General features: G+C 55.3%; 9 protein-coding genes across 11 annotated transcripts; 4 read left to right on the top strand and 5 right to left on the bottom strand.

Moving 5' to 3' along the window:
* Window positions 1-21,101: 21,101 nt before the first annotated feature.
* On the top strand, window positions 21,102-36,201 carry MEX3A (mex-3 RNA binding family member A). Its single transcript, XM_059490248.1, has 2 exons — window positions 21,102-21,570; window positions 33,520-36,201. The coding sequence occupies exons 1-2, from the start codon at window positions 21,102-21,104 to the stop codon at window positions 34,623-34,625; spliced, it is 1,575 nt and encodes a 524-aa protein (XP_059346231.1). The 3' UTR covers window positions 34,626-36,201.
* Window positions 36,202-46,571: 10,370 nt separating this feature from the next.
* Window positions 46,572-56,621, bottom strand: LOC132084878 (ras-related protein Rab-11A-like). The gene is made up of 6 exons (XM_059490154.1): window positions 56,559-56,621; window positions 51,254-51,375; window positions 50,109-50,182; window positions 49,057-49,250; window positions 48,371-48,451; window positions 46,572-47,762 (listed from the first exon to the last, which is right to left on the bottom strand). Exons 1-6 carry the CDS (start codon window positions 56,596-56,598, stop codon window positions 47,623-47,625), a joined length of 651 nt encoding a protein of 216 aa, XP_059346137.1. The 5' UTR covers window positions 56,599-56,621; the 3' UTR covers window positions 46,572-47,622.
* Window positions 56,622-57,422: 801 nt separating this feature from the next.
* On the bottom strand, window positions 57,423-61,704 carry RAB25 (RAB25, member RAS oncogene family). Its single transcript, XM_059490163.1, has 5 exons — window positions 61,440-61,704; window positions 60,030-60,225; window positions 59,728-59,921; window positions 59,066-59,146; window positions 57,423-58,092 (listed from the first exon to the last, which is right to left on the bottom strand). The coding sequence occupies exons 1-5, from the start codon at window positions 61,477-61,479 to the stop codon at window positions 57,962-57,964; spliced, it is 642 nt and encodes a 213-aa protein (XP_059346146.1). The 5' UTR covers window positions 61,480-61,704; the 3' UTR covers window positions 57,423-57,961.
* Window positions 61,705-63,523: 1,819 nt separating this feature from the next.
* On the bottom strand, window positions 63,524-65,699 carry LAMTOR2 (late endosomal/lysosomal adaptor, MAPK and MTOR activator 2). The gene is made up of 4 exons (XM_059490251.1): window positions 65,449-65,699; window positions 64,203-64,365; window positions 63,993-64,082; window positions 63,524-63,732 (listed from the first exon to the last, which is right to left on the bottom strand). Exons 1-4 carry the CDS (start codon window positions 65,514-65,516, stop codon window positions 63,676-63,678), a joined length of 378 nt encoding a protein of 125 aa, XP_059346234.1. The 5' UTR covers window positions 65,517-65,699; the 3' UTR covers window positions 63,524-63,675.
* Window positions 65,700-65,914: 215 nt separating this feature from the next.
* Window positions 65,915-78,148, top strand: UBQLN4 (ubiquilin 4). Of its 2 annotated transcripts, XM_059490161.1 has the most exons (11): window positions 65,915-66,099; window positions 68,021-68,172; window positions 70,287-70,492; window positions 70,785-71,047; window positions 72,146-72,304; window positions 72,948-73,173; window positions 73,520-73,659; window positions 74,106-74,189; window positions 74,783-74,898; window positions 75,449-75,626; window positions 76,931-78,148. In XM_059490161.1, exons 1-11 carry the CDS (start codon window positions 65,944-65,946, stop codon window positions 77,081-77,083), a joined length of 1,833 nt encoding a protein of 610 aa, XP_059346144.1. In that variant the 5' UTR covers window positions 65,915-65,943; the 3' UTR covers window positions 77,084-78,148. The 2 variants fall into 2 exon arrangements, with proteins under 2 accessions (XP_059346144.1, XP_059346145.1); XM_059490162.1 differs by lacking the exon at window positions 74,106-74,189 and having other exon boundaries at window positions 65,923-66,099.
* Window positions 78,149-81,897: 3,749 nt separating this feature from the next.
* Window positions 81,898-84,558, top strand: LOC132085117 (G patch domain-containing protein 4). The gene is made up of 7 exons (XM_059490490.1): window positions 81,898-82,093; window positions 82,564-82,637; window positions 82,717-82,809; window positions 82,986-83,093; window positions 83,188-83,288; window positions 83,382-83,432; window positions 83,529-84,558. Exons 1-7 carry the CDS (start codon window positions 82,018-82,020, stop codon window positions 84,211-84,213), a joined length of 1,188 nt encoding a protein of 395 aa, XP_059346473.1. The 5' UTR covers window positions 81,898-82,017; the 3' UTR covers window positions 84,214-84,558.
* Window positions 84,510-86,595, bottom strand: NAXE (NAD(P)HX epimerase). The gene is made up of 6 exons (XM_059490491.1): window positions 86,348-86,595; window positions 86,020-86,128; window positions 85,564-85,674; window positions 85,317-85,430; window positions 85,084-85,231; window positions 84,510-85,004 (listed from the first exon to the last, which is right to left on the bottom strand). The coding sequence occupies exons 1-6, from the start codon at window positions 86,533-86,535 to the stop codon at window positions 84,802-84,804; spliced, it is 873 nt and encodes a 290-aa protein (XP_059346474.1). The 5' UTR covers window positions 86,536-86,595; the 3' UTR covers window positions 84,510-84,801.
* Window positions 86,596-87,119: 524 nt separating this feature from the next.
* TTC24 (tetratricopeptide repeat domain 24) lies at window positions 87,120-91,993 on the bottom strand. The gene is made up of 8 exons (XM_059490073.1): window positions 91,938-91,993; window positions 90,136-90,824; window positions 89,851-90,063; window positions 89,211-89,339; window positions 88,981-89,102; window positions 88,798-88,899; window positions 87,945-88,003; window positions 87,120-87,210 (listed from the first exon to the last, which is right to left on the bottom strand). Exons 1-8 carry the CDS (start codon window positions 91,991-91,993, stop codon window positions 87,120-87,122), a joined length of 1,461 nt encoding a protein of 486 aa, XP_059346056.1.
* Window positions 91,994-93,853: 1,860 nt separating this feature from the next.
* On the top strand, window positions 93,854-114,182 carry IQGAP3 (IQ motif containing GTPase activating protein 3). 2 transcript variants are annotated; one of them, XM_059490153.1, is made up of 37 exons: window positions 93,854-93,935; window positions 94,270-94,426; window positions 95,084-95,161; window positions 95,341-95,417; window positions 95,545-95,612; window positions 95,858-95,971; window positions 96,885-97,063; window positions 97,693-97,780; window positions 98,041-98,204; window positions 98,815-98,902; window positions 99,024-99,187; window positions 99,983-100,143; window positions 100,362-100,486; window positions 100,873-101,033; window positions 101,769-101,859; window positions 101,939-102,106; window positions 102,204-102,346; window positions 103,361-103,531; window positions 104,012-104,095; window positions 104,542-104,613; window positions 105,239-105,308; window positions 105,632-105,840; window positions 106,915-107,067; window positions 107,589-107,752; window positions 108,370-108,594; window positions 108,678-108,818; window positions 109,315-109,399; window positions 110,101-110,333; window positions 110,413-110,545; window positions 110,828-110,930; window positions 111,076-111,217; window positions 111,354-111,441; window positions 112,035-112,247; window positions 112,348-112,514; window positions 112,670-112,771; window positions 113,106-113,214; window positions 114,046-114,182. In XM_059490153.1, the coding sequence occupies exons 1-37, from the start codon at window positions 93,871-93,873 to the stop codon at window positions 114,157-114,159; spliced, it is 4,869 nt and encodes a 1,622-aa protein (XP_059346136.1). In that variant the 5' UTR covers window positions 93,854-93,870; the 3' UTR covers window positions 114,160-114,182. The 2 variants fall into 2 exon arrangements, with proteins under 2 accessions (XP_059346136.1, XP_059346135.1); XM_059490152.1 differs by having other exon boundaries at window positions 101,724-101,859.
* Window positions 114,183-114,459: the final 277 nt, after the last annotated feature.

Raw genomic sequence — 114,459 nt, 5'->3', positions numbered from 1 at the left:
GATTTGTGGAGGTTTGGGATGCCAGGACAGGGATGTGATTTGTGGAGGTTTCCTCCTGCAGGTGATGTGGATTTGTGATTTGAGGAAGTTTCCTCCTGCAGGTGATGTGGATTTGTGATTTGTAGAAATTTCCTCCTGCAGGTGATGTGGATTTGTGATTTGTGGAGGTTTCCTCCTGCAGTCAGTGTGGATTTGTGATTTTTGGATGTTTCCTCCTGCAGGTGATGTGGATTTGTGATTTGTGGAGGTTTCCTCCTGCAGTCAGTGTGGATTTGTGATTTTTGGAGGTTTCCTCCTGCAGGTGATGTGGATTTGTGATTTTTGGAGGTTTCCTCCTGCAGGTGATGTGGATTTGTGATTTCTGCATGTTTCCTCCTGCAGTCCATGTGCATTTGTGATTTTTGGAGGTTTCCTGCTGCAGGCTGTGCCAGCTCCCCCTGGCACACAGCGCACCGGAGCTGCTGAGCCCCAGCAGGGCTGGCATTGCCACGGGCAGGATTTGGCTCTGCCCACCCTCATGCCAGGCCAGAGGAACCCCCAGGCTGCACTCATCCCTTTCCTTGCAGGGCACTGGAGGTGCCCAGGGGATGTTTGTGCAGAACAGAGCAGTGCAGGACCCAGGCCAGGGGCAGGGCTGGCTCTCCCCAGTGCCACACTGAAGGTGGGTAACACCATCACAGCCCTGCTGAGCTTGCCAGCACCCTCCAGGATGCCAGCCCAGCCCCAAACCTGGCCTGAGGGCTTGGCAGGGCTCCTGGAACCTTCACTGTGTCCTGGGGAAGCCCAGGATGGGTCCTGATGTAAGAAACTGCAGCCCAGAGCTCCTGCAGTGGAACATCCTTGTGCTCAAGGGTCTCCACTGCTTGGGGCTTTAAGGATCCCACAAGAAAAAATCATCTCCAGGAACAGCTTCAGGATGAGCTATTCCCACCTCTAGAGTGGCCTTTTCCTCTTCCACACTTTGTCCCTGTGCACAATGTCCAGCTCTGCCCCTCTGCTGCAGGGATTAAAGCTCAGCTTCAGCCCCAGGCCTGGCTCCCTCCTCCCTGCTGCCCTGGGGAAGGGATGGGGACAGGGACAGGGCACGTGGGACACCTGGAGCCCCACATTGCTGTGCAGATATTCCCATCCCTTTTCACCGCCTTTAAAGGGGGAGAGGCCTTGGCATGTCCCTGCTGGGATCCTTGGTGCAGAGGGACAGAGCAGACACACTCCATGCTCCAAGCAGCACCCCATGTCCCCAGCAGCCTTCATGCTGTCCCAGCTCCTCAGGTGGTGCCTCAGACACCTCCTGTGTCCCTGCAGCTCCTCAGGAAAGGGCCATGTCTGCAGATGTCCATGCACAGCTGGGAGCAGAGCACCGGGAGCATTCCACACTGACAGAAGGGAATCAAGCCCCAGCAAATCCAGCTATCAGCAAACCCAGCTCTCAGCATCCTGAGGTCTTCTTGTGCCAGAGATGTTTTATAAACTCACTGCTCCTCCAAATCCAGCATCTTATCCCTGTTTGTCCTTTGACCACCCTGGAGCTGACAGCAGTGAGCACCTCAGTGCCAGCACAGCCTGCCAGGAACATCCCTGTCGCAGACATTTCTCCACAGAAATCCTTCCTTTTGGATTTCTGCATCTTCGGGAGGCCAGGGGCTCCCGAAGAGAAGGTAAACAATTATTATCAGCTGCTGTGGAATGCAATAGGATTCACCTTGATTGGCTCATTTTCTATGTTTATAATTAAGAGCCAATCACCAGTTCAAGCCAGGGGACTGAGTCCTTGGCCACAACTTTGTTGTGGGTTCTTTTCTATCTCTTCTTAACTTAGCTAGCTGCTCTGCAAACCTCTCTCTATATTCTATTAGTATAGTAATAATGTATTATATATAATATATTAATAAATTCAGCCTTCTGATCAAGATACAAGATTCACCGTCTCTCTCTCACCAGCAGCGACCCACTCAGGCCGCTGTAATACATCCCAAACGTTTTCTCATCTAAAAGGTGGTGTTGGCTCATTTCAGCTCAGAATGACAGGGACATGGAAGTCAGTCTTCCTTCCCTTCCCTTCCCTTCCCTTCCCTTCCCTTCCCTTCCCTTCCCTTCCCTTCCCTTCCCTTCCCTTCCCTTCCCTTCCCTTCCCTTCCCTTCCCTTCCCTTCCCTTCCCTTCCCTTCCCTTCCCTTCCCTTCCCTTCCCTTCCCTTCCCTTCCCTTCCCTTCCCTTCCCTTCCCCCTTTGCTGCTGTGGAGGCAGCTCTGAGCAATATTGACAAGCTCAGAGAACAGGATTCCATGAAAAAACTGCAGAATTATGGAATATCCTGAGCTGGAAGGGAGCCACAAGGACCATGAGTCCCACAAGGACTCCTGGCCCTGCACAGACACCCCAGCAATCCCACCCTGTGCCTGGGAGCAGTGTCCAAACCCTCGTGGAGCTCTGGCAGCTTTGGATCTGTGACCATTCCCTGGGCAGTGCCAGCATCCTCTGGGGGAAGAACCTTTCCTGAAATCCAACCTAAACCTCCCTGCCACAGCTCCAGCTCTTCCCTGGGGGAATTCTCCCCCTGTCCCAAATGCTCCTTGTGCTCTCAGCATGCTGAGCATCCCCTGGCTCCTTCTCAGCAGAGCTGCTCAGGGCAGCCAGGTCTGAGTACTGGGGCTGCAGCCTCTGGGGAGGGTCCTGCACGGCCAGGCCCAGATGGACACCAGCCCAGGGCAATGATGGATGGATGGATGGATGGATGGATGGATGGATGGATGGATGGATGGATGGATGGATGGATGGATGGACATCATCCTAGGGCACTGATAGACACCAACCCAGGCCCTGATGGATGGACACCAGCCCTGGGCCTTGATGGACACCAACTCAGGGCAATGATGGACACCAGCACCAGCCCAGGACCCTGATGGACACCAGCCCAAGCCCTGACGGATGGACACCAGCTCATGGCAATGATGGATGGACACCATGCTAGGGCACTGATGGATGCCAGCCCAGGGTCCTGATGGATGGACACCAGCCCAGGGCACTGACAGACACCAGCTCAGGGCAATGACGGAAGGATGGATGGATGGATGGATGAATGATGGATGGATGATGGATGGATGGATGGATGGATGGATGGATGGATGGATGGATGGATGGACGGACACCAGCCCAAGGCCTTGATGGACACCAACTCAGGGCCCTGATGGACACCAAACTAGGGCAATGATGGACACCAAACTAGGGCAATGATGGACACCAATCCAGGGAAATGATGGACACCAGCCCAGGCCCTGATGGAAGGACACCAGCCCAGGGGATGGATGGATGGATGGATGGATGGATGGATGGATGGATGGTCGGTCACCAGCCCAGGGCCCTGATGGACACCAGCCCATGGCAATGATGGACACCAGCCCAAGCCCTGATGGATGGACACCAGCTCATGGCAATGATGGATGGACACCAGCCCTGATGGACACCAGACCAGGGCACTGATGGATGGGCACCAGCCCAGGGTAATGATGGATGGATGGATGGATGGATGGATGGACGGACACCAGCCCAGGGCACTGATGGACACCAGCCCAGGGCCATGATGGACACAAGGCCATGGCCATGGGGCTGCTGAGCACCTTTCCCATTCTCCACTTTTTGTATTTCCTGGAGATTTGCTGCCCATATTCCATCAGCAGGAAAAGCTGCATGGGGCAAACCCTGCCAGGTGTGACCACAGCTGCTTCCATTCCTTTCCATCCCCAGTGCCTTCTGTTCTCTGCTGTTCACTTCACTTCTCCCTCCTGGCCTGCTCAGTGCTGCCACTGGGGTGGAGGACAGCATGGTGTGACTGGTTGGCTTTACCACATTCAGTGATCCAGAAAGCCAACTTTAAAAAGAAAAAAAAAGAAATTGTACTCAAAATAGTACTGAACCTAAGTGGTGGGAGAGTCCCTCACATTAAAGGAGAAAACGAAACTGAAACTGGGCTCAGTTGTAGAGGTTAGAGCAGGAGGTTGCACAAAGCTGGAGTCAGAGCATGGTGCAGAGGGGGTGTGGGACTCTCTATCAGCCCTGCACAGGTAGAAATCTTTTCCCTGAGGAGGTAGAAATCTTTTCCCAAAGCAGGGTGCAGAAAGCTCTGTGTGCTGGCTCTGGAGCCCCAAAATGCCCCCAGGGTGACCCTGATTTGTGTTTTGCATGGGGAATCCAGGGCTGGCAGCACGGGGCTGGCAGCACGGGACAGAGCCAGAGCAGCTCAGCTGTGCTGCCCCTTGGAGCTGCTCCTGCAGCACCCCCAGGCCAGCAGCAGGATTCTCCCAATGGGGTTTGCACGTAAAAGGCAGCAGAAGCTGGAAGTGAGCAGATTAACATCAAAGGAAAAGCATGATAAAAAGGTTCTCCATGCCAGGAGAGGCCCAGTGGCCAAGCCCCACCATGAATCACCAGGCTGTGACGAAGGCACTGAGGAGCTGTTTGTTTGCCTGTTGCCAAGGGCCCCGTGGCTGTGGGCTGGGATCTCTGAGCCCTGTGGTTCAGCCACTCTTTCAGGAGGGTTTGGGATGGGGACCCGGGGATCCCTGCTGTGGTTTGAGGGCAGAGCTGAGAGCACAGGGTGGGGATGGAATGGGCAGGATGGAGCCTGTGGTGGCAGCAAAGGGGGCTGTGCTGGCTGGAGAGCCAGGGAGCAATAGGATGGAAGCTTTGGGAGCAGGAACAGAGTGTGCTGTGACACACACCAGCCCCAAGAACCACTGTGCAAGCAGGGCTGGAGGACAGATCCCACTGGGAATGGCTCATGGACAATCAGAAAACTCCCTTGGCTCCAATGACAAAGACAGAGAGCACCAAACTGCCTTCCTGTTCCGTGCTGGAGGTGAGTTTCTCTTTCTACTGCATCCATTTCTACCTTCTGCCCTTCTCTGTGCGCAGCCTGGCCCCACTCACTGCATGCTCAGATCTGCCTGCTCTGCAGTGCCCAGCCCAAGTGCTAAAGCATCCCCTGCTCCCTCCAGCGAGCTGTGGGGTCTTCAGAGCTCATCTGTCAACCATGCAGAGCTCCATTCCTCCATTTGCCACTCTGGGTTCAGCACATTCTGCCATTTTTCCATTCTTCCATGACTGTTAACTCCTGGGGCTTTGTCTGCATAGAGGTGGTCTCTTCCAGCGTGCAGAATCTCAGAATCACAGACTGATTGGGGTAGGAGGAGCTTTAAATCCCATCTCCTTCCACCTTTGTGCCATGGGCAGCATCACCTTCCCCTGGAGCAGGCTGCTCCAAGCCCTGTCCAACCTTGAGCATTTCCAGGGATCCAGGGGCAGCCACAGCTTCTCTGGGCACCCTGGGCTGCTGCCACCACTCTCACAGGGAAGAATTTCTTCTGAATATCTAAACTAAACCTACTCTTTTAAACTTTAAATCTGTTGCTATTTGTGGTCTTTCCATGGTCCCTGCTCCCACTGCCTGTCCATTTCATTCTTGCCCTTCCTGTTGACCAGCAGGTCTCCCCCCAGCCATGCCAGCCTCTTCTCTTCCTTTCCTGATTAATTTCTCATGTGGATTCAGAGTTCTTGCCCTTTATTAAAAGAGTCCTTGAAGAGCAGCTAACTCTGTTCTGCCCCCTTGTCCCTCAGGGCAGTTCCTTAGGGGTCCCATTGACCAGCTTGCAGTTTGCTTCCCTAAAATTCAAAATCCTGTCCTAATCTTTGCCCGTCCCACATCCCCCAGGGCTGTGAGCTCCACTGCTGTGTGGTCCCTGCAGCCTCCAATCCTGATGCTGCTGCTGAGCTCACCTGTGTTGGTGACCAGCAGGTCCCATGGTTTATTTGTCCTCTTTATAGGTTTTCCATAAGTGGCTCCTTGCAAAGCTCTGCTCTCCTATGAGGACCCTGGAAATTACCACAATGCAAAAAAAGCAATGTATTATTAACTATATTTATTAATATATTCATGATAATTCAGCATCATAATAATTATCTGATTACTTAAAATGTAGTTTAGAAGTTGCTTACCAACAGGTGCATTTTTGATGAGTTCCATGTGAATTGTTTTTGCTTAATGACCAATCCCAGTCCAGCTGTGTCAGACTCTCGGGTCAGTCTCGGGCTTTTATTATTATTATTCTTGTCTGGCCTTGTAATGTCTCTTTTCTCTTTCTTTAGTATAGTTTTAGTATATAATTGCTTATAATATGATATGATATATGATATTATACGATATATTATATAGTATAATAAAATATGATATAATGTAATGTAATACAGTAATTATAATATAATAAATATAGTAAATATAATAAATATAATATGAATATAATATGAGAATTATATATTATATTATATTATATTATATTATATTATATTATATTATATTATATTATATATTATATTATATTATATTATATTATATTATATTATATTATATATTATATATTATGTATTATTTGATATAACATAATAATATAATGTAATGTAATGTAATGTAATGTAATATAATATAATATAATATAATATAATATAATACAACAATACAATATAATATTATTAATATAATGTATGCCCCTTCCCGCACCCCCGAGGGGAGCCTCCATCCCCGGAGGTGATGCCAAGGTCACCCCGTGGCCCGGCAGGGACCAAGGCTGGGCCGAGCACACGCCGGGCCCGGTAGGGCACAGGAGGGATCGGCAGCTCCATCTCGTGTCTGATCCCCGCAGTACCGAGCGGGGAGCCCGGCCCCGGACAGCGCTGCCCGCGGCGGCTCCGTGTCCCGGCGGGTGGGACCCACGGGCAGCCTCACGCCGTGCCCCGAAGGGACTGGGGACAGCGGTGTCACTCGGCTCTGCCAAGTGCCAGCCTGGAGCCTCGGAGCGGCGAGGCGATCGTCCGGCCGCCGTGCAGAGCCTGGAGGCTCCCGGCAGTGCGGGGGTGCCACTCCTCGCTATCCCGTGCCACCCTCTCGCTGTCCCGTGCCACCCCCCACTGTCCCGTGCCATCCCCTCGCTGTCCCGTGCCACTCCCTCGCTGTCTTGTGCCATTCCCTCGCTGTCCCGTGCCACTCCCTCGCTGTCTTGTGCCACCCCTCGCTGTCCTGTGCCACTCCCTCGCTGTCCTGTGCCACCTCCTCTCTGTTCCTTGCCACTCCCTAGCTGTCCCGTGCCATCCCTCGCTATACCATGCCATCCTCTCGCTGTCCGTGCCACTCCCTCGCTGTCCCGTGCCATCCCTCTCTCTCCCGTGCCCCCCCCGCTGTCTTGTGCCACCCCCTCTCCATCCCATGCCACCTCCTTGCTATACCATGCCATCCTCTCGCTGTCCCGTGCCACCCTCTCGCTGTTCAGTGCCATCCCTCACTGTCCCTTGCCATCCCCTTGCTATCCCGTGCTACCCCTCACTGTCCCGTTCCATCATCTCGCTGTCCAATGCCACCCCCTCACTGTCCCGTGCCACCCCCTCGCTGTCCCGTGCCATCCTCTCGCTGTCCCGTGCCTCCTCTCGTTGTCCCATGCCATCCTCTCGCTGACCCGTGCCATCTCTTGTAGTCCCATGCCATCCCCTCGTTGACCCGTGCCACCCCTCGCTGTCCTGTGCCATCCTCTCGCTGACCCGTGCCACCTCTCGTTGTCCCATGCCATCCCCTCGTTGACCCGTGCCACCCCCTCGCTGTCCCGTGCCATCCTCTCGCTGACCCGTGCCACCTCTTGTAGTCCCATGCCATCCCCTCGTTGACCCGTGCCACCCCTCGCTGTCCTGTGCCATCCCCTCGCTGTCCATGCCATCTCCTCCCTGTTCCGTGCCACTCCCTCTCTCTCCCGTGCCACCTCCTCGCTGTCCCGTGCCACCCTGAGCTCAGACCCCCAGCTCTGGCCATGGCACCGAAGGCACAAGCACATTTTCATTTTTACAGGCACGGGGCCAGGCCCGAGGGATGCTTCTCATTCGGGAAAAGCAGGGCTGGCAGTGAAAGCTCCCGAGCTCCCATTGTAGGCTGGAGGATTCCCGAGGGGATGAGGGGAGAAGCCAGCCCTCATCGGGGTCTCATTGCCAGCTGCACTTGTCCCTTGTCCCTGAGGCACTGAACACCCCGAGTGGGGGAACATCAGGGGAACACGGGGGGAACATTGGGGGAAAATGGGGGGAACATTGGGGGAACATTGGGGGAACGTCAGGGGAACATGGAGGGAACATTGGGGGAACATGAGAGGAACATGGGGGGAACATTGGGGGAACACTGGGGGAACGTCAGGGGAACATAGGGGGGAATATTGGGGGGGAGCATGGGGGGAACACGGGGGGAACATGGCGGGGAACATCGGGGGAACATCGGGGGAACATCGGGGGAACATCGGGGGAACATGGAAGGAACATTGAGGGAACATGGGGAGAAACATGGGGGGAACATCAGGGGAGCATCAGGGGAACATGGAGGGAACATTGGGGGAACATGAGAGGAACATGGGGGGAACATGGGGGGGAACATGGAGGGAACATTGGGGAACATTGGAGGAATATTGGGGGCAACATTGGGGGAACTTAGAGGGAACATCGGGGGAGCATCCCCTTGATGAACAACCATGTCTCCTGTGGGCACAGTCCTGGCATTTCCCCAAGTAGAAATCAGCCCTGCACAGCCCTGGCATCCCCTGAGCAGAAATCAGCCCTGCTGTGGGCACAGCCCTGAGCAGAATTCAGCCCTCCTGTGGGCACCCCTGGCATCCCCCAGAGCAGAAATCAGCCCTGCACAGCCCTGGCATCCCCCTGAGCAGCAATCAGCCCTGCTGTGGGCACAGCCCTGGCATCCCCTGAGCAGAATTCAGCCCTCCTGCTCCTGCCAAGCAGAAATCAGCCCTGCTGCGGGCACAGCCGTGGCATCACCCTGAGCAGAATTCAGCCCTCCTGTGGGCTCCCCTGGCATCCCCCCGAGCAGAAATCAGCCCTGCACAGCCCTGGCATCCCCTGAGCAGCAATCAGCCCTCCTGCTCCTGCCAGGCAGAAATAAATCAGCCCTGCTGCAGGCACAGCCCTGGCATCCCCCTGAGCAGAATTCAGCCCTCCTGTGGGCAGCCCTGGCATCCCCTGAGCAGCAATCAGCTCTCCTGCCCCTGCCCACGGCCGGGATCCCGTTGCTCCCCCGGCACGGCGCCAGGCGCTGGGCATGGAGCGGGGCAGGCTGGGCTGCCGCAGGTGTCGGGCTGGCGGCACCTCCCGCCGCTCGGGGCTGCTCCGGTTTCCAGAAACCAGATCTCCAGGGAGCTGCTGGCCCCAGCACCAACTGGCAGACGTGGCAAGCGTGGTGCTGCTCCACTCACCACAGCCCTGCCAGTGACAGGGCTGTCGCCTTTGGAGCATCCCAGAGGACCGAGGGGGAGGGACAGGAATGAATGAATGAATGAACAGCGAGATTTTGGTGTTGCTCCAGCCAGATGGTGGCCAGCACCCACCTGCTGGTGCTGGCTCGGTGCTGCTCCAAGGCATAGCCCAAGGTGCTCACCGCATCTCCTGCCAACAGGGTCAGGAACAGGGCCACGTGTGTCTTAAAAGGGCAGGAGGGGCCTCAGCAGCTTGGGAGGGTCTTTGCCCAAATGCTGAATTCTTGGAAACTCCTCCCTGTGCTCACCCACCCTCTCCAGGGCAAACCCAAGGTGGAATTTGAGGCAGGAGCAGGGGAGCACCTGGGATCAGCATTGCTGCCCTGGGTGTCCCCCCTCTCCTCCTTTGGCACGGCTCAGGGGCACGGTGACACTGTCCTGAGCCACCTCCCTGCCCCCGAGACGCTGAAATGAAGGAGTGGGAGGCTTCAGCCCATGTGGGGGTCTCCTGGATTTGCCAAAACAGAACCAACAGCTGCCCTGTGCTCCATAGAGGGGTCTGAGCCCAGGGCAGCAGGGTGACACTGTCCTGAGACACCTCCCTGCCTCCAGGATGCTGAAACTAAAGAGTGGGAGGCTTCAGCCACTTGGGGGTCTCCTGGATTTGCCAAAGCAGGACCTGTGCTCCATAGAGGGGTCTGAGCCCAGGGCAGCACTGGGTGGTGAGACCCCCCCCAGGCTGGGGCTGTGGAAACCTCGGGAATTGCCTCCCAATCCCCTTCCCCTCTCCCTGCTGGCTGTGTGCATGTGCCAAACCCGGAGCCCCCGTGCCCCACACATGGCCAGGACTGGGGGAGCTCCGGGCTGTCCCCACAGCCGAGGCAATCCCGGCATTTTGGGAAGCAGCCCCCGCTCGGGTTTACACCGCCGGGCCGGCTCTGTGCTGCTTGCCCAGGCTCCGAAACCATCCCAAGCCCCCCTGCTTTGTTATTAAATCAAATCCATCTGGCCTCGACCACGGCCGCTTGTTATTCGAGATCCCTCTCCTAGAGGAGCTGGGATTAGCTCCGGGCACGGGGGATTCTCCCTCCCTCCCTCTCTCCCACCGCTCCCAGCCCTCCTGCCTTCTCTCTTTTGTGTTTCTTCACTTCTCCAGGAGCAGGGGGAGGCGCGGGCTCGCTCGGCAGCTTTTGTGCAGCCCGAGCTGGCTGCAGGATGTCCCCGCAGTGCCACCAGTCCCATCTGCACATCCCTGCACCCCCCGACCCGCATCAGGGCAGCCAGAGCCCCCCGAACCCTGCGGGCTGGCATGGGGGGTGACAGTGACACCAGGCTTTGTGCCAGCCACCTGCCACCCACATTTCTGACCCCAAAAAAGCTGCTCTGCAGGGTTGAGCTGGGTAATGCCCTCTCCCAGCCCCACAGAAGCCAGGAGAGCAGGGTGAACTGGAATGGGGTAGGATGCAAGTGCCTTTAGCTGTACAGCAAGTGCCCTGAGTGCTGCTGCTTGTCCTGGCGTCACTGCTGTCACCTCCTTAAGGCTGCAGCTTCCAAACAGCACTGAGGAGCTGCTGGGTGGAGGATTTGGCTTTTGGAGCCTCCATGAGCGCGATGGATTTGGCAGCGCAGAAAGCAGTGGGTGAGTTAGATGGAGATGAGCTGCCAGCAGGAGGCAGAGGCAGGGCACCCAGCCGGGGTGGGGATGTTTGTCTGCTCCCGGAGCAGCCCTCGGGGCCACCTGGACCAGGATAAGGTGACAGCATGTCTGGCTCCAGCCCTCCAGGGACTCTTTAGGTTGGGCAGATGGAGCCGTGGTCCCCCCGTGGGCTCTGCAGTGCTGGGCCTTGTGTTCTGGCTGGCAGCAATTAAGTGTTCCAGCTTGTTTTGGAGGGATTGCTGGGTTTGGGCTCTCCCTGAGCAGTGCTGGGGCTCAGAACACGCCCTGACAGACCTCTCCTGGCTGAGCTTGACCTTGGGCACTTGCAGCTCCTCTGCTGTAAACTTCTTTCACAAGGACACAGTCCCCATCAAATGACACCCCAGAAGCTGTGCATGAGGCACATCCCTCCTGGGAGGAGTGGATGTGGCGGTGTGGGGTGAAGGCACAGGGTCAGAGGCCAAATTTAAACATGAGTTCAGTGTTTAAACCCCTTTAGTGTGTAAATTTTCAAAGCAGAGAGCACTTCCCAGCCTTGGCAAAGCTTTCACCACACCCCAGGAGAACCAGCACCAACCTCTGTGTTTCCCTCTGACCACAGGGATACCTGGACTGAGAAGTGGCACCTGGGCATCCTGGATGGTTCTTGCATCACCCCTGGAACCACAGCAGCACCTGCTGAGGCTCAGAGCTTCCCTGCACAGCAGCAGCAGCCCCCAGGTCACTGCAGCCCTCCTGCAGCCAGGTCTGCTGCACTCCAGCCTGGCTTCCAAGCCCTGCTCCTTCTGCAGCTGACTGGAAAACATAAAAGGAGACAAAGCACTTTCTGAGGGAGCCCAGGGAATCAGCAATGTGGGAATTGACACCTTCACTCCTGGGTCCCACCGAGGCACAAACATCACCACACCTGCTCTGCTCTCTTGGGGCACCTGCAGCGTTTAGGCACAAAGTCTGCGTCCCACAGGAGCTCTGTGATGGCACCAGGGACTCTCCAGCGACAGAGATGGTGCTCTCATCTTCCCTGGATGGCCCAAAGCACAGCCCCCTCCATCACCCAGCCCTGCAGCAGGCTGCCAGCCCGTTGGGGAAGAGATGGGAAAGTGTCCACTTGATGTGCCTGAAAAGCAGCACACATCTCCCTGTTGCTATGGAAACGCTGCTTTTAAAGCAAATTAATAATAATAATTAACACCATCTATTAAATAATGGTAATAAAAGCATTAGTAATGACTTGTAATTGGGAAAGCACTGGGAATAATGCACATTCACCCTGTGCCCTGCTCCCAGCTCAGAGCTGGGCTGGGGGCGGCATCTCCCACCCACAGGGGAGTCCTGGCTGAGGGCGAGTGCCCTCTGCCTTCAGTGCTGCACAGGCAGGGGCTTAGTGGGATTCAGGGAGGAATCAGACTTTTATCTGGATAATGAGGATGTCTAGACTGATAAGAAGAAGGGGTAAATTGGCTCAGGGCCTGATTCTGCCTCGCTGTGTGCTCGGTGCAGCAGCATGTGGTGGTGGTGGTGGTGGTGGTGATGCCCGGGCAAAACTGAGGTGGGTTGAGAGCAGGAGTCTGTGCCAGGCTAGACAAAGACCTGGTTCCTCCCAGTTTTTAACCTAGAAATCAGAGTAATTCCAGGACTGTTAACCCCTGGGAGGCAGAGGTGAAGAGAACTCTGAGAAACTTTTAATGTGCTCCAATTCAGCCTGGAGAAGGGAAGGCTCCAGGGAGACCTTAGAGCTGCTTTCAGTGCCTGAAGGGGCTCCAACAGAGCTGGAGAGGGACTTTGGACAAGGGCCTGAAGGGACAGGACAGGGGGGAATGCCTTCCCATTTCCAGAGGGCAGAGTTAGATGGGATATTGGGAGGAAATTGTTCCCTGTGAGGGAGGGGAGGCCCTGGCACAGAGAAGCTGTGGCTGCCCCGTCCCTGGAGGTGTCCAAGGCCAGGTCGGACAGGACTTGGAGCAACCTGGGATAGTGGAAGGTGTCCCTGCCCATGGGAGGGGCTGGGACAAAATGAGATTTAAGTCCCCTTAGAACTTGGTTGCAGCCAAGGGGATGGGGCAGCCACAGCTTCCCTGGGTCCCTCTGCTCTGTTCTCTCTCATTGTGTCCCACTCATCAACCTACACCTCCAAAAGCAGGGTCCAGAGCAGAGCAGTGCAAGGCTGAGCCCAGAGCCACGATAAAACACCCTCTTCTCAAGCTGTGAGATGCTCCCAGAAGGATCTGGAACTGCAGAGGGAAAATCAATGCAAAGACCTGACAGCGTCACCCGCTTGCTTGTGCCCAAAGCCCCTGTGCTGACAAGGTCTCCTCTGCACGGCAGAGCAGGGACCTGCTCTCTCAGAATCGCTCAGCATTCCCACAGGAGCCTGCCCAGACAGGCAGAACCAGGATGTGAACACCTGGGAAAACCTGGCTCTGAGTTTAGGTGCCTGCATGAGACTGAGCTGTTTGGAAAACCAGGTCCCCACTGTTTCTGCTGTGCTTCTGGAGAGGCATCAACCATCCTTAGACCGGCATAAGCAAGTGAAAAACAGCTAAAAAAGTGCTGAAATGTGTTCCTTAGACTTTTCCCAGCCAGGTCTGACAGCCAGACTGCCAGGCTGTGCAGGATGCCAGAGCAGAATTAGGATTGCAACACACCTGCGTGGCTCAGGCTCCATCCCAGCCCGAGCACCCGGCAGCAACTTCCACCAGGAGACTAAAATTAGCAGCGACAGGAAGAGCTCTGGAGCACGACAGGATGATTAGAGCCTCCCTGGAAAGGAGGCATCACCTGCAACGTAATGACTTTCCTCATCTCTGTCAAAATGTGCAACAACCGGTGCGGAATATGATGGGGAAAAGTGAGGCAGTGAGACAGGGGAAGTGCTTCTGCACAAAATTGGAGTGATAGCACTTGTCCAGAGGAGGAAAAACAGGATGCTGGGTCTCTGGACTACACCACACCCTGTGTGACAATCATACCTGAAAGGTTGTGCCCTGCACCTGCTGCATGACTTCAATCAAATTGCTTAGAAAGACACAAAAGACTTGAGGATCGTGCATGCCAACTCCACCTGAGATTTATAAACAGCACAAAACCACCCAGATAAAAGGTAAAAAAAAAAAAAATCCATGCTTCAAAACTCTTTGTTGGCCTTCTTTGGCTAAAAATAGCCAACACCACCCACATCCATGTTCCTGAAAGAATGGGATGTCATTGGGCATCACCCCTCCTATAAACTTGCCCTGTTTTCATTTAAAATAACTCATAACTAGAAAGAGCATTAAAAGTGGGTGCACTGAGCCTCCAAGTGGGAAGATGTGACTGTGCTGAGGGAGCTCTTGTGCAGCTCACGGAAATGCCAGTGCCAGTCTTGCTGCACCTAGTGCAAGCTGGTTTGACTCCATGACTCACATTCCTGTCTTAAAACTGGAATTCATGGAATCACAGAATCTTGGGATGAGTAGTGTTGGACACAACCTTAAAGCTCATCAAGTTCCACCCCCCTGCCATGGGTGGGGACACCTCCCACTATCCCAAGCCCTATCCAACCTTGAACACTTCCAGGGATGGGGCTTCACCTCCCTCACAGGGAAGAATTTCCTCCTAATACCAACATAAATCTCCCCTCTTTTTGGTTTGAAACCACTTCCCTTTGTCCTCAGAACACGGCCCATCCCTCTCTCTCATGTGGCTCCTTACAGAGAGGGTTCATTTTTCAGGATAACAGGAGACAGGCAAGTCCCTGGGATGGAGAAGTGTTCCCCTCCAAGATCTCCTGGACAGAAATACGTGCACATGCGCTGCACAGCTTGACAATGAACACATCCTGGACGTGTTGGATCTGCTGGGCACACATGGACCATCTGGCCAACACATGGGCCTCGGGCTTGACATGTCCAGGAAGCATCTGAGTGATGGATGCAGCAGGCAGGCAGAGGCAGAGGGAGCACATGCAGGAACCCAGCCCCACTGGCACCACGGTGGGTGTGATGCTCACAGAGCTGATCTGTGGCATTCCTGGACTGATTTCTGGAGGTTCAGACACAGGTGAGTGCCAAAACCCCAACGTGCCCCTGGACAAAATTCAAAAAGGGATATACTCAAGGAAACTCATGGTGATTCTGGTGGTCTAGAAATTGAAATTGGGAATTATCTGCTTGCAGGAGATGGGATTCCAACAGGAGGAAAGCATGTTCCTTGGAAAATGAACTACATGTATACGCAGCAGGAATAAGGGGAGAGTGTGACCTTGAAATTGAGCACCCCCTTTTGACCCCAGACCAAAAATTACCCAGATTTCAGCAGAAGTTTCTTCAGCAACCTTAGAGCAGGTTTTACAAACAAACCCCTGGTGACTAGAGATGCAAACCCTCCACGTTATGAACACACCAAGCCTGCCAAGGGTGCGGCACCGCCATCCCAGCGCCAGATTGTCCCTGTAGCTTAGCACCCATCTGCAGCCAATATGCTGAGCTCTTAACAAAATTGAGGGGTTTTAAAAGCTGCTCTCCTGGGCCTGATCCCATGGACCTGGGCTCACCAAAACCAATGGACTTCAAGGAGCTTTGGATCAGGCTTTGCGCTAATTTACTTATCTCATAGAACAGCTTAATTAACAAATGTTTGCAAAGCACTTCAGGATCCTTGCACGGATAGTGAGACTCCTCTTGCTGCCAGTCCCATCGACAAAGCAAAGAGGTTTACTGCCAACAGGCAGCAGATGAGTTGTATGGACACAGACAGGGATGGAGGGACATCCCAGGTGGATTGGCCACCATGGAGTCCCCCCTGATCTGTGTCCTACAGGGAATGGCCAGCACGTGGGCTCAGAGTGGGAGGGAGCCCTTAGAGCCTCCCAGCATTTGGGGTACTTCAGTTTCACGTGCACCTGAGCAGTTCTTGAAATGACCTGTCCAGGGACAAGGAGATGAGGTCTCAAAGCACTCGTGGTGATGGTTTCCCAGCTTGAGCTTTCTACCTCAGGATATTCTATGATTCTATGCAAGATGAAAATGAAGAAAAGCCTAAAAAAAGTGTCCTGGTTCCAAGCAGGTGTTTGGTCCCCCTGTCCTCCCCATCACCTCAGACCATGGGATGTGGGATGCCTCCACAGCATCAAACCTTTCCTAGGAGCTGCCACCTTTTCCCCAGGCTTGTGTCCTGTCGGCGGGCAGGCGGATGCAGCCCTGGGAAGCGCCAAATTCGCCTTCACATCGAGGACACAAATTCATCCAGAAAGTTTCTCCCTGCGTTAGCTCTTGGTGGTGACTCTCAGTTCTGCCTGAGGACAGGCTGCTGGCACCTCCCCAGTCAGTGTCAGCTTTATTCCTGCCTCCCACAGAACTTTCTGTCACCAGCCCTGGTGCCCGGCCACCCCTCCCCGATGGCTCTGGCACCGGCAGCAGCTGCAGTTTGCAGTTTCTCCCTTTTCTTTGATCGTTCTGCAGCCTCCTGCCTCGGCAAGGGGCACGTGATGCCTCTGCCTGATCCCAACCTCTCCGCTCCGAGCCGCCGTCCCTGGCTTTAATTAATACTTTTTTTTCCCCCCTCTGACAGTAATTTGAGGATGTGGATTTTAAAACATTTGGAAATACCCGCTTTTTAACTAGAAACACTGAGTTTCTGCCAAACCCTCGGCGGGGTGTTCGCTGAGTGGATAGAGCTGTGCAGAGACTACACCCATGGTGAAATCCTCACTCGCAACCCAGCACTGCCTGCCCCCCAAAAAGAACCTTCTACCTCTCCATCCATGGAGCTGGGAATGATCCAGCCCCCCGTGAGCCCCTATGACCTACTCCAGCTCCAAGCCACCTGGCAGAGCTAACTTTAACCTGAATTACTCCTGAAATCCAGCTTCCCCAGAGGCAGTGATGCTAGACGGGAGCTCAGATCATTCCCAAGCAGCTGCTATCACTGGGAAGAGGATCAAAGTCTTGGTTGTAGCCCAGCTACGCCCCCAAAATATTGTATGAACTGAGAGATGCTGCTATCAGGGACCCATCAGGATTAGTCACTGCCCATGTTGCCAATTCCTGTGATTTTTTTTTTTCCTAAGAGCGTTTCTGGTTGCCTTAAATTCCCAGCTCTGTGAGTCATGTGAATCTGCCTGAGTATGAATTTTTGGTTTTTAAAGTAAGTTTCTAGACCTTGTGGCTGTGCAGAAAAGCAAGGTGATGTAACCAGAGTGAAATCCGACAGCCCCACGAGAAGGCAAATGAGAAGAAACTAAATTTTCAATTTTTTTTTTTTTTGAGTCACACAAACTTTTTAGTCAGTTTGGTCATTTCTGGGCCTGGCTCATGCTGCTGGAATGCTCAGAGCTGGAGGTCCACAGTTTTTCCCTTTTTTCCTTTCACTTTCTGATTTCTAGGAGCACTTTCTTTTCCCAGGACCTCCATGCCAGAACTTAAAATGGAGGTGGAAGTAAAACCATGTCCCTAAAATGAGGTGCTGCCTCCAGAGCAGGCATTGCTACCAGCCTCACGCATAAAATCCAACCTGGACAAGTGAAAAGTCCAGAATTTACAGGGCAGAACACCTTTAAATTCCCATCACCAGCACATGGGCAGGCACACAATCCTCACCCACACTGGGACCTCCCTGCATGGAGACTTGTGTGCACACAAATACCTCATACATGAACACGTGTGGTTTATGGGATATTTCAGTGTACATAATTCTGTGTGTTACACCTGTAACACGTGCTTACACAGACACACACACCAGGGTTTCACCTGGTTGTAAGTGTGAGCCACAGCCAGCAGGTGTGTGAAGGGAACCAGCAGTGTGTGTGTGTGTGAACGTCCATGTGCATTAAATGCACATTTTTGGCCATTTAATGGGGCACACCCAGCCAAGTGCCTGTGTTAAAACTTGCCATGGGATGTGTGTGTGCCCTGTAGAACCATCATCCAACACATCCCAATACAGACAGACAAACTCTTAGAGGAAGGAATATCCCAAATTGCCACAAAGGAAAACATCCCAAACTGCCGCTCTCTGGACTCCCATCACCACACAACAGTGAAAAAAGAAATAAATCCCAATTCAGGACACTGACGAAAATGAGCTGCATGAAACACATCAGTAGAGGGATTCTCCTGCCCTTAACTTTACTTTTTCCCCTCTTTTTTATGCACAAGCTCCAACCCACAGCGCGGCTCCTGCGCAGAGGGGCCCTGCCCCTCCCAGCATCTCCCTGAGTTTATACCGCACATCAGGCAAACCTGGATGCCTAAAACAAACTGAAAGAAAAAAATTCCCCCTTCCCAAAGTGCCTGGGCAAACTCACAGGGAGAGCTCCGGCAGCACCTTACCGGCTGAGTCAGTGGATGAGCCATCTCCTTGTGCTGGCTGCCCCATCTGCCGAGTTTAGCCGCAGCTGAGATCTTCTGCTGGTAGACCCAGAAAGGAGAGGTGGGGGGGGGAAGAAAAAACCTTCCCGTAAGGATCCCAGAGACAGAGAGAGCAAATCTGCACAGGATGCGGTGTGGAGGGGGTGGAAGGTCCAGCCCTGGTGACAAGGCAGCGGTGCCACCACCCCGCGTTCATTGCCAGCGCTGCGCAGCGCGGTGTGGCTCGGCGGGAGCCTCGCATCCCTTTCTGCATTGTCCCTCTCCAGTGTGAGCTCCGGCAATCTCATTTCATGGGAGACATCTGGTTTGATTCAAAGAGAAGAAAGGGGCGAGGGGGGAACGGCGCGCTCACACGCTCAGCGCCCAGCGCGGCTGCCTGGGAGCTGGGGAGCGATTGTCAATGCTTCCCTCCTTCCCCCGGCGCTGAATCCTCCTCATTTCAATGAGAAAGGCCAGCCCGGGAGCAGGGCTGTCCCACGGCTCCCCCCCAGCATTCCCAGTCTGCAGGAGGGGGCTTGGCTGGGGCACAGAGCCAAGGGTGGGGAGCTGAGCCCCAGCAGCCTCACCGAGCCTGGAGCCTCTGCAAGGCCTGGGGGGCTGGGGGGGCTCCCCCTTCTTGTTTCCATCATTCCCAGGCCTGGTGGACATGCAGTATTTTCTCTCAATGCTTGTGGCTGTGTCAGGGGTCTTCCCATTGCAAGATTGAAGTCCTCGTGTTTGTGGGGAGCCCTTTTGGAAGGCCATGTCCTTTTTCACAAGGACAAAGCAGTGAGCTCGTTGTCCATGGGAGAGGGGTCCTGCCCCATTGTGCCATCCTGCTGACCCTGGTGCCCTGTTATCCTGTCCCCAAGGTGTCCCTGCCGAGCCACCACTCCTCCCAGGGATCCCTGTGGGTCTCTGGATGGATCTCAGTGGTAAAACCCAACCCAATTCCTGTGGGTCTCTGGATGGATCCCAGGGGTGTAACCCAACCCAATCCCTGTGGGTCTCTGGATGGATCCCAGGGGTGTAACCCAACCCAATTCCTGTGGGTCTCTGGATGGATCCCAGGGGTGTAACCCAACCCAATCCCTGTGGGTCTCTGGATGGATCCCAGTGGTAAAACCCAACCCAGTCCCTGTGGGTCTCTGCATGGATCCCAGCCCTGGACACCCCTGTAACACCCCTCAGGAGTGGGCAGCAACAGGCCCCCACACAAACTCTGCTTCACCCATGACCCCTCCACAGTGTGAGGCACATGGTGGGTGTCCACAGAGACCCCTTCCACTCATGGCCCTCCATGCTGGGTGCACCCAGTGGGTCCCCTCACAGACCCCTCATTCCTGGGACCCTTCTCTGGCAGGGTGTGCACAGAGAGCCACTCATGGAACCCACAGTGGGTCCCCATGCAGCCCCTACAGCTGTGTCCCCGTGGGTCTCCATGTAGCCCCTACACCCACCCAGGGCATGGTGGGTCCCCAAGGAGTCCCCTCCACATGTGACACAGGGAAATCCCACTGCAGCCCACCCACCCATGGCACAGCGCTCCCATCTCAAACCCTTCCACCCACGACATGGCATATCTGCGTTTTGGGGTGCACATCTGTGTTTTGGGGCGCACATCTGTGTTTTGGGGAACACATCTGTGTTTTGGGGTTGTGCTCCTCTGTGTGTGCACATCTGGCCACGGCTTGGGACACCTGGGCACGCCTGGATGTGCATCATCCTCCAGCCAGGTCACGGTGGCTTCCCCGCCGTCCCCTCCATGGTTGGTCCCCTTGCACCTCCCTAGTCCATGTCACAAAGGGACCCCCCAGTCCCCATCCCCATGTCATGGCATGTCCCCCTGCAGCCCCTCCACGTGTGACACAGCGTGTGTACCCTCTGCACGATGTGTGTCCCCACACCATCCCCCTCTCCGTGTCCCAGCAGTCCCCACACCTCACTCCACCCCTGTCACCGTGGGTGCCTCTCCACTCGTGTCACCGCGGGTCCCCTGGAGCCCCCTCACCGTGTCCCAGCCGGTCCCTCACATCCCACAGCCCACATCCACTCGTGTCCCCGTGGGTCCCCGCATCCCCCTCGCAGTGTCACAGCGGGTCCCCCCCATCCCATATCCCACATCCACTCGTGTCACAGCGGGTCCCCGCATCCCCCTCGCAGTGTCACAGCGGGTCCCCCCCATCCCATATCCCACATCCACTCGTGTCACAGCGGGTCCCCGCATCCCCCTCGCAGTGTCATAGCGGGTCCCCTCCATCCCATATCCCATATCCCATATCCCACATCCACTCGTGTCCCCGTGGGTCCCCGCATCCCCCTCGCAGTGCCACAGCCTGTCCCCCCCATCCCATATCCCACATCCACCCGTGTCCCCGCGGGTCCCCCTCCGCACGCCGCCGGTCCCCGCCGCCCCGGTGGCCGCCGCCGCGGGCGGGGGTGTGCCGCCACCGGACTACATCCCCCATGAGCCCGCGGGCCGGGCCGCTCCCGCAGCGCCCAGCCGCCTTCAAACAAAAGAGTTTCCCCCCGCGGGGCCGCGCTCCGCTCCGCGCCCCCCGCACCCCCCGCACCCCCCGGCGGCGGCGGCCGGGGGCGGGGGCGGCGGCGGGGGGACCGCGGTGGAGGCGGCGGGCGCGGGGCTCGGGTTACACGGGAAAGGGGCTTGGCCAGGCGGGGGGCGGGGGGCGGAGGGTCCTTTTCTCTCTCTCGTTCTCTCTCTCTGCCTTTTTTTTTCCCTTCTCCCTCCCGAGCTCTTTGTGTCCCCCCCCCTCCCCTCCTCTCGCCCCCCCCCCCCCCCCCCCAGCCCCCAGCCCCCTCCCAAGCCTTTGTTAGCCATGCCTAGCCTGGTAGTCCCAGGGATAATGGAAAGGAACGGGGGTTTCGGCGATTTAGGCTGTTTCGGTGGGAGCGGCAAAGACAGAGCGCTGCTTGAGGATGACCGGGCGCTGCAGCTCGCCCTGGACCAGCTCTGCCTGCTGGGGCTAGGCGAGCCTTCCTCCTCCTCCTCCTCCTCGGCCGTGGTGCTGGTGGAGGACAGCAACAACAACAACAATAACCCGCCGCCGCCGCCGCCGCAGCAGCCCCCGCCGCCGCCGCCGCCGCCGCAGCAGCCGCCGCCGCCGCCGCCGCCGCCGCCCCCGGCGGCCCCGAAGGGCTCGGCGGCGCCCAGCGCCGGGGCGGCGGAGCCCAAGTTGTGCGCGCTCTACAAGGAGGCCGAGCTGCGGCTCAAGAGCAGCTCCAACACCACCGAGTGCGTCCCGGTGCCCAGCTCCGAGCACGTGGCCGAGATCGTGGGACGGCAAGGTGAGCTCCGGGCCCCCGGTACCCCCCGATGTGCCCCGGTGTGTCGCCGCTCGCCGGCCCCGGGACACTCCCCCCGCGGCCGCGGGGCCCCGCCGCTCCCTCCCGCCCATTGTTCGGGGCCGGGGCCGCTCGGCCCCGCCGGGGACAAAGCCCGGGGCTCCCGGGATGTGGGCGGGCGGCCGCGCTCCCGGCACGGCGGTGCTGGGGAACGGTGGCACGGGGGGCTCTGCGGGAACGCTGCGGGGGCTTGTCCGGCACCGGAGCCCCGCGCGCCGCTCCCCGCTTCTGCCCGAGTGCCGAGCTCGACCGCGCTCTGCTTAAGAAAGGAAAAAAACCCTGGGAATAAGGCGGGGGAAGGGCGGGGGGTGCAGGCTGAGCCCGGCCCCGCGCCTCGGAGTCCCCCTTTGTTGGCCGGGCGGAGGGGGTGTGGTGGTGCCGCCGGGCTCGGTCCGAGCGGCCGCTGGAGCGGCTGGGAGCCGAGCTGCCGAGCTGCTCCCGCCGCCCCCCGGCCACGGGGGGGACCCCGGAGCGAGGGGACCCCGGAGCGGGAGCCGCCGTCCCGCGTGGGCCCCCCGCAGCCGCTGCCCGCGCGCCGCCACAGTGATGCTTTTGTTCTCCCGGCTCCGTTCGGAGCGAGGTGGAATGGAGGAGGGCTTTAAAAAAATTACATATATATATATATTTATCTATATGTGTATATATATATCCCCATACCACACCCACTCTTAAGTCACCCCTCGCCCACCCCCACCACTCCCGGGTGTGCGGTGCGGGGCCCCGCGCCTCCCGTGGGCACTGCGGGAGTTGGGGCACGGCGCTGCCGAGAGAAGTTTTGTGTCGCTACAGAGAAAAAAAAAAATAATAATAGTGCGGCTAAGTGTTGGGCTTTTTTTTTTCCTTTCTTTCTTTCTTTCTCTGAACAAGTAACTTGACGCTCTGGAAGTGCGATGGGCAGAGCCTGCGGCTCCATGGGCAGATGCTCCCCTGTGGGTTGGGATGGAAGGGCCCTGAGCAGGGGGTTTGTGGGGGCACACGGGGGGTGATGACCCCCAGTGCCCCGAGGAGGGCTGAGGTGGGCGAGGGGAAGCCACGGGAGAGGGACACAAATGGCTCCGTGCTGGACATCTCTGACGCTAGGGCGTGCGGCTGGAACAATGGGGCCTGCGGAGGCTCTGCTTGCTCCCAGCCCTGGAGCGCGGTCCGGTTCCACGGGCCGGTCCCGGTTCTCCGGGATGGAGAGCGGGCAGCAGTGCGGGGGTGCTGACCTCCCCAAAACTCGGGGTCTCTGCAGCAGAGGGAGCAGCTCCTGCTGTGGTGTTCACACTGGGATGGGGGCCCTCATGGGGGAGATGGGCAGGAAGGCGTGAAGGTCTAGCCCAGGAGATCCCACTGGCCCCGATCCTGATCCTGATCCTGGTCCCGATCCCGATCCTGATCCTCCCTTGGCTCTGCAGGCGCGGCGGGGCTCAGCACCAACTCTGCGCTGGTGTGTGTGTGTGAGGCCATGGAGAATCAGGCCCCCTTTGTTTCATAAAGTTGGGAAAGAGGATTCGGCAGGCGGAACCGAGGGGGAATGTGCCAGGGCTGTTTTGTTGCAGGATCTCAGCGCTGCCCCAGACTCCAGAGAAGGGGGTGTGTGCTCAGAACGCAGCACGTGCCTCTTGTGTCCAGAGCCATGGAGAGGAACGTGGAGACCTGGATTTTTTCCACCATTTTTTGTGTGTGTGTGTGTGTGAGTGAGGGTTTTCCCACATCTGGGAAGCTGAAACGTCAGCGTGCTGGAGCTGGGGGGATGCAGCTGTGGCTGTGCTCCTTTGGCTGGTGGGGCAGATGGTGCAGCCTGTGCCCCACCGTGGAGGTGGCTGGGATGGATCCTGTGCTGCGGGCTCCTTCAGCACGGTCCCTGGAGCTGTGGCTCTTCACCCCAGTGCACATCGTGGCCCACACTTGTTTCTGAAGGCCTGCAGGAATGTCTCTGCTGTCTCCTGTGCCTTGTTTTTGTGTAGAAGGCCGGAGTAAGAGGGGCTGGAGCTGGGTGTGGGGCTCCCTGGGGGATTAATTCCTGGACTCTCATGGATGCCTGACCAGGAATCCCAGAATGCCAGATTGTCATCCCTTGGTAGTACTGCTCCTGCTGCAGATGGTTTTCTAGGAAAACAATTGTTTTTATGGGTACCTTTGAGCAGGGTGACGAACATCTTGAAAAAGGGAGGGGGGAAAAAGTAATAATGAAATAAAAAATTATTTCACAGCTTTACTTGGTAACAGGGTTTAGCTTTTTCTTCAACTTATTATTTTCTGAAGAAACACACTATCCCTTCAGATTATTTCATAATAATATCAACCATCTTTAAAGTGTTCCTCACAGGCAGGTGTGGATATGAGAGGCCTGGATCTGGGCACAGGGACCTGGCCACAGGAATTCCACCTGCTATCAGGCCACCCCTCACTTTGCCAAAGCACTGAAAAGGCACTTAAGTGTAAATAATGCTCAAGCCCAATGTATTTTTATTGGAATGCCTGTAAGAGTGGTTTGTGAAGAGGTGTAATCGTGGCAGAGGGGGTGGCTTCACTCCAAGCAAGGATGCTGCAGGAACTCGACCTGAGCCTGGCAGCTCCTGCTTTCCCCAGGAGCTGTGAACGTGCCCTGGAGGAGCCAATGGCCTGCTGGAATCCTTGCTCCAGTTTGTGCTGGGGCTGCTTTGTGCTCTGAATTTGAGCCACGAGCTGGTTGGGGTGGGAGACTGGCCTGGGGTGAGGTGGTGGTGGTGGGCTGTGGTAAGGGGGATTGGTGGGAACTGGCCAGGCTGGTGCCCCTGGGTCCATGGCAAAGAGCTGGGTGATGTGCCAAGGGCTGCTTTGCAACCTGGAGGGCAGGGAACTGGGAAAGGAAGAAGGAGGGGATGAAGTCACAAGAATCCCTTTGACTGGGCATGGTTGGTGGAGCCGTGATCTCCACGCCTGTCCTTCTGTGGGACATATCAGGGGTGAGTCTGCCTGAGTCAGGGCTCCTGCAGGTCACCCCCCTTCCCTTGGCATGTGTGTGAACTCCAGCTGTGCTGGGTTTGGGTGACCAAACCTCCTGGTGTGCGCCATGGCATGGCCAGTGCTCCCTGGGACCTGTGTGGCACATCAGGGAGCTTGGTGTTCCTCCTGCCACCCCTCATTGTGGGTGTCCTGCCTGCAACACCCTGTCCATGGCTCTGCTGGCTCTCACGGCCATGCCCATGAAATTGTAAAGACAAAGCACTGGAGGGGTTTGCAGCAGGTTTTTCTGGAGATGGTGGGACATCAAGGGATGTGGGCTGAGATGGGGTGTGGGTGCTGGGAGCAATGCGGAGTGTCTGAAGGGCATCATGTTTTGGTTGTGCAGACTGAAATTAGGAAGGGGCAGAAATCATCAGGCGCTGCAGCTCTTCCCTAGAAGTGACCCGAGGTGGGTGTGGATTAGCCAGATCAAGATTTGTATCCAACTTTTCTGCCTGCTCTCACAGACAAGCTGGGCGGCTGTCGCTGCAGCCAGGGGAGAGGCTGAAGGGCACGTTTGAGGCCAGATGTTGTGGGCAGGGAGACATGGTGCTGGTTCTTTGTGTGCCTGGTGTGTGCAGGTGTCGGGAGAAGCCGTGGGGTTTGTGCTGCGCCCACTCCTAGATAAGACTTTCCCTGTAAGGATTTTTGGACTCTCTTAAGGATTTTTGGTCCTTCTAAGGGTTCTTGGTCTCATCACAGTAATAGCATCCATTGTCACCTGTACTCACAGACACCCTTTGATGCAGCATCTCCCAGCCTGCTCCAACCAGCCTGTTGTCACCAGGAATGAGATTATGCGAGAGAGGATCTTAACATAAATTGCTCTTTCTTGGCAAGGTGAAGTCAAATAACAAGAGGCTCCACTAAACCCAAGGTGATTGGGTTCTTTGTGTAGCTCCAAACATGCTCCAATGCTTTCAGCATTTAAAAATAGTCCGAGGAAGCCTTTTCCATTGAGGAAGTCTGATGATGGCAGCTCCCCCACCCACCCTGTGGAGGTGGATGTATGTACAGCATCCGAGGAGCAGCGAGGGGGGCAGATCTTCTTGTCTCCTTGTTTCATGGAAATCTTGGCTCGAAATCCACCCGATCTGCTGAGATCTGAAGGCTGCTCCAGCAGCTCGGGATGGGCCCGAAAGGGAGGGAAAGATTTGCAGTCGGTATCGGATTGTTACAAAGTGTTAACGAGAATTACTCCGAATTTACACCGGCGGGGGGGGAAAAGTGCGGAGCGGCAGCGACTTTGTGCCGTTTGAACCGGAGGTGGGAGGAGAGAACGGCTCCGAGAGGGAGAGGGAGACAAAGGGAATTTTCTGCGAGGGAGCCACGCACGCTCCCCGCGCAGCGCTCGGGCGGCCGGTGCGGCGCTGACCGAGTGAACCGCAGCGCAGCCGCCCGGAATCTAGGGCAGTGGGGAAGAAAGCGGCGCTGGCACTGGGTGGGGGCCCCCGCCTTTGTCTGGCAGCCCCCTCCCTCGCTGCCCGCGTCCCCCCGCGCTCGCCGTGCCCCGCTTCCCCCGCTCCGCCCGGCCCCGGCTCGGCTGGAGCCGTGCGGGACCGAGCCGTGCCACGGGCACACCCACTCCGCGCCGGGGGCTTCGCTTCCCAACTTTGCTCCGCCGCACGAGGGTTGTCTGTGCCTCTAGGCTTGATGCTGTTTAGTGTTTTTTTGTTTTTTCCCCTTTTTCTTTGTGTGTGTGGTTTTTTTTTTTTTTTGTTGTTGTTGTTTCATAAACAACTTTCATCACAATGTGAAAAAGCGTAAAATCGCCGCGCTGGAATGAGGCGGTCGCTGGTTTTCCTGGCATGGTGTGCGTTGGGTGGTGGTTTTTTTCCCCTTCTTGTAAACACAACTTGCATCATCAGGACAATAAACCCTCCGTGCAAAGAGATTTACTTGGTTGGTTGTGGTCCTTTTGTGTGCATTTGTGGGTTTTTTTTTGACACCACTTTCATCGGGTTTTCGATGCAGCAAAACCTTACCCCACAGGCCGTCAGGAGGGTTTATTTGTGAAGTTCTTTGTGTGCTTGTCTTTTAACAAGGCTTTCATGTTAACGGGGGAAAGAATGCCCCACCTTACCCGAGGTAGCTGAGGGTTGTTTATTTTATGATCCTCTTCAATTTTATGACTACAATAGAAAAAAAGGACCAAGTTCTAATTTGCCCTTAGACCCTCTTGCACCCCACTAGCAGCGCCAGAAGGGACTGGTGGGGTATTTGCAGGTGTAATTTGTATCTGCGCCTTGCCAGAAATGAGGAGAGGCCTTAAAAAGCTTTTGTCTGCAGAGATTACTTTGTATCTGATGAAAACATGAAATATCAGGACCTGGAGTGATTTGTGGGGTATGTTTTCCAAAATAAAACCACGACGCAGTCGATCAAACAAAAAGATGCAGCTTGGGGTTGGCTCTGGAGCTGTTTGCTGTGGTTGGTACAGCTCCCTTGGTGCTTCCAGGGTCAGGGTGATGCTCCTGGCATGGAGGTGCCAGTTGGTGCCAGGTGGAAGCCTCCCCTCTGCATCAGTGGCAGAATATACCTGTGCAGGGTCTGGCCTTGTCCCAGCACCGAGGAGAAGGTCATCAGCAGGTCTAACTCTGAACTTACACCAAAGTGAAATTATTTCAGGGGTCTTCTCCACAGGCACAGCTGAGTGTGCCACTGCACTGTCCTGGTGGCATTGTCACCGTGGTGCTGTGCTGGGCACATCCCTTCCATGCTCTGATCATCCTCTGCCCAAGGATGGAGCAGCACCTTGGGGTAAACCCTATGAAAACCAAACACTGGCTTGGGGCTGTTCAGAGTGAGAACATTTGGGATGGGTTTGGCAGCTAGATCAGATGCATCCAGCACCCTGGTGTCCCTTGTGAGCAGCTGGAGAGGTGAACCAAGCTCCTGGAGCATTCTCTGTTGATTTTGATGGATTTGTTGCCCTCATGCAGGGGAAAGAGAGAGAGAGAGAAGGTGGCTGTGCATCCAGATCTCCCCCTGACCCCCACCACCCATCTTGGCAATGTCTAGACTCAATTTATTTCTGTGTTTTCAGCCAGAGATGGCTGCTCTGCGGATTAATTCCAGTTAGCTGACTGGTCTGGGCGCCAGAGGCTCTCCACTCCTCCAGGGTTTGGTCCTGTGTGGGAATGTTTGTGATGTACTCAGGTAATTTGCAAACACGTTTACTTTGAGTCAATTGGTAATCAGTGAAATTAAAGAGAAAAAAGGATGAGGGGAGGAACTGAGCTTACAGCCTCCTTCATGGAATGCTTTGGGATCTGCTTTATTGACAAAACCCAGGATAATAGAAGGTAGGCTGTGGAAACACAATGAGAAAGGGCTTAATTCTCTGTTTAATATAAAAATCTAAGTGGCAGGGGTCTGCCAGGGATCGACGCACTGATGTCTGTGTGCTGCAATAACAAGGAGAACATAGACCAAGTTATGTTTTTATGGGTCCCTTTCTTCCCTCAGCTTCATTTTGACACCACCTGCCAGGCAATCCCCTCCCTTCTACCTCCCTCTCCTTTGAATAATCCCCCGAGTAAAATGCTTTGTTACACGGTGTTTTCAAATTTCAGTTATGCACGAAGGGAAAGTGTCAAAAACCACCCCATGCAGGATGAATTTTGTTTGGAATAAGCACATTGGGGTGTGCTGCCCATCTGGCTGGGGCCACATCCTGATCCAGCTGAGCTCCATCAGAGCAGGGGGATCTCAAAGGAGTCTCAGCCCCTTTTTAGTGTGCAAAGCAGTCAGGGATGGGGCTGAGATGGGCCCGGAGCCTTGGCACTAAGTGAGTAAATCACATGTAAGCCCAGCCTGGTTTTAGCTGATGTAAAAAACCAGTGCAGCACCCCTGGAAGTTGTGGAGTTCTCTGGATTTGGGCTGCTGATGGTTTGCCCATTGTCTGTGCCAGGTCAGGGCTGCTGAGCCCTCTGGGCTTGCTGGGGTTGGTCTAATTTCCTAGGAGGTGATTTTCTCCTGTTTTTAAGCACAGGATCCCCATCTGTCTGTCTCCACAAAGCTGGCTTTCCTGTCTGCAGGCCTGCACAGAGACCCTCCCTCCTCCCCCCCTTCTCACACCACCGACTGCACCACGCGTCCTTTTGTCCGTTCCACATCCTCCTTCCCCTCCCTCTCGCCGTGCTCTCTCCTTGCCCACCTTCCTTTTGCCCTTTTGGGGTGTCTTTGGCTTTGCTCCCACGCACCTCATTCTCCTCCTCCCTCGGAGGCATCAGGGTGTGCCTCTCCCTCGATTTCCACCACCTTTGCTCCATGCCCAACTCCCTCCCGCTCCTCCAGCTCGTGTAACATGCTTACATTTGCCCTCATTCATGTGGATTCCTTGCCACTGCTCCCTTCCATCTGTCCCCAGCATGGAGCCCTGGTCCTTTGTCACAGCTCTGCCTGCCTGACCCTCCCTGCTGGCTCCGTGATTGTTTCCTGTCCTGCCAGGCTCACATCCCTGTCCCCCACACGCTGTCATTGTCCCACAGCTGAGAACAGCACGGAGCCCCCATGCCAGCCCCAATCTCAGCCCCAATCCCATCCATGCCACACGCCTGCCCGAGGTCTTTTCTGCACAGGAGAGCGAGCCTGGCTCCAGAGGCAGAGCTCGGGTCACTGCGGAATTCCACGGAGCTCCTGCAGCCCGGGGTGATGCACAGGGAGGCATTTTCAGCTTGATGCTTGCTGTGAACACCTCCCTGTCTTTTCCACGCGATGCTCTGGTGATATCCCTGGGGAAATGGTGGCATCTCGGTTAATCTTCCTAAGATGGAATCTCCCTCTTTGGAGAGGGAGGGAGCAGCACTGGAGAGGGGCAGGGAAATGTCTGCCAGCGGTGGGGCAGGGACAGCCCACCCTGCCAGGGCTGCAGAGGGCACGGGTGACCTCTCAGGGATTTATGCAGCTCTCCTTGGGATGCACCTTTATTATTTATTATAATTTATCCTATAGTTGAGTTGTGCCTTTATCCTGTGGTTGAGTTATCCCTGGCTCCATGAGGTCCCGTCCTTTATCCTGCAATTGAGTTGTGCCTGGCTCCATGAGGTCCTGTCCTCTGAGTTTCCTGGAGCTGACAGCACACCACTGCGTGACCACTGCTCCACATGGGCTGTTTGCAAACTTTACTCAACAAAGCATCACAAATCTACCTCACGGTGCAAACTCCGGGGAGTAACCCGTGAGCTACACTGCGTTTGGTGAGGGGTGGATTTGGTTTGGATTTAGGGATTTTCCCAGATCCTTCTTTGTGGCATTTCCATTCCCCAGGAATGTGGAATTCCTGTTTCAGGGATGGCTTGAGTGCAGCAGTGCTGAGATATGAAGCGCTGAGAGGGAATTTTGTGGGAGCACAAGGCAGGAGACAGCGATTCCTGCTCCGGAAATGGGAAATGAGGCTCGGGGAGCTGAGGTGGCTCTGAGGAGTTCAAAATCACAGCGGGAGTTGACAGTGAAGTTCTGATTTACCAGCGTGTGTCCCGTGCTGCTGCCAAGACCCTCTGAGGGGCAGCGGGCTCATGGCTGTGCCAGGGGCTGTGTGGGGCTGCACTTGGCCAGGGCTGTGCCCGGTGTCCCTGTGGTGCCATGTCTGCGCTGTGCCATGCCTGGTGTCCACGCAGTGCCATGCCCGTGCTGTGCTGTGCCATGCATGGTGCCCGCATGGTGCCGTGCTCAGTGTCCATGTGGTGCCGTGCTGTGCCCGGTGTCTGTGCTGTGCCTAGTGTCCCTGCGGTGCCATGCCCATGCTGTGCCCAATGCATGTGTGGTGCCGTGACCGTGCTGTGCCACGCCTGGTGCTCGCACAGTGCCCGTGCTGTGCCACGCCTGGTGCTCGCACAGTGCCCGTGCTGTGCCATGCCTGGTGCTCGCACGGTGCCCGTGCTGTGCTGGGCCTGGTGTCCATGTGGTGCCATGCCCGTGCCGTGCCTGGTACTTGTGTGGTGCCATGCAAGTGTGGTGCCATGCCTGCTGCCCACGTGGTGCTGAGCCCAGTGCCTGTGCAGTGCTGTGCCCATGTGATGCCATGCCCCATGCCCACATGGTGCCGTGCCCCTGCTGTGCTATGCCCGGTGCCCATGCCATGCCCAGTGCCCACATGGTGCCATGCCCCGTGCTTGTGTGGTTCCGTGCCCCTGCTGTGCTGTGCCTACCGCCTGTGCAGTGTTGTGCCCATGCCATGCCCAGTGCCCACATGATGCCATGCCTGGTACCCATGTGGTTCCATGCCCATGCTGTGCCTACTGCCTGTGCGGTGTCGTGCCCATGCCATGCCCGGTGCCCACATGGTGCCATGCTTGGTGCCTGTGCAGTTCCATGCCCCTGCTGTGCTGTGCCCACTGCCTGTGCAGTGTTGTGCCATGCCATGCCCGGTACCCATGAGGTGCCATGCCTGGTTCTTGTGTGGTGCCGTGCCCCTGCTGTGCTATGCCCGGTGCCCATGTGGTGCTGTGCCTGGTGCCTGTGCGGTTCCATGCCCCTGATGTGCTGTCCCCGGTGCCTGTGCAGTGTGGTGCCGTTCCTGTGCCATGCCCGGTGCCCACATGGTACCGTGCCTGGTTCTTGTGCAGTGCCGTGCCCCTGCTGTGCAGTGCCCAGTGCCTGTGCAGTGCCGTGTCTGTGCCATGCCCAGTGCCCCTGCGGTGCCGTGCCCAGTGCCCCTGCGGTGCTGTGCTCATGCCATGCCCTGTGCCTGTGCGGTGCTGTGTCCCTGCAGTGCCCCTCCTGTGCCATGCCCGGTGCCTGTGCCATGCCTGGTGTCCATGCTGTGCCATGCCCGCTGCCCATGTGGTGCTGTGCCCCATGCCTCTGTGATGCTGTGCCCATGCTGTGCCTGTGCAGTGTCGTGTCTGTGCTGTGCCCCATGCCCCTGCAGTGCTGTGCCCGTGCCATGCCTGGTGCCCACGTGGTGCCGTTCCCCATGCCCCTGCAGTGCTGCGCCCCTGCTGTGCCATGCCCGGTGCCCACATGGTGCCATGCCCCATGCCCGTGTGGTGCCGTGCCCATGCCATGCCCGGTGCCCACGCGGTGCCAGCACTGCGAGCACAGCTGGCCGGGCTGAGCGCGCTCCCCGCCGGGCACTGCTGGATGCAGCGGCTGCCCTGGCACCTGTGAGCCCAGGGAGCTTTTTCTGCCAGCTCTTGTGGCACCAGGCTGCTCCAGTGCCACAGGTGTGGGTTCAGCTCTTGCTGGCATCCCAGGGGGCACCCCGATGTCACCAGCCTGTGTCTCTCCAGAGGGGCTGAGCATGAGTGGCAGCCCTGAGCTGCCAGCCTGATATAGGTGCTGTTATTTATCAGGATCTGTAGAAATAATAAAATCCCAGCCCAGGAGTTGAGGAATCTGCATTTGGTGGTTGCAGAGGGAGTATTTGCAGGTCATTGTGTGTTGAAGTGTGGTGTCAGTGGGGTGTGTGGAGGAAAAGCTGCTGGTGTCAGGGAATCAGAGGAAAATGGTCTTTTCTGGGGAGGGAAGGTGGGGTAGGAGGTGCTGGGGGACCTCAGAGAGGTCCCAGTGCTGTGTCCTTGTCCTCTGGTTCTGTCAGACACCCAAATCCTCAGGAAACCGCAGCAAAGCGCTCACCTCGCTTCATCTGCACGGGAGAATCACAGGTTTTAACTTTCCTCTGAGATCTGAGCTCAGAGCACACCTCCTGCAGAGGAACCCCCAGCCTGCCCTGGAGCTTGTGCCAGAAATGCCTTGGGGCATCAAGTGAGGCTTCTTGAGGGGCAGGACAGCAGCAAGGAGGGCTCCAGGTGTGGTTTAGAGAACTGTGCCACATCCGTAAAAACTCTTAGTTGTTGATGGCATCCTGGTGTCCTCTGGGAACCTGAAGCCACCCAGCTGGATCGAGACCCTCCAAAAAATCATTTGGAAGCCAAAACACAGTGGAAAATCTTTTGCCCTTTTTGGGAAAGCAGAAGGCTGTTTTCTGAGCTGTGAGGAGCTGGGGAATTGGCTTGGTGGGTTCTAGGATTTGGGGAATGGGCTCTGGGGTGTGGGTACTGGTACACAGAAGTATCACTTGGCCAGTGATCTCAGGAGAGGCTCTGAGTACCTGGAGCAGGAGTCTTTGCACAGCCTGCTCTGGGGCTCACAGGAGGGCAGCCCTGCCCCATTTCTTGCTGTTTCAGCCCCAAAGCAAATCCTGGCCTCCTGCTACCCTTGGCCATCTAGCTCTGCTGGCATTTGCTGTCCTGCCCTATCTGCCGTGGGGAGGCGCAAAGTGCTGCATCTCTGCAACTCCCCTGCAAACTTGTCCCCCTGAAGTTCATGGTATTCACCCCAAAACCTCCTCAGTAGTACCAAAATCCTCTGGAGTCAAGGCGACTCCCCTTGGGAGCTGGCACAGGGTGGCCAAAGGCTCCACATTGGCAATCCAGGCTGTGGGACCAGCATCTCTCTGTTCTCCTGTGACCTCCAGGCTGCCCCATGAGGGCATCAGCCCTGTCCCCAGAGCCCAAGGATGACCATTGTCACTGGGGGGCCACCCTGGGGCTCTGGGGATAGGCCTTGTCACGGAGACCACTGACACCTGGGGTGGATCCCCCATTGCTCCGTGGTGTTGGGGTGGGTGGAAGGGAGATCTTAGGGATGGCTGCTGAGGGAAGGCAGTCGGGGGGGATGGTGTGGTGGGCTGCAGCACACAAAATGGTGATCCCCATTTTGGGGGACGAGGGAGCATGGCACTCCTGAGGGAGAGAGTCTGTGGGAATAGTGAGGCTGGGCCTCCCTCTGGCATTTCCCCTCAGGGAGGGAGTCTGGGAATGGTGAGGGTGGACTTCCCTCTGGCATTTCCCCTCAGGGTTAGGGGCCTTTCCCTTGTTCCACGTCCTGCACAGTGGCTGCCAGGTGGCACAGGAGATTGTGGCCTGGTGGGGCAGCCTCATTAACTGCTGTGCCTTCTTCTCTCTCTTCCCAAGGCTGCAAGATCAAAGCCCTGCGGGCAAAGACCAACACCTACATCAAGACCCCGGTGCGAGGGGAGGAGCCGGTCTTCATGGTGACGGGGCGGCGGGAGGACGTGGCCATGGCCCGGCGGGAGATCATCTCGGCGGCCGAGCACTTCTCCATGATCAGGGCCTCGCGCAACAAGGCGGGCACCACCTTCGGCAGCGCGCCCACCCTGCCGGGGCAGGTCACCATCCGCGTGCGCGTGCCCTACCGCGTGGTGGGGCTGGTGGTGGGCCCCAAGGGAGCCACCATCAAGAGGATCCAGCAGCAGACCAACACCTACATCATCACGCCCAGCCGGGACCGGGACCCCGTCTTCGAGATCACCGGCGCGCCGGGCAACGTGGAGCGCGCCCGCGAGGAGATCGAGACGCACATCGCGGTGAGGACGGGCAAGATTCTGGAGTACAACAACGAGAACGACTTCCTCTCCAGCAGCCCCGACTCCGGCATGGAGAACCGCTACTCGGAGGCCTGGCGGGTGCACACGCCGGCGCCGGGCTGCAAGCCCCTGTCCACCTTCCGCCAGAACAGCCTGGGCTGCATCGGCGACTGCTCCGTTGACCCCGTCTACGAGACCCCCCGGCTGAACGACCAAAACGACTTCAATTACGGTTACCTCTTCCCCAACTACGGTGTGAACAAGCAGGATTTGTACTACGGGGTGCCGGAGTCGGGCGCCCCGATGTGGGCCGGGCAGGAGAACACCAACCCCGTCTCGGTGCTCTTCTCGAAGCAGCAGCGCTCCAGCAGCACCGGCGCCATCCACCCCAACTCGCACCGCTCGCCCTCCTCGTCCATCCCCGAGCCCGGCCTGTCCGGGCTGCCGCGGCGGTCGCAAGGGGAGCCCCTGCAGGGCTTCTCCAAGCTGGGCACGCCCGCCGCCGCCCGGACGTCGGTGGGCAGCAGCCGCGAGTGCATGGTGTGCTTCGAGAGCGAGGTGACGGCCGCGCTGGTGCCCTGCGGCCACAACCTCTTCTGCATGGAGTGTGCCGTGAGGATCTGCGAGAGGACTGATCCCGAGTGCCCCGTCTGCCACGCGGCAGCCACTCAGGCCATTAGAATATTTTCCTAAAAGAGACAGAGCAGGGCATTGGGGGGGGGGGGCGGGGTGGGAGTAGGAAGGGAGAGCGGGTGGGATGAGAGAAAAATGATGATGATAATAATAATAATGATAATAATAATAATAATAATAATAATAATGACATCTGAAGAACAAAAAAAAAGAATGAAAGAATAAATTAATTTAAAGAAGAAGAAGAAGAAGAAAAAGAAGAAATGAAATTATTTTACAAGCAATGTATGTTATTTTTTAAAAAAATAATAAGTGAATAATAAAATTAAAATGAATAGCAAAGCCAGAAATTTTGAAGGGCGAACAATGCTCCAGCCTGCAATGTCTTTTGTAAACCAAGTACTCAGAACGCACACTCGGATCTCGCAAGCAAAGCAGTTTAGTTCAGTTTTTTATGGTGGTGAGATTGGGACTTCTTGGCGATGACCAAGCCAGGCCACCTGGATCGACCGGGGAGGGAGCAGGGATGCAGGGAGGGCCCTGCCAGCCTTTCTCCAGCCACCTTCAACCTTTTTCTTGGCTTGAAGCCCCCACTCTCCTCCCCCCAGGGTTGTCGGCCCAACTGGGAGCTCAGAAAGAAACAACAGAAAGAAAGGAAAACGGATGACAGGGATTTGGAAGAACAAGAAAGAAACCATCAACCTCTGGGAACCTGTTAGAACGAGGGCACAACTGTATTACCTCAAAGATTTAAACAAAAAAAAAAATCACAGCTAAAGAACTTTTATTGTTTTCCTTTTTTTCTAAAAAAAACCCAAACAAAAAACACAAAAAAAAAGAAAATCAAAAAAAGAAGGTGAAGAAATAAAAAACGACGCCAGTGAAACTGAAGAAGGTTTGGAAGAACCTACTGGGATCACACCAGGCGACGAGCATTTATTTTGTTATTCTGAGCCACCGTGGAGTTTGGAACTTTGTTCTTTTTTCCTTATCCAAGCAGGGATTTGTTCATCAGTCCAATCAGGAGTCACTAACAGGGTATTTCCAAAGCATTCCCGTCCATGGGGGGAGTGCGTCGACTTCCACGTTTCCGTAGGTCACTCTTCATTCTTTCCTCCAAGTGATGCCAGCTGCAGCTACACACACCACACACACACACACACACACACACACAGAGAACATTGTGCTTTTCTTTTCTTAAAAAACATACCTATTGCACCAAAACCTAAGAGAGACGATCATGCAATACAGGCAAATGAGCCCATAAGAAACCAACATGCATCCCAACAGAGAGCAAAAAAAAAAAAAACCCTGAGTTTATAGATATAATTTTGTTGTCGTCGTTTTTAAACTGGACCAAAACTTTTGTTACCCAAACCAAGTAGGGGAAAAAAAAACAAAAAAGAAGAAAAAGTATTTCTTTATGGACCAAAACCTCTTCAGCTGTCCTTTTCCTGGATCTTCCTGAGGTTGGCCACTTTTATATATTATATTTTTTTCAGAACGAAACAAAACAGAAAAAAAATTGCCTTGTTGAACATCCTTTAATCATTTCAAGACTCCTGGTTTTGTTAAATGAGATACTTTAAAACCATTGGGAAGTGGGAGAGGATGGGCTTAAGATCTGGCAACGCATGCAAGGTGCAGGCCAGCACCTTCACTCCATCAGGTTTGTTCAGCTGGTCTGTGGATGCCAAAATGCTGTGATGTTAAAAATGTGTTGGATTGACCTATTGAGTACCAGTACACCCAGCTATAAATATATGTGTGTATATATATATATATAGGCACTTAATTAATCAAGCACCTATATATATATATATATGTGTGTGTATATAAACCCATATATATAATTTTTCTCCCACTACCACCACTTCCCCATTTCCTACCCCTCAACTTCTGCTCACAGATCCAGGACCCTGATTTAGAACTGAACCAACAAGTTTCACAACTTGGCACAGACAGTTCTAACATCAAAAAAAAAAAAAAAAACCAAACAAACAAACAAAAAAAAAATCACCTGAGATTTTTTTCTTATTCCCTTCAGTTACAGGAGACTTTCTTTTCATCGTGGTCATGTTCCAGGGAACATCCTCCCTTCTGCTTGGTTTGCTGCCTGTGCCCTGGCACAGCGGGCTCAGGGGCACAGTCACTGAAGGGCTGAGCTCACTGTGCTGGGGCAGGTGCTGCTGGTGCTCTGTGCTGATAAAAACCCACTTTTGATCTTCAGATACCAGTTGGAGGGTTGGAAATGGTGGTGGGATGATGGGATGCCTCCACTCTTTTGCATCGACAGTAATGTATTCCGTAGGGGCGGATTGGAGGGGTGGACAATGTTCCCAGGCTGTAGTAGATGCTGATGTTTTGGAAGCAGTAAAGACAAAAGTTAAAATGCTGTGGTAATGGGACACTGTCAGGCAGGATTGGTACTCCCCTCCTCCCCAGAGCTTTAGGAAATCCCTGGCCAGGCTGTTGTCCCAGCCCTGCAGCCTTTCACACCAGGAGCGGGTTGGGATGCGAGCACTTCCTGGGGGAAGGCGCCGTGTTCTGCACCCTCTGGTGTGGGGCCTGTGGGGTGATGGGGTCTGGGGTGCTCTGGATGAACCCCCAGAGCCCCCATGTCCCGAATTTTCCTGGGGCACAGCCCGTCCTCAGCATAGGAGCCCCGGCCAGCACTGGCTGCATCCTTCCTAAAACTGCCCCATTCTCATTCAAAATCTGGCCTCAGTTTGGTCCCAGTTAAGGAAGGGAAGGGCAGGGCGAGGGGGACATGGCCGTTCTCTGGGAACCTCTCCCCTCCCCAGTGCCACCTCCTCCATGCCGTGCTGCCCTCCCCACGCCAGGGCTGCATGGGATCCGTTCGTGGCGCAGAATTCTCCCGCCGGTGTAGAGAGAGTGGTGGAAGCACGAGCTGGGGGGCGGGGGGTGGGGGTCGGGGGTGGGCAGGGGGCTCAGCCACCCTTCAGAGGGGCGTTCAGAAACGTTGGTGTTGGTGCTGGAGGGGCTGAGCCGGGGGCTCGGCCGCTGTCTTAGTGAGTGAGTAGTCGTTCTTGGCTGAGTGGAGTCTGTTCGTGGTAATGTGAGCAAGTTCTTGATCAATGTCTTTATTCGATGCCAGGTTGTGAAGAGGTGGGTGGGAGTGGGGAGGGGGGAAGGAGACCCCTGTGTTGGGGACCTGGGGTGGGGGGACCTGTTCTAGCACTGACTGTAGGGGGTGGGGAATGGGGAAGATACAAGGGGCTCAGATCTGCTCCTTGTACCTCCTCCCTCACCTTAACAAGCGAAAACGATGTAAAAGCCTCCTGCATGCTGAAAAAAAAATGTTAGAGAAAAAGACAAAACCCCTTTCTTTAAAAAATAAAAAAAAAAAAATAGAAAAAAGAAGGGAAAAAAAAAAAAGAAGAATCATGACCCAAACAAACGTCCAATGCTTGCTGTTGGGAACCGGAGTGGGGCTGTCCTGGGGGGGCTGCCCCTCTCTACAGATGAGGTTCCTACTCAAGTCTCCAAGTTGGCCTTTAATAAAATCTTCAGTTCCAATAACCTTTATATATATATATATATATACACATATATATATACATATACATATATATTAAAAAAAAAAGCTTGATGTAGCAGTTCTAGTTTAAAATGAATAGAAGTATTTCGGCCCCTGTTTTTATTTTGATTTTTTTCCCCCTGTCCCCTGCTTCCCGCTGTACCCCCCACCGACTCCATATTTTGATGTAGCAACTTTGGAAGAAAGAAAAAACAGGCGCTGTAAATGCACCGAGAGCTACCTCTGCCTCGAGTGGGGGCTGCAGGGAACTCGGGGGGCTCATGGGGCACCCAGAGAGGGGCAGCCCGGGCCCTGCCTGTTGGCATCCATGGGGAGCCCGGTTGCGGGGCTTGAACAACAAAAATTTGCGTAATTTTTTTTTTTCCTCTTTTTAAATATATGTATATATATAAAAATCTTTAAAAAAAAATAATAAAAACAAAAAACAAGAAAAATGCCCATGACCTTAACTATTTGCTCTGACTTGTATCTTCCTTGATAGGTGACTAAAAATGGCTTGTTGGTCTAATTCACCAGCAATAATGATAACTAAATACAGCCCCCTCCTCCTGCACCCATCCCTTTTCTGCAGCGCCCACCGAGCCGGCTCCTTGCGCTTCTCCCCTTCCCTCCCACCACGAGGATGCCCTTGGTGACATCTTGTTGCAGTGTGAACCAACTGGCCTGAGCCTCGCTGGCTTCAGCCGCCCCACGATCCCTCCCAGGCTTTTGGGATATCCCTTTGGGGTGTTGAAGCCATGGGGGGCTGGAGGGAGGCAGGTGGAACTGGGACCCCGTACGCCAAACTGGGTCTTCCTCCCTCTGGAGTAGGAGCAGCAAGACCCTTGTGGGAAGCCTGGTCCCTGAGACCTCCATCCTGCAAAATCACGTCCCAGCAAAGCAGGGTGGGTTCCTGGGAGTGATGACAGGGCACAGACACCCCACGAGGGGGGCTGATGCCAGTGGGTGCTGCTGGTTTCCCCTTGGCCTGGCTGGGGAATGGGGAGATCCTTGGGGTTTGCATTTGCTGGAGCTGGGGTGGGGACCAAGGTGACCCGTGCCATGCTGTGCTGTGTATGTGGTGGTGATCTTTGCAAGGCAGTGACACGAGGGCACAAGCAGTGGCACTGAGGGCAGGTACCCAAAACCCAGGGCTGGGAGCAGAGAGGGCAGAGCTGCGCTGGAAGGCGCTGAGCTGCTGGCAGACATGGCCAGGTGTGGGCAGGACATGTCCAGGTGTGAGCAGGACATGTCCAGATGTGAGCAGGACACGTCCAGGTGTGAGCAGGACATGTCCAGATGTGGGCAGGACAGGTCCAGGTTTGTTCAGGACATGTCCAGGTGTGAGCAGGAGGTGTCCAGGTCCAGGCAGGATGTGTCCAGCTTTGTTCAGGACACGTCCAGGTGTGGGCAGGAGGTGTCCAGGTGTGAGCAGGACATGTCCAGCTTTGTTCAGGACATGTCCAGGTTTGTTCAGAACGTGTCCAGCTTTGTTCAGGACATGTCCAGGTTTGTTCAGAACGTGTCCAGCTTTGTTCAGGACATGTCCAGCTTTGTTCAGAATGTGTCCAGTTTTGTTCAGGACCTGTCCAGCTTTGTTCAGGATACATCCAGGTTTGTTCCTGACCTGTCCAAGTTTGTTCAGGACATGTCCAGGTTTGTTCAGAACGTGCCCAGCTTTGTTCAGGACATGTCCAGGTTTGTTCCTGACCGGTCCAGCTTTGTTCAGGACATGTCAAGCTTTGTTCAGGACGTGTCCAGCTTTGTTCAGAACATCTCCAGGTCCAGGCAGGCTCACCCCAAGGGAGGACACAGGGGCTGTAGTGGGGTGCCCACCCAGTTCAGCACTGGGATTTCCATTCGTGCTTTGCCAAACTGCTGCCGACTTCAGCCCCGGCTGCAAATAAAGAGTGGGGCCTTGGGGCTGTGCTGGGTTTGGGACTCATCCTGTGGCTTTTCCTTGTGGATGTGACCTCCTGGGTGGAAGGGAGCTGTGACAGGGCTGTGGGAACTCCCTGTTCCCATGCCAGGGTCCTGCCATGTCCCCAAACTCTGTTTTGGGGCGGTGTTTGAGAGCTGCCTTGGGGGGACAGCGACTGCTGGACAAGGGACAGTGCAGGGGAGCGGGTGACAAATAACAAAGGGAAATGGAGGGGAAAAGTAATATCATGCTGTGATGTCATCCTCATCGACATAAATTATATAGAGAATAGTGTGTATTATAATGCATAACAAAAGAAAGTAAAAAAGAACCAAAATTGGATTTATAGTTAATGAGGAGATACTATAAAAATATCTTGTCCTAGCTCCCATTTGCAAAAGTATTTTTCAGCTGGAGGGATATCTATTATTTTTTTCTCTTTTCTTTCTTTCTTAAAAAAAATAATCTTCATACATACAAAGGCTCAGACTGTTAATATTGTTAACCTCTGAAATCAAAATACTCCAACCTGTTTTGTTTGGTGTTTGAAGGGTTTATTTTGATGCATTTCCTGGTGTTTTTTAAAGAGAGAGAGAGGAGGGAAAAAAAGATTAAGATTTTAAAATTAGAACATTTCTTTATAATTTAATATTCTATTTTAATAAATGCATTTATTACATGTAAATGTAGCAAGGAACTGGGCTAATAAAAATACTTTTTATTAGGTAATTTATTATAAGAAAAAAGGATATTTTATTTTATGATAAAGTGATCCTTAAAAGTTTAGAAGGTTTAGAATATATGTAGGTTAAAAAATACATTTGTATCCAGAGTATTGCTTAAAAAGTGTTTTTAATATATGTTTCATTTTTCGTGTGTGCGTGTGTGTATGTAAAGGTGATAGTTATGGTGCAGATAGCCCTTTCCACAAATAAGAAATTAACACAGTTGGATGTATTTAAACAAAAAAAAAAAAAAGATTAAAAAAAAAGGTGATTAAAAACAGAGAAGTAGAAGAGAAAAAACCACTATGAACCCAAGCCTGTGCCCCCATCCTGTGGCTGCTCCATCTGGGAACCCCCTTGGAAAGGGTCGAGGTCTGGATTTGGGATTGGGGCAGTTTTTGGGTGGCACAGCCCTTCCTGGGCACCCTGAGCATCCATCCCAGGCTCCCACCCACCTGCCAGGCTGGGGAGCAGCGATTGCTCCTGCTCTGCTTCCCTGGGGCTCGTGGAGAGCTGGGTGCTCGCAGGGCAAAGCTGGCACTGCCAGCTCCCACCCTCCTCCTCCTCCTCCTTGTTGCCAGCCAAAGGAGCCAGAGGAGTTTTGTCCTTGCTCTGCTTGCAGAGAGCCCAGTGTAACGCCAGGATCTGTGGTGCTTTCCCCAGCCTTGCAGACAGGACTGACGGACACTGCTGGCACAGACACCCCCTGGACACGCTCCCGGGGGCTCTGGGTGGTCTCTGGTGCCCCCCTTGAGGCTTTGGCTCCGTCTCTCTCTGTGCTGGGTGAGTGGCAGGGAGCCAGGAGTGTTTGGTGCCAGTGTTGAGGCCAGGCAGGATCTGAGACCATCCCTGGTCATTCCTTTGGAGGTTGAGCCACACCAGAGCCCTGCACTCGTCCTGGTGCTTTGTCCAGCTCACACAGAGCTCCTGGCCAGCTCCAGCCCATCCTAGGAGGGAACAGATCACCCCATCTGCTCCCCAGGGCAGTGTGGGCACAGCTCCTGCTGGACACCCATGGCAGGGACAGCCAGAGCAGAGCGAGTGCCCCCGATGGGTTCTGAGCTTCTGTAAACCCAGGAGAGCACTTCAGCATGGCTCCAGCACATCCTGAGGGGTCTCCCAGCATCTTGTCTGCTTTAGGGGTGGGCTGAGCATGGGGAGAAATTTGTCCCCCCTCACACCCCAAATCCAGCCCGTGCCCTGCAGCAGGATGATGGGGTGATGTTTCTGCTCTGTTGCCTTTCAAAGAAGCATTTTAAAATAAGATTTTTTTTTTCCTGTTTGTCTGTTTGTTTTTAACCAAAAATGAGAAGAAAAAAAAAAAAAGTTTGCTTTGATGGGTATTAAAAAAAATGTTAATAATAATAAACACTCAAATTTATTTCATATAATCCTAGAGTAAAGATTAAAAAAAAAATTAACTAGTTCAAATAGTAGATGCTATCCATATTGTTTAATCTATAGTAGATCCAAGTGATCCCAGACAGAGCAGAATGTAAAATAAACTTGTGAACATGATCATTGTTAACTTCCCCAGGAATTCCATCTTTTTTTGGTACTATTTTTCTGAAGCAAACGAATAAATGACCGAAAGCCTAACAAAATAACAACCACCAACTGGTACCTTCTGTCAATCAAAGTCCTGAAGTTATTTTTATAGAGGGGAAAAAAAAAGACAAAAAAAAAAAGGGATCTAATAATATGTATTTTTTTAAAAAGATACGTTTGGGGGTTTATGTTGATTTTTAAATAAAAATAGACAGATTTGGCTAGTCATGGAACAAAATAAGGAAGTTTTAGGCCATTAATTTTTGCCTTATTCTGACTTCCAGCCTTGGGCTTGGAGCAGGAAATTGCAGAAAAATGTTCAAAGTTGCTGTTACTTTCCTTGGGCTGTTGTTGGTTTTTGAACTTCTCCAAGCACCAAAGGTGTGGGAAGCTCCTGGGCTGGGCAGGTGGGGCCGTCCCAGGCGGGAAGGAGAAGGAAAGGAAGATTTGGGCCATCTCCCCTCTGTAAGGTGACAGACAGAGCTCGAGGGCAGCGAGGTGCCAGGAGGAGGCTCTGCCCTTGCACTGGGCAGTGCCAGGGCATTAGGGTTGCTTTGTTCCCTCTTTGTTTTCTTTCTTTTTCTTGGTTCTCTCTCACCCCGGTGCTGAGCGCCTCGAGACGGGCTCATTGCTTCGCGCGCAGCATCTTCCAGGAGATTTGCTTTGTTGGGCGTCTCTTTGCCTCCAAACATCAGCTTTGAGCATTGCAGCTGCTGTGAGATGTTTGGGAAAGCTCCTGCTGGCCCCAGAGGGCTTTCTCACAGCCCTGATGGGGCCACCACGTCCCTGATCCCCCAGCTTTGCTCCCTGGCAGCTGCCCTGGCACTGTCCTGCTCAGTGGCACTGGTGGCACCTGCCTGGGTCTGGCTGCAGGAGCACAGAGGAGGCTGAGGGCTGTTCTTAGCTGTTGGGTATGGATGGATCTGAGTCCCTGCAGTGCTGAGGGCAGGAGCAAGGGCTCCTGGAGCTGGCAGCAGGCAGGGGGTGATGCGGTGGCACATGGGTTCGGATGCTGAACCCCTGGCGCCAGCGCTGGGGCAGGACGTGTCCCATACCCCTGCCAGCTGCTCCATTCACTCCACAGAGAGGCCAGCACTTCTCTCTGGATGCTTTTCACTGCACCAAAATCTCTGCTTGAAGGAGAGAACTCAGAAAGAAACATCCACGAGGCAACGTTGTCATTAGCAAAGAAAACCCCCTTGGGAGTTGCTTCCCTCTGGGTTTAGCCTTTGCTCCTCTCCTCTGAGCTGTGGCTCAGCTGTAGCAAACCCACGGATCTCCTGCAGCTTGGGAGCATCCACACAGATGCCTTGAGGAGCACGGTGGCCTCCCCTTGCCCCAGCCTGCCTCGGGGGGCCGGGGGGGCCCTTACCAGCATTCATCACTCAGCAAAGCCATGCAATAGGTCAGGACAGGAATGAAGACAGTTCTCATTCGGTTTCTGAGCATAAATAGCACTGTGAATCTGAGATCCCTCCCCTGGGACCCTCCTTGGTGCTGGGGTGTTTTGGGGAGCGGGGCAGGGCGGCACCTGCACTTCTGGAGGGTTCACACTCGGTGAATCAAGCGCCTGGTCCTTCCCTGCCGGGGTGGTGAGGCAGCCTGTTTGCTCTTTCAGTTTTGTTTTACCTCATTTTTAATTTTGTTTTTTAATTTGATACTTGAAGAAGCGTCAGTGATGGACATTGTGCATTGTGGTGCCCCTGGACTGGAGAGTGGATGCACTTTATTGTCACTTGTGTGTCACAGTGGCTCCATCCCACCCGTGCGAGCCCCAGCCAGGTGTCCTTGGTGTGGCAGCAGAGCCAGCACGGGCTGGTTCTTCCAAAAACCCTTTCTAGGATGTTTAGGGAGCAATCTCTGTGTTTTAGTGTGGGTTTTCACATCCTGTAGAAACTTGAAGTCACGTTCTGCTGTCAGTTGACCCAGTGGAAAATTCAGCTGGGGTTGTGCTGGGGCAGAATTTGGTTTGCCCATGCGGCTCCTGCCTCCCTCCCCTGTGACCCCCCTGTTCCAGTAGGTTTCTCTGCTGGAATCTGGAATCTGGAGGCTGCAGCATCCCTGCTGGATCTGCTCCAGCAGCGCTTCAGGGCTGCTAATGGAGCAAATTGAAAGTCACCCCCAGTAAAGTGACACTAATGTAAAATCTGGAGTAGTTCCACTACTGTCTGTGTGAAAATGAAGCCCCCCTCCAATGGTGGCACCGGGTTGCTGACAGCAGGATGTGCTTTCTGGGCTTATGATGATGCTTTTGAAACAACTTGCAGAGAAAAGGAGCAGTGAGAGGCAGCAGTGTGGTGTGGCCATTGAGATCTGCTGCTGGCTCCCAGGAGCTGGGGCACAAAGCTGGTCACAGGCTGTTTTGCTTATCTGTGAAACCATCAGCAATTCCTTTTTCCCTTTTTATTTATGAATTCTGTTGAAGATAATCATTAAAAAGGGGGGGGAAAAAAAGACCAGGGGCTGGATACTGTTTTGCAGTATGGGATTTGCTCCTGAGTTAGAAAGCAGTGCTAAGCAAACATGAAAGGCAATGGGCACGAGGGCTGGAGGATCCTCGCAGGTGTGGCAGAGCCAGCTCTGATCCCAGCCCCAGGCACGCCAAGGAAACGCCCAGGGACACCCAGAGCATCCCTGTGCTGCTGCTGCAGAGCATTTCCTGTGGCTCTGCCCTGTATCAAACACACCCAGGCTGCAGCGGCTGCCCTGGGGCTGTGCCAGAGCGGCTCCTGTGGGATTTCCCACTGAAATAACCCCCAGGGCAGGGGGTCCCTGCAGAGCTGATCTCCCCCAGCCCTCCCCAGCCCTTCATGGCTCTGCTTGCACAGCACCACGTTGGCTTCCTCTGCTCAGAATGATGCACACGGGGCTGGCACAGCTCCTGCCCCACGCTTCTCCCACCTCACGCTGAGCCAGCTGGGCACGGCGTCCCCTGGCATCGCCACGCCAGCTCCGTGCCCCTTCCGTTCAAAGTCCATTCCCTAGTATTTTTATTTTGTGTTTGCCTTTTTTTGTTGTTGTTGTTGTTTTTGTTTTTTTCCTCTTTTCTTTTAACATCATAGGAAACCTGTAGTCGGGATTGTTACTATTGGAAACCGATCACATGTTCCATCCAGGTATTTTCATCTCTCTCTGGCAAAAATAAAGGCCTGAGAGAGAGATATAACCGAACATAGAAGTAGAGTTAGGCTTGTTGTCTGAGTTTTGAGGCATATAGTATAATGGGAGAAGGAAAAAAAAAATTAAAATAAAATAAAATTAAAATAATGATGTTGCACAACTTGTAGAAAACAAAGAAGGGAAAGGGTTAATGTATTAAATGTGCTAAATTACATTAAGAACTTAATTTTATTAAAGTATTATTACTTAAGAAACTTGGTGTCTGCTCTTGATTTGTGTCTGTTCACACTTTAGGAAGAGCCAGGGCAGTGGGGCTGGACCTTCCTCTGCCACCCCTCCTGTGTGTCCCACCAGCCCCTTGCTTTTGGCAGCAATTCTTGGGGTTCATTAAAGCCCCTGTGAGATGAGGAGCCTCCCAAGGCAGCTGCTTCTCCCAGAGCTGGGGATAGCAGGTCCCACCCCTGTGTCACATTTCACCCTTCCCACTTCTCCATCCCAGCAGAAAACACCCAAAAACTGGAAAGCCTGGATTAAAATTGTTGCCAAGCCCAAAAGTGCCTCCATGAGTCCATAAATGAACCCACCAGCCCTGTGCCCCTGGCTGATGGCACATCCCATGGCAGTGGGGCCCGAGGGATGCTTGGCACAGCCCTGTCCCTTTGTGGAGCAGCATCCCTGCCCTCCATGCCCACCTCTCCAGCCCCTGGGGCTGACATCACCTCTTGGCACTGTGCTGTGGGCAGATGGTGTGGGAGGAGGGAGGTGGTGCTTGGCACTTTTTTCCACTTTTTTCCTGCACGTTTCCAGGGCTTTTCCAGCTGAGGTGGGCATGGGGTGAAGCACAGCCACCATCCAACCTGGGACAGCCCCCAGAGCTGCAGGCAGAGCCAGGGTTTTGTAGCAGAGCCAGCCCAGGGATCAGGCTGCCTCTGGAGGGGCAGTGGGTGGGTAAAAAGGGGCACCCCTATGGTGTGGCTGCTTCTGCACCCCATTTGTGCATCCCTGTGCAGGCAGCAGGATCCAACCTGTTCTAATCCTGAATTTCAAGCTCTCCCCTCGGGCCTCCCAGCCCTCCTCACCCTCCATTGCCTGTGGGTGCTTCCCTGCAGCCCCACTGCTCTTGCCTCAAGGAGAGACCTGGCAGAAAGAGAAAAGGCTCCAACAGCAGCTTTATTTGGGGATTTTGCCTCAATTTCTGTTTCATTGACAATTCATGCCCCAAGGGGGAACCATGGCCTGGATCCTACTGGCACAGCCAAGTGAGATGCAGACACTGGGGGCAGCTGTGGAGAGAAAGATCCCCCAAAACCCCACAGACAGGGGCCACATTCCCAGTACTGATCAATGGGGCTGGCCTTCCCACCTTCACCCCTTTGATTGACACCTGCCAATCACCCTGACAGCAGCACGGGGCTCAGCAGGGTCTGTCCCAGTACCCTGGGGGTGGCTGCTGTCCCCCAGGCAGGGGGCAATGCCACTGTCACCCTGCTCAGCAGGCACCCCATGCAGTGGTGGCATGTCCCCAGGCACAGTGGCCAAACGCTGCAGCAGGGCAGGGCCAGCTATGCCAGGGGGACCTCGAGGAGGTCCCCAGTGCTGACCCTGGCTGCCCCACAGGGTTCTGTGCAGAGGGACCATGTGCACATCATCCCTGCCCTCACCCCAAATCCCTGCTGTCCCTTCCTAGGGGCTCCCCATCCCATGCTCCCATCTCTTTCCATGGGGGAGTCACAGCTTTTCCCTTGGCTGGGGTCACACAGAAACACAGAGGCACCCCCACAGCCCTCCCTGGATGGCCCCAGAGACAATCCCAGCTCTCAGGGATGAAGGGACAGGGCTGGGCACCACAGGACACATCACTGCTGGCCTCAGCAGGCAGGAGAAGGAGGCACCCAGTGTCCCCTCCACACCCAGGGTGTCACCAAACAGGGACTCAGCACATTCAGACTTGCTCAGTGCCACCCAGTGAGTGTGCCTGCAGGGCTGAAGGGAGCAGGGACACAGGGGATGGCATGGGGAGAGGGGGGACACCCTCCTGCTTTGCCTCCCCCGTTTTTGTCGGTGCTACACAAACACGGGCAGAGCAGCACAAGAGCAGGGGGATGATGCACAAACAGCAGGCAGAGCTCACTGCCCTGCCCAGAGCTGCAGGCTGGGGATGCCACCATGGGCTGGGGGGCACGGTGGGGGCAGCCCAGGGGCTCAGATGTTCTGGCAGCATGGTGCCTGCCTGGCCTCCTGCTGCGTGGGCAGCACCTGGATGGGCTCGATGGAGGTGGAGGGGCCAAACTCGGACTCTGGCTGTCCTGTGATCTGCCTCTGCGACACGATGTGGTAGATCTCTGCCAGAGAGAGAGGGAAAGGGAAAATGTTCTTTAAATAAGTATTTCAGTGGGGGATCTGCTCCCTCCTGTCACAGACATCTTTTATGGAAAATACTTTCCTTAAGATTTTTCCTCCTGAGAAGCTGGGAGGCCTCAGGAACAAAACGTAAACAATGATTATCTGCTGCTGTGGAATGCAACAGGTGGATCTGTGATTGGCCCATGTTAATTGTTTCTAATTAATGGCCAATCACAGTGAGCTGGCTCAGACAGAGCGTCCGAGCCACAAGTCTTTGTTATAACCTTCTTATTCTATTCTTAGCTGGCCTTCTAATGAAATCCTTTCTTCTATTCTTTTAGTATAGTTTTAATATAATATATATCATAAAATAATAAATCAGCCTCCTGAAACATGGGGTCAGATCCTCATCTCTTCCCTCATCCTCAGATCCCCCTGTGAACACCATCACACCCTCCACAAACACACAGCTGCCCACCTCTCCCCAAGAAGGGCAGCAGGATTCCAAGCCAGACCCCACCCAGGCTCCCAGGGGTTGTCCTGAGAGGCCACAACGTCCAAAGCCATCTCCACACTCCTGTCCCTGCCTTTCCTGGCTGCCCCTTACCCGAGAGGATGTTGTGGAAAGCTGTCTCCACGTTGGTGGAATCCAGAGCCGACGTCTCAAGGAAGGACAGCCCATGCTTCTCTGCAAGAACAGCGTGAGCTCAGGTGGGTGCCAGGATCTCCAGCCAGGTGGGAATGGAGCAGGGAAAGACCAAACTATGCCAGGGGGGCCTTGAGGGGGTCCCCAGTGCTGACCCTGGCTACCACACAGGGAGATGTGCAGAAGGACCATGTGCACATCATCCCTGCCCTCACCCCCAAATCCCTGGTGTCCCCTGTCCCCTCCTTGGGACTTCTCAAAGGCCAGAGCCCCCCCAGCCCCTGCTCTCACCTCTTTCCATGGAAGAGCCACAGCTTTTCCCTTTGCTGGGGGGGGTCACAAGGAGGGGCTGCACAGGATGGGGGAAGATGTAGGGGGATAGAATATAAGTAAATAAAGGTAGTATAGAAAGTAATCTGGCCCCCTAAAGAGTTGCAGCTGGGTTAATTATTAAAGATTAGGAGCAGGCCTGATTTTAAGAAGAGTGTTATAAAAGAGGGGATTGGTTGGTTGAGGGAAACTGGACTCAGCTGGCTGCTGTGAGGACAAGGAAGAGTCACTAGAGGAGCTGCCCACAAGAAACATGAAGGAGGTGCGAAACTCTGGCAATATGGAACCCTTGCAGTGTAATGACAACAGGAAGATACCTGCAAAGCTCCTGGCCTCGTCGGTGGGCACAGCCCTCAGGTGCCTCAGGTCACTCTTGTTGCCCACCAGCATGATGACAATGTTGGCATCGGCGTGGTCCTGCAGCTCCTTGAGCCAGCGCTCGGCGTTCTCGTACGTCAGGTACTTGGCAATGTCATAGACCAGCAGGGCCCCCACTGCCCCTCGGTAGTACCTGGGGGTCACACACATCTCTTATCAAAAATCCTTTCCTTAGGATTGTTCCTCTTGAGAAGCTGAGAGGTGTGGCTGGCAGGGGGCTATTTACAAATCACAAATGGGATGTGGGCTGCTGTGGAACGTGCCTTGAGCTGTTTTATTTTCCAGCATCACTCTCATTGCATGGTTATGGCAATGGGAAGATGCCAGCAGCTCACATCTTAGGCAGTAGACAAAGAACTTCATGTTACAACTTACTTTATAAGCTTCTCGACCAATCACACAAAGCAAAAGCATATTGAGTTAATACACAGGCCATTGTTCTATTTGTCCTTGCTTTTCAACAGTTTAAATAATTTTTCTGCTGACCTATCTCATGGCTGCTGCTTAGCTCTAACCACAGTTCTGCTGTCTCTGAGGCCTGCCTTTTGCAGCTTTCCCAAAACCCTCTAATTTTGTGGATTCCCACAAGAGGCTTCAAGAGCAAAATGCAAACAATGGTTATCTGCTGCTGTGGAATGCAACAGGTGCATCTGGGATTGGTCTCATGTGGTTGTTTCTAATTAATGGCCAATCACAGCCAGCTGGCTCGGACTCTCTGTCTGAGACACAAGCTTTTGTTATCATTGTTTCTTTTTCTATTCTTAGCTAGCTTCTGATGAATTCTTCTAATCTTTTAGTATAGTTTTAGTATAATATATATTATAAAATAAGAAATCAAGCCTTCTGAAACATGGAGTCAGATGCTCATCTCTTCCCTCATCGTGGGACCCCTGTGAACAGGGTCACACCTGGGGACAGGGGGGCACAGGGAGGGGACAGGGTCACAGCAGGGCCCCAGACAAGGGCTCCAAGCTGGAAGAAGGAGACTCACGCGGAGGTGATGGCACGGTAACGCTCCTGCCCGGCCGTGTCCCAGATCTGAGCCTTCACTGTCTTGTTGTCCACCTAGGTCACAGATATGTTTTATTAAAAATCCTTTCCTTAGGATTTTTTTCTCCTGAGAAGCTTAGAGGCCTCAGGAACAAAATGCAAACAATGATTATCTGCTGCTGTTAGCCTTTTAAGCTAAAGAAAGATCGTTTCCCCCGTTTAATGATATGCCTCAACTAAACCCCAGCCCCATGCACATTTCATGACTCACTTTCTCTTTAATTATCCAACCCAAACTTCTGTCATTCTGTATCAATAAACTCCCCTCTAGCAAACCACCCATCACTCCAAGCACTGCCCCCTGAACCTGACCATGCAACAGGTGCATCTGTGATTGGTCTCATGTGGTTGTTTCTAATAAATGGCCAATCACAGTCCAGCTTCTTGCACTGTCTCAGTCAGACACAAACCTTTGTTATTTCTTCTTCTTCTATTCTTAGCTAGCCTTCTGATGAAATCCTTTCTTCTATTCTTTTAGTATAGTTTTAATATATTAAATATAACATTAAATATAATATAATATAATATATTATATTATAGTTATATATATAACTATATAAAAAATATATAGTTATATATACATAAGTATATATATAAATATATACTTATATATATAAATATGTATAAAATACATATTTAAATATATATAAAAATATACTTATATATATTTAAATAGAAATATACTAGAAATAAATACATATATTTATCTCTAATATTTATAATGTGATATTTATATTAGAAATATACATATTGTATAAATATGATGTATAATATAATGTATAAAATATTTATATACTATATAAATATTATCTATTATATAATATTTATATGTTTATATTAATATATATTTATATAAATATAATATCGTTATATTTATATAGAATATTGATATGCTTATATTTATAGTGTGGGTATATTATACATTATATATATATATATATATATACATAAATCAATACATGTCAGTAAATTTACATATCAATAAATCAATATATATAATAAATCAAGCCTTCTGAAACATGGAGTCAACATTCTCATCTCTTCCCTCATCGCAGGACACCTGCAAACACAAACACCACCACACACCTGGATGCTCCTGGTGGCAAACTCCACCCCGATGGTGCTCTTGCTCTCCAGGTTGAACTCGTTGCGGGTGAAGCGGGACAGCAGGTTGCTCTTGCCCACCCCTGAGTCCCCGATGAGCACAACTGGGTGGGCACAAACACAGGGTCAGCTCTGCCAGGCAAGGGGAACCCACATCCCACAGCCTGGCAGGGATGGGACTCCCCCATCTATCCCCACATCTCCATCTCATGCAGGAGGAGCTGCCTCCATCCCTCCCAGCAGCGTCGCTGCTGCCTGCAAATCCCCTTGAGAAAATCCCTGACAGCACTGGGAAGTTACCAGAAGTGGAGGGGTTGGATGCAACCCCCCTAAAACAAAACCCAACCCGAAAAATAAAACAAATTCTATCATAAATTCCTCTCTCCGAGATCTACGGCCTGAAAAACCATTGTTATAAAATTTAACTAAAGGAATGCCGAACTGTCCCCTCCTTTCCCCCTTCCCTCCCCCTGGGGGATGGGAAAGCACTGATGATCTGCACTGATGTACCCAAAATGGGCAGAAAAGCAGGGCCAGGAGTGTGCAGGGAGAGCCAGGCAGAGCTGGGGCTCCTCTTGCCAACCCTGAGTGCCCTCCAGCCCTGAGGGCACTCTGGAGGACTTTTAGACATGGTTGGAAAGGGAGCATCCTCCTCCTCCTCCTCTGCTGCAGCCCATGAGCTGGGAAGTCCCTGGGTGTGGGTTAAATGCACTTTGTGCCTGTCCCAGATCAGGCTTGGTTCCTGTAAAACCTGGTGAAACAGGCTCTGGAGGAGCTTTATCACACACCTCCCCAGTCTAGTTTGTTGAGTTTATGACTCAACAGGTTTTGGTTTTAATTTTTAAGTTATTTTTTAATTCCTTCACTGCCTATCCTGCTCATTGCCCAGGTGCACTCAGACACTTCACCCACCTGTGGGACACATCTCCCCAGTTCCAACTCAATTCCCAGTTCATGGGACAGGAGGGCACTCCCAAATCCCTCCATCTTCTCTTCTGAACCCCCATTCCAAAAACCCCAAAATTCTACATTTTCACCCTGTGACAAACTAACTATCATTCTTCATAAACTCTCATGACTTGTAAATCCTCATATAAAGTTGGCGATTTTCTCCATGGGTTAAAATCAAAGGTGCAGGGGTCTGTGACTTTGTGCCAAGGTCTCTGAGCCCCCAGCAAGGGGCTGGAGCCCTCCAGGGAACCCAGAGGAGTTTCCTGGGTTCTGACCATCGTGGTCTCTGGAGTCCTTAAAAGAACAGGAGAACTCAGTTTTCAATGCCAGGGCAGCTCATCCCTTCCAAAGCAGGGGCAAAGTCAAAGGGAAATGCAACGTTCAGGGGCTTGGATTAGTGCTCCCAGGGTGCAGGACAATCGGGAATGGCTTCCCACTGCCAGAGGGCAGGGTTGGGTGGGATATTGGGAGGGAATTCTTGGCTGTGAGGGTGGTGAGGCCCTGGCACAGAGAAGCTGTGCCTACCTCATCCCTGGAAATGTCCAAGGCCAGGCTGGGCAGGGCTTGGAGCAACCTGGGACAGTGAACTAAGGGGTGGGACAAGAGGAGCTTTACAGTCCCACCCACCCCAAGCACTCTGTGATGCAGTGGAGGAGCTGCCCTTGGCTCCTTCACTGGCTGTCCTGAGCTCTTCCAGCTTCCCCCAGTGAGCCCACAGAGCTGCTGGGTTTCCTGGCACCAGCCTGAGGGCTTTGTCAGCTGCACTGGTGTAGGAGGCTTTGCACCGTGCAGGGGAGCCACATCTACGAGCTGGAGCTGAGGGAAGGAGTTATCCAGGCCATGGGGCTGCTGCTTCCCCAGCCCAGCTGCCACAGCGCCCATCCTGGCAGTGCCACCATGCCCCAGGGCAGGCTCCAGAGGGCTTTGGGCACGCCAGGGGTGCAGGGTGGGTGCTGCAGCCTGTGGGGGTGATGAGCCCCCTGTCCCTGAGCGTGAATGGCTCCAGGAGCTGCAGCAGCACCCCCTAGGCCAGGCACAAAAGCATTTGGCACTTTCTGTCCTCACTGCAGGGATGGAAACAGCCTGGAGCTCCTCACAGGGCCCCAGGGAAGGGTGTGAGGAGCAGCCATGGCCAGAGCTGCTCCTCAGCCACCCTGAGCCCCTCCAGCAGCACAGGAGGGGACACTGCACAGCTGGGATGTGCATTGTGCTTTGCTGATGCTCCCACCGCAGTGGAACTGGGGATGATGCTGCTTCCAGCTGTGAGAATCTCTCTTTTCTCATGGGGGAGAGCTGCTGCACCCTGGGAGCACTAATCCAAGCCCCTGAACGTTGCATTTCCCTTTGACTTTGCCCCTGCTTTGGAAGGGATGAGCTGCCCTGGCATTGAAAACTGAGTTCTCCTGTTCTTTTAAGGACTCCAGAGACCACCATGGCCAGAACCCAGGAAACTCCTCTGGGTTCCCTGGAGGGCTCCAGCCCCTTGCTGGGGGCTCAGAGACCTTGGACCTTGAAGCCCAAGACCCCTGCACCTTTGATTTTAACCCATGGAGAAAATCGCCAACTTTATATGAGGATTTACAAGTCATGAGAGTTTAAGCATAATGACATTTTGTCACTGGGTGAAAAAGTAAAACTTTGGGGTTTTTAGAGTGGGGCTTCAGAAGCCAAGATGGAGGGGTTTGGGTGTGCCTTGTCCTTCTTCTTTCTTCTTCTTGGCCTCCATCTTCTGCTGTGATGGTAGCACTTTTGGATTGGTTTAAGGTAGAAACTCACTATCTAGCATAAGTGATAGGTATCGGGAAGTTACTGTGAATAATGTACACACAGTTTTTAGTATAAAAAGATAACACTGCCTCAAGGTGGTCTATGTGCCATGAACTGACCTGCTGGACAGACCATAGCAGGTCAGAAAAAGAATGTTAGAAATAACAGAGAATAAACAACATTGAAAACCAGAACAGAAGAATCCTGACTCCTTCTTCGATCTCGGGGCTGGGAAAAAAGAGACTTTCCAACACCTCGAGGTCACCTCAACCACATAAACCCTGAGATCCTGGCATCCCTGGGCGGGCAGCTGGGCTGGGCTCGGGATGATGAGCTCAGACCACTGAACACCAGACTCAATCCCAGCCTGGGAAGAGGCACACCATCGGAGAAAAAACTCCTGAGCGGACAACCTGATCTCTGCTGAGAGACAAGTCGCTTCAAGCTCAACCCAGAAAGGAGGAAACCCCAAAGCACCTGGCACCTCCTCACCTGTGAGCTGCTGGCCAGGACAACCTCCAGATTGACCCAGCTTTTGGTTGGACAGGTCAAAATTGAGAACATGGGGGTAGCAGATTCCCAGGATGCACGCTGATGATGCAGAAACCGTAAGTCAGAACAGGGGGGTTTTGCCCCGTTTCACAGACACGGCTGTCACAGACACATTTTATGAAAAATCCTTTCCTTAGGATTTTTCCTCCTGAGAAGCTGGGAGGCCTCAGGAACAAAATGTAAACAATGGTTATCTGCTGCTGTGGAATGCAACAGGTGCATCTGGGATTGGTCTCATGTGGTTGTTTCTAATTAATGGCCAATCACAGCCCAGCTGGCTCGGACAGAGAGTCTGAGCCACAAGCTTTTGTTATTCATTCTTTCTTTTTCTATTCTTAGCCAGCCTTCTGATGAAATCCTTTCTTCTATTCTTTTAGTATAGTTTTAATGTAATATATATCATAAAATAATCAATCAAGCCTTCTGAAACACGGAGTCAGATCCTCGTCTCTTCCCTCATGCTAAGACCTGGTCACACACAGCAGAGGTATCAGTGGGATGGGACACCCTGAGAGCCAGGAGGGGATGAAGAGCCTGTGGTGAGCTGCTCCCAGGGAAAGAACAACAGGGGATGGACAGACATACAAGGACCATGAGCTGAAGGCCCCTCAGAGCCACGCAGCTGGCACAGCACCGGGTGGGAAATGCAGAACAAAGCAGCTGGAGGAGCTCCTGCCTGGGCACCCCACTGCAGGCACCACTCAGCATCAGAGTTTCCCCCATCTCGGGTGCCAGAGTGACTCCAGGCAGGAGGATTTTCCTGGGCAGCAGCCAGGGGAGGTGTGCAGGGAGCCAGGGGCTACCAGAGCGTGGCTGGCTGGAATTACGTCCTGTGCTGGCTGGAATTACTCAGGGCCTTGCAGGCAGGCCTGAGTGGGTAGGTTGACTCACAGGTGAGCTCACAGCCTGGATTTTACAGCTCAGGAGGCAGCTGTGGCATTGCCAGGAATGTCCCTTTGCTTCCCCAGCACTGCTTTGGCCACAGCAGAGTGCATGGCAGGCACAGGGATGGGGGTACCGGGCAGAAATGCCAATGTCATGTCTCCAAGAGCCTGTCCCTGTCCCCCACCCTTCCTGGGCACAGCAGAGAGGTCAGAGCATGACCAGCACCAGGAAGGGTCCCTGGATGCTGGGGAGCAGCAGGGCTTTCTCTCCTGGGGGAGATCACTCAGCTCTCAGCTGGGCTCCCTTTACCCAGCGCCGCAGAGCAGAGCACCCATGGGTGCTCAGGGCCTGACACAGCACCCACAGAGTCCCACGGAGCAGCCCTCCCCAGCACCCTGCCATGGTCACAGCCACAGCCACCCCGCCACCCTGTCCTGGCCACAGCCACCCTGCCCTGGCCACCCTTCCACAGCCACCCTCCAGGGCACTGCACACTCGGGCTGGGGCTGCAGCCCCCTCCTCAGGAGCCAAGACCAGCTGTGATGAGCATCGGGACCACAAACCACAGGAGCAGCTCTAGCAAACCCTCTGACCACCTCAGCCTCAGCAGCACCCACCCTCCTGCACAGCACAGTGAGACACCACAGCAAGCCCCCCACTCCTGTCCTGTGAACTGGGAATTGAGTGTTCTATCCCAGTACAACCCCCCTCCCCATCCCCTGCACTGGGAGCTGAGTGTTCTATCCCAGTACAGTCCCCCTCCTATCCCCTGGACTGAGAGCTGAGTGTTCTATCCCAGTACAAGCCCACCCCGTAAACTGGGAATTGAGTGTTCTATCCCAGTACAAGCCCCAGCTCCCCATCCCACGAACTGGGAGCTCAGTGTTCCATCCCAGTCCAAGCCCCCCATCCCATGAACTGGGAGCTGAGTGCTCTATCCCAGTCCAAGCCCCAGTTCCCCATCCCATGAACTGGGGGCTCAGTGTTCCATCCCAGTCCAAGCCCCCCATCCCATAAACTGGGGGCTCAGTGCTCTATCCCAGTCCAAGCCCCAGCTCCCGCCCCACACCAGGGGTGCCCGCAGCGGGCTCAGAGCTGGCACGGGCACGGCGGGCACGGGCAGCAGACCCACCTTTGAAGAGATAATCGTATTCATCGTCCTTGCCCCGCATCTCTCCCAGCTCCACAGCCCCGCTCCCACTGGGCCAACTGGGATTTCCGGCCCTTCCCAGCCCGGCCAGGGGCTGTCCCCAGGCACCCATTGGTGGCCACAGCCTTTCCTGCTCCGCGCCCATTGGCGGCCAGGGCTGCCCGTCACACTCAGGTGTGCTCACCTGGGCCAGGTGAGGGGGCAGGGACACGGCAGCGCCTGTGTGCGCTCCTGATGGGGACAGCGCGCCCCGCACAGAGCCCGGGGGGTGACACGGAGCGGGGCTGGTGCAAAGAGAAATCCAGTGAAAACACGAGAATCCAGCAGGAATTATCCCCATTCCGAGGGGTTTCAGATAGCCGGCAGAGGCTGCGTCATTGTCTGCACTGATAAAGATCAAACAGGGGAGCTAAACTGGGAAAGGCTGCGTGGGGAGGGGGCACGGGGGGCACGGGTTTAGGGTGGGAGGGAGTGCAGGGGGCACAGGTTTAGGGTAAAAGGGGCACAGGGGGCACGGCTTTAGTGTGGGAGGGGGCACAGGGGGCACGGCTTTAGGGTGGGAGGGGGCACAGCTTTAGGGTGGGAAGGGGCACAGGGGGCACGGCTTTAGGGTGGGAGAGGGGGCACAGGATGAGCCCAGCTTTAGGGTGGGAGGGGGCACAGGGGCCATGGCATCGGGGTAGGGGGGCACAGGGGAGCCTTGGCATCGGGGTAGGAGGGGGCACAGGGGAGCCTTGGCATCCAGCTTGGCAGCTTTGGAGGCCACGATCTTCAGCACATTATGAAGGTGGGGAGCCCCAGGGCGTGGAGCACAAACACGCAGGAATTCCAGCTCAGTAAACCTGCATTTCACAAGTCCTTTAATGATTGTGTCACGCCCCTGCTGGACACGGAGCTGCTCCCTGCCCCGTGGCACCGGGCCCTGCTGGGACAGCCAAGGGCTGAGCGCTGCCACTTCACACCCCAGAGCAGTCCCTGGTGGGACAGACACCTGCAGGGCAGCCTCATCTCAGCGCAGGGCACAGGGTGGCCCTACAGGAGCCACAGGTAATCAGAGAGGCTCCTGTTGCTGGCACGATCCTGCCCAGAACCTCCTGGCTCCTTCCCCAGAGGGTGTCCTGGTCATTTTGCCCTGCAGGTCCAGAAGGGCTGAAACGATTGGTGACAATGGTGATGCTAATCAGGGCCCAGCAAAAATGCAACAGAGCTCCTGGAACTGCGGCTTCTCACTGTTTATGGCACGATTTAACCCCTCCCTGTCCAGGCTGCTGGACCCCACTGCACCAGGACAGGGGTGGCACTGCGGGCAGGGTGACACCAGCTGGTGCTGGGGGCCACTGGTGTGTCCCGGGCTTGTGGGGGTCCCTGGGGACGTGCTGGGGTGCTCAGAGGGCCACGCAGCACGGGCGCCTCTCTGCCTGTGCTGGGGCTGTGCTCGCAGGGCTCTCACTGGCAAGTGACACCGTGTTGCTTTGGCTGCTCCTCTGCTTCTGCTTCTGCACTTTGTGGAAGATTTCTGCAAAAGAAGAAGTGCTGGGGAGGGGGGTCTGTGTGTCAGGCAAAGCCCCCTGGGGATGCAGGGACAGCTTCAAGCCTGCAGCCCCCACTGCTGGGTGTGCTGGTGGCTCCCCTTCACCTCTGCACAGCACAGGGGTGACAAGGGGTGAGGGACAGAATGTAAGAAAATAGTGCAGAAAGGAATCTCATCCTCATCTCTGAGGAGTTGGAGCTGTGCTAATTACCAAAGGTTAGGAACAGGCCTGCTCTTAATAGGCCACGATAAGGATGAGTGCTATAAAAGAGTGGGTTAGATGGTCGAGAAGACAGCTGGAGTTTGTTGGCAGGGCTGTGAGGAGCTGTCCATGAGCAATCACCGAGGATGCATGGAACTTTTGCAATAAGATAAAAACAACAAGGGACAGGGCCTGCATCCCTGCAGCGCTTGGGGAACACCCTGTGCTTGGGCCATTTCCTCTTGCCCAACCTGGGATTAGTGCTTCACCCTGTGCTGGGGCTGGCAGCTCACTGGGCCAGGCTGGCTCAGCATGGCATGGCATGGAACAGCACTGCATGGCATGGGATAGCACTGCATGGCACAGCACACCTCACTGCCTGGATGCTGCATTCCTGAAGAGCTGCTCTTGGACTCCATCCTTGGCCCCCCAGGTCCCCCCAGCCGGTTTGGCAGGATGCTGGAGACACCAAGTCATGAGCCCAGGACAACAGGAAGGAGACTGGAGATTATGGGGGAGAAGCAGCTCCTGGGGCTTCAGGGACGCCCAGGGGCCGTGAGAACAAAGCTTCGGGTGTGGGGAGTGAAACGCCCAGCACCAAAGGCTGAAAACCAAAGCAGACAGAGAGGCAACACCAAAAGACCTCATGAAAATAGCCCCAAATAGCTCAAGTAGAGCAGGGAGAGAAGTGCTGCACATCATCTGCCCAGCCCTGCACCCCTGGGATCTGCTGCAGCACAGCAGCAGCGCCTGTACCCTTCAGGATGGTCTCGAATGCTTCCTCAACATTGGTGGAGTCCAGCGCCGAGGTCTCCACAAACAGCAGCCCGTTGTTGTCTGCAAGGAGAGGAGACCCCTGAGATGATGCAGACCCCATGGCTCCAACCTGGAGCACCTTTAGAGGTGTTCAGCCCCGTGGCTCCAATCTGGAGCACCTTTAGAGGCGTTCAGGTGCCATGGCTCCAATCTGGAGCACCTTTAGAGGTGTTCAAGTGCCATGGCTCCAATCTGGAGCACCTTTAGAGGTGTTCAGGTACCATGGCTCCAATCTGGAGCACCTTTGGAGGTGTTCAGCCCCATGGCTCCAATCTGGAGCACCTTTAGAGGTGTTCAAGTGCCATGGCTCCAATCTGGAGCACCTTTAGAGGTGTTCAGGTACCATGGCTCCAATCTGGAGCACCTTTGGAGGTGTTCAGCCCCATGGCTCCAATCTGGAGCACCTTTAGAGGTGTTCAAGTGCCATGGCTCCAATCTGGAGCACCTTTGGAGGTGTTCAGCCCCATGGCTCCAATCTGGAGCACCTTTAGAGGTGTTCAGGTGCCATGGCTCCAATCTGGAGCACCTTTAGAGGTGTTCAGGTCCACCCTGTTGGGGAGGTTCTCAAGCCCCCAGCCCTGCGGGGGAGTTCCAGCCTGTACCTGCAAACATTTTGGCCTCCTCCATGGGCACCTCTCGAGCCTGTGCGAGGTCGGTCTTGTTCCCCACCAGCATGACAACGATGCTGGCCTCAGCATGGTCGTAGAGCTCCTTCAGCCAGCGATCCACCACGTCGTACGTCTGGTGCTTGGTGATATCAAACACCACCAGAGCACCCACAGCCCCCCGGTAATACCTGTGAGAGACACCCACCATCATTCCCCGCTCCAGATCCCCCCCAGCACCCATTGTCACCCGTGGGGCTGCAGCCAAGCCCCAGCAGGGCCGGCTCTGAGGTCCTTACGCCGAGGTGATGGCGCGGTAGCGCTCCAGCCCCGCCGTGTCCCAGATCTGAGCCTTGACCGCGGCGTCTCCCACCAGGATGGTGCGCGTGGAGAACTCCACGCCGATGGTGGTGCGGCTGTCGTGGTTGAACTCGTTGCGGGTGAAACGAGACAGCAGGTTTGTCTTGCCCACCCCTGACTCACCAATCAGCACAACTGTGGGGAGAAGGAAGGAAGGAAGGAAGGAAGGAAGGAAGGAAGGAAGGAAGGAAGGAAGGAAGGAAGGAAGGAAGGAAGGAAGGAGAGGAAGGAGAGGAAGGAGAGGAAGGAGAGGAAGGAGAGGAAGGAGAGGAAGGAGAGGAAGGAGAGGAAGGAGAGGAAGGAGAGGAAGGAGAGGAAGGAGAGGAAGGAGAGGAAGGAGAGGAAGGAGAGGAAGGAGAGGAAGGAGAGGAAGGAGAGGAAGGAGAGGAAGGAGAGGAAGGAGAGGAAGGAGAGGAAGGAGAGGAAGGAGAGGAAGGAGAGGAAGGAGAGGAAGGAGAGGAAGGAGAGGAAGGAGAGGAAGGAGAGGAGAGGAAGGAAGGAGAGGAAGGAAGTCAGTCAATCTCACTGTGCTGCCCCAGCTACCAGCACTGGTTGCACGGGCATTGCTCGCTTTGTTGGGTGCCCCAGCCTGGGCAGCTGTGTGGGTTTAACCCCTGATGGGGTCACACCTTCAGCAAACTGGGTCCCCGTGGGAGCCCAGCTGTGCTCCCTAGTGCTGGTCAGGGGGGTCATGGCTGCTGGGCAGCAGGAGCAGGGCGAGGATGTTGGTGAGCCCTGGGTCACCCTGCAGCAGTGGGCACCCAGGACAGGTGGCACACCAGACCCTGTCTGTGCCCACTTGCCCAAAGGGGGCACTGAGCCCAAGCAGAGTCCAGCCACCAGCACCTGGCAGTGACCAGGTGGGCCCAAGGAGCTCAGCATGGGAGGTGTGAGGCTGTGCCCCCATTTCTGCAGCTCAGCTCTCACCCCCATGTCCTCAGCATGTGCCACTGCCCAGGTCGCTGCAGGAAATGACATTTCAATGCCCACTGCTCTCAGGGGTTACAGGCTCTCATGGCATTTGTCTCACACACTCAGTCCCAGTTTCCACACCCGCCCTATCCCATAACAGCAATTTGCCTGGCACTGCACACCTTCAGCCTTGGGGTGAGTGTGGATCTCCCCGGGTCTCTGTGGACCTGGTGCTGCTCACCAGCCCTGGCTGGCCTCACTGCCTGCCCCCTCCGTAGCTCCCGGTGCCCACCACAGCTGCAGGGAATCATCAACACGGTGCCAGCTCAGGGCACAGCCGCCCTGGGGAAAGGGCACCCACGTTCCCTCCCCGCAGCCCCTGGATTTCTGCTCCCCTCCTTTTGGGGAAGTGGGATCACACCGAGAGCAGGACTCACCCTTGAAGACAAAGTTATAATCCTCCTCGGCGCTGCCCATGTCGCCCCGGCCGCCGCCCGCCCTGCAGGGCCGCCCTGCCTTTGCCTTTCCTCCTTCCCGCTGCCGAGCCCCGAGCACCCGGCGGGGCGGAGGCACCGAGGGAGCGCACGGAGCCACCGGAGGTTCCTCTGTGCCGGGAGCGAGAGAGGGGTCCGGGGCAGCGGAGGGTCCGGGACAGCGGGCAGGGAGAGGCCGAGCTGGCGACAGCGCGGCCGCTTGACTCAAGGGGTGGGACCGGGTGTCGCAGCGCAGGTTGGGCAGGTAATGTCACCCCTGGGACGGTCACGGGGCGGCGGGAGGAGGAGCCAGGGACCGATCCGAGTGCGGGCAGGCTGGGGCGGCGAGGGCAGCACCGACAGCACGGGCAGCACCGACAGCACGGGCAGCGTGAGCATGGAGGGTGCCAGGGCAGCACCAACACCATGGGCACGGAGGGCATCACGGGCAGCCACGGCAACACGGGCAGCGTGAGCACGGAGGGCATCACGGGCAGCACCGACAGCACGGACAGTGTGGGCACGAAGGGTGCTAGGGCACAGAGGGCAGTACCAACAGCACGGGCACCGTGGGCACGGAGGATGCGAGGGCAGCACGGGCAGCCCGCACAGGACACAGAGGGCATCGCGGGCAGCGCGGCAGGGAGGGTGTCGCCCTGATTTTTGAAGATTTTCCAAGCCTTCTGATGTTTACATTCTTGTAACGAACTTTCTCACTTTCTGTGAGTAACTCATTGTTTTGCATTCTTTTATGGAGGAGGAGAAATTTGATGGACTGTTGCATTGTCCGGTGTCGTTGGAAAGGTGGCACTGCCACCCTCCAATCCACTGTCGCTTTTGGAAATCTGTAAATGTTGGAGTCAGAAAATAAACGTCCTTTTTTTGCCTTGAGAACAGCAGTGCGTGCGCGTCATGTCGTGGCCTGTAGTGACAGGGAGGGTGCGAGGGCAGGACACGGGGGGCATCACGGGGAGGGTGGCACGGCCGGGAGGGCAGCACGGGGAGCGGACGGGTGCGATGGCATCGGGGGCAGCGATGGCAGCAAAGGCACAGCGGGGCACTGTGGGGTAGGGAGGGGATGGCAGCGAGGGCAGCTGTGCCAGGAGCAGAACCCCCGCCCAGCCCGGCTCCCGCCGCTCCGAATGTTCCCTCGCCTCTGCTGCCATCGTGTGAAAGGCAGGGAAATAGGGATGGGAAGGAGCCCCCGGCACCCCCAGCTATCCCAGGGTGACCAGCAGGGCTGTGCCGGGGCTCGGCTCTGTCGGAACCCCCCTCCTTTGACAACAGCCCCTTGCAACCTCTTGTCTTTCCCCAGGGCGATGGGCACCTCCCAAACACTGACCAGTGTCCTGGATTGTCAAACTAATTGTATTCTATTTCCCATCTGTGTGGCAGTTGTCTTCTGTTAAGTGGGCAGTGTTCCTTATCTCTTCCACAACTGGGGAGACATCTGCTGATAACAGGCTATTGAATATCACTGCATGACTGATAAGAACTACAGCATCCCAGTGTGAGATGTGAGCCCAGAGGGAAGAGACAAGCATTCTACCCCGATATAAAGTGGAGATTCTGGGATACCAGCATGGCTTTTCTCTACTGGATTTACCAGAGAAACAGCTGCTCTCTTCCCCTGGATCTTTAGAGGAAGACTACACCTTTTCTACAGGATCCCTGCTCCAACAGAACCACACCTGGCACTGCAGGAGGGCTGCAGCCACATTTCCAATGGGACTGCTGCCAACACCCTGACCCACAGGGTGTCAGGTGGTGTTCTGACTCTGGCAGTGCTGTTTTAGTTTACTGTGTTGTTTATCTTTTTATTTTCTTCCCTATTAAAGGGAACTTTTATTCCCTGCTCCCATATTTTTGCCTGAGAGCCCCTTAATTTAAAATTTATAGCAATTTGGAAAAAATGTGGGAAATGTGGTTTACATTTTCCATTTCAGAAGAAGCTCCTGCATTCCTTAGCAAACACCTGTCTTTTGAAACCAAGACAGCCCAGTCTGGCTGTGTAACCCCTCAGCTCCCCCAACAACAGACACAATGGACACAAGCATCAAACACACTTTATTCACCCCAGATTCTGGATTCCTGCCACATTATTTTTCAGACCACACTGGAGCTCTGGGATGCCCGTGGGGCCTCTCATGCCCAACCCACGGTGGTGATGGTGATGCTGTCAGAGCTCTCCACTGCCTGCTCACGATGCAGCCACCTGTGTGAGTGGCTCCTCCAGGTACTGGACCAGTGCCTGTGCCTGCAAGCAGAGAATGGCATGAGACACGCTCAGGTGGGTTTTGAAACACATGTGCCCACTGCTCGCTTGTTTATTGTAATTTATATTTCAGTTTAGAACCTTAAAAAGGTGTCACCAGGGGGAAGGGAGACAGAGGAGTCTCTGCAAGGTGCAAAGAGTGTCCCAGGCAGCTTCCTCCAGCCCTTCCATCCCAATGCTCTTCAACAGCTCCTCCCCACACCAGAGCAGGGATGCAGCCCTGCAGCCTCCCCAGCCCTTACCTTGGCTTTCAGCATCCCAAACCCGACCGTCTCCTTGGCGTACATGCAGAGCAGCAGGTTTGCCACCCGTGTGATGGCCACTCGCCCCTCCTGCCCAGGGAGAAACAGCACCCATGGCACCCCAGCTCGGCCTGGAGCCCCAGCAGGGTCCTGGCACCACGGGCACAGCCCCAGGGAAGGCAGGGCAGGGCAGGCTCCAGCCCCACATACCATGCAGTCCATGAGGATGAATTTCAGGTTGTCCTCATTGAAGGCCTGGTGCCCGTTTTTGTCGTAGGCCACCCAGATGTTGCTGGCGATGGCTGCAGTGACCCTGGCATCAGTGTCCCCATAGCCAGAGTAGGCAAGCAAGGAGCCCTCGTTGTTCAGCAGCCTGGCAAGGACACAGCACGGCAAACTGATGCCTCTAACAGCAGAACACTTTCAGCACCAGGGAAGAACAAACCCTCCCACCCAGTCCCAAGCACTGCTCCCAACACACTCCCATTCTGCAGGGATTTGGGGGACTTCAAAGCCGGAAAGTTCTGCAGTGTCCCCAGGCCCGAGCAGGGCAGTGCAGGATCTGTCTGGTGAAGCAGCAGGACCTGCCACAGGCTGGGCATGAGCCTGGGGGACAAACACTGTGCACAGCCCCAGCTCTGTGCCTGGCCCTTGCACTGTGCACCAGGCGCCAGGAGCCCCACACACTGTGCACAGTGCCAGCACCATCTGCAGCCCAGCACCATGCAGGGTGTGTGGTCTCAGTCTCATGCTTGCTCCTGGAAGGGCCCCTCACCTTCCCCAGGCACGGACAGCAATCATCCCCGGGTAGGGGCAGGAGCAAGGGCAAGGAGCAATGCTGGGCAGGGGCAGGCAGCATCCCTGGGCAGGGGCAAGGGCAAGGAACATCCCTGGGCAGGGGCAGGAGCAAGGGCAAGGAGCATCCCTGGGCAGAAGCAGGGGAAAAGTAGGCAGCATCCTCGGGCAGGGGCAGCATTCCCAGGGCAGGGGCAGGAGCATCCTCCAGTGCAAGGACAGGGGCAGGAGCATCCCTGGGCAGGGGCAGAGGCAAGGAGCATCCCCAGGTAGGGGCAAGGAAAAGGAGCATTAGCAGGCAGGAGCAGGGGCTGGGGAAAAGCAGGCAGCATCCTTGGGTACGGACAGCATTCCCTGGAGTAGGGAGCATCCCCCGGTGCAGGGACAGGGGCGGCACGGCCGAGGCAGGTTCAGGGACATGGACAGGAGCACGGTTAGGGTCTGGGGCAGGGACAGGGGATTGGCAGGCAGCATCTCCGGGCAGGGGCAGCATCCCCTGGGGCACGGACAGCGGCAGTATCCACCGGGGTCGGTACGAGGGAACCATTCCCGGGCAGGGAAAGCATCTCCCCTCAGGGGCGTCACCCCGCATCACGGAGCGCTCGCTGCCCGCGGTGCCCGCTCGGGGAAAGGCGCCCCCCACCCGGCCCCCCGCACTCACAGCGTGCTCTGGACGCCGCCGGTGTTGGCCTGGCTGAGCACCTGCGTCAGGGCCTTGGGCCGCAGCATGGCCGCCGCCGCCGGCACCGCGGGGCGGGGGTGCGGCCGCGCCGGGCCGCGCCGTCACGGGGCCGCGCCGGGCCCGCAGCATTCTGGGGGTTGTAGTCCCGCCCTGCCCCGCCGCTGGCCCCGTGGGCACCGGGACTCCAGAGGGGCCTCGGTAGCAGAAGGGAGCGCGGAGCAGGCGCGGGGCCTCGGCGACCGCGGGAAGCGGGGATGGGGTCGGTGAAAGGGGAGGTCGGTAGGGGCACCGGCGGGCGGCGCCCCCTACCCAGGCTCCGGCCGCCTCTTTCCGCTCCCGTTCCGCCTCCGCGCCCCGCGCTGCCGCTGTTCCTCCGCGCCGCCGGGAGGCGCTGTCCCGGCCCCAGGCGGTGCTGTGGCGCCGCTCCCGGCTCTCTGTGGTGGCGGTGGCCCGGGCTGGCGGCGGGCGGCGAAGATGGCGGAGCCGAGTGGCGGCGGCGGCGGCGGCCCCGGCCCCGGGTCTGGCGGGGAGGGCCAGGCGGGGCCCGGCGGGGCGCTCATCCGCGTAACCGTGAAGACCCCCAAGGACAAGGAGGAGATCGTCATCGCGGATGGCGCCTCCGTGCGCGAGGTGGGGGCGGCGGCAGGCCGGGGAGGCGGAGAGGCCTGGGGGGCGCTGCCGCGGGTGCTGAGGGGCGGGGGCGGCTGCTCCGCGGGGGCTGAGGGATCCGGGGGTGACGTGAAGGAATTTTGGGAAGGAACCTGAGTTTTGGGGCCGGGGAGGAATTTCGGGCGCGCCTGAGGAGCGGGGGAAGGGTGCTGTGGGCTGGGGGGCGGTCAGAGGGTCCGGGAGGCCGCTTGGAGAGCCGGATCAGCGCTGGGGCTGCGTTCGGGGGCTTTTCGGGGCAGCCCCGGCCGTTGGGCCTTGCTGGAGCCAGGGTGGGAGGGAGCGGGGAGATCCGAAGGAGGGCAGGTGCTGGAGGCCTTTGGAGGGCTCTGGAGGTGGTTTGGGGGGCTCACCTGTGGGAGGGGTCGTAGGTGTGGGAACCACAATAACTGAGGGGCTCGGAGAGCGGCTTTGGGGGCGGTGGCAGTGGGAAGGACCGGGTGGGGTCTGGGGGCTCGGCCCGTGAGCTGGGCTGGGCTGCGGGGGAGAGCGTTCCCTGGGCAGAGGGGTGGGAAAGGTGCTGGGCTTGTGGGCAGAGCGTGGGGGGCTGCCGGGGGGATATCTAGGGGTCCTGGCGTGCATCTGCACTTCTCTGGAGGGAAATTCTCCAGGCGAGGAGCCGGGCAGATGTTTGGGGCCAGCGTTGGATGAGGTGGAGGAAAGGAAACATCGGGTGGGCTGGGGGGTGTTGTGCACCTGCTAGGGAGCGGGAGAGGGCCGGGATTGCCGAGAACTGCGCTTAGCAAAGGCTGCCATTGGCAGGGGCGGGCTCTGGGGCCGGTCCTGGCGTTGAGGAAGCGGCGATGCCCACTGGGACAAGGTGTCATGGGCTCTGCGTTGGGCTGGCTGGCGCTTCGCTCGGGCGTAGGGCACGAGGTCGGCGTGTGAAGGGCCTGGCAGGGAGCTCTGGGCAGCAGTTCATGCTGTGGGCAGGAGCTGTGCACGTGTGGCCCTCCTGATCCTTTCCCTCGGGAAAGAATCCCTTGGTAAGGGGGTGAGGGGAGAGAACAGGCAGGGTGTGTGGGGAGAGAACAGGCAGGGTGTGTGGGGAGAGAACAGACAGGGTGATCTGGGGCCAGGGCTGTGCTGTGCCCAGCCTTGATTTTAGAGTTGTGAAGGCTGAGAGCTCTGGAACCAGCATGTGTTTCACTCTCCGTCCTGGCCTTCCCCTCTGAATTCCCTTTAGTTTTGTGTTTTCATCAAATTCCCTTCCCCTCTGTAACCAGCGTGTGTTTCACTCTCCATCCTGGTCTTCCCCTCTGAATTCCCTTTAGTTTGTGTTTTCCAAGTGCAAGGCTTTATTTCCTCCAAATCAATCTGGGGATGCCCTGGCAGGGCCAGCAGTGAGAGTCTTGCTTGCAGGTGTAAATCCCAGCACACAGTAAGGATGAGGTGTCCATGCTCCGTGGCATGCTCACAGGGAATTCAGTTGCAGAAATAGGAATCGGAGAAGACCTAGTTTATTTCCATTGGCTGATAAAGGATTATTGCCTTTTCCATAGAGCTCTGTCCTGTATTAAATCAGAGTTTGGCTTTCCTTAGAAAAAAAAAAAAAACTCAAATGAGCAGATGAAACCAGTTCAGTCATTCAGCATAAAATATGTGTTTGGGTTAGGCCTGAAGCAAATTGGTCTGGCTTTGGAAGCCTTCAGCCTCTTCTGAGGGAATGGCTCTGTTTTTTATGAGATTTACTCCATAATTTGTGATTTCAGAGCTTGTCTTTGCTTTGGTTTGGTTTTCATTAACACCTCAGACATCATCAGCACCTGGTGAATGTGTGGTACCTTCATGGGCCCCTTGGGCTCTTCCTAGACTACATGTGAGCCCTGGAGCTTTGTGTTCCTGGTACCAGTCCTTTGCCTGAAAAATGCTGTTTGTTTTTCAGTTCAAAGAAGAGATTTCTAGACGGTTTAAAGCCAAACAGGATCAGCTGGTTCTGATCTTTGCTGGGAAGATCCTGAAGGATGGAGACACGTTGAATCAACATGGGATCAAAGATGGGCTCACTGTTCACTTGGTCATTAAGACTCCGCAGAAGTAAGAGTTTGGTCTTGGGGAGGCTGGGCTCAAATAGGGGTGGGAATTACTGATTGTGATGATTTTTCCCTGCCCCTGCAGTGGGGTTTGTCCCTAAACTGTCCATGGATGACACAGCTGTGATGGTGTATGGCAGGTACCTGAGAGGGGCTGGTACTTTAACATTAAATGTGTGTCTCTGTGTTGGAAGAACCCATCAGAAATGGATACTGGTTCTAGCAAACCTGCAAGAGTTCTAGGAAAAGTTGCTGATAAAAGGAATTACTTTCCCAGTGAATTTGTGTTAATACCTGGGTTTTCTGTCACCTCCTCAGGCTCTGAGAGGTGCCACAGAGGCACACGTGCCCTGCAGGCACAGCTGCCCAGGCTGGGGCAGGCACAGGGCACTGTGGGGTTCACTCATGTGGGTGCACCTGGGCAGTTCCCTGTGCTCAGGATGTGGCTCAGGAGCACCACAGACCTCAGACTGAGAGCAGGACACAGGGCTGACCTCAGGCTCCTGCAGGTTTAGCTCTTCCCAGCACTTTCCAGAGGGGTGGTGGGCATGGAAGGGCTTTGGGAACAGCTGCTGTGCTTTAGTTGCAGCCACATTTCATTGATCTTGAAGGACCTTCACAGCCATGCCTCAGGCTCTGGCCACAGTGAGCCCCAGCTCTCAGGGCTGTGTCTCTGTGCAGTTCTGCTGTCCCCTGGAGGAGCTGCATTAATCAAGATGAGTTTTCTCCCCATTTTTTTTTTATTCCACTTGTTTTTTTCACAAGCACAAGGAAGTTTGCTGCCAGGTTCTGCAGCCTCTCCTTGGATTCTGCCTCTCCAGGTAGCCTGAGAGCCCAATGCTGTTTCTGCTGTCTCCACTATAAATGTGGTATTGGTAAATCATTTCAAAGAGGGAATCAGAGCTGTCCTGGGCTGCTCATTTTTCTCCTGCTAATAGTTCTAGAAAAGTCCTTACTGAAGACATTACAGAGAAACCAAGTGCCCTTTCTCTGGCTTCCTTCTTCCTTTCTTATTCAGCTTCCCATTTGCTTTGTTTCCCCATTCTTTGCCTCCCTCAGTGGCCACTGGTTTTCAGCAGTAGTCAGGTCTGTCTGGACAGTGGACAGGGACCTCCAGGTTTGATTTTTCATGTTCTAGAAGAGTGAAAAAAGAAAGGGAGATAGAGAAAATGAATACTTATTGGTTTGGGAAAAAAAAATCAGGAGATCATTGGTATTATTGTCAGAGGCATAACAGCATTATTGAGGTGGGTAAAGTGAATTTTGTGGTCTAATTTAATGAAAGCTCTTCAACACTAGTCCAGGGCTCACTGTTGTGACTGCAGGGGCTTCAGAAAATCTTTAAATGTTCTCTTCCAAATTCCTGTAACACACTCTTGAGGATAACTGTGGTAAGAAGGTACTAACCTGGGTTGGTGCATTCAGCAAAGCTGATGTCCAGCACCTGCTGCATGGTGGCTTACAGCACAGTGTCTGTGTGGGTGGGTTTAAAGAAGCTCCAGACAATTGTGTTGGAGCAGGAGCCTTGCATTGAGGTGCAGCCAGTGGCAGAGCTGGGAATTTGGAGCCAAGCTGGCCAGAAACATTCCATGGCTTTGTGAGACAGGTGCTGGCTGCCTCGTGCCTCAGTTTCCCTCTTTGTACAGTAATGCTGATGCTTCTTTTTGCCCCAGAAGCACTGATAGGAATATTCAGAAGTGAACATTGTTGTTTACCCCATGCACTAGCCCTGCTGTAACCTCCTGTGGTTTCTGTGGGAGCAGCAGAAGGATTTTGCTGTTTGGAGCACACTCCTTGCTCAAGGATATGGCTGCAGTAAATAGTTCAGTGGGATTCAAGGAAGAGCTGGAGACAACTCAGGGTAAGACCCGTCCAGGAGCTCTGCGTGGGCCAGGACATGTCAGGGGCCGCAGTGCTTCAGAAGGGAGGCAGATCCCAGCAGATGGAAGGCATCTGGGAGCACAGCTGTGCAGCAGTGCAGGCAGACACGGGGTGGAAGCTGGGCTGGCTGCTGTGCTGGGAGCCTGCTCTTTGTGGGGTGCACACCCTGTGTCCCCACAGAGCACTCCCCTTGCCTTTCCCCAGTACCAGCAGTTTAATACCTTTTATCCTTTACAGGGTCCAAGATTCAACATCTGCTGCTTCTGCCCCCAATGCTGCTTCTGCCCCCAATGCAAGCCCTTCTTCTCCTGCTGCCCCATCTCAGCCCTCCACATCCAGCAGTGCTGGCCCGGACGCAGGGAGCGGCAGCAGACGGAGCAGCGGCTCAGGGAGCGTGGGAGGGCCTGGAGATGGAGGCCCCAACAGTGCTGCATCCATCCTGTGTAAGTGGGCACTGGGAGAAGGAAGAATTTTCTGCGGTTAGACCAAGGAGTTGGGGTTCTTGGCCCCTGTTGTTGCCATGGGTTTTGCTGAGTCACTCCCATGGCACACCTCTGTCCCTGCTCAAGGTAATGCCACTTGGTGAAGTGTGTGTGTGTAGGGGTGTCCTTACTCAGAGCTGGCTGCTGTAGGAACACAGGGTACCCCTGGATTTGTGGGGAGGCAGTGCTGTGCCTGTCCTCTCTGCCAGTTCCTGACTCATGCCTCTCTTCCCCTGTGTTGTTCCCTCTCCAGCTGGCTTCGGTGGCATCACTGGGCTGGGCAACCTTGGCATGGGCTCTGCCAACTTCATGGAGCTCCAGCAGCAGATGCAGCGGCAGCTGATGTCCAACCCAGAGATGCTTTCCCAGATCATGGAGAATCCCTTGGTGCAGAACATGATGTCTAACCCTGACCTCATGAGGCAGATGATCATGGCCAATCCCCAGATGCAGCAGCTCATGGAGCGAAATCCAGAGATAAGCCACATGCTCAATAACCCAGAGCTCATGAGGCAGGTGAGTCACACCAGGGCTCAGTAAGAGTGTTGAGGAGAGTCTTTGTGGACCAACATCAGTGTCTGCACTGCAGAGGAGGAGTGGGAATGGCAGAGCAGTGGTTTTGGAGATCTCTTCCTTCCTGCTGTGAGCTCCCCACAAACAGATGGTGGTCTTGAGTTATGTGAATACTAAATGCTCAACCCACATCCTTGCAACTCTTTTCTTCCTTTCAGAGTTATTGAATCCATGGTGTATTGGGATAAAAAAGGATTTTGGGATTTTCCTAGCAAGGCTACTGTGGTGTGATTCAGGAATGGGAGTAAAAACAGTGCTGGAGAAGTGAAGCTACTGCAAAAGCTCTTTGTTTCTCTCTAGTTCTTTTGACAGATTATGTAGCGACTCCGGAGCTGTACAGTGAATGTTTCACTACCTGTATCAGTGGAGAGCATTAGTGTAGGCTGGGATCCCAGAGAGGTCTCATTTTTCCCTGAGCAGAGAGGACTCATGTTCAAGAGAACTGGCTGGCTGGAAGACCAAAGGTTCATTGGAAGGGAATCCTAAGGCCAGTGAGAATCTGGGTGTTAATAGTCATTAATGATAATAGTCATTAACAGGACTCTGCTGTTTACTGGGGAGGCTTGTGAAGAGGATTGTGCTGAACAGGCCTCATTTCCATCTGCTTCTCAGTCATTCTGCTTTCAGCTGTGCTGGCTATACATGAAATTCCAGAGCTGCAGGACTAAGTTGTGAATAATCTGTACTTGAGCAGTTCTTTAAATGAGACCTGGATATTTTTTGTGCAGGGGAGACCCATCAAAAGTCTGGAGAGGGTGGAAGGATCCATCTTCCCAGTTGTTGTATGTAGTCCATGCAGTGTGAGTGGGAACATATGGGTGTTGGATGTCCTGATGCTGCTTAGGAACAGAAGAATTTCATCAAGCTGAACTGAGGCTGAGAAGGAAGAGAGCTGAGCAGGGCTGGGGAGGAGCCTGGATCCCTGGTCTCTCTGCTTGTATAAATGATCTCTCTGCTCTCTGCCTGTGAATTGGGTTTAATTATCCCCTCTCTCTCCTGGGAGAGGAGCTTGAGCTTTCCCCCTTCTCCTCCTTGTCGCAGACGATGGAGTTGGCTCGGAACCCTGCCATGATGCAGGAGATGATGCGGAACCAGGACCGTGCTTTGAGTAACCTCGAGAGCATTCCAGGAGGATACAACGCCCTGCGCCGGATGTACACGGACATCCAGGAGCCCATGTTTAGTGCAGCCAGGGAGCAGGTACGGCTGTAGTGTGGCAAGGGGGTCTTTAGGGGGTCTTTCTCTGTCCCCTCTGCTGATGGGGCAGTTGTCCTACAGCGTGGCTCCACTCCAGGCAGGCACTGGCTGGACAACATGGTGCAGTGCCTTTTGTGACATGGGTTGGGGTGTCAGAGGAGAGACCTGCTCTGGCTCCTGCAGTCCCCCAGCAGCCTGACTGATAGGCAGGCCCTGTCACTGTTAGCCCAGCGCTCTGCTCCCTGGATTAGCTGGAGCCTGACGCCTTCAGTATGGAGATGGCTCAGATCCAGCTGGCTGGTAGTGCAGGAGGAGGGAGCACAGGCCTGGCTGCAGAGGGCTGTGGAGTCATGCTCCAGTCCAGCAATACCTGCTGCTGTGTCCGGGTGCTGCTTTTACAAGGGCATTTTGAAGCCCTGCATTTGGCAGCTGAATCTGAGGCTGTGGCCACTCCTGAGCCTGGTCTTTTTGTGAGTGAGGTGTGTTGTGGATTGCAGATTTCTCAGGAGGCGGATCATGGCACATGTTTAGCAAATTCTGGACTTGGCTGAATATGATCTGCTGTTCCCTGGCTCGCTCAGTGCTGGGATTGGTCTGCTGGGACTAACTGATTCCATCTGTTTCTTTTTTTTTTTTTTTTCTCTAGTTTGGCAGCAATCCTTTCTCTTCCTTGACGGGGAATTCTGACAGCTCGAGCTCTCAGCCTTTGCGGACGGAGAACAGAGAGCCATTGCCAAACCCCTGGAGCCCCACACCCCCTGCTTCCCAGAGTCAGGCACCCAGCAGTGAAGGGAGCACGGGCTCAGCAACTACCCAGGGCACCCCAACTGTGTCCAACCCCTTTGGGCTGAATGCTGCCAGCATCGGTGCTGGTACGTAAGGGGGGAGCTGCAGGGTGCTGCTGGCTGAGCAGGTCACCCAGGCTTCCTTGGAGGGCTGGTTCCTCTGGCATTTGAGCCCTGTCTGTGGCTGTTATCCACCAATGAATTATTCTGATGCACTTTTTGGATGGTTCCTTTGGGAACTCTGCTGTCCCTGAAGCTCTCAGGAGCAGGATAATGGCCAGCAGAGCACTGCCATGGCTGTCCACAGCCCTGTTTGCTGCTGGATAGGGGATGGAGTACAGGCAATGCTGTCACCTGTCACATTGTGTTTCAGGCAATGCAGTGGTGCTCAGGCTCATCAGATGTTTTCCTTTGTCTTCCCTTCCCCTTGCAGGCATGTTCAACAGCCCAGAGATGCAAGGACTCCTGCAGCAGATTTCTGAAAACCCTCAGTTGATGCAGAATATGATCTCTGCCCCTTACATGCGGAGCATGATGCAAACTCTTGCCCAGAACCCAGACTTTGCAGCACAGGTAAAAGTGTTGCAGGTGTCTGCTGTTGCCAGGCAGGCCATGAGCTCAGTGTGAGGTGTCAGTCTGCTCTGGGGTCAGACTGGTTCCTCCTGCAGACCCTGGAGCAGAGTGAATACACAGTCTGGTTGTATTACTCAATAGCCAGAAGGCAGCCCCAGCTCTGAGCCCTGTGTGTTTTGCAGAGCCCCTGACACAAGCGGTGGCTCTCAGAGGGACATGGGAATGGCCCTTCTCTTTGCCTGTGGCCAAGTGGCCCCTGTTCAACACTGCTGTCAGGATTGGATCTGTCCCATTTTGATCCCCCATAGCAGGGCAGCATGTTGAAAGCCCAGGGAGGGAGTCAGGGGCCCCAGGAGTGACCTGTTCTCCATGGCTTAGTTGCATAGGGTTTAACAGCAAGTGGCAGCAACCCTCTGACCCTACCTACATGTGCTGTCTCTTGCTAGATCATGGTAAATGTCCCCCTCTTTGCTGGGAATCCACAGCTTCAAGAACAGCTCCGCCTTCAGCTCCCTGTCTTCTTGCAGCAGGTAAAGGCCTCTGGCTGGCCCTGTGCTGCCCTCAGCCCCTGGCTCCAGAGCTTCTCCCCCACTGTGGCACAAGCAGGATCTTGGTTCAGTGCACTAGGAGGAAGCATGTGGGCTTGGGAGGCTGGGCTGAGCAAGGAAGGGGTTGCACAGGGGAGACAAAGAGGAAGAACTTGGTTAGAAAAGGTGATCTGAATTTTAACTCATCTGAATTACTGAAAGGTGGACTCCAGATTAGGCTTGTTAAGCTACTTGGAACCCCTGTGTAGACAGTCTCTCACTGTGTAGAGTTTACACAAATGACGCAGTTAATTGTGCTGGAGCAGCTGTTCTCAGGTAAATCAGAATCCAGCTGTGTCCCCAGTTCTAATGTGACTCACCCAGTTCATTTAGGAACCTGCTGTGAGCTCTGTGAGTGTCCTTGCAGGCGAGCCCTGCAGTCTGCGAGCCTCAGAGGAGGATCCAGACACGAAGGGCAGCCCTGGCTGTGGGCAGGAGGCACAGCTTGGTGCCAGCCCAGGTGTGGCAGTGCTGGAGCTCTGGCTGCCTGAGCTCTCACTGGTTGGTACCGTGTGTGTCTCTGCTTTGCTCCCCAGATGCAGAACCCGGACTCGCTGTCCATCCTCACCAACCCCCGCGCCATGCAGGCCCTGCTCCAGATCCAGCAGGGGCTCCAGACGCTGCAGACGGAGGCGCCCGGATTAGTGCCAAGGTATGGAGTGCTCCAGAGCAGAACTGCTGTGCCCAGCCCCAGCAGGCAGAGCTGGCTCTGCACTCATCCAGGAGATCTGCTTAGGGCAGTCTGTCATGGTGTGCTGGGCTGTGCCTGCAGGCCCCTCTGAGCGAGCTCATTAGCACTTGCTGCTCGCTTGTCCTTCACTGGGAAATCCTTGACCTGTTGTTTTTGGAGAAAAGGTTTGGAATGCACTTGGTCCTTCCCCCATCCTTTGTCTGCTGCATTTAATGTGGACTGAACTCAAGAGTTTTATCTCTGGAGAACAGTATGAGATGGACAGACACAGACACAAGGCTGGGTGGGTGTGCTGGGGCAGGCTGATCTACTGGCTCTCTCAGCTCTCTGCTTACTGTCACAACAGTTCTCTAGAGGCTTCTGCTCACTCCCAGTGCCAGCTGTGACCAGAACAGTTTGCAGAGCTGCCCTGTAGCAGGGCCTTCAGTGAGGGTTGTTCCTGCTGGCTGCCCCACTCTGGGGGGTGCCCAGTGCCAGTGTCACCCTGATCATGCCCTGCCTTCCTCTGCAGCCTTGGCTCCTTCGGCATGCCCCGGATGCCCCCGTCCTCCACAGGAGGAAGCACAATCCCGGAGAACCCCGTTCCCTCTGCTTCGACGCCGGCCAGTGCCTCTCCAGCTGGGGGTGGGAACCCTCAGCAGCAGCTCATGCAGCAGATGATCCAGCTGCTGGCCGGAGGAAGCTCTCAAGTACGTAACACCTGGGGGTGCTGGCATGGCCAGGGAGGTCTCCAGGGGGGTGCCCACCTCACCCCACTCAGGGCATGTGGTCCCCAACAGTCTCTTGTGGCTGTGGTGCTCTAGGCCAGGTTTGGTGTTGGGGTCTGGCTGACTCTTTGGGGTGTTGAACTCTTTAAGAGGTTTAAGCTCAGCATGCTGGGGTCCTTCTGCCTGCACTGCTGCCACTGTTGGTACTAAACCAGGACTGACTCTGGTGTAGCTGCTGTGCCACATCCTAAGGGGACATGGAGACTGTCCCTACACAGCCCTGAAGCTGAGCTTGGGGTTCCTGCACAGGCTGCTGGCAGTGCCTGTGTTGGGATGCTGTGTGTGCTCTGACTCCAGGCTCTGTGTGTGCTCTGTGTGTGCTCTCTGACTCCAGGCTCCCTGTGCTCTCTGACTCCAGGTTTTGTGTGTGCTCTGACTCTGGGCTCTGCGTGTGCTCTGTGTGTGCTCTGTGTGTGCTCTCTGATTTGAGGTCTGTGTGTTCTCTAACCCCAGGCTCTGTGTGTGCTCTGTGACTCCAGGCTCTGAGTGTGCTCTGTGTGTGCTCGGTGTGTTCTCTCTGACCCCAGGCTCTGTGTGTGCTCTGAGTGTGCTCTCTGACTCCAGGCTCTGTGTGTGCTCTGTTACTGCAGGGTCCATGTGTGCTCTGAGCGTGCTCTGTGTCTTCTTTCTGACTCCGGGCTCTTTGCTCTCTAACCCCAGGCTCTGTGTGCTCTGAGTGTGCTCTGTGTGTTCTCTCTAACTCCAAGCTCTGAGTGTGCTCTATGTGTTCTCTCTAATTCCAGGCTCTTTGCTCTCTAACTCCAGTCTCTGAGTGTGCTCTGTGTGTTCTTTCTGACTCCAGGCTCTTTGCTCTCTAACCCCAGGCTCTGTGTGTGCTCTGAGTGTGCTCTGTGTGTTCTCTCTAACTCCAGGCTCTGTGTGCTCTGAGTGTACTCTGTGTGTGCTCTGTGTGTTCTCTCTGACTCCAGGCTCTGTGTGTGCTCTGTGACTCCAGGCTCTTTGCTCTCTAACTCCAGGCTCTGTGTGTGTGCTCTGTGTGTTCTCCCTGGCCCCAGGCTCTGTGTGCTCTGAGTGCTCTCTAACTCCAGGCTCTGTGTGTGCTCTGTGACTCCAGGCTCCCTGTTCTCTCTGACCGCAGGCTCTGAGTGTGCTCTGTGTGTTCTCTCTAACTCCAGGCTCTTTGCTCTCTAACTCCAGGCTCTGAGTGTGCTCTGAGTGTGCTCTGAGTGCTCTCTAACCCCAGGCTCCGTGTCCTCCCCCCGCAGGCGCAGAGTCCCGAAGTGCGATTCCAACAGCAGCTGGAGCAGCTCAATGCCATGGGCTTCATCAACCGTGAGGCCAACCTGCAGGCACTCATCGCCACCGGCGGGGACATCAACGCAGCTATCGAGAGACTGCTGGGCTCCCAGCCTTCCTAAGCTCTGTCCTGCTGCCCCACAGACGTCAGCACATGCATCCATACACATGCACAGGGGATCTTTCCGGAAAGCCCGCCATCATTTTCATATCTGACAGCTGTCCATGTATTTAAAACAAAAAGATACAGCTTAACCCTGACCTTCCTACTAAGTTAAGATTTCATGTTGAAATGCTCTTTAACTGGCTTGTATGTGGATTCCAGTTCTCATCGTGGCCACAGAGACTTCAGATGTGTATTTTTTCCTAAATATGCCCTGTCTCAGACACTCTTCTCTCTCTCTCTAGATGGTAGAGGCGATACTTCTAGTTACTTACCTGAATGATTGTGTTTTGAGTAGCTTGATTTTAACTGTACATGATTCCTTCCCCTAGCCCTCCTTTCAGGCAAATATTTAAAAAATTGAGCCAAGTTTGGGGATTGGTTATTTCTCTCAGTGTCTTATTGGGAATGGATCAAAAGAAAAAATTGAAATTACCTGAGAATTTCTGATGTCATTTGTCTTAATGTTTCCTGGGATGAACTGAGCCCATGTCCCTCACTCACAGGTGCCTCCAATCTCCTGGTAGAGGGTTAATGGGTGAGAAACCTGCATTTGAAGTGTGGCCTCTTTACATCTTGGGGGTGGTGTAATGGAGCCCAGGGGTGTGCAGTGACCAGGTGTGCTGTTCTTGAGCTTGAGTTGAAGGTGCTGTGCAGAGGAAGGTGTTTGGAAGGTGTGGTTCTGCCCAAGTCGTGTGGTTCCTGGTCAGAGGTGTCCAGGGGCATCGACTCCTGTGCTCAGTGGGTTCATTTGTACAAGTGTGAAAAAACTAAAAAGGAAATGGAAAAATAAGCTAACGGTCTTTTCGCTTCACTGGAAAATGTTGGAAGTTCATGTTCCTCCCAGTTTAGATCCATCCTCCACCCCCCTTCCATTCTGGTGTGTTTGAATGCTCAGGCTGTCCAAGAGCCTCCCCAGGACCAGCAGGGTGGTATTTCCCAGGAGCCTCCATGGCTGTGTAATTTGCATACACCATTTTTATCAAAAGGAAAATAAATGCGCACAACCATCTGTCTCCCTGCATCCCTGTCTCATCCTTGCCTGCCTTCGGCTCAGCTGGGCCACTTCCCAGTCACTTGGGATGAATCTGTGCTGTCCTGTTCCCCCGAGCTCAGCTCAGTGCAGGCACGGGGGTATCACCCCCTCCCTCCTGGCCAGGAAACCTCTGACACTTCAGGAATGCAGCACTGGCCCTAAAGTGCCGGGTTGGAAGCTCCCTTTGAATCAGAATTGGCAATTAGCAGCTGTTAAGAGCTGGGAGTCGGTGTTATTTGAGAGTTTAGAGTTTCTTTCAGTGTGGGAGGATTGGGCAGAGAGGGAACAGGAGGTTTGCTGCATACCTGTAAAACCTGCTTGCACCCAGCTGGAACTGGGATCATCCATGGGTTTGTGTTGGTGTTGCTGAGAGTGTAGGTGGTGCTGCTGGTGGAGAAACACGGGGCTGGAAACACTCCTGCCTCTGTGTGTGCATCCTAATGGAGCTGCAATCCCTTGGAGGAGGATTTAGAAAGCAGCTTCAGCCTCTTCTGGAGGCTGTGCACAAATGTGTGCTGTGCTTTGTGCAGCCTCTCAGAAGTGGGAAGTTTGCACAGAGCTGTGTAGGGATGGGGCTGGAGGTCCCAACTGGCACTGGAAGGGTTAAAGCTTTTCCCAAATGTTACTGATTGGCCTCTTTTCAGCTCAAAACAGGCTCCTGAGAGTGCCTGTGGGAGCGTTGGGACCTCTTCAGGGTCTCTTGATGGCACTAAAATCTGCACGAGCCAGCTCTTGTAAGGAATGGATGGATGGATGGATGGATGGATGGATGGATGGATGGATGGATGGATGATGGATGGATGGATGGATGGATGGATGGATGGATGGATGGATGGATGGATGGATGATGGATGGATGGATGGATGGATGGATGGATGGATGGATGGATGGAGCAAGCAGGGAAGGGGGGATATAGCCCCATGGTGAGTTTGAATCCCTGAGGAGCAAAATTAGTCCCAGCAGTGTTTCTGGCCAGGCAGAAATGATCCTTGCACCCCCTCAGTGTGTCAGCAAGGTGTGACGTGGTGGTGTCAGTGACACAGTGCAAGGGAGCTGTGTGTGTGTGCTGGAACAGGGCCTTGGAGGGCTGGAGCAGGTTGGTGACTCCAGAGCTGGCTGCAATAAGTCCCTGCATGGTGGAAGAACCCTGCTGCAGTGTGTGCTGTGAAGCACTGAGGGGAATGCACAGGAGTCTGAGAATCCCAGAAAGGTTTGGGTGGGAAGAGCCCTCATAGCTCATCTCACCCCACACCCTGCCATGGGGACACCTTCCACCATCCCGGGTTTCTCCAAGCCCTGTCCAACCTGGCCTTGGGCACTGCCAGGGATGGGGCAGCCACAGCTGCTCTGTGCCAGGGCCTCCCCACCCTCACAGGGAACAATTCCTTCCCAATATCCAGCGTAAATATTCCCTCTTTTGGTTTAAAACCATTTTCCCTTGGGTCATCATTATCTGTCCATATAAAAAGAGTTTGTCCATCATTTTAACAAGTTCTCTTTAACTCCTGAAAGGCCACGATGAGCCCTCAAAGGCTGTCCAGTCCTTGGTTAAGTGGGAAAACAGATTTCTCCTGTCTCTCCACACTGTAGCATCTGCTCTTGTACCACTTTGGGATCATCCTGCCCTGCTGCCAGCCCAGACATAGAAACAGAGACCCAGGGCAGGCTGCAGCCTCTGGTGCCCATCCAGTGCCACCTCCCCCAGCAGAGCTGCCCGTCCCACGCTGCTCCCAGGGGCTTTGCTGCTCTGCTCTGTGCAGGAAGGAGAGTTGGGATCCCAAACCTTTCTGGGATCCCAAACCTTTCTGGGATTCTCAAACCCTCCTGGGCCTGCAGCCTCCTCAGGGGTGGGACAGCAAGCCTGGGATCACTGGGACAGGGCTGGGAGGTGGATGCAGCTGGGTCTGATCTTTGGTACCCACAGGGGGCAGATCCTTCCCAAGCTCTGGAGGAAAAGGAGCTTTGAAGGCTGGTGGGAAGGAGCCTTTGAGCCTCTTAATCCCCTCCAGAGCTTTCCCTAATCCCTGGTAATGTGCTGTTCAAAGGCCCACTTCCAAAGGAACCACTGCACTTTCTCGCTCCCATATCTCTCCTTCCCCAAGGAACTGCCCCAAGGTGTTCCCACTGACTGTTCCCTCTCATTTTCCTCTGATAAATAGAATTAATTATTTTAAAGTATAATGAGTGAAGCAATTTCTGCAGCAGGCAGAGGTAAATCCAGCTGATTGATTGGGAGAGATTTCTGCTATCAAGGATATATTTGTGCTTCATTCCTCCCCCTTTTCCTGGAGGGGATCCACAGCCTTTCCCCACAATGTCCCGGTGCAAAACTTCAAAATCAAACCTCAAAAATGTCTGTGTGTGTGTGTGTACAGGTCAGCTCTGTGTGTGTGTGCATGTGCCTGTGTGCCCACGTTCCTGTGTGTGACACGGCTGCAGCTGTGGGTATGGGTGTGTGTGCACACGTGTGTGCATGGTTTTGTTCATGTGTGCACACCCGTGTGTGTCCCCGTGTCCGTGCGTCCCCATCCCTGTGTATCCCACACCTATGTCACCATGTCTGCTATGACCCCGTGTCCCCCCATCCCCATATCCCTATCCCTGTCCCCATGTCCCTATCCCTGTCCCCGTGTCTGTGTCCCCCTGTGTCCATATCCCTATCCCTGTATCCGTGCACCCCATCCCCATGCCCCTATCCCTGTTGCCATGTCCGCATGTTCCCTTGTCCCTATCCCCATGTCTGTGCGCCCCCATCCCCATGTCCCTATGTCCATGTGTCCTCCTGTCCCCATATCCCTATCCCTGTCCCTGTGTCCTTGTGTCCCCCTGTCCCTATCCCTGTCCCCATGTCCCTGTCCTTATCCCTGTCCCCATATCCCTATCCCTATCCCCCTGTTCCTATCCCTGTCTCCATGTCCGTGTGTCCCCCTGTCCCTGTCCCCCTGTCCCTGTCCCCCTATCCCTGTCCCCATGTCCCTTCCCCCTGTCCCTGTCCCCATGTCCCTTCCCCCTGTCCCTGTCCCCCTGTCCCAGTCCCCATGTCCCTTCCCCCTGTCCCTTCGCCCTATCCCTGTCCCCCTGTCCCCCTGTCCCTGTCCCCCATCCCTGTCTCCATGTCCCTTCCCCCTGTCCCTTCCCCCTATCCCTGTCCCCATGTCCCTTCCCCATGTCCCTGTCCCCCTGTCCCTTCCCCCTGTCCCTGTCCCCCTGTCCCTTCCCCCTGTCCCTGTCCCCCTGTCCCAGTCCCCATGTCCCTTCCCCCTGTCCCTTCCCCCTATCCCTGTCCCCCTGTCCCCCTGTCCCTGTCCCCCTATCCCTGTCCCCATGTCCCTTCCCCCTGTCCCTGTCCCCCTATCCCTGTCCCCATGTCCCTTCCCCATGTCCCTGTCCCCCTGTCCCTTCCCCCTGTCCCTGTCCCCCTATCCCTGTCCCCATGTCCCTTCCCCATGTCCCTGTCCCCCTGTCCCTTCCCCCTGTCCCTGTCCCCATGTCCCTTCCCCATGTCCCTGTCCCCCTATCCCTGTCCCCATGTCCCTGTCCCCCTGTCCCTTCCCCCTGTCCCTGTCCCCCTGTCCCTGTCCCCGTGCCCCGCCCCACTCTCGACGCATCTCCGCCCCGCCCCTCGCGCATGCGCACAGCCCTTCCCGGGCGGCGCGGCCGTGACTCCGCCCCGGCCTCGTGCGGCGGTGCTGGGACCCGCCGGGACCCACACCGGGACCCACACCGGGACCCACACCGGGAGTCGTCGGGACACGCCGGGACCCACACCAGGACCCTCCCCGGGACGCACCGGGGCACACCAGGACACACCGGAACTCCCCCCGGGACCCTCCGGGATTCCCCGGACCCCCCGGGCCATGAGCGCCGCGGAGCCGCCGGGCCGCGGGATGCTGTTCGCCGAGACCCAGCTGAGGCGGCACGGCTGGCGGCGAGGTGGGGCCGCACCGCGGTCCGGCCTGTCCCGCCCTGCCCTGGGACCCCTGAGCGCCCCCGGCTCCCCCAGACTCCGATCCTCCCCAAAGCTCCCTGTCCCCAGTGCCCCCCAAGCCCCATCTTCCCAGCTCCCTCCAGGCCCCAGCTACCCCCGAGCCCCGGGACCCTCCCAGTCCCGTTCCCAGAGCCCCGGGACCCTGCAGACCCCCAGTCCCCACCCCAGACCCCAGTGTTCTGCCGGGACCCTGCAGCCCCCCGATCCCCACCCCAGCCCCAATGGCCCCCCAAGTCCCGAGAGCCTGCAGACCCCGGCAGTCCCTCTGTCCCCACCCCAGAGCCCAATGGTCCCAGAGCCCACCCCCTCCTCCCTGCAGGACCCGGTCTGGACCTCTCCCCACCCTCGGGCTCCTGCAGTCCCCGGTGCCCCCGGTGTCCCGGGCCGTGCAGGGGTGACGCTGCCTTGTGTGCAGGGCAGGGGCTGGGCAGGCGGGAGGACGGCATCGCCGAGGCCATTCGGGTGAAGGTGAAATGCGACACGGCCGGGGTGAGTCCCGATCCCCGCCCTGCCCCGCCCGGTGCCGCTGCCCGGTGCAGCCATTCCGGCAGCTCTCTGCACCCCGCAGGTGGGACACGACGCAGCAGAACCCTTCACCTTCCACTGGTGGGACCACGTCTTCAACAAGGCGGCTGCCAACATCGCTGTGGAGGCCGGGCAGGTTGGAGGGATGGGGTTGAAGGCAGGGTTGGAGGGTGTTTAGGTTATTTGGTGACTCCTGTATTGCCACCGTATCCCCAGGCCCTGTCAGGAAACAGCACCTTGCACAGGGGCTGTGGTGGTGGAAAGGTGCAGCTTGGACAGACCATTTCCAAGGCTTTGCCTTCTCTCTCCCAGGATGGCATCTCTGTGAAGGCACTTTCTGAGCAGGGAGGCAGCATCAGCAACAAGAAGCCACGCAAGGCTGGCAGCAGCGGGAGCCTGCTATACGGCCGCTTTGTGAAGGTGACTGTCCCCAGGAGCTTTGGGCTGCTGTGGCCCCCAGAACCGCGTTTTCCTTGTCCCCCTTTCTCACAGTCCCTCTGTGTCTGTGCTGCAGTCAGCCACGCTCACAGCCTGTGGGGAGGAGTCAGTGCCAGCCAGCTCTGAGAGCAGTCAGGAGGAGGAGGAGGAGAAACTGGACCTCTCTTCGGTCAGGAGGTGAGGCTGGGCTCACGGGGAGGGACAAGGCCTGAAAGGAGGAGCTGTGTTCCCCACAGATGCTGAGGTGACAGGTCCTGTCTGCGTCCCCAGGCTGACGGACGAGGAGCTGGTGCAGGCGTGCGGGGGCCGCACAGCACACAAGTGAGTGCCTGGGGGGTCAGGGCTGCCCCCTCCTCGCAGCCTGGGCTGGGGAACACCTTCCCTGCTGGGGAACCTCACTGCCTGTGGTCATTGCAGGGGTGCCCGGCACGGCCTGACCATGAGTGCCAAGCTGGCACGCCTGGAGGAGCAGGAACGAGCCTTCCTGGCCACATACCGGCAACGGGAGCAGCAGCAGGAGCCCCCAGGGAGCAGCCAGGGCAAAAAGAAGAAAAGGAAACAGTCCAGGGATGGAGCTGAGGTGCCACAGAGCCAGGAATCAAACACAGAACAGGAGGAGGTGTTGGAAGAAGAAAAGGTTGTGAAGAAGAAGAAAAAGAAGCAGGGGCCAAGCAGAGAAGAGGAGGTGACAGGAGAGGAGGAGGTCATGAGGAAGAAGAAGAAGAAGAAAGTGATCACGGAGCCCTGTGGAGAAGAGGTATCAGCAGAGGAGGGGAAGGTCATGAAGAGGAGGAAGAAGCCAGAGCTAAGCACAGAAGAAGAGGTGGTGGAAGAAGATGGGAAGGCTGCAAAGAGGAAAAAGAAGAAAAAGAAGAAGAAGCAGCAAGAGGAGGACAAAGAAGAGCCAGCTGAAACAGAGACAGATGAGCCAAACTTGGGACACAGCCCTACAAAGAAGAGGAAGAAGAAGAAGCAGGAAGAGGAGGACAAAGAAGAGCCAGCTGAAACAGATGTACCTCTACAAGAGACAGATGAGCCAAACTTGGGACACAGCCCTACAAAGAAGAGGAAGAAGAAGAAGAGGAAGAGGGAGCCAGAGTGAGCAAGTGACATGGCTGCCATGCAGTCCCACCTGGCTGTAAGGGTCCTGATCCTGGTGCTGGTGGGTGCCATGGGCTGCTCTGAGCTCGTTCCAGACGGAGCCCAGCACCGTGACCCAGCTGCCTGGGGATGCTGAGCTAGGACAAGTTGGTCTGGAGCTGGATCAAGCTTTACTTCACCACCTGAACCTTCAGGAGTGACCCTGGTTCCTTCCCCCCAGGCCCTGGGGCAGGGACCCATTTGCCATGGGTCTGTCACAGAAGGACACAAGGACACGCCCTGCAGAGTACTAAAGTATTTTTTCAAGGGCATGAATAAATCTTTATTGTGATCAGATTACCCCAAAGCGTGAGTGGTGCCATGAGTGGCAGAACCCCAGATCACCTTACACCTGCAGCACTTGCATTAGGCAGCAGCCCCAAAGAGAGCAGCCCCTCACCACTCCCACCTGCTGGGCTTTTCCATCCTGCAGGCTCACACCAGAGCCCAGTGAGGTGCTGAGCACCCTCCTGGCAGAGGCTTGGGCAGAATTTGGCCCTGGTGTGCAGTGCTGAAGCTGAGCCTGGCCCCCAGCCCCTCTGGCCCAGCTCTAGGTGAGCTGCAGGACGCAGTCTGTGCCAGGGTACTCCGGCAGGTTCAGGCTGTATTTCTCCTGCAGCGCAGGGGGCACAAACCTGCCCCCAAGGAAGTGGTACCGGCCTGTGAAATGCATCGCTGCCTTCTTGGGCGCCGTCAGGGAGATGAGCATGTCGGGCTGGAGGCCGTCTGCCTTCCCCTTCTCCACATCCCAGCCTGCAACGAGCCACGGCCATGCTGGAGCTGGGAGCACCCTGGCTGGCACCTTCCTGCAGCAGGTGCAGCCACAACTCACCTGAGGGGATGTCAATGCTGGCAATGGGCACCGTGACACGCTCCAGAGTGCTCAGGATGCTGCCGAAGGGCTCCCGCACCGCTCCCGTGAAGCTGAAGCCGAAAATGGCATCCACCACCAGGCCGTAGAGCTCGTCAATGAACTCAGCCTGCGGTGGGGATGGTGGCAGGTGAGGAGCAGTCCTGGCCACAGCTCCAGGGGCAGGTGCTGCCAAGCTGGGGGCTGCTCCTCACCTCAGCTGGGAACTCGGGGAGGAAGGGAATGTCCATCTTGTTGCACTGGGTGGTCAAACCTTCAAAGAGGGGCTTGCTGGAGCGCTTGGGGTAATACACAGTTGGCTGGTAACCCTGCAAGGGCAGAAGGAACCTGAACTAATCCTACTCTGGCACCAGCAGCAGCCAGAGGAGTGGGACCCTAGAGCCCACAGGTACAGGGGTGCACAGAACCAGCACCCTCATGGGGATCCTGTGCAAGACTCACAAACATCTTCAGGTGCCTGGCACAGACCAGCCCATCACCGCCGTTGTTCCCTGGCCCGCAGACCACCAGCACAGCAGGCTGGCTCGTGGTGAAGGAGCTGGGTGGGTAGGCCTGATGAGGGACAAGAGGCACAGTGTTATGATGGGGAAGTGGGCCCACACCATGGAGCCAGGATTTGCAAGACCCCCAGCTTGGGACTGGCATGCCCATGGGGCTGGGATGATTCCCAGAATCACCATCTGCCTCCCTGGTGCCCACCTTGGTGGTGGCACAGCTTGGTACACAATGCTAGAACCTTCAGGACCCTCCCTTGGCTCCCAGGGTCTCCAGCTTGGTGGTGGGGATAGCACTCAGCCTGTAGTGCTGGAACTCTCTCCCAGGACCTGCACCCACCCTGGCAGTGGCACAGCTGAGCCCACCATAGCAGGATCCCCTTCTGCCCCCCAGGACCCCCACCTTGGCAATGGCAGTGGCACAGCTCAGCCCCGCCAGCTCCATCAGCTGATCCACGCTGAATTTGTACTCAGTGAAGAGCTCCTGGTCGATAGCCTGGGCCTCCTCCTGCCTAGGGTGGGACACGGCACCGCTGGTACCCCAAAACCCGGCCAGGCCCAGCCTGGGGGCTGTGATCCCCTCGACTTTGCATGACCGGGGGGGACACACAGAGCCGAGCCCCCGTGTACACCCGCACCCCATCCCCGACCCCTCCTCAGCCCGCCCGTACCCCGGCCCGGTGCCCCCGGGGCCCGCCCGCCTGCCCTCCCGCCTCCCTCCCTCCTCCTACCCGAGGAAGCGGAGCCCCTTGGGGCCGGCCCCCGGGCTGGGGACGTGCATGGCGCGGCGGGGCAGGCACCGGCACCGCTCCCGGTTCCAGCCCAAACCCCAGCTCCAGCCGCGCTCCCCGCACCGCCCGCCCGCCCGCGCCGCCGCCACCAGCAGCCCCAGGCCCAGCAGCGCCCGCGGGCCCGGCATGCGGCGGGCACGGCCCGGTACAGCCCCGGACGGCACCGGAGCGGACACGGCCCGGTACAGCCCAGTACGGCCGGAGCTCCACGGAGCAGGCGCGGGGCCGCCCCGGGGCGGAGCGCCCTTCATGGCCCGGGGAGGAGCCGCGGAGAGACCGCGCTTCCTGCAGGCCCCGCCGGGACTCCGCGGTTCCCCCAGCCCCCGCCGGCTCTCCGGGTCCCTTCAGTCCTTGCCGGCTCTCCGCCGTTCCCCCAGCCCCCGCCGGCTCTCCGGGTCCCTTCAGTCCTTGCCGGCTCTCCGCCGTTCCCCCAGCCCCCGCCGGCTCTCCAGGTCCCTTCAGGCCCCACCGGCTCTCCGCGATCCCCCAGCCCCGCCGTCTCGTTCCCCAGGCCCTGCCGGCTCTCCGCCGTTCCTCCCGGCCCCCGCCGGCTCTCCGCGATGCCCTAGCCCCTTCCTTTCCTCCCCGTGACATACAAAGGATGGCAGAAACGGAGCGGGGTCAGAACCGTGTTGGCTGAACGGCCCACCCTCCCTCCGGTTTGGGCCTGCACAGCCCCCCGAGAAGCGGCGTTTCCCCGGTGTCCTCCCGGTCACACGAGGCTGCAGACGAGGGACAGAGTCCTGGTGGCCGTGCGGGGTCCCCGGCGGGACCAGCAGCCGGCAGCGGGGTCATTGTCACGCCTGCAAGGTCATGGAGGTGTCACGGGGAGTGAGGGTGTCCAGCAGCATGCAAGATGCAATAATCAAATCACGGAGTCACTGACTGGTTTGCGTGGGAAGGGATCTTAAAGCCCATCTCATCCCACCCCCTGCCATGGGCAGGGACACCTTCCATTGTCTCAGGTTGCTGCAATCCCTGTCCAACCTTGCCTGGAACGCTTCCAGGGATGAGGCAGGCACAGCTTCTCTGTGCCAGGGCCTCCCCACCCTCACAGGGAAGAATTCCTTCCCAATATCCCATCTAACCCTGCCCTCTGGCAGTGGGAAGCCATTCCCCCTTATCCTGTTCCTCCAGGCCCTTGTCCAAAGTCCCTCTCCAGCTCTGTTGGAGCCTCTTTAAGCACTGGAAGGCAGGAATGGGCAAGAGGTTCATACCAGGGGACTCGAAACCACCCTCAGATCTGCTGCCCCATCCATAGGGCACGGTTTTGGTGTTGGCTATGAGGTACCAAAATCCCCAGCTTGGGGTCATGTCCATTCCAAGAAACAGCTCTGCTGGGTCCATGAGGTTCCACTCATGAACCCTTCCCTCTGGAACCCAAGCCTCCCTTGCCCACTCCCCCAAGGCATCACCTACCTCTCTGGAGGCCTCCGATGGAGGGTTTGGTGGTTTTGGTGCCCTGTGGGATGCAGTGTGAGACCCTCAGGCCTGGGCTCACTGCAGGATTGATGTTCTGGTGGTCTGTGGTACTTACGGAGCTGGAGGCTGGCATGGGGCAGCTTGGCCAGGGGCAGGGGGCTGGTGGTCCTCGTGCTGAGAGACAAGTGAACCTCGTGTGGGGCTTCTGGACAGCTCCCCTGTCACATCATGGCTGGATCCCCCCCAGGATCCAGCTGGAATGACCCCAAACACACTCCCAGAATTATGTATCTTTAAAAATCTCTGGATTTTCACCGTTAAACAGGAGAGGTCCCCTATGCTGCAGAGGTATTTGGGTGCCAGGGGCCGTACTGAGGTGCCTCCCCCTTGCCCACCCACCTGTTAGCCTGGGGCTCACTGTGATACCCTGGAGCTGAGCTGGGACCATCATCATCCTCCCCAGAGGTGCCCAGGAGGCCACTTGGGTTGCAAGGCTCCAGTGTGAGACCACCAGTCAGGGCCACTCTTGTGCCTCCAGGACAAACAGACAAGAACACAGTATCAGACTGTGCCAAAGACTCAGCTCCACCAGGATTTGCCTGATGGCTCAACCCCACGTTTAATTTGCAGCCTCTCACCTGAATACCTGGGATGTGCTCCTGGTGTACACCAATACAGCTTGTCCTCAGCCTGGGCTTTCCCCCTGAAGGACATGGAGTGAAGGAAGGCTTTTCTCCTGGATGATCTGGAAACTCATTCCAGAGGAAGGAGAGAGAGAGGATGGCAGCTTTGCTACTCACACCTTGCTTCCCTGGAGCTGTGTCCTACTGGCACGGGGCAGCGTGGAGCAAAACCACAGGTGGCTGGGCTCCTGATGGGATGAACATGTGTTAATGTGCCCAGCAAAGCCCTACTGGGGTCCCAGTTCCCAGCCCTCCAGAGCGTGCCATGCCCTGGGTGATGCTCACCAGGCCTGGGTTGGGGTAGGAGAGGTGGCTGAGGTGGAGTCGGTGCTGGATGGCATCTGTGAGCTTGTGCACCACCCGTTTGTGGGCAGCTCTGGGGCTGTCCTGTGGTGGAGAGAACCCATATGTGTGATGGGCTAAGTGTGTGTGCCCCTGGGCTGAGGCCAGTGCCCCATCATGCCTTACCTGACAGCGGGAAAGCAAAACCAGGGCCTCCTGATAGTGCCCGATGGCTTTCTGGGGGTCTCCCAGGTGCAAGCACGCTGCACCCAGCCCCTCGCACGCTTGCCACTGCCCCTGCAAGTCCCCTGGAAGGCAAAGGGCTGTGTTAATCCCTGCACAGCTCAGCTGAGATCCCCAGCAGGCAGCATTGCCCAGCCTGAGCCCGCTGGGCTGTGGGATGTGCCTGCCCTCACCCGAGTCCCTGAAGGCCTTCAGGGCGTGCAGGTAGCTCTCGGCAGCATCCCCGTGCTTCCCCAGCTGGCTGCAGGCGAACGCCAGGTTCCCAAAGCTCTGCCCCTGACCCCTGCGGTTCCCCAGAGCACCTGGAATGGGAACTTTATGCTGAGCTGGCCCGTCTGGCACAGCCAAGGGCAGGGATGGTGGTGTGAGGTACTGGTGTGAGGTACCAGTATGGGGTACTGGTGTGAGGTATAGGTGTGAGGTACCGGTGTGGGGTACAGGTGTGAGGTACTGGTGTGAGGTACCGGTGTGAGGTACTGGTGTGAGGTACCGGTATGGGCTACTGGTGTGGGGTACTGGTGTGGGGTACAGGTGTACAGTACCGGGGTGAGGTACCGGTGCCAGTTACCGGTGTGTGTGAGGTACCAGTGCCAGGTACTGGTGTGAGGTACTGGTGTGGGGTACCGGTGCCAGGTACGGGTATGAGGTACCGGTGTGTGTGAGGTACTGGTGCGCGGTACCGGTGCCCGTTACCAGTGCGAGGTACCGGTGTGGGGTACCTGTGTGAGGTACCGGTGTGTGTGCGATACCGGCGTGTGTGAGTTACCGGTGTGTGTGAGGCACCGGTGCCATGTACCGGCGTGTGTGAGGTACCGTGCAGCGCGGCCGCTCGCCGGTGCCAGCCCAGCGCGGTGCCGAAGCTGCGCAGGGCGTTGAGGGCCGCGCCCAGGTTCTGCAGCAGCGCCGCCTCCCGCTGGCGGTCCCGCTCCCCGCCGCACAGCCCCAGCGCCCGCTCGAAGCTCTCGGCAGCCAGGGAGAAGATGTGCAGCTGCGAGTAGCCGAGCCCGATGTCGCTGTAGAGTTTCCCTGGGGGCAGAGAGGAAAAGCAGGCGTGGGAGCTGCCGCGCAGGGCCCTGAGAGGGGAGGGCGCGGCGTTACCTCGCAGGGCCGGGTCGGGGATGGATTCGCAGAGCGAGCGACACCGGGCGAGGACGCCGGCGATGTCCGCGGCCCGGAACCGCCGGCTCTGCAGCATGGAGCCGCTCGCCCTGCTCAGAGCCACGGCCGCGGCCCCGGGGCTCTCCGCCGCCGCGTAGGCCCGCGCCGCGTCCAGGAAGCACCGCGCGGCCCGCGCCGGCTCCCGCATGCCCAGGTAGCAGCAGCCCATCTGCACGCAGGTCCCCGCTCGGCTGCCAGCCTGAGCAGCACCGGCGTGCCCGGGGACTTGCTCAAAACACTCCAGAGCCTTTGGAAAATCCTGGAGCCCTTCGTGAGCCGCCCCGACGCTGAAATAAAGGCTCCCCGAGTAGTCCCCGCTCTCCGCCTCTGAGGGCTGGGACTGGAGGAGGAACTCAAAGCCCTTTCTGGGCTTCCCAGTCTCCACGTAGGCAGCCCCCAGGTTGAAGGCGCAAGCCCTGTGGAGCTGGGGGCTCGCTGTGTCCCTGGAGAGGAGCAGGGCTTTCCTGAAGCACCCCACTGCCTCCCGCGCCGCGCCCAGGGCCAGCGCCCGGTGTCCGGCCCGTGTGAGGGCCTCGATGGCACCCACCCGCCCTGCCGCCTCAGCCCCTCCCTCCTGAGCGGCTGCCCTGGCCTCAGCCGCCTTCTTCTTCTTCTGGCTCTTCTTGCAGCTGGAGGGGGCCGCGGGGGTGGTGGGGCCAGTGGGGTGTGTGGGGGCAGAGGGGACAGTGGGGTGTGTGGGGGCTGTGGGGGCAGAGGAGTGTGTGGGGGCAGTGAGGACAGAGGGGACAGAGGGGTGTGTAGGGGCTGTGGGGACAGAGGGGAGTGTAGGGTGTGTGGGGGCAGTGGGGTGTGTGGGGGAAGAGGGGACAGAGGAGGCAGTAGGGTGTGTGGGGGCTGTGAGGACAGAGGGGGCAATGGGGTGTGTGGAGGCAGAGAGGGCAGTGGGGTGTGTGGGGTCAGAGGGGGCAGTGGGGGCTGTGGGGTCAGAGGGGGCAGAGGGCTGTGTGGGGGCAATGGGGTGTGTGGGGGCAGTGGGGTGTGTAGGGGAAGAGGGGGCAGAGGAGGCAGTAGGGTGTGTGGGGGCTGTGAGGACAGAGGGGGCAGTGAGGACAGAGGGGGCAATGGGGTGTGTGGGATCAGAGGGGGCAGTGGGGTGTGTGGGGGCTGTGGGGTGTGTGGGGATTGTGGGCTGCACTTTCGGCTCAGCAGCCTCTTCCAAATCCATGGGCAGGGGCAGCAGCCTGCCTGCAAGAGAGAGAGGTGTTTAGGCAGCCAAGCCAGCACGGTCCAGCACTTCAAACGAGCAGCATTATTGTATATTATTTATGAACATTAGGGATGGCTTGTAGCCTGTTTGCTATTAAGTTCCAGGAAGAAAAAAGGCCTTTCCATGGAGGACCCCACAAACCTTGGTAGCCATGAGAAAGGAAAGAGGTCACTGGGGGAGGAGGAGGAGGGACACCACAGCATGGAGTGGGATGTTGCTGACATCCCTTTTTGGGAGGCAGGATAACGGGTTGCACTCACTTACTGTTTTCTCTTCAGGTGCAAAGGGTGCGAGAGCAGGGAGCAGAGAGACGAGGCATCCCCGGCGCCGCAGCTGCGTTGCTGCCACCAGCCAGGGCCCTCTGCTGCAGGGATGGAGGATGTCTGAGGCACGTCCCAGCTTGGGCTGCCTGGAAAGGTGCCTGGAGCAGGTCACAGTTCTGAGACAGGAGCGTGGCAGGCGGTGGCACAGGCTGGGACAAAGCCAGGCCTGTTCCTGGGAAAGCACATCCCACAATGGCCCCGCTGGCTCCAGTTTCAGCCCTGTCACCAGCGTGGTGTGCAGTGCCATGGCAACTCGGTGCAGCAGTGCCAGTGTGAGCCCTGTGAGGGATGGAGGGATAGGAAAACTGTGTGGTGGACTGTGGTGGTGTTCACAGGGGTCCCAAGACCAGGGAAGAGATGAGAATCTGACTCCATGTTTCAGAAGGCTTGATTTATTATTTTATGATATATATATTATATTAAAACTATACTAAAAGAATAGAAGAAAGGATTTCATCAGAAAGCTAGCTAAGAATAGAAAAAGAATGATAACAAAATCCTGTCACTGACTGAGACAGTCTGGACAGCTGGACTGTGATTGGCCATTAATTAGAAACTACTTGGACACGCTGCTCTTTTCAAGGCAAAAAGGGATTTTTAAATTTCTGACTCCAACATTTATAGGTTTCCAAAAGCGACAGTGGGTTGGAGGGTGACAGTGCCACCTCTCCAATGACACTGAACAAACCAACAGTCCATCAAATTTCTCCTCCTCCATAAAAGAATGCAAAACAATGAGTTATTTACAGAAAGTCTGTGAGAAAGTTCCTTACAAGAATGTAAACATCAGAAGGCTTGGAAAAATCTTAAAAATTCAGGGCGACACCGGTGCCCCGCTGTCGCTGGGTCCCAGTGCCGCCGTTCCCCGGGGTCCCGCGGTCCCCGTGTCCCGCTTTCCCGGGGTTCGGGGTCCCGGTGTGCCGGTGCCGCCGTTCCCCGGTGTCCCTGTGTCCCGGTGTCCCGGTGTCCCTGTGTCCCGGTGTCCCGGTGTCCCGGTGTCCCTGTGTCCCGGTGTCCCGGTGTCCCGGGTCCCGCTGCCCGGCAGGCCCCGCGCGGAGCCACGTGGGCGGCGGGAGATTCAAACCTCGGGCGGAGCCGCCGCGGCCATGGAGGGAGCGGGGCCGGGGCGCTGTGAGTGACCGGCACCGGGGGGCACCGGGGGGCACCGGGGGGCACCGGGGGGCTGAGAGGCACAAGGATGAAGGCAGCAGGAATGTCCGGGGTGCAGGGGACGGGAGGGGACAAGTCTGGGGTACAGGTAAGGCTGGGGGGACAAGGGATGGGGGAACAGGCGGGTTTGGGGTGCAGGGGAATGTGGGGGGACAGACAAGGCTGGGGGCCAGGGGGATGTGTGGGCAGGGGAATGAGAAGGGGACAGGTAAGGCTGGAGGGGCAGGGGAATGGGGGAACAGATAGGTTTGGGGTGCAGGGGAGTGTGAGGGGACAGGTAAGGCTGGGGAGGCAGGGGGATGGGGGAACAGGTAAGGTTGAGGGGGCAGGGGATGTGAGGTAGACAGGTAAGGCTGGGGGGCAAGGGAATGTGGGGACAGATAGGTCTGGGGAGGCAGGGGGATGTGGGGCCAGCTGTGGGGTGCACATGGGGACAGGGACTCTGGCTGTGCAGAGGGATGGGGGAGCAGTCGGATTTAGGGGTTCAGGGGGAACAGGTAGGTCTGCGTGTGGGTAGAGGGATGTTGGTGGCAAGGTGCCAGGCCCCTGGGGACAAACTGGAGGGGATGTATTTTGAGGGATGGTTTGTTGGGAGGCAGCCAGATGCCCCCCAGAAGTCATGGGTGCCTCCAGCACCAGGAGCAGGGTAAAAGGACCCCAAACCTGTAGCTGTGTTCCCCTGAATGCTTGCTCTGTGCCCTCCCCCACTCCAGTGCCAGCTCTGATGGCCGTTATTTGGGAAAAAGGGAAATTGGAAACTTTCCTTCCACTGCCAGAACTGTGATGTTGGTGCCACTCCCACGACGGCTGTGGGAGGCTACTGCACCCAAAGCCTGGCTCCCTTTCCCAAATCTTAGTTTCAGTGGCCATGGGGGCTTCAAAAAGCCTCCCTGCGCAGGGGGCTCTGAAGGGAGACCTCCTTTCTGCCCAGGTGAGCGCCTGACTGCCGATGAGATGGACGAACAGAGGAGGCAGAACGTTGCCTACCAGTACCTGTGTCACCTGGAGGAAGCCAAGCGGTGGGGCTGCATTGGGGACATCCTTGAGCTCACATTTTGGGGGGAAAAGGGGTGGTAAGGGGAGGGACAGGGGGAGTGGGTGGGGAATGCCCATAGTGCTGCAGAATGCTGCTTGGATCCTGTGGCTTTATGGCTCCTCAAAGCTGGTTGGGGGGTTGTGGTTTTTTATGGGGGGACACTCAGCCCTCCACCCAAACTGAAAACCACCCAGCAGCAAAAGCCTGAGGGCTGAGCTCCCCTGCCAGGGGGGATTTATTGGAATGGAGTTGGGGGTGATGTCGTTTGGGTGCTTTTCTCTGGGGGTCTCTGCCATGCCCTATCCCTTGCCTGGCAGCTGGATGGAAGCCTGTCTGGGTGAGGAGCTGCCCCCACCCACGGAGCTGGAGGAGACCCTGCGCAACGGGGTCCTCCTGGCCAAGCTGGGCCACTGCTTTGCCCCTGCTGTTGTCCCACTGAAGAAGATCTACGACCCTGAGCAGACACGGTACAAGGTAAGGCTGTGGCACCAGAGGAAGGTGTGGTAGCCCTTAGGGTGTAGCCCCAAAACTTTCCCTCTCTGGTGAGTGCAGAGTGAGGAGGGGCTTGCTGACAGCTGTGACCATGTTCACAGGGGTCTTAGGATGAGGGAAGAGACGAGGATCTGACTCCGTGTTTCAGAAGGCTTGATTTATTATTTTATAATATATATTACATTAAAACTATACTAAAAGAAGAAAGGATTTCATCAGAAGGCTAGCTAAGAATAGAACAAGAAGGAATGATAACAAAGGTTTGTGGCTTAGGCTCTCTGTCTGAGCTAGCTGACTGTGATTGGCCATTAATTACAAACATCCAACATGGGCCAATCACAGATGCACCTGTTGCATTCCACAGCAGCAGATAACCATTGTTTGCATTTTGTTCCTGAGGCCTCTCAGCTACTCAGGAGGAAAAAATCTTAAAGAAAGGATTTTTCATAAAAGATGTCTGCGTCAGACAGCAGTCACTGAGGGACTGCTCTGTAAGGGGGGCTGCAATGGGGTCCCTGGGGATCACAGGCATTGCCTCTGTCTTTGACCTCCTGCCTTGGCTGGGTTGCTCTAGGGGCAAGGGGGACCCCGGGGATGGGGAAAGTGGGGTTCAGCCTGACCTCAGCTCCTCTCTTCCAGACAGCTGGGCTGCACTTTCGGCACACCGATAACATCAACCACTGGCGTGATGCCATGAGCCACGTGGGGCTTCCCTCGGTAACACCTCCCCTCTGCTCTCCCCAGCCCAGGGGCACACTGGCCTTTGCCTTGTGGCACTACTGGGGTGTGCTGTTATGGCAGGGGGGCTTTGTCTTTGCCCCCACTCTTTGACACCAGCCAACGCTGGGGACTGTCTCTCTGCCATTGTCCCTGATGTGTCTCTGTCTTGCTGGCAGATCTTCCACCCAGAGACCACTGATATCTATGACAAGAAGAACATGCCCCGGGTGGTCTACTGCATCCATGCACTCAGGTGGGTGCCCTGGCCTGGCTCTCATGGAGTGTGTTCATGCTCATCAGCCCTTTGGTGGTGTCACCTTTCAGCCTCAGGTGACACAGAAGCGTCAGGAGGGCTGTCACCGTGTGGGTTTGTATTTCAGCTTCTACCTCTTCAAGCTGGGGCTGGCTCCTCTGATCCAGGACTTGTATGGGAAAGTGAACTTCACAGGTATGTGCAGGGACACCTGGGCTGGGACTTGCCAAGGGGGGTTTGCCACCAGTGCTCTGGGGTCCCATGGAGTGAAAGCCTTGGATGCCTTTTGCCAAAGCTGCCTCAGGGATGCTCACCCCAGTGTGGGGGCTTTCTGCACCCCTCTTGGTCTGGCAGGGGAGTGGGGGCTCTGCTGGCTGCCCCTGCTCCAGCACTGGGCTGTGGGGCTGGTGCTGAGCTGTGCTGCCTCTGCTCTGCTCCAGAGGAGGAGATCAACAACATGAAGCGGGAGCTGGAGAAGTATGGGCTGCAGCTGCCTGCCTTCAGCAAGATTGGAGGCATTCTGGCCAATGAGCTCTCTGTGGATGAAGCAGCAGGTGATGGGTGCCTGGTGGGGAGCAGGGTGTTAGCCTGTAGCAGGATTTTGCCTCAGCTACCAAATCTTCTATTTTTGGGGTGCATAGACAAAGGAAAGGATGATGAATCTGACTCCATGTTCTTAGAAAGCTAATTTAGTATTTTATGATACTATATTGTATTGTATTTTCAAAAGCTAAAAAATATTTTTAATATATATATAAATATATAAAATATATATTATATATACATATAAAAATATATATATTTAAAAAATATATACTATACTAAACTATACTAAAGAATACAGAAAGGATACTTACAGAAGACTAAAAGATAATAATGAAAACTCATGACTCCTTCCAGAGTCCTGACACAGATTGACCTTAATTGGTCATTAAGTCAAAACAATTCACATGAAACCAATGAAACAACCACCTGTTGGATAAACAATCTCCAAACACATTCCAAAGCAGCAAAACACAGGAGAAGCAAATGAGATAATGTTGTTTTCCTTTTTCTCTGAGGCTTCCAGCTTCCCGGGAGAAGAATCCTGGGCAAGGGGATTTTTCTAGAAAAATATGACTGTGACAAACTGAATGCCAAATTTGGGGCCAGGAAACTGGGAAGGGGTGCCCTGGGAGGTGATGGTGGTCTGGGATGCACCTGGTTGTTCTCTTTGAGCCTGGCACAAGGCTGCAGGTGCTGGCACAGCCATTGCTGGGCAGCAGCAGCAGCTGGGGTTCTGCATTCCCTGGGTTGCTGTGAGACTTCCCAGGTGCTGGGAGCTCCAGCTGGGTCCCAGAAAGGGTGGGTTCCCACCATTGCCTGTGGAATGTCTTGTCCCACTGCGTGCAGGGATAAAGCAGATGGTCCCTCCTGCCCCTCTGTGTCCCATCTCACCCTCTGTGTCCCTCCCTGCCCCACCTGCAGTCCACGCTGCTGTGCTGGCCATCAATGAGGCGGTGGAGCGAGGGGTGGTGGCCCAGACCATGGAGACCCTGCAGAACCCCCACGCCATGCTGGTGGGACTGCGCCAGGAGCTGGCAGGTGCCTACCAGGAGGTGCTGCACCAGGCCAAGCTGGAGAAGGGCAGCAGTGCCAGGAACAGGGTGAGTGAGGAGGGCACAGGGGGCTCTGGGGTGGATGGGAGAGGAGCAGCCCCTTTGCTGATGGGGAGGTGGAGGGGTCCCTTGGCTGAAACACAGCCTGGGAGCCCTTGTGCTGAGCAGAATCATCTCAGCAGGAGATGTTTCCTCTTTGGGGGCTGGTTCATGTGACAGTGTCCACAGGGGTCTGAGGATGAGGGAAGAGACGAGGATCTGACTCCATGTTTCAGAAGGCTTGATTTGTTATTTTATGATATATATTATATTTAAACTATACTAGAAGAATAGAAGAAAGGATTTCATCAGAAGGCTAGCTAAGAATAGAAAAAGAAAGAATGATAACAAAGGCTGACTGATTGGCCATTAATTAGAAACAACCACATGAGACCAATCCCAGATCCACCTGTTGCATTCCACAGCAGCAGGATAACCATTGTTTACATTTTGTTCCTGAGGCCTCTCAGCTCCTTGGGAGAAAAATCTTAAAGAAAGGATTTTTCATAAAAGATGTCTGTGACAAGTTCACCCAGGGATTGGGGTTGGGAAATGAGCCCAGGCATCTGCAGGGGACCCCACTGTGCATGGTGGGGTGTGCTTGGGCAGAAAGCTCAAGCTGGGGAGTCCCTGTCCAGTGCCCACAGGTGATCCCTGAAGGAGAGGACGTCTACGACTGGTGTCTGACCCAGGCTGAAATCCAAGGCAACATCAACAAAGTGAATGGTGAGCAAAGCTGGGCCTTCCCTCTGGGGGTTCTCCAGGGCTTATGGTGGGACCATGGTAGCCCTGGGCATGGGGAGAGTGGTGGGCATAGCAGAAAGAAGTCTGCTCGGGCCAGCCTCAGACCTAGTGGGGAGAAGGGCTGGGTGTGCATTTCTAAGGAGAAATTAAAATGATGGGTATGCAGGCTTTAGCCATAGCTGCCTTGCAGCCCTGTGGGATGATTTACCTGCTCACCTCTGGGGTGAACTGGCCTCTTGCAGTGCGTGGAGCCCTGGAAGAGGTGGACAATGCCCTGGAGAGACAGGATGTGCTGGCACTGCACTGTGCACTGCAGGAGCCCAGCCTGGCCCTGCGCTGCGTCCAGCGTGACAACCTCGAGCTCTACCTGGAGCAGCTCAGCACGGACAGGGAGGAGAAGGCACTGGTAGGGGCTGGCAGGAGCACTGGTAGGGGCTGGCAGGACCTGGGGTGCAGGGTGCTGGTGCTGGGGGGGCAGCCCATGCTCCCCAGGAAGAGGGAGGGCCCACGGTGTGACGGTGGTCACAGGGGTCTTAGGATGAGGGAAGAGATGTAGATTTGACTCTGTTACAGAGGCTTGATTTATTATTTTATGATATATATTACATTAAAACTACACTAAATGAATAGAAGGAAAAGTTTCATCTCAGAGGGCTAGCTAAGCTAAGAATAGAAAAAAAAAAAGAATGGTAACAAAGGCAGCTGCCTCAGACTCTCTGTCTGAGTCAGCTGGGCTGTGATTGGCCATTAATTGTAAACAACCACATGGGACCAATCACAGATGCACCTGTTGCATTCCACAGCAGCAGATAACCTTACCTTGTTTACATTTTGTCCCTGGGGCCTCTCAGCTTCTCAGGAAGAAAAAATCCTAAGGAAGGATTTTTAATGAAAAGATGTCTGCGACACCTGGGCTGGGGAGTTGGCAGCTTTCTGCCAGGGGTCTGGGCACGGCTGCTCTGTGAGCACAAGCATGGTGAGCTGTGAGAGCTGACAGCCCTCTCTGCCTGCTGCAGGAGCTGGGCTACCTGGAGCTGCTGGAGCAGGAGGAGGTGCAGGCAGGGATCCTCACAGCAAACCGGAGGGATGAGAAGGAGCGAGCCAGTGAGTGCCTGGGTGAACTCTTACTGCAGCTTCTGCTGCCCAGGAGCTGCTGGGCATGCTGGCAGCCTGGCCCTGAGGCAGGGCACAGCCCCCCTGTGCCAGCCCCCTGTGTGTCCCTCAGTGCTGCAGGCTGTCGGCCGCATCAACGCTGCTGTCCGCCAAGGGATGCCAGCCAAAACCTTGGAAGCTCTGCTGGACCCTGCAGCCCAACTGCCTGATGTGCACAGCCCTGCTGCACCCCTGTACCAGCAGCAGCTGGCCCTGCTGCAGAGGCAGCACCCACGGGTGAGACACCCCAGGGATGGGCCATGGGTGCCCTGGACAATGGGTAGGGTCGTCCCTTGCTGGGCCTGGGGTGCTTCCTTTGCTGCTGCTCCTCTGGGGAAGCTGGGCCTGGAGGGAGGAGGAGGAGGTGGAAAAGCTTTGGAAGCTCTGCTGGACCCTGCAGCCCAACTGCCTGATGTGCACAGCCCTGCTGCACCCCTGTACCAGCAGCAGCTGGCCCTGCTGCAGAGGCAGCACCCACGGGTGAGACACCCCAGGTGTGACTGTGTTCACAGGGGTCTGAGGATGAGGGAAGAGACAAGGATCTGACTCCATGTTTCAGCAGGCTTGATTTATTGTTTTATGATATATATTACATTAAAACTACACTAAAAGAACAGAAGAAAGGATTTCATCAGAAGGCTAGCTAAGAATAGAAAAAGAAAGAATGATAACAAAGGCTTGTGGCTCAGGCTCTGTGTCTGAGCCAGCTGGGCTGTGATTGGCCATTAATTAGAAACAACCACATGAGACCAATCCCAGATGCACCTGTTGCATTCCACAGCAGCAGATAACCATTGTTTACATTTTGTTCCTGAGGCCTCTCACCTCCTCGGGAGAAAAATCTTAAAGAAAGGATTTTTCATAAAAGATGTCTGTGACACCCAGGGATGGGCCATGGGTGCCCTGAACAATGGGTAGGGTTGTCCCTTGCTGGGTCTGGGGTGCTTCCTTTGCTGCTGCTCCCCTGTGGAAGCTGGGCCTGGAGGAGGAGGAGGAGGTTATGTGGGTTCAGTGTCTGCCTGCTCTGTGCAGGGCGAGTTGGCACAGGAGGAGCTGTTTGTGGCTGTGGAGATGCTCTCAGCTGTGGCACTGGTTAACCAAGCCCTGGATGCCAGGAACCCCAGCAGGCTCTGGAGCAGCCTGGTCAGCCCTGCCCTGGGCCTCTCAGGAGTTGAGGATGCAAATGCACAGCGGTGAGTTGGGCTCTCTGTTAGGGGCTGGGGTGAAGAAATCTTGTGGAAAGGGCTGGTCACGGTGCCTGGGCTTTTTGTGGCTTATTCCAGCAGCCTCCCTATCCTGTGCCTTGCCTCTCCCCTCTGAAGGATCTGCTCAGAATGCACCAAACCCTCCTTGGAATGCACTGAGCCCTGCTTGGAATGCTTCAGGTCATTGCCTTGTTTCTCTCCTGCAGGTACTTTGATGACTTGCTGCAGCTGAAAGTCCAATCGAGGGAAGCAGGAGCCGAGTTCCTGAGCTGGAACGACATTCAGGACAGCATCAACAACACCAACTCATCAGTGCAGGATGAAACCGACCGTGAGTGCTGCCCACACAGAGTTTGGGCATGCAGGGGGTGGCAGATATCCTCGGAGGGAGGTTGCACTGGGATTCCATCCCCAGTAAGACACCGGAGAATCTCACACCACCCTGGGCTGTGATTCCCTTGGTGCCTGGAGATCCGAGGGGTTGAAAGGCGGGGATCCGAGGGGTTGAAAGGCGGGGATCCGAGAGGTGGAAAGCGGAGATCGGAGGGGTTGGAAGCGGAGATCGGAGGGGTTGAAAGGCAGGGATCCGAGGGGTTGAAAGCGGAGATCCGAGGGGTTGAAAGGCGGAGATCTGAGGGGTTGAAAGCGGAGATCGGAGGGGTTGAAAGGCGGAGATCCAAGGGGTTGAAAGGCGTCTCCTCCCTTCCCTGCCCGCAGGTGTCCGTGCGCTCCGGCTGCTGAACGAGGCGCTGCTGCAGGAGGACCCTGAGGTGACACTGGCGGCACTATTGCTGGTGCCAGCCCTGCCCGACGTCACCCTCCCCACCGCCCCGCGCTACCACAGCGTCCTCGCCCGGGCACGGAGGCAGAAAATCCAGGTGGGGGGGGTCATCAGCTGTGGGGACCCTCCATGGCAGCATGGCAAACCCCTGGGACCGTGCCTTGGTCACAAGACTGTGAAATAACCCCCCCGGGGGTTATTGATATTATTGTTATTGTTATTTTTATTACTACTACCACTACTACTACTATTACTATTATTATTACTATTATTATTATAGATTATAATATTATTATAGATATAATATTATTATTGTAGATTATAATATATAGATATTAATTATTATATTTATTTATTATTTAATTGTTAATATTATCATTACATTATTATATTACACTATTATATTATATTTTATCATATTTCATTTTATTATTATCATTGTAATATTATTTTATTATCTATTATTATATTTATATATTAGTTACTATTATAGTTATTCTATTACATAAATACATTTTATTTTATTAATTTATTATTACTTTAATTATTATTGTTGTTATTTAACTATTATATTTATAGATTATAATATATCTAGATATTGATTATTATTATATTTATTTATTAGTTACAATTACATTATTATATTATATTTTATCATATTTCATTTTTTACTTGTTATCATTATATTATTATTATTATTATTATCATTATTATTATTATTATTGTTATTATTGTTATTATTGTTATTATTGTTATTATTATTGTTGTTGTTGTTGTTGTTGTAAAGCAGGAGGTGCCCAGCTCACCAGAGCCCATCTCCCCCATCTCCCAGGCCACCCAGGACAGTGGAGCTGCTCTTTGCTGGGAAGAAATCCAGGAAGGGGTCTGCCAGGCCAACCAGGACACAGTGGCAGCCAGGAGGAGTGAGTGCTCTCCCCATGTGGGTGCTGCTGAAGGCTGGGGGACAAGAAGGGGCTGATGTGAGCCCCTCTGCTCCCACAGTGGCTCTGGGCATAGCTGCCATCAACCAGGCCATCAAGGAAGGGAAGGCATCACAGACAATGAGGGTGCTGTGCAACCCTGACGTGGCCCTGCATGGGGTGGTGAGTGCCTGTGCTGAACCCTACCAGGAGCAGCTGGCGGCTCTGATGGCCACCAAGGGACCAGCAGGTAAAACCCTGGGGGCTGCAAAACCTCCCCTACCCCCGGTCAGGGTGTTCTGGGGGGGCAGCACCCTGCAGCAGCTCCCATCCATCCTGGCATGCAGGGAGCACAAAGCCATGCTGGGTCAGGCACAGGCTGCTGGATGGGGCCGAGTTCTACCTGAACCTGCAGACCTTGGAGGGCAGCTGGCAGTGCCCACGCCATGGCAGCTTCTACACCACGCACCTGAGCAGGGAGGAGATGCAGGTAAGGCAGGACGGGCTGGGTGGGTGTGATGGTGTTTGCAGGGGTCTTAGGATGAGGGGAGAGATGACATATTCCACCATCACAGGGTGCTCCAAACCCCCTCCAACCTGGCCTTGGAGACTTCCAAGGATGCCACAGCTGGGCACCTGTGCCACGGCCTCTCCACCCTCACAGGAAGAATTTCCTCCCAATATCCCATCCATCCCTGCCAGCTGGCAGTAGGAAGCCATTCCCTGTGTCCTGTCCCTCTGTGGGCACAGGGAGGTTTTGTTTCACCTGGACCAGCCCCAGCAACATCCTGTCCAGCACCCAGGCACCACCAGCACTCCCTGCATGGCACAGGGCATCACTGTGCTTGCATTAATGCCCCCAAAGGGCATCACTGTGCTTGCATTAACCCCCTTGCACACCCAGCTGTGATACAGCATCCCCAGGGCTGTGCTGAAGGTGCCACCTCCCCAGGTCCCTCAGCAACTCCAGTCTTGCTCCTGCTCCCTCCTCACTCACTGCCAGAATTGCCTCCAGGAGCACAAAGGAGCTGCCAGATGGGTGGACTTTGGGAAAAAAAAAAATTAAAGTTTAAAAAAGAAAAGGAATGAGGGAGTGTGACAGTGTTCACAGGGGTCTTAGGATGAGGGAAGAGATGAGAATGTTGACTCCATGTTTCAGAAGGCTTGATTTATTATTTTATGATATATAATATACTAAAACTATACTAAGAGAATAGAAGAAAGGATTTCATCAGAAGGCTGGCTAAGAATAGATAAAGAATGATAACAAAGGCTCGTGACTGACTGAGCCAGTTGGACTGTGTTTGGCCATTAATTAGAAACAACCACATGAGACCAATCACAGATCCCCCTGTTGCATTCCACAGCCAGCAGATAATTATTGTTTACATTTTGTTCCTGAGGCCTCTCAGGACGAAAAATCCTAAGGAAAGGATTTTTCAGAAAATATGGCTACAGGTGGGCAGCGCTGGCACTGAGCTGGTGCTGCCTGGTGTCCTTGCAGTCTGTCATCACCCGAGTGACGCTGGCCCACGAGCGGGAGCGCCTGTGGGCATCCAGGGTGGCGCTGGTGGTGAAGCTGCAGGCGCGGCTGCGCGGGTTCCTCGTGCGGCGCCAGCTCGCGGCACGGCGCCACGTCCTGCAGGAGCAGAGGCCAGCTGCCATCAGGATCCAGGTGACACAGCCAGGGCCTGTGCCTGCTCTCAGCACAGCCACACAAACCAGGGGCAGCTGCTCGCAGCACCTCGCAGCCCTGGGAGGGGTCAGTGCTTGCTGCTCTCTGGTTTTACTGCCAGGCCCCCTGAGGCCCTGCAGAGAGCAGTGAGGGGCTTGTTCCTCTCACAGTGGCTGCTGGTTTCCTCTTTGCCCATGCTGTGTTATTCTCTTTTCTCATGTGCTCCCTGAAAAACCAATGCAGTCACAGTGACCTCACTCAGGTGTCTCTACCTGGTGTAGAGAGGGGTCAGTGCTTGCTGCTGTCTGGTTTTACTGCCAGGACTCCTGAGGTGCTGCAGAGAGCAGTGAGGGGCTTGTTCCTCTCACAGTGGCTGCTGCTTTCCTCTTTGCCCGTGCTGTGTTATTCTCTTTCTTCATGTGCTCCCTGAAAAACCAGTGGAGTCACAGTGACCTCACTCAGGTGTCTTCTTGTGCCCAGGCTTGCTGGAGGGGATACAGGCAGCGCAGAGCTTACCTGCACAGGCTGCACTACCTGAAATCCAACACAGAGGCTGCAATCAAGGTTTGGAGGATTCTTTCTTCAGCCTTTGTTCTCATGTTGGGCATTGTCACCTGCTTGTTCAGCTTGTGAGGGTGGCATCTACCCCTGCCCAGCGCAGAGGAGCCAGGGGGGATTGTGGCAGCTGGGCCAGGGCAGTGTGTGAATGCATAGGGGAGAAAAAATCATACAATAGAATAGTTACCATGGGCTCACTGGGGCTGGAAAAGCCCTTGAAGATCACTGAGTCCATCTCAGCACTGCCAAGGCCACCACTAACCGTGTCCTCAAGTGCCACATCCCTATGGGTGTTAAATCCCTCTCAGGATGGTGAACCCACCACATTGCTGGGCAGCCTGTGCCAATGCCTGACCACCCCTTCTTTGAAGAATTTATCCTTAATATCCAACCTAAACCTGCCCTGGAAGTTCTCATGATCCAGAATCCAAATGTTTGAACATCTCTCCCAGATCCAGGCAGCTGTGAGGATGTGGCGGGCACGGAGGAAGTACCAGGAGAGGCTGCATTATTTCAGGCAGAATGTAAGGGATGGGATGGGATGGGATGGGATGGGATGGGATGGGATGGGATGGGATGGGATGGGATGGGATGGGATGGGATGGGATGGGGTCAAACAGCTCCTGGAACTCTGTTGGTGTGGATGTAGGGGGATGATCTGGAGCAGTTGGATCCCTGTCCCCGAGTGCTCTCAGTGCAGCTGGAAGAACTGATTCATCCTGGCAGGGGGGACAGATGGGAAGGAATAGGTACCTGGTGGGTCTGGAAGCCAAACTCTCAGGTTTTGTGAAGTGTGAGGAGAGCAAAACCACTCCAGTTCCATCAAAAAGCAACAATGACTTCAAGATGTCCATTAAAAGGGGAAGGAATTTTTGGGGGAGAAAAGGGGAGGGTGTCAGCTGTAGGAAGTGAAGTTGCACTCCTGGAGTTGCTGCAGCTTCTGATATACAGTGAGTGGAGGGGAATGACCACTGAGAAGGGCAGAATCCCACAATCTCTCCTGTTTTGTCCAGACTCTCATCCCAGGCCTTAACACATTCCTGGCAGTGGGACCAGGCAGCAATGTGCTTGCCCAGCACTCCTTCACTCCCCATGTGTGTTAGGGACACCATGGGAAAACACCTCCCACCCCCTTGTTTGTCTTGGCAGATTAAAGCTGTAACTAAAATCCAGGCTTTTGTGCGAGCCAACAAGGCCCGTGGGGATTACAGGCTGCTGGGTAAGTGTGTGCCTGCTCATTGCTGCTCTGAGTGTGATGGCTAATTGGGAAGGGGACTCTGCCCCCAGAAGAGGGAAGCAGTTATGAGCAGGGCTGCTGGTGGCCCCTTGGCAAGGACAGCATGACAGAGCCTTGATGGTCCTCGATCATCAGCTCTGGTGCTGCCCCTCTGCCCCCAAAACTTCCTGGAGGTTTTTGCAGTGTGGCTGCGTGCTGTCCCGTGCCCTGGTGCTGCAAGGAGATGCTTTTTGGGGAGGAGGATGGGGTGTCTGAGGGTCTGTGGTGGGGGAAATTATTCATGGCCTTACTGGGCATTGCTGCAGTCCACACCAAGAGCCCACCCTTGAGCATCGTCCGGCGCTTCATCCACCTGCTGGAGCAGAGCCAGCATGACTTCTGGGAGGAGTCAGAGGTGCTGAGGCTGCAGGAGGAGGTGGTGAAGAGGATCCGTGCCAGCCGGCAGCTGGAGAGCGACCTGGACCTCATGGACATCAAGATTGGGCTGCTGGTCAAGAACAGGATCACTCTGCAGGTACAGAGAGAGGGGGAGGACTTGGCTGCCTCAAGCCAGCCTGCCCTCCATGGCATTGCAGCTTGGGCTTGTCTCTGCTTCACTTTTTAAGCAGTTGGAGGGGTTGGGGAGCACTAGGGTGTTGTCATCTTATTCCAAAAGTTCCATGGTGATTTCTCATGGACAGCTCCTCGCAGCACTGACTCCTTCTTCCTCACATCACAACCAAGGAGCTCCAACTTCCTTCTCTACCAGCCAACCCACTCTTCTGTAGCACTCTTCTTCTTCTTGGACACAGCTGTGGACTATTAAGGGCAGGCCTGTTCCTAATCTTTGCTGATTGGTACAGCTGCAACTCCTCAGGTCTCAGAATCTCTGCTGGCCACAGTGACTCTGTGTACAAGTCTCTTTTCCCAGCCTGGTAGTCAAAGAAGGAGTCAGGATTCTTTTGTTCTCGTTCTCAAGGTTGTTTATTATTTCTTATCTATAAAATTCTTTCTCTGACCCACTGAGGTCTGTTCAGCAGGTCAGACAGAGGCACACTGGTGTTATCTTTTTATACTAAAAACTATGTGTACATTACTTACCATAACTTCCCAATACCTATCACCCGTGATAGACAGTGAGTTTCTGCCTTCAACCAATCCAAAAGTGCCACCATCACAGCAGAAGATGGAGGCTAAGAAGAAGAAAGAGAAGGACTGGACACACTGAGATTTCTCCATCTTGCCTCCTGAGCCCCCATTCTAAAAACCCCAAAAATCTATTTTTCACCCTGTGATAAACTATTAGTCTGCTTAAACAATCTTGACTTGTAATTCTTCATATAAGGTTGGTATTTTTTTCCACATGTCAAGATCAAAGGCACAGGGGTTTTGGGCTCTGTGCCAAGGTCTCTGAGCCCCCTGGCAGGGGTTTGAGCCATCCAGGGCAGCCAGAGGAATTTCCTGTGTTCTCACTCAGGGCTGAGATTGCCTTCTGCACTACTCTCCTACATTCTGTCCCTCCACACTGGGGTGCCTCTGGCTGTCCCAGAAACTGGTCAGAATTCCAGAGCTTCAGGCAGACCCCAGTGCTTCTCTCCCCCCACCACAGGAGGTGGTGTCTCACTGCAAGAAGCTGACCAAGAAGAACAAGGAGCAGCTCTCAGAGATGATGTCCATGGACAAGCAGAAGGGCCTCAAGACACTCAGCAAGGAGAAGAGGCAGAAGCTGGAGGCCTATCAGCACCTCTTCTACCTGCTGCAGGTGGGGCTGGGTGTGGTGGTGTTCACAGGGGTCTTAGGATGAGGGAAGAGATGAGGATCTGACTCCATGTTTCAGAAGGCTTGATTTATTATTTTATTATATATATTATATTAAAACTATGATATATATTATATTAAAACTATACTAAAATAATAGAAGAAAGGATTTCATCAGGAGGCTAGCTAAGAATAGAAAAAGAATGATAACAAAGGTTTGTGACTGACTGCGACAGTCTGGATAGCTGGACTGTGATTGGCATTGATTAGAAACAACCACATGAGACCAATTCCAGATGCACCTGTTGCATTCCACAGCAGCAGATAATCATTGTTTACATTTTGTTCCTGAGGCCTCTCAGGATATTCTCCTCAGGAGAAAAAATCCTAAGGAAAGGATTTTTCAGAAAATATCCTGGCTACACTATGGGGCTCTGCTCTGTCCCCCACAGCTCGGGGGGCAGTGCAGGGACCTGGCCCTTGGCTACCCCACCTGAGCCAGCTTGGTGTCCCTCCTCCCTGCAGACACAGCCAGTGTACTTGGCCAGGCTGATCTTCCAGATGCCCCAGAACAAATCCACCAAATTCATGGAGTCGGTGATCTTTACTCTTTACAACTACGCTTCCAGCCCACGGGAGGCTTATCTGCTGCTGCAGCTCTTCAAAGTGGCACTGCAGGAGGAGATCAGGTGGGTGTCCTGCTGTGGGAAAGGCAGGAGGAGATCAGGTGGGTGTCCTGCCCAGGGAGCAGGGAAAGGCAGGAGGAGATCAGGTGGGTGTCCTGCTGTGGGAATAATGAAAGGCAGGAGGAGATCAGGTGGGTGTCCTGCTGTGGGAAAGGCAGGAGGAGATCAGGTGGGTGTCCTGCTGTGGGAATAATGAAAGGCAGGAGGAGATCAGGTGGGTGTCCTGCTGTGGGAAAGGCAGGAGGAGATCAGGTGGGTGTCCTGCCCAGGGAACAGGGAAAGGCAGGAGGAGATCAGGTGTGTGTCCTGCTGTGGGAATAATGAAAGGCAGGAGGAGATCAGGTGGGTGTCCTGCTGTGGGAAAGGCAGGAGGAGATCAGGTGGGTGTCCTGCCCAGGGAAAGGCAGGAGGAGATCAGGTGGGTGTCCTGCCCAGGGAAAGGCAGGAGGAGATCAGGTGGGTGTCCTGCCCAGGGAACAGGGAAAGGCAGGAGGAGATCAGGTGGGTGTCCTGCCCAGGGAAAGGCTGAACTGCACCAGCTTGGATGCTGTTGTCTCTGCTGCCTCCTGCTTGGAGTACACCCAAACACTGCTCCATCCCCTCATCCCCTCTGTCCCCAGGTCCAAGGTGGACCATGTTCATGACATCCTGACGGGCAATGCCACGGTGATCCGGCTGCTGGTCGGCTTCTACCGCAACCTGCCTGGGCAGAGCGCCCTGAGGCACATCCTGGCTGGCCCCGTGCAGGAGGTGCTGCAGGACAGCACCCTCAGCATCAACACTGACCCCGTGGACATCTACAAGGCCTGGATCAACCAGACTGAGTCGCAGAGTGGGCACAGAAGGTCAGAGCCTGGGGAAGAAGGCTTGGCTGGGCCACAGGGTGTGGGCATTGAGATGGTGATGGGGTCCTGTGCTCTCTTCACAGCAAGCTGCCCTATGAGGTGAGCCCTGAGCAGGCTCTCAGCCACCCCGAGGTCCAAAGGAGGTTGGACATTTCCATCCGCAATCTCCTGGCAGTAACAGACAAGTTTGTCTCTGCCATCACCTCTTCTGTGGACAAGATCCCGTGAGTATCCCCATGGTTTCTGTGCCCACCCCAGGAGTGCTCTGGGCTCTCAGGTGTCTCCAACAAGGCCTTAGAAAGGAGGTTGGATTATGGGGGGGCTTCCTGGCCCCTTTGCTACTGTAGGACTGAGTTACTGCACTGTCAGCAAGGGGAACCCCAAATATCAGCAGCACCTCGTGGGCTGGCTTGTTTCTTGTTTTTCTGCTGTTTCTGGGCAGTTTACTGCTGACATTGAGATGCATGCCAGCTTTGTGGTGATCTCAGAGGATGAAGGCCTCCTCCAGAGATGCCTGGATTGGCAGCAGGGTGGGGGGAAGGAACTGAGGGGTGCTGTAGCTGCCAATCGTACCTGTGGGCTTCTCCATCACCCCAAAGCAGGGAAAGGCAGGAGGAGACCACCCAGCTGGTGGTTTGCTGCTTCCTGGATGATGGGTAGTAGGACTGGGTCATTGGGGTGGACTCACATGCTGATGGTCCTCTCCCTACCTCTCCTCAGCTATGGGATGCGCTACATGGCCAAAATCCTGAGGATGTCCTTGGTGGAGAAATTCCCCAAGGCCTCAACAGAGGAGGTTGATAAGGTACCGTGGGACTGGGGCACCTGCATGGTTTGGTGGGGCTCAGCTGTACATGAAAGGCCACCAAAGGTCCTCTTGACTTAAAAACACCTCCAAGTCAACATTTTCCTTGAGCCACTAAGGAAATGCCAAGGGTGGGCTTTTCCCTGCACTGCCATCTCTTTCAGGAGGGTCTTACCATGCAGAGCAAGGATGAAACCTCCTTCCCTGCTGAGGTGTCACCTCCTTGGGCCCTAACCAAGGATGAAATGTCCTTCCCTGTGATGGGAAGTTTTCGGACTGGGGAAGAGACGAGGATCTGACTCCATGTTTCAGAAGGCTTGATTTATTATTTTTTGATATATATTACAATAAAACTATACTAAAAGAATAGAAGAAAAGGTTCTCATCAGAAAGCTGGCTAAGAATAGAATAGCAAAAAATGATAACAAAGGTTTGTGGCTTGGGCTCTCTGTCTGAGCCAGCTGACTGTGATTGGCCATTAATTAGAAACAACCACATGAGACCAATCACAGATGCACCTGTTGCATTCCACAGCAGCAGATAACCATTGTTTACATTTTGTTCTTGAAGCCTCTCAGCTTCTCAAGAGAAAAAATCCTAAGGAAAGGATTTTTCATAAAAGATGTCTGCGACACTTCCCTGCTGAGGTGTCACCTCCTTGGGCCTTAACCCAAATGCTCCCCAGCCTGTCTCCATCCTAGATCGTGGGGAACCTGCTCTACTACCGCTTCATGAACCCAGCAGTGGTGGCCCCTGATGGCTTTGACATCGTGGACATGTCAGCGGGGGTGGCCCTGCGCCCCGAGCAGCGCCGCAGCCTGGGCGCCATCGCCAAGGTGCTGCAGCACGCCGCTGCCCACAAGGCCTTCCAGGGGGACAGTGCCCACCTCTGCGGGCTCAACCAGTACCTGGAGCACACCCACAGCAAGTTCAGGTGGTGGTCATGGGGTGGGAGGGTGGCTTGGAGCCCGTGGTAGGGTTATGGGGCTGAGCAAAGGGGTCTGTCCCTGCAGGAGGTTCATCTCTGCTGCCTGCTGTGTCCCTGAGCCTGAGGAGAGGTTTGACATGGATGAGTACTCAGAGATGGTGGCAGTGGCCAAACCAGTCATCTACATCACTGTGGGGGAGCTCATCAACACGCACAAGGTCAGGGCATAAAGCTCAGGGCGAGCTCTGTTTCCTCTGCTCCCACCCGCTGGGCTTTCTGCTGGGTTTCCTCCCATTCTTCTTCTGTATTCCACCCCTGGCACAGCTTCTCTCTATCTGACCCTTTTTTCTCTTCTAAGCAAGGAAATAACCTAGATTCTGCAGGTTTGTCCTTTTACAAACCTCAGATCTTCTCCATCCCCTCTTGGGTGTGAATGGTGGCCCTCCCTCACTCTCCATTTGCATCCTCCTTTGCCACTGATTCATCCCTTGCATGTCCAGCTCCTGCTGGAGCACCAGGACTCCATCACATCACACCCCAGTGACCCCCTGCACGAGCTCCTGGAGGATCTTGATGAGCTCCCTACAGTCCAGTCCCTGCTTGGTAGGTTGGATTCTGGGATCTGATGGGAGGAGGGTGGACGTGGGCACCCTTTCCTTGCACAAAGCTTGAGCTGGATTGCTTTGGGCATGGAAAACCAACCCTCTAGATCCCAACAAAGCTAGCAGGGCTCTCTGTGCCCTCACAGGGGACAGTGTTGGCAGCCTGGCAGACAGCAGTGCTGAGCAGCTCTCCCAGCTCAGCAGAACAGAAATCTCCCTCACCCTCACCAACAAGCTGGTGCCAGTGGCCAGCAACGAGGAGAGTGACATGAGGAGCCTGCTGCTGAGGTGAGGATGGGCTCTGGGGGCATCAGGAGGGTACTGGGATGCTCAAGGAGGGCAAAAAACCCTTGGGAGGCAACTGAATATTGGGTGGAGGGTGATGGTCTGGAGCAGATTCCTCACATCTCCCTCTGGTCTCTAGCACCAAGCAGATGCTGGTGGATTTGATCCAGTGCCAAGCAGGAGATTCCCTCCCAGACATCTTGTGGACACCAGCCTCAGAGCATGAGGTGGGATGTGTGAGGCTGCTGCTAGGGATGAACTGAAAAACTTGGTGGGCAAAGGGTGAAAAAGTTCTCAGCAAAAAGCTGCCCTGCTCCTCTCAGAGGTTTGGCCACTGCTCTTGTGATCCAGCAGTGCCTGGACTCTGTTTTTTCAGAAAAATCACCTGTTCTGGGCCACATCAAAGTGTGGGTGGAGGAGTTCTATGGTAAATTCAAGGTGACTCCTGTGGCAGGGAGAAATGATTAATCTGACTCCATGATATCAGAAGGCTAATTAATTACTTAATTATACTATATTATTCTGCACTATATCTAAGCTGAAACTGCACAAGCACTCAACTGCACAAAATCGTGTGACTATCAGGATCGTTTGCAGAGATTGGTCAAGAAAACAAAACACCATCACTTTGGTTAAACCATCTCCATATTGCATTCCACTTTGGCACAGCACAGGCACAGCAAATGAGATAAGAATTGTTTTGATCATTCTTTTCTCTGCTTCTCTCAGGTTCAGAGAATGTGAATCCTGCACAGTTCGCTTGTTCCATCTCTGTACCCCATTCCAGCTGTGTTCTAGGCTGACCCTTTCTCATCTTTAGGAAGCTGCCCATGAGCACCTGGTGTGCCAGCGAGCTCTGTGGGATGCCCAGTCCTCTGCCCAGCTGAAGCACCACCCCTGCCTGGCTGCCAACAGCCAGCTCTCCATGGAGGAGAAGAAGCGCAAGGTCATCCGCAACCTGCGGCGCTTGGAGAGCCTGGGGCTGGTGCACTCTGCCAGCCACTACCAGGAGCTCATTGATGAGCTGGCCAAGGTGTGCTGAGCTGGGAATCACCCCTAAACCCCCAGAGCTCCTGCTCTGGTAAAGCTCCTCATGACAAACATTGGTTTTCTGGTGCTGCTGTTTCCTGCAGGACATCCGGAACCAGCGGCGGCACCGGCAGCAGCGGCGCGGGGAGCTCCTGAAGCTGAGGCACACCCTGGAGGGCCTCGATGCCAAGACTCTGTTTTATGAGGAGCAAATTGATTACTACAATCAGTACATCAAGACCTGCCTTGACAACTTGGCAGCCAGCAACAAGTGAGGTTCCTTACCAAAAATCAGTAATTTTTTAAAGAAAAATGTTGTTTGTTTTCATTGCTCTCTGGTTGTTGTGAGTCCTGGAGATGTTGGGGATCCAAGGGGTCACAGATGGCCAGAGGTGAGCTCTCAGCATGTGCTCCCTTCTCTTCCAGGGGCAGTGGGAAGAGCAAGAAGCTGCCATCTCTGCACTACACAGCAGCCCAGCTGTGGGAGAAGGGGGTGCTGCTGGAGATCCAGGACCTGCCACCCAGCCAGTGAGTGGCCCTGCCCCAGGGGAGGAGCTCCTGCTTGGGGTTATTCAGTGCAGGGCCAGGAGCTGGACTTAATGCACTCAGAGATCCTTGTGGGTCCCTTCTGATTCAGGATATTCCGTGATTCTATGAAAATTTGGGCAGGTAGAGGAAAATAACTGAGGAGGAGGAGGATGCACGTGGGCCACTGTTGTCCTGCTATGTGGGACAAGTTTTGTGTAGGAAAGTTGGGATTTGCAGTGGGGTCTGGTCTGGCTGCTGTGCTGATGCACTGGGTGGGTGAGCTGCTCCCTGGCTGTGTTAAAGCTTTTGGCAGTGAGTGGCTCTGTCTTCTCAGGCTCAAGAACGTGGTTTTTGACATCATCCCCTGTGAGGAATCAGGGAAGTTCCAGGTGAAAGCCAAATTCATGGGGATCGACATGGAGGACTTCCAGCTGCACTACCAGGTGGGAAACCTGTCCTGCAGCTCCTGGGGCTCACAGGGATGGGGACAGCCAGGGTATGTGGGGCTGGCTGTTGTCCCCACACCTGCAGCTCTTGTGGGGACTTGGAGCCCATGTGAAGCCCTGCCCTCTTGGGGTTTATGTGGTTGAGATGACCACCAAGGTGTCAGAAAGTCTCATTTTCCCAGCCCTGAGACTGAAGAAGGAGTCAGGATTCTTTGGCTGTGGTTTTCAAGGTTGTTTATTCTCTGTTATCTCTAACATTCTTTTCCTGACCTGCTGAGGTCTGTCTGGCAGGTCAGGTTGTGGCACACTGACTGCCCTCAGGGTGGTGTTAACTTCTTATACTAAAAACTATCTGTACATTATTCACAATGATATTCCAATACCTATCACCATGTTAGACAGTGAGTTTCTACTCTAAACCAATCCTAAAGTGCCCTCATCACCCAGAAGATGGAGGCCAAGAAGAAGAAAGAAGGACAAGGCACGCCCAAACCCCTCCATCTTGGCTTCTGAACCCCCATTCTAAAAACCCCAAAGTTTCACTTTTTCACCCTGTGACAGACAAACTATCATTCTACTTAAACTCTTGTGGCTTGTAAATCTTCACATAAAGTTGGTGATTTTCTCCATGGGTTAAAATCAAAGGCACAGGGGTCTTTGGCTTCATGCTAAGGTCTCTGGGCCCCCTGCCAGGGTCTGGAGCCCTCCAGGACACCCAGAGGGATGTCCTGGGTTCTGACACAAACCCAGCTCCCTGTGCCCGGGCTGGGCACCCAGCAGGGCTTCCCTGGCAGGGCACAGTGCCAGTGACAGTCCCCTCTCCCACAGGACCTGCTGCAGCTGCAGTACGAGGGTGTAGCGGTCATGAAGATGTTCCACAAGGCCAAGGTCAACGTCAACCTGCTCATCTTCCTCCTCAACAAGAAGTTCTTCAAGAAGTGACAGGGTCAGGGGTGGGGCTGGAGGGAAGGGGGGCAATAAAAACCTGCCAAAGAGACCTCAGGGTTGGTGGTGCCAGGGCAGGGGAGCTGCTGCTGGCCATGGAGCTTTCCTGCATGGATTCAGTGCCTGACTGGGGAACTCAGGGCCCAGCCCCAGCCCTGGGCACCCCGAGCTTGGTACTGAACCAGTGCCCAACCTCCCTGCAGGAGGATGCACAGCCAAAGCTTTTGCAGCTTTTAAAATCTATTTAATCTGGGTGTTTTGGCTGTTTAATTCCTGTGTTGCCAACAGCCAGCTGCC

The sequence above is a fragment of the Ammospiza nelsoni genome, chromosome 28 (genome assembly GCF_027579445.1).
Source record: "Ammospiza nelsoni isolate bAmmNel1 chromosome 28, bAmmNel1.pri, whole genome shotgun sequence".
NCBI lineage: Eukaryota > Metazoa > Chordata > Aves > Passeriformes > Passerellidae > Ammospiza > Ammospiza nelsoni.
The sequence above is the reverse complement of the archived record's forward strand: the minus strand, read 5'-3'. Positions and strand labels throughout refer to the sequence as shown.

Bases quoted from the DNA above. Each gene is read 5' to 3' on its own strand.
- NAXE (XM_059490491.1), bottom strand. From the start codon at position 86,535: ATGCCGGGCCCGCGGGCGCTGCTGGGCCTGGGGCTGCTGGTGGCGGCG. The intron at 85,675-86,019 runs GTGGGGGTCCTG...GTCCCTCATCAG, and splicing joins GTGCCACTGCCATTGCCAAG to GCCTACCCACCCAGCTCCTT. The intron at 85,431-85,563 runs GTGAGTCTTGCA...CTGCCCTTGCAG, and splicing joins CCAGGCACCTGAAGATGTTT to GGTTACCAGCCAACTGTGTA.
- LOC132085117 (XM_059490490.1), top strand. From the start codon at position 82,018: ATGAGCGCCGCGGAGCCGCCGGGCCGCGGGATGCTGTTCGCCGAGACC. The intron at 82,094-82,563 runs GTGGGGCCGCAC...CCTTGTGTGCAG, and splicing joins GCGGCACGGCTGGCGGCGAG to GGCAGGGGCTGGGCAGGCGG. The intron at 82,810-82,985 runs GTTGGAGGGATG...TCTCTCTCCCAG, and splicing joins TCGCTGTGGAGGCCGGGCAG to GATGGCATCTCTGTGAAGGC.
- RAB25 (XM_059490163.1), bottom strand. From the start codon at position 61,479: ATGGGCAGCGCCGAGGAGGATTATAACTTTGTCTTCAAGG. The intron at 59,147-59,727 runs GTACAGGCTGGA...CTCTCCTTGCAG, and splicing joins GGAGGCCAAAATGTTTGCAG to ACAACAACGGGCTGCTGTTT. The intron at 58,093-59,065 runs GTACAGGCGCTG...CTTCTTTTGCAG, and splicing joins ATTCGAGACCATCCTGAAGG to AAATCTTCCACAAAGTGCAG.
- IQGAP3 (XM_059490152.1), top strand. From the start codon at position 93,871: ATGGACGAACAGAGGAGGCAGAACGTTGCCTACCAGTACCTGTGTCAC. The intron at 95,613-95,857 runs GTATGTGCAGGG...GCTCTGCTCCAG, and splicing joins TGGGAAAGTGAACTTCACAG to AGGAGGAGATCAACAACATG. The intron at 99,188-99,982 runs GTGAGACACCCC...TGCTCTGTGCAG, and splicing joins TGCAGAGGCAGCACCCACGG to GGCGAGTTGGCACAGGAGGA.
- TTC24 (XM_059490073.1), bottom strand. From the start codon at position 91,993: ATGGCACTGCACACCACGCTGGTGACAGGGCTGAAACTGGAGCCAGCG. The intron at 90,064-90,135 runs GTAACGCCGCGC...CTCTGCCCCCAG, and splicing joins CCCCGACCCGGCCCTGCGAG to GGAAACTCTACAGCGACATC. The intron at 88,900-88,980 runs GTAAGGCATGAT...TCTCCACCACAG, and splicing joins TTTTGCTTTCCCGCTGTCAG to GACAGCCCCAGAGCTGCCCA.
- UBQLN4 (XM_059490161.1), top strand. From the start codon at position 65,944: ATGGCGGAGCCGAGTGGCGGCGGCGGCGGCGGCCCCGGCCCCGGGTCT. The intron at 68,173-70,286 runs GTAAGAGTTTGG...TATCCTTTACAG, and splicing joins GTCATTAAGACTCCGCAGAA to GGTCCAAGATTCAACATCTG. The intron at 73,660-74,105 runs GTAAAAGTGTTG...GTCTCTTGCTAG, and splicing joins ACCCAGACTTTGCAGCACAG to ATCATGGTAAATGTCCCCCT.
- LAMTOR2 (XM_059490251.1), bottom strand. From the start codon at position 65,516: ATGCTGCGGCCCAAGGCCCTGACGCAGGTGCTCAGCCAGGCCAACACC. The intron at 64,366-65,448 runs GTGAGTGCGGGG...TGTCCTTGCCAG, and splicing joins GGCGGCGTCCAGAGCACGCT to GCTGCTGAACAACGAGGGCT. The intron at 63,733-63,992 runs GTAAGGGCTGGG...CTCTGCTTGCAG, and splicing joins TTGGGATGCTGAAAGCCAAG to GCACAGGCACTGGTCCAGTA.
- MEX3A (XM_059490248.1), top strand. From the start codon at position 21,102: ATGCCTAGCCTGGTAGTCCCAGGGATAATGGAAAGGAACGGGGGTTTC. The intron at 21,571-33,519 runs GTGAGCTCCGGG...TCTCTTCCCAAG, and splicing joins CGAGATCGTGGGACGGCAAG to GCTGCAAGATCAAAGCCCTG.
- LOC132084878 (XM_059490154.1), bottom strand. From the start codon at position 56,598: ATGCGGGGCAAGGACGATGAATACGATTATCTCTTCAAAG. The intron at 51,376-56,558 runs GTGGGTCTGCTG...GTGCCCACCCAG, and splicing joins ATACGATTATCTCTTCAAAG to TTGTGCTCATCGGGGACTCA. The intron at 48,452-49,056 runs GTATCTTCCTGT...CTGTTCTTGCAG, and splicing joins CGAGGCCAGGAGCTTTGCAG to AGAAGCATGGGCTGTCCTTC.